Source organism: Ahaetulla prasina, chromosome 10 (genome assembly GCF_028640845.1).
Source record: "Ahaetulla prasina isolate Xishuangbanna chromosome 10, ASM2864084v1, whole genome shotgun sequence".
Taxonomy (NCBI): Eukaryota; Metazoa; Chordata; class Lepidosauria; order Squamata; family Colubridae; genus Ahaetulla; species Ahaetulla prasina.
In genome coordinates, this window is record NC_080548.1 from 19,970,004 (window position 1) to 20,114,182 (window position 144,179).

Genomic DNA, 144,179 nt, shown 5'->3' on the forward strand with positions numbered 1-144,179 from the left:
TTCTCCATTTCATTAAATTTTTGATCTATTTCTGAAAGATGAGCCTCCATAAGCTCCTGTAAAAAATTCCTTAGACTGTCTTTAATATCTTCTTTCAATTTCCGTATCTGAAGTGAAGAAATTTCCAATATTTTAGAAGTGGTTAAATCTCTTTGCTTAAAGGCCATTTTAAAACTAAGTAATACCAAGAAGAAGAAAAAAAGAGAAAAAAAGAAAAAAAAATCTTATACACTGTAAGAAAAAGATAATAAAAAAAAGAGATTTAAAAAAAATTCCATTTTTTTTAAAAAATATCTTGTTATATTCTTCTTAAAGGTTCCACGCCAGCATTTCCTTAGCTTTCGCTTAGCTTAGCTTTCACTTTCAATACACAAAACGCCATCTTTCATCATCTCCACTCTTGAATACGAATACCTTCTCTGTCAGGGAGTTAAAATCATCTTACAATCAAATGCCAGCACTCCTGTTTTCGGCTCTGTCCGTGTTAGCAATCCTTCAGTAATCCATCAGTCACGGAGATGGACGCTGCGTTTTGTTCTGCCATTTGCAGAAGCGTTCTGGATTCTGGAGCTTTTTTCGAGCTATAGAAGGAGCGTTCCCAACAAACCACCAGAAATCTTCCTGGGGCTTTCCTTGGGGGCTCTACTTCAGCCCGAATGCTCACCTCCCCTCTTTGCCCAAGGGTAGAGATTTACAAGCTGTTGACAGCAGATTAACGCTGTCTAAACAGCTCTACAGAATCACACAGAACTGACGGTCTAAAATAGACCGCCATTAACGAAGCGGAGCCACCGGAAGCCCTCCAACCTGTATTTTTCACATATGTGGACCACCAAAATTTTCTCACAGACCACCAGTGGTCTACGAACCACCAGTTGGTGACCACTGGATTAGATGACTTCCAAAATCCAAGTGCAGGATTCTATGATTTAAAAAAATCAGTTTTCTTCAGGAATGAAGGATGTAGATTGCATTGTAGTCCATGATAAATGAAAAAATCTTAAAAATATAAAAGGATAGGAAATCTGGATCATCGGTTGCTGTTTATCTATAATTCCTAGCAGCTTTCATCATAAGCCAAGTCGCCTAGAGTTTCTATAGGTACTCGGCCCTGATTCTCCTCTCCTAAAATAATGGGGGGGGGGAAAGTAGCAACACAATTGTAATAAACAGAGACAGATGCTTCAGAAAAGATAGTAAAGTTGCAGATGATGAAAAGGACAGATCTGCGAAAGGGCAGCAATTCACGCAGCTTTGTGGCTGTAGGAAGTTCACACCCACCGCTCTCCTAGAAAGATGAGATATTTTAGGAAATATTAAAAGGGCAGAATATTTCCCCTAAAAGGGAGGCAGAAACTCAGCACCCTCCCCACCCCACCGCACACACCTTTGTCAATGGGCCATTAAGGCCTGGGCCAGTCTATTCTACATAACAAGGATCTACCTCTTTCAGGCAGAGCCATAACAGGAATCCCAAAGCCTTTCATTTCATCATCACCCAGCAAGGCTCAACCAAGCCTGGGACACAGACAACCTACAAAGTTACCCCTGCATGGCCCCATGGGAGTCAGAATACCAGCTCAAATTCAAATCCCAATAGAGGGTATAAATCTCTCTCTCTCTCCACTCCATGTGCCTTTTTGCCCAGGATCTCAAAACCATGTGGTCCTATCCGCCATTAAACTATCTTTTCAAGCAGTCTCCATGTTTCCAGTGTCTTTCTCCCCACTTGGAACTGAACCCAGATGGACATTTCTTCCAACTGTGGGTAGCAGGGTTTTTTTTTATTTTTCAAACAACACCAGCTTGAAGAGACCTGCATTAGTCATTGATTCACTAACTAAAAGCTCCTCTCTTCTCACATAAATAAGCAATGAATCGGGTTCTGTGATTGGCACTTCCCGAGGATATCATGGTACCTCGGATCACAATGTCCCTGGGGCCTTAACCTTACCACTGGCAATCCCAGCCTATTGAAAAACAGAGGCATGGATTGTTCTTTTACGATAATTTATCACTTCTGGTTTGGATGCCTGCAGCTGAGACAAGGAGAACAAGGAGGTAGCTCATAAACAGATTTTTATCCATGTACAAATATTGGAAAGATCAGTCAGGCAATTATACATTATGTTCTGCCAAATGTTTTGGGGAAGGTGTCCGTATTTTTCTTTCTCTGTCTCTGTCTCTCTCTCTCCCTGTGTCTCTCTCTCTCTCCTTTTTCAGCATCTCCTAATAAATTTAGGAGAACGCTTAAGTACATCTGCTGCCAGATCTCCCTTACCCGCCCCCCCCTCAATCCCCTCTTTGTAGCTAAATAAAAATATTGCATGAAATAAACATCACAGCATATGGAAAGGTACAAGAGCATCCTGTGCCTTCCTTTTTAGAAGTTTGGCAGCAATGCAGCCCTGTGGAAAAGCCCACCTAACCTGCTCCTCCTTTGACAAAATAGTTTTTTCAGGAAGCAGATTTCCAAAACTTCTAGGAGGCCCTTCCAGAGCCTCTGCGCAGGCGCTGCACTTACCTGGCATCCAAAACAGGCCCCATGCGACTGCCGTCTGTCAAAAATGGTGTAGGTTCTGCTTGGGCAGGGCGGCGGGGGGGGGGGGGAGGGGGTTGGACTAGATGACCTACAAGATACCTTCCAACTTGGTTAATCTGTATCTGTAAAATCAGCAGAAGGTTACAGGGAGCAAATAATATCACAGCGACGTATACTATCTGGGGAAGCATTGCAACCTTTCATCTCATACTTCTAATATGGTGGTGGTTGTTTAAAACATACATTTCCATATGACTGATTGAATAATGGAGCAGGCAACTTACAAGGCAAAATCTAGCAGCCATTTCTGGTTTGTAATCAAAACATTTACAGCCGTTATGATCGACACGAACCGCTCTGTCTCCCTTTCTGGAGGATTTTGCAACGATTCTAAATGCGCTTGCTCGCACATATTTGAAGTGCCAATTATTTCTACCTAGATCGCCTGTCACTTCTCAGAGGACAAATTTCCACTTCGCCTTCAGGGATAGCACTCCGAGCATTTACATTTCAAAGAATCCACTGAATTAATTTCAGACAAAATGTAAATAAGGCACCTGGATTCTAATCAAGAGAATAAACAGCAATCTTTTTTTTTTTTTTTGCATGAATAAAAGAACATATAAAGTTGGGGAGATCATGGTGGCGCATCTCTGAACATGAGCTACCTTGCAAACTTCTTTTATTAAGTCCTTTGTGGCTTGGGACCAGGTTTTGTGAGGAACCAAGGAGCACAGTGGTTCGTATGGTTAAGGATGCTGGGCTGGAGTTTAGCAAGTCCACATTCGAGACCCAAGTGCTTCCTGGGGATGGGGTGAGCTCCCATCCTTCGCTCCAGCTCCTGCTGTGGACATGAAAGAAACCTCCAGTTAGATGTTCCCTGGACAATGGTGATTCACTGGCTAATCCTTTCAACCAGCGTGTGTGGGATTCAAATAATTTTATTTTTTTATTTATTTTATTTATTTGTCAAACACAACAGTATATATAATTATAAGCATGAAATAACCATACGAATTGGATACAATCAAAGGGAACATTAGGACAGGAACGGTAGGCACGCTGGTGCTCTTACGCACGCCCCTTACAGACCTCTTAGGAATGGGGTGAGGTCAATAGTAGATAGTCTTTGGTTAAACCTTTGGGGATTTTGGGAAGAAACCACAGAGTCAGGTAGTGCATTCCAGGCATTAACAACTCTGTTACAGAAGTCCTATTTTCTGCAATCAAGATTGGAGCGGTTAACATTAAGCTTAAATCTATTGTGTGCTCGTGTATTGTTGCAATTGAAGCTGAAGTAGTCTTCAACAGAAGGACATTGTAATAGATGATTCTATGAGTTAAACTCAGGTCATGTCAAAGGCAGCATAGTTCTAAATTTTCTAAACCCAGGATTTCAAGTCTGGTGGCATAAGGTATTTTGTTGTGATCAGAAGAGTGGAGAACTCTTGTGAAATATTTCTGGACATTTAACAACCAGTTTGTCCAGATTGGCTGTTGTGGGCGGCGTGGCCCATCCCCGTCCTCCAGCTCCGCCGCATATGTGTGATGAGCTTCCCGCATCAGTCAACCTGACCCTGGGTGAACTGATTGTTAAATTACACAAACACACACACACACACGCTATCAAAGTGGATCCTGGGTGCTGCGCTGCAATGGAGAAACAGATAACGGAGCAGCCGGCACGAGGGAAGGAGGAGAAGCAGAAAGAAGAAAGAGGGGAAACGGCCTTCTCCTTCCCTTGTGCCGGCTGCTCCATTACCCATTTCTCCATTGCAGCACAGTGCAGCGCCCAGGATCCACTTTGATAGCCGGTGTGTGTGTGTGTGTGTGTGTGTTAATTTAACAACCAGTTTGTCTGAACCAGTGCAAACGGCTGAATCTCACCACTGCTTTCAACCCGGAAGTGCCTCGGTGCTTCCAACATGAGTGCGAGGCGGTAACAGAGTTGGAAGGGACCTTAGAGGTCATCTAGTCCAGCCCCCTGCTCACACAGGAGACTAGGGATTTGAACCGCCGACCTTTCTGATCGACAAGCTCAGCGTCTCAGCCACTGCACTTTGAGGAACCATCTTGGCTCCTAGGGACCCCATTTATTCTAGCAGAAGCAGCATACTGCAGACCCCCACCGGTCAAAGAATTTTGGCTGATGGCGTCTAAGAGAACAGCCTTTTCTGCTATTCCCCCTCCCTTTGGAACAACTTGCCACCAGAAGTGAGATCCACCCCACCTTCTGGCCTTCCAGATGTGCCTTAAAACTTCGCTCTGCTGGTTGACTTGGGGCCCCTGTCAAAAATTGGTGGGGAAGGGGAATTTCTTGAGAGCGGCCATTCCAATGCTCAGTGCATTTGTCACTAAGGTTTGTCAGCCCTACTGAATGAAAAGGAAACAACTATTCCTTTTTCTCTGTAGGAAGTTAAAGCCCATCCCTCTCCTAGAAAAATGAAATCTTTTAGGAAATATTAAAAGGGCAGAATATTTCCCCTAAAAGGGAGGCAGAAACTCAGCCCCACCACCACCACCACCACCTTTGTTAATGGGCCATTAAGGCCTGAGTCAGTCCATTCTACATAACAAAGATCTACTTCAGGCAGAGCCATTTAATTGCCCTTCATTGCCTCACCCAACAAGATTCAACCAAACTTAGCACACAGACAACCTACAAAGCTAACCATGACCTTTGACAGTAACTAATCAGGATAGTCTTCCTGTACCCCAGGAAGTTCAAAGCCAGAGAGGGTATAAAACCCAGGGTCTCTCAGGATCTCTTTCCTTTTTTTGCCCAAGATCTCCAAGGCATGTGATCCTGTTCATCAATAAACCTTCTTTCCAAGCAACTTCCATAAATCCAGTCTCTTTTCCCCCCACTTGGAACTGAACCCAGAAGGATATTTCTTCCAACATCTCCTTATCCCCATAAGATGTAATGTAGACCTATGGTTTCAATGATAGAGAAGCTTCTCTAACTAAGCCAGAGTTCATACAATATGGCAACCGTAATCAATGCTTAAAACTACAGTGGCTAAAGCAAGCTAATCGCGACAGGACTTAAGTTCTATGAAGCGATGTTTGATTTTAAGAAGTGTAGACGAGGGGATTCGGGGAGTGGATATCCACACATCTTAAAGTTGTTGAAGTTGAGAAACCTTAGTATAAAGCAATCATCATATGTTTTGCTTGCTTTGAGGGGAATTATGGGAAGATGGCTGCTGCATGTCAGCCTTTTTAGTGAGCTTGCTTTGACTTAGGAGTGTCCAATATACACCCAGATTTGGTACTACGGCTAATATATTAATTGCAATTATTGTAAATGGCAAATCATTGATGGTCTGGAAATTGGAATATCCTACTTCTGTCCTCATAGTAATCTTTCGTGTTGGAAAGTCTAGCATTCCAGCCTGCGGGAGGATTTGGGGATTTGATAATCACAACCATGCTAAATTACTCCACTTAGTTATAATGCACTAGTATATGCCATCTAAAAATGAGCTAGGACATCCTAACGATTAAATCTAGAGTGCATAGCAAGAAATCAATAAACAGAATTAGCTTTCTGCAGGTGGTGGATCTCACTTCTAAGAACAATTCAGCCAGGACAAAAGCTATATTTGATTTAATGAATTTCAACAAAATTGAATGCAGCTAATAGGATCACACACAAGGATTGGTTGCATTTGCAAGAGGTAATTCATTGACTGTTATTGGAGAACTTCTGGGGATCCTACACAAAGATTTGGAAATGTGTCTCTGGGGTCTAAAATTATTATCAAGTATGCTAGAGCTAGTGAGCAATGGTCATTTCAAACTACTGAGGAATGTTTTTAAACTATTTAACTCCTAGAGTTCAGAAAGAAATCTAAATGTATAGTGGCCCTTTCTCCTTCTCCTTTTCCTTCTCTTCTTCTCTCATCATCTCTCTTAAGCCCCCTTTAGGAGTGTCAGTTGCTGTCCCTGGCTCAATTGCTCCCTCTACTGAGTGAAGCTAATACAAGAAATATTGAGGTTAATTTTGCAGACTCAAAAATAGGTTGTTTCATAAAAAGTCTGTCCCAGGAGTTCTTGCTCTTTCAGACCCGAATTGTAGAACCAAGGCAAGCTTTATGAATTAAACAAAAATAAATAAGTATATTATTCCATTTCCATTCTTGACAGAGGTGAAATGCTCCCGGTTCAGACCGGATCGCCTGATCCGGTAGCGATCTTGGCTGTTGGTTTCGGAGAACCGGCAGCAATCACGGTGTGAGGCTCCGCCCATCCTCCGGACTGTCGTTACTTCCTGGTTTTAACCAGGAAAACCTGGTTAAAACCAGGAAGTAATGTATTTTGTACCCTCTGAGCATGCACAGAAAAGTTTTGCGCATGTGCAGAGGGTGTGCGTGTGCATGCGGCGCACACACTTCTGAACCGGTAAGGAAGGTAAGTAGATTTCACCCCTGATTCTTGAATATCTGCAGATCTTTACTCCGGAATCAAGAGACAGATCATGTTTATCCTGTCCCGTTCGGAACACTGGAAAAGTTGGAAATAAATCCGTTTCTGATGTATTGCAGAATGGAGGCTACACGTAACTGATTCTTTCAATACTGTATTTTTCAGAGGACTTGGTTTTACATCAGGTCTCCAAACTTGGCAACTTTAAGACTTGTGGACTTCAACTCCCAGGATTCTCCAGCCAGCATGACTGGCTGAGGAATTCTGAAAGGTGAAGTCCACAAGTCTTAATGTTGCAAAGTCTGGAGACCCTGATGTTATATCCTGATTCACATTGTCCGGATATAATCCTGTTGCTAAAGTCTTAATTAAAATTTGACATTCGGATTTTGGCATAAGAGGCCACAATCTGAACATCACAGAGTGAAACCAAATCCTGTTATCTGGGGCCTTAGACTGCAACAGAATTAAAATCAAATATGAGTACTGTTCTGAGTTCAAATTCTCCCCCTCCTCAATTTACCCCCTTCGATATTTAATTTAACCCTCCAAGGTAAAAACCGAAACTCCCTTCTTTCTGCCCCTGACAGGATTAACACCTAGGATAGGAAAAACAAAAGTCCTGGGACCAAGATTAACCCAGGAAAACAGGAAAACAAAACCCAGGGCAATCAGAAACTCATCAAAACCCATCAAGCTACAGGAGCTTCGAAGGGGAATTAAGCATAAAAGACTCAGATTCACACTTCCAAGTTTGCTTGCAAGCCAGTAACCTTCGAGCTGTGTCACTTCTTTTCTTGCCTTCCTGGATTAAAGGATCCCATTTCTGGCAGCTGGCTTCACTGTCTATTTCTTCTCAGCATCAGAGACTGCTTCCCAGCTGGGAATGAACCAGGGAAATTTCTTCCAACACTACATGTTCATAATCCTTTCCTCTTAATAATCTGTTCTAGAATTTTTACCTGGTATATGGCAAGGGTGAAATCCAGCAGGTTCTGACAGGTTCTGGAGATCCTGTAACGGAAATTTTGAGTAGTTCGGAGAACCGGCAAATACCACCTCTGGCTGGCCCCAGAGTGGGGTGGGAATGGAGATTTTGCACTATCCTTCCCCTGGAGTGGGGTGGAAATGGAGATTTTGCAGTATCCTTCCCCTGCCATGCCCACCACACCACACCACACCACACCCACCAAGCCATGCCCACAGAACCGGTAGTAAAAAGAAACTGAATTTAACTACTGGTATATGGAAATGTTTGATTTGTAACTTGAGGGCTCCTTGGTGCTTGCTGAACTTGGTTGTTTTCTTGCAGACATTTCATTACCCAAACTAGGTAACACCGACGATGTTATCTAGTTTGGGTAGTGAAACTTCTGCAAGAAAACAATCGAGCTCAGAGAGCACCAAGGACCGCTTCATTTCAATCCCCAGCTACAAATATTCTCCTTCATTAATTTGCAGCTTGTTCCCCTTCATGAAGATGGCAATATTTATCTCTGCTCTCCTGGAGCTCATATGTTCTCCAAGAGTTTGCAAAGGCTCCAAGTCAGCTGCTCCAAGTCAGCTACTCAAGTCGTCAACACCCTGGAGTATAAATTATCTGCCCCTGGAGTCTTACAGTCTAAACAACCAGGACTTAAATTCTTAGCATCGGTTCCATTTGTCCCCAGCTGGAAACAATTGGCTCTTGTAAGAGAAGATGATGGCAAATTATATGTTGATTCCCTCCACGGCTGGTTAACGTATTGCATTTTCACATCCGAGTCTTTGAAACATTAATCTTCATGGCACAGTGGCTTTGTTAACCATGAAAATTCATCCTGGTAAATTAATTTGCAAGTTTATACATTTTTACCTGGAATCAAACCTCAAATCAGTCTTTTTTTTTCTTTCCTCCAAAGCCAATGACTTCTAACTGATTAGGCTTTGAAACCTAGAATTCTGAACCAGTCTTAGCGTTATTGCTGGAACAAATTCGTCTTAATACGAATGATTCTCCAATGGAGAGTTAAATCAAACCGCCTGCCTTGTTCCCAAAGCATTTTTTTAAAAAAAAGGACAAATCAAAGACTCCAAGTCAGCATTTGTGTTTATTTTGGCTCCTTTTTATAAATGGGCACAACACAGGAGTAATTAAAAAAAAAATAGACATTACCATTACAATGTTACATTGGCAAAAAAAAATATTTTTAATCATTTTTAAGTTTTGGCCATAGACTCTGGTCAAAAACAATTAAACGTGTGGTTCTTTTTAAAAGAAATTTGTCATCCGTCTTCCATTTTTTTAAAACAGACACTAAATAGCCATTTTGATACTAATCTCTAGAAGTTATATACATTCTTGTTTTATTTTAAGACATTTTACCCTTTAAAATATTTACACGCTTTGCTCCCCGGAATTAATAGCACAGAATATCATTTGAGCTATTTTATTGAGCTATTTTAACTAAATTCTGATGAAATTTTTCACTGCCATTTCAATTCTTCTTGAGAGTTAATTGGGGAGATAGAACGTCTGTCTCAATGCTTTCTTTCTGAAATTTTATACACGTTTTGTTTTCTATTTACAAAACTGGTAGATTGGATTTTTTTTTTTTTGTCTTGAGAGACACAAACAACGGTGAAGTCACTGCAGCAAGCAAGCTGTTTTACTGATAAAAGGAATTTTTTTTAGAAAAGTTGTATAAAACCGTGTATGAATATGATATTGTTTTTTGCTCTTATTCTGATTGTCAGTTTTAAAGAAGCTATTTCTGATTTCTCGCTCACACAAAACACACGTATAGATGAATCACAGAAAAAATTATCTGCATCTAAACACACTGTAGTGGAGTACAAGAATGCTGTTTCTAAAGCCATCTGTCTCAGACTTCTACTCTGATTAAGCAGCAACTGTCCATTTATATATATATATTTTTTCAGCCCTACCTTGGAGATACTAATGATTAAACTTGAAACTTTTTCTCTACAAGGCAGGGGTTCTGCAACTGAGCTATGGTTCTTCCAAAGCACAGTCCTCAAACCAGTCTAGAATGCTGAACATAATTAGAAAAGAAGTAAACTCACCACTATATCATTGAACTTGAAGACACTACTAAAGAGAAATGGCGATTTGTTCAAAGGTGAGACTTCGTAAGGCTTTCTCTTCAAAATAAATCTTTCACCAGAGCGATTGGCTGGGTCCCTTGTGCTGGTCCTGACATGAGTAAGATTTAAGGCAGTTCTTTCTGAAAGATTTCTCAGTGGCAAGGGGTGACGGCAAGAGAGCATCTTTTGAAGAGCTTTGGGAAGGCGGAAGGAACATTTTTGTTACTGCAGTAGTATTTCTGCAGAAGGATATCATTTCTTGCCTTGTTAGTCTTGCCTTCCAAAATAGCTTAGCCTCCAAGGCACAAATTAAGCCTCAACGCAGTTGAATGTTTGGTTGCTCAAGCCCAGAGGCAAAGAACTGGGGCTATCCAGATGTTGGTCCCAGCATCTCACATAATTTATTCCCCGTGCTAGATGAGGCTGGTGAGATGTAGCAACATCTGGAGGACCATAAGGTTTCCATCTCTTACCTGGTTCAACATCCCCTCTTAGAATTGCCAGCCATTGATTACCTTGTTTGAAAACTCTGGGAGTTGTATTCTGCTCCACATCTAGAAGGTATCAAACTAGAGAAAGTGTTCTAGAACTTAAGAGCCTCAATCCTAGATTTCTTTTACCTGGCCATACCACAGATCGGTGTCTCTCAATCTCAACCATTTTAAGATGTGTGGACTTCAAAAGCCATGCCTGACTCTGGAATTCTGGAAGGCAAAGTTCACGCATCTTATAATGGCTGAGATTGAGAAACACTGCCATTCCTACCACCCAGGAAAACACAGAAGCTTTTTTTGAGGTTGAGAAGCAAAGACAGCCAGAAATATTACAGAATGGGAAAACTTCCCACCGCCAACTCACCATGACCAACTTGCTGTGGGACAACACAACTTACCATGGCCAACTTACCGCTGGACAACTCGCAACAGGACAATTTAACAATTCAATTTAATTAAAAATAAACAAAAAGTTGTTTTCATTTTGTCATTCACATTTCATTCAGTCCCTCCTTTTGCAACTTTTGTTGAATTATTCCGATCCACCATTTCTTTGATATTCGTGTAACTCTTGTCCCACAGCGAATTAACCCGTGGAAAGTTGGTGATGGCAAGTTGTCCCGTGGTGAGTTGGCCACAGCAAGTGAGTCATGACAAGTTGGCTGTGGTGAGTTGGTGATGGCAAATTGTCATAGACCCGAAATATTACTGTTTGATAGGAAGTCTGGAATTGGAAATGTGTGGCTTAATTCCTGTATAAGTGGGAGGCTTCAGACAACTACTGTGTTTGTTCACTACGAAGCTTGAAATAAAGCACAGCTCCCCCCAACTTGGTGACTACAGATATATTGGAATGTGAACGCCATAATTTATAGTCATGTAGTGTCCCTACTTGGAAATGATGTATTATATCCAACACAACTATAAAGTGCTGATTGAAAAAGGCTTAAGCAGTATAGCGTAACACCAAAACTCAATAGCTCATAAGCAGTATATTCAAGTTGACAGGCAGAGAGATTAGCTCTCTTTCTATCATTAAAAGGAACTGAGTTAACTAGTTAACTGCAGTCAGAGTTAACTAGTTGACTGCAGTCAAAGTTAACTAGTTGACTAAGCTCTTCTAAGAAGAGATTGGACAAGCTTTTGTAGGGTTTCCTGCTTGAGCAAGAGATTGAACTAGAAGACTTCCAAGGTCCCTTTCCAACTTCGTTATTCTGTTAGAATTGAATTTCAGCATCTTAACAGCTCAGCATCTTTTCATGTTATTCTGTTATTCTCTTAAAGCAAACTATTCAACTTCTCAAGTTCAAACCTTTTGGTTACAATTACTTAAGAGGCACCACTAATTCCAGCTCCCACCACTGAGTCAGGCAATAACAAGACTCCAACAGATTTCTGTTTTCTTTAGAATAACCACATTTATCCTTTTATCTCCGGAGGGGAATATAAGCCTCACATTTTCTTCTGTTTTTCCTTCCCTTTCTCCCAGTTGGTTTACCTTCCTTCCTGGTGAGACTAAAGCCATTAAATCAAACCTGTCCGTTCTTCCTCTCAACTGTTATGACTAAAGAGTGGGGGGTTTTCTGTTCACCACTGTTAAAAAAAGGCTCATAAAATCTCCTTCAAAACCTCTAGAGGCAATTTTCCATGTCCAGACATCAAACAATTCTTAAAAACGAAGCCTATATCTTCTTGATATCTACAGCTGCAATTCTTTGCATATTTTCCCGTGGAATAAATCTCTCTCAACCCACTGGAACAGACTACCAAAAAAATATGTCTTGAATCGGCTGAAATCTTTATAGAGTGCCATAAATGGATTCAGACACATTGCCAAGTCATTTAAACCAGGGGTCTCCAACCTTGGCAACTTTAAGACTTGTGGACTTCAACTCCCAGAATTCCTCAGCGGCTGAGGAACTCTAGGAGTTGAAGTCCACAAGTCTCAAAGTTGCTAAGGTTGGAGACCCCTGATTTAAATCATTGTTTGCTGAACAATCCAAGTGACTGTAAGCTTAGCAACCTTTTCAGGGCTCAGGAGACCTCCCACTCTATACCTTGACACACGATCTGGTATAAAGAGATTTGGGGGGGGAGGGTTGAGAATGGGATGAGAGAGCAACAGCAAGCCAACCAGTATTGTGGCTAAAAAAGCTGGACTGGGAACAGAGAGAACCAGCTTCTAGTCCTGCCTTTAGCACCCAACCAGACGGAGCACCTGAGACCAGCAACTTTCTCTCACGTCCTAGAGAGGTCAAAAAAACATCTTTCTACCAACCTGCACTGCACCGATAGAAGATGGTCCATAATAACCTTCAATGGGGATTGTCCCTTAGTGGATTAACATGGGCTGAGAATAAAAATACGCACGTGCCCTCACAAACTTCAAGTTTGAATATATAACATCCATGGACACACACAAACACACATACACACACACGCACATGTGTAATTGCAACACTTTCCTTTTTACCTGTTTTGTTTTTTGTTAATTCAACAAATTTAAGTGTCTCTCAAGTCAGGCTCCCCTCCTGATGACTGTTCTGAATTTGACAATCATTCAGAAACCGGTCTTCTCATCTGTTGTTCTTCTCAGATGTTTTTTGACCAGATTCCCATCTAAATACTAAGCAGGCCTAATCCTTCTTAGCTTGTTAAAGTTCAAAGCTGGCAAACATTGAATTTATCAATATATATATATATATATGGTGAGAGAGTTCACTGGGTGCCACCTTGCACACAGTGCAAGATCATCAGATCAACATTTGCCCACTCAGACATGCCCAATAATAATTGCATGAAGGAGAGGTGGGGGATGACGGTATCGCTCCTATCCATCTGTTGGTTTTTGCCCTCTGTACATGAAAGGAAACCTCTGTAACAAATTCATTTTCACTTTACTCATTTGGCCTACTCCAGGGATGGCGAACCTTTTCGGCATTGAGTGACCAAACTGGAATGCACATGCACATGTGCCTGAGTGCTGAAAACCTGAAGATCAGCTGGCCACTGCGTGTGCTGGCCACCTGGTCTTCGGGTTTCCAGCACTCTGGCGTGCGCAAAGACCACCTGGCCAGCACTCATGCGCATGCTGGAAACCAGAAGAGCAGCTGGCGATGGCGCTTGTGCCCACAGAGAGGGCTCTGTATGCCACCTCTGGCACGCATGCCATAGGTTCGCCATCACGGGCCTACCGGATGAACTGAAAGCCTTGTTTTTTCAGATTCTTCTAACCCACATGTTAGAGAACTTGAGGGAAAATCAATATGGAGAGGCTGAATGTAGATGGAATGGGTTTTTATCTGTTTTTCCCGTCCAAATGATTATAATATTATGCGATAGATAGGATTTTTAACTAACCATTGGTGTTTTAATTTCTTTCGTTTTGTTTTGAATCGCTAATTCTTTTTTTCCCCTCAAGTTTAGGAATGTTAATAAAGTACAGGTCATCCTCCACTTACAACAGTTCGTTTAGTGACTTTTCAAAGTTACAACAGCACTGGAAAAAGTGACTTAGGATCGTTTTTCACACTAACAACCATGTCAGCATCCTCGGGGGGGTCACGTGATCAAAATTCAAGATGCTTGGCAACTGACATGTACTCATACCGGTTGCTGTGTCCCCTGGGTCACGTGATCCCCTTTTGCAACCGTCTGAAACTCCGTGGGGAAGCCTGATTCACTTAACAACCATGTTACTAACTTAATAACCGCAGCGATTCACTTCACAACGTTGGCAAGAAAAGCGGTAAAACGGGGCGAAACTACCTTAACAACTGTCGCTTGGCAACAGAAATCTGGGGCTCAACTGTGGTCATAAATCGAGGACTAACCTGTTGCTTTCCAAAAGTCTGAACATGCTGTAGCTATAAAAAGGTTTGGATACATAAAATCTGAATGGTTGTTTTTTTTTTCCTTTTGAAGTGATTCTGATATATTACTAGAAGGAGATATATTCTGATATATCAGATATATTCTGATATATTACTAGAAGGTTCCAAAGCATAACTTAATGAAATTTGTGAGCTTTCCAACTTTTGTAGCAATGAAGAGGCAATATTGGACAATATGACTCCAGATGCTCCATGTTTACCAGGAAGTTTAAAAAACGAACCTGTAACAATTTGAATAAACACCGTACAATACTATGACTTTGACATAATAGAAAAGTACTAATTTTCCACAATGTTTAGTGTTTTTTTAATATATTTTTTCATTCTTTTTTTTCTTTTGTGCTGTTTAATTTTTTTAAAGATATATATAATTTACTCAAAGAAGGTGAAAGGAAATGTATTAATTTGGTTCTTAACCGTTATTACTTCTATTATTACTAGTACTACTACCATAATTAACTGTATTGGTTTGAAAATTCAATAAAAATTGCTATCGTTCAAAAAACAACACTTTTTTTTTCTCTTCCGTGGTTTTGATAAACTTTTAGATGCCGGAATCTTCACCTTTGATTTTTTTTTTTTAACTTTCTCTCCTTTTTTTAAAAGTGAAACAGAATTCCCAGCTTTTCTCCATATGTATTTGTCAGGAGCGTGTTAATGTACAACTCTACATCCTTCCTACTTTCTTCTTACAACCATAAATAATATGATCACAGCTTCTGGTCATTGCATTCTACTCAAGGTGCATGTGTACAACATTCAGTTAACGCAACAGGAATTATCAATTACCAAGAGCAACAAGCATCTTGTAACAACATTCTATCACTGACATAATTACAGCACATTTATCATTCATATGTCTTTTTTTTTTTCTTTCCAAACAATTACTACCGATTTGTTATTCTGACTTCGCCTTCCAATAGGTTAAAACACTGGTTTTTCCATTGCTTGATTTTATTGCATGGTATCCAACATTCCAATTATCTGGTTCATTTACTGTTTTTATTCTCGTTCTTTGTTCAGACTGGGGGTTTACAACGTCCTTATAATTCTTTGGGGTCAGCACAGTCACCTCTCCTACATCGTTATGGAAAATGAACTTGCTTAACAAACTTGACCGAAATGTTTCTTTTGTATGCTTGCTGTTACTCTACAACTAACTGCTTCAGAAGAATCAGGATTCTCCCCCACTCAAGTTCTCTATATACTTATTTCATTTTTTTTTTAATCCATATATTTACAGAGTCCAATGGAATCAAAGAACTAGGCTCACGTCATTCTACTCTTCCCCAATAAACCTCCCACCAGTCCCCCATCAATGAAGAAATGACCACATCATTCATCAAGATGTGTGAAATATGATCTATTTCCTACATGATTTTAGAAGATAGCTTGACTTTCTTTTTTAAAAAAACAAAACCAATTGGGTATTGCCATCTCCTGCTCACGATCAAATATCTTAGGAAAAATGCTCTTCAGCCTCTTGCCTAGACTTGGAATACTGTGCTAATCAAAGGTTTAACCTCACAGTGAATCCCAATGAACCTGGGCACAAGCTTCAGTTGGAAACCAAGGCAAGCTTAGGCTGGGTTTGCCAACAGAAAGGTAGCATCTGAGGTCTTTTGGCTGTTGAACAAGGATGAGATGAAGGGAGAAAGGAAGCAAGACACGAGTGTTAAGGAGTTGCCCTCTGCAGACCGGGTGATATCTTCAAGGAAGCAATCCCAAGGGTCAACTCCAGCACAGTTGCTCAGTCGGAAGAGGTGATGGCTCGTGAGCAGCCCGGTCGATCAAATATTGCATCTTCTAGCACGTGAAGTTAAACCCTCGTCTTGAAGAGTATCAGAAAGTATCGACAACCAAAAGTGTCCACTTAATTTTTTTAAAAAAGATCAGTGCTCAAGTCCTGAGTTAGGTATGAGTCCAGGACTTCCTGTTAATTCCAGAAGATCTTCCAGGAGAAACAGCCGAAAAGGTCTACCTCTTGGGTCCCCCACATCGGCGCTCCTTTCAGGATCTCCTGTGCTACAATGAGAGTCAGCTCTGTTGCCTTGTAAAAATGTGCAACCCTTTTTAAAATGGTTGGTTTTCTTCAATCTTTCAGGTTAAACTTGGATAAGACTCGATTAGAAAGAGGCGGTTTGAATTAGAGATGTTTTTGTTGTTGTTGTTGTTGTTGTTTTTTAAAAAAAGGACAGCATTGAGACCGAAAGAGATGGCGAGGCACTCGAGGTTCCAGTCTATGCATAAAATTCCTCCTGCTTGTCAGGTTTTTGGTATGTGACACTTGCCTGCTTGGGCTCTTCCAGCGTGTAGCTTCCTTCGTCTTTCTTCTTCATCCGATAGATCAAGAGCATCACCAGGAAAGCTGCGAAGAGGGCCCCAACGACCCCTCCCACAATCACAGCTGCAAAGGGACGATAGAGGAAAGTTAGAGAGATTTGCATCTGCTTACCTTTTGTATAAAAACATTTTTTTAAAAAAATAATAATTTTAATAATAGTAAAAACCTGAGGAAGTAGGGAGGAATGGGCAGGTGGAGGCAGGGAGGGAGGGGAGGGAGGGATGGACAGGTGAATGGATGGACAGGTGGGTGGGTGGATGGATGGATGGATGGGTGGATGGACAGGTGGGAGGGAGGGATGGACGGGTGGATGGATGGATGGATGGACAGGTGGATGGACGGACGGACGGACGGATGGATGGATGGATGGACAGGTAGATTGAGGGATGCATGCATGGATGGATAAATGGATGGATGGATGGACAGGTGGGATGGAGGGATGGACGGGTGGATGGATGGATGGACGGACAGATGGATGGATGGATGGATAGATAGATGGATGGATGGACAGGTGGACAGATAGATGGACGGATGGATATCAGGAATGTCTACAGAGGAAGAAAAAAAATAATTGAATAGTAAAAGCCTGAGGAAGTAGAGAAGAATCAGCAGGTGGATGGATGGATGGATGGATGGATGGATGGATGGATGGATGGATGGACGAACAGGTGGCTGGATGGAGGGTCTACAAAGGAAGAATCGAAATAGTCAAGAGCGTGGCTGCAACTGCACTACTGAAGCCTCATCTCCTTTTTGACATGTCACATGCATAGAAATGGAGTGAATCTTTGATTGTACGGCTGTGGATACCATCTTGACTTTTTTTTTTTATCATCCTACCACCCACCACCCCCCGCAGCTACCTCTGACGTATTGTATATTTCTCTGGTTCTAAAGAAGGGCTTTCATGCTCCCGAAACTGTTAGCTTTATGTTTCAAAACATAAAGCTTTGAAAAACTGGTTTTCTCCCAAGGGACTGGATCAGAGCATTGGATAGCCAGTTCTGTAAGGATAGCCAGTTATGAGAATGATTGTGGTTGGCTTTGGATGTATATAAGAACATAAGCAGGGGGGCTCTGCTGCATTGGACCCCTGACGCATTCTAGTCTAGCAGCCTTTTGAAAGTTGAAATTTGGAATTTATTTCTATTTATTTATGGTCAATGACCAGAGAAGTCGCTGCAACAATAAAAACAGCACATAAAAGCAGGCTCAGATACAATAAGAGCAAGGTGCTGCACAATAAATCAAGCATAGCAGGGGGAGAGCTTTAAGGAAAATCTGTTTTAAAAACCAGCATGAGCAAAACAAAAGAGAAAAGGCCATAAAAAACAAGGACTGTGGAAAGTTTGGTTTAGAACGGCGTTTGGAGAGCAAGACTCTGAATCAAATCCAGCTTTTGAAATAAATCAGATAACATCAAATTGCTGAACTGAATGCCTCAAAACTGATCATGAATCAATTTGATGTGGGATATTTCTGCTAAATGTGATGCACACGTAGGGAAATTCCAAAGAAATGCTTTGAATTAGGAAAAGTTGAAAACGGAAAGTGAATGTGGATTTTTACAGTATTTTTTTTTTAAAAAAAACCACTAGAAAATTAGGCAATGATGGTTCACAAATAGAGCACGTTTAGGTATATGAACTTTTCTCTTTAACTGTATGTTTCTCTTTCTAGATTCTAAGTGTCTTCTTTAACATTTATTGAGATTAAATGGATGGGAAATGGTTATCAAAATTCTAGCCATGGAAGCTGGGGTTAAATTCAGCAGATTCTGACAGGTTCTGGAAAACCGGTAGTGGAAATTTTGAGTAGTTCGGAGAACCGGCAAATACCACCTCTGGCTGGCCCTAGAGTGGGGTGGGAATGGAGATTTTGCAGTATCCTTCCCCCAGGAGTAGGGAGGGAATGGAGATTTTGCAATATACTTCCCCTGAAGTGTGGTGGGAATGGAGATTTTGCAGTATCCTTCCCCTGCCACGCCCACCAAGCCACGCCCACAGAACCGGTAATAAAAAAAATTGAATTCACCACTTCATGAAACTATTTCCTCTTAAGAACTATTGTATCCCCACATGAGGCTAGAGACTTTCTCTCTCTTTGAGGGGCAGCCACAAATAAGAGGGGCTCAACCTTCCCCACCCCCATCCCCTTGAGGCCCTCCGGAGGCTGGAAACGGCCTGTTGCCTGACTTACTGTAGGATCGGAAGGCCCGTTTTTCGCCCTCCCCGAGCTCCTAGAAAGCCTCTGGAGCCTGGGGAGAGCAAAAAACAGGCCTTCCGGTCCCACCAGAAGTTGGGAAATGGGCAGTTTCTGGCCTCGGAGGCCTCCGGGAGAGGTTTTCTGTTTTTCACCCTCCACTTGGGGAGGGTGAAAAACAGGCCTACCGGGCCATCACGTGCCAAAAGTGGGGGGGTAGCGCATGCATGCGCGGGGGGGGGGGGCGCACTGAATTATGGGTGTGGGCATGTGTACATACGAACCCCCCCCCCATGCTCCCAATGCTTTTGTCACGTGACGGGAAAAAGGTTAGCCATCACTGGTATAGGGTCTTCTGCTTGAGAAGGGAGCTGGACTAGAAGACCTCAAAGGTCCCTTCCAACTCTGTTATTCTGTGTATTCTTTCTAACAGCCTTCAGTGATCCAGCAACCTGGTGAGTCTTTTCATGGATAATGGAGAAGCTTGTAGTTAGCTCTCTACACAATGTCTCTTGAATCTTGATCAGTCTGGCAACTAAGCAATGTGATACAGTAAATTCCTCTAGGCCAGGGGTCTCCAACCTTGGTCCCTTTAAGACTTGTGGACTTCAACTCCCAGAGTCCCTCAGCCAACAAAGCTGGCTGAGGGACTCTGGGAGTTGAAGTCCACAAGTCTTAAAGGGACCAAGGTTGAAGACCCCTGCTCTAGGCAACATTTTGCTTTTAGCACTCTGGGAAGCCACATCATGCGCTCTGAAGCAAGGAAACCAAAGACCTTCATTTCATTCCCTCCTTCACACATGGCTTTGGACTGGAGCCAGATTGGCAATCTGTAATACATCTTACCTATGAGCACTTCTTTCCTTTCCAATATGTTTTTCTGGGGGAGTTGTGCTGCTGAATTCCCAGACTCTATTGTATTGTCCAGGAGCCCTGGTTCCATTTTCTTTTTCAACCCTGGCCCAGCTGCAGGGGTGACCAGAGGCACCACTTCATTGCCAAGCTCGGTCGGAGCTACCTCTTCCTCCTCATGGATTTCAAAGTCCCCACTGATGGGAACTTCAAGTTCATTCATTGTAACTGTGGAAAGGGTCGTCTCCATAGGTTCCGCCTGGATGAGACAGAGAGAGAAAAAGAGAATACAGAAAGCAAGGAAAATGAAATAATGCATTTCTCTCCAGCACTCAGGTTGATGAGCAAGGGGTTACCTGTCCATAACCTGGATTGGCCTGAGATATAAGATGACAGACATAGATGACCCGCAGCTTAAAAGGTCCTGTCTAGAACAGGGGTCTCCAACCTTGGCAACTTTAAGAGTTCTGGACTTTAACTCCCAGAATTCCTCAGTCAGCAACGCTTTGCTGGCTGAGGAATTCTGGGAGTTGAATAGAATAAAATAGAATTTTTTATTGGCCAAGTGTGATTGGACACAAAAGGAATTTGTCTTGGTGCATATGCTCTCAGTGTACATAAAAGAAAAGATATGTTCATCAAGAATCATAAGGTACAACACTTAATGATTGTCATAGGGTACAAATAAGCAATCAGGAAACAATATCAATATAAATTGTAAAGTTACAAGCAGCAAAGTTACAATCATGCAGTCATAAGTGGGAGGAGATGGGTGATGGGAACGATGAGAAGATTAATAGTAGTACAGATTTAGTAAATAGTTTGACAGTGTTGAGGGAATTATTTGTTTAGCAGAGTGATGGCGTTTGGGAAAAAACTGTTCTTGTCTAGTTGTTCTGATGTGCAGTGCTCTATAGCGTCGATTTGAGGGTAGAAGTTGAAACAGTTTATGTCCACAACTCTTAAAGTTGCTCAGCCAGCTTTGCTCAACTCTGGGAGTTGAAGTCCACAAGTCTTAAAGGGACCAAGGCTGGAGACCCCTGCTCTAGAGCATCCAGGGGTAGGTGGAACAAATGTTTCAACCACCCCAGGCTGTTTCACCTCTTTCGGGGATGAAAGAGAAGCTTTGAAGGAGACCCATCGCCCCTTAAAATCTCAAAATGAGCATTGATTGTTAAGCATTCATCATTTTCATAGGAAACTATGGGAAGGGGGGGGGGGAAGAAACGAAATGAAAAAATGGTTGTATCCAAGAAAAAAGAACAAGATATTCCTCCTTCTGCCATGAGCCTAAATGATCTTTAATTTGGCTATTCTTCTCCTCTCCTTCGTCCATCCTCTCTCTCTCTCTCTCTCCCTCCCTCCCTCCCTCTCCCTCTTTCTCCCACTCTCTCTCTCCCTCCACCCCTCTCTCTCCTCAGCTCTGCTGCGTTTAGGGATGCTGGCCAGGAGGGGGAGTAAGAGATTCATTCCTTTTGAGCTAGCCCCCCCCTTCCCCCCCCCCCATATTTAGTCATGCCTGTCACAAATTGAGTCTTCAAGAAGCAAAAAAGAAAAAGAAAACCGAATAGCCTCCTGTGAGTTTGCTTGGGAAAACAGGAGGAGGGGGATGCCTAGATCAGCAGATTGAAATGTCCAGTGGATAAGAAGAAGGAATCTGCTTGGATGGCAGCTTCGGGGTAGAAGATATTATACACAAAAGAGCAAATGTGGGCAAACCAGGGGTGAAATCCAGCAGGTTCTGGAGAACCAGTAGTGGAAATTTTGAGCAGTTCGGAGAACCGGTAGCGGAAATTTTGAGTGGTTTGGAGAACCAGCAAATGCCACCTCTGGCTGGTCCCAGAGTGGGGTGAGAATGGAGATTTACATAAATTAATGTAGGGTCGGGTCTGCCCAGTTACTATTTTAGAACGGTGGGGAGGGAGAAAAGAGGAGAGAGTAGGAGGTAGGAAAGAGGAGAAGAGGAAGGAAGAGGGGTAGAAGAGGGAGAAGGAAGGTGGAGGGTGGAGGGAGGAGAGGATGTAGATAAGAGAAGGAGAGGAAGGTCTGGAAAGTAAAAGAAGGTAGAAGAGGGAAGAGTGTTAAAAAGGGGGGTGGTGAATGGGCAAGCCCGACTAATTGTATATAACTGTACATTGGATGAATTATTTGATATGATTGTAAAAATAAAACTTTTTTATGAAAAAAAAAAAAGAATCGAGATTTTGCAATATCCTTCCCCCAGGAGTGGGGAGGGAATGGGGATTTTGCAGTATCCTTCCCCTGGAGTGGGGTGGGAATGGAGATTTTGCGGTATCTTTCCCTTGCCACGCCCACCAAGCCACACCACACCCACCAAGCCACGCCCACAGAAACGGTAGTAAAAAAAAAATTGGATTTCACCACTGGAGCAAACCCCACCTTGAAACGCTCCAAGGGAGAGAGGCAGAGTTAGGACCTACTATTCCAAACTGAGTGTGGACCTCATGTTCCAAAATTCTCAGCAATGATAGCTACAGAATTTCGGGGAGTTCCAGTTTGCACATCTGGAATATGTTCAATTTGGAGGTGACTGATGTAAAGGAATGAGATAAATCGAAAAATGAATAGGTAATATGACAGTGTCTTTTCATAACGATGCAAAATGTCTAATTCTGTCTCTGTGTTTCTGGTACCAGCCCGGGCATGGTATGAATGAATGAATGAATGAATGAATGAATGAATGAATGAATGAAAGAGAGAGGAAGGAAGGAAGGAAGGAAGGAAGGAAGGAAGGAAGGAAGGAAGGAAGGAAGGAAGGAAGGAAGGAAAGAAAGAAAGAAAGAAAGAAAGAAAGAAAGAAAGAGAACGCTTTTATAAAGAGGGCTCTAAATGAATGTTTAAATGCACAAATTTCTCAGGTACATTGATGAAAAAGGAGGAAAACTCCTCTGGAATCACAGCCAGGCATATTTGAAAGCCAGGATGATAGAAATAATAATATGATAATAACAGGTCCTTAAAAGTAAAGGTAAAGGTAAAGGTTCCCCTCGCACATATGTGCTAGTCGTTCCTGAATCTCCGTTTCAAAGCCGAAGAGCGAGCGCTGTCCAAAGACGTCTCCGTGGTCATGTGGCCGGCATGGCTAAACGCCAAAGGCTCATGGAACGCTGTTACCTTCCCACCAAAGGTGGTCCCTATTTTTCTACTTGCATTTTTTAACTGCTTTCGAACTGCTAGGTTGGCAGAAGCTGGGACAAGTCACAGGAGCTCCCCCAATTACACAGCACTAGGGATTCGAACCGCTGAACTGCCAACCTTTCGATCAACAAGCTCAGCGTCTTATTTTATTTATTTTAGTTATTTTATTTATTCATATTTTTATACCGCCCTTCTCCGAAGACTCAGGTCTTAGCCACCACATCCCTTATAATAGGTCCTTAGGGAGGACAAAATAAGTGGACAACAATAGCATTTCCAATCTAAATATCTGGCTAAATTTGAAACTAACCAAAAACAGAAAAAAGGGGGCATTTTAAAGAATACCTGTAGGACATCAACAAAGAAGCACTGAAGCTAGTACACCATGAAAGTTTACCGAATACCAAGCTGATCTATAAGAAACAGCAGATGAAGAAAAGAAGAGGCGAAGCCAAGAGCAGGGAAGTTGCTGAAAGAGACGCAGGGACTAATTCTGGCTGCACGAGGCCAAGCCTTATGAACAAATCCATAGAAAGTCAGAATTGGGAAGACAGGAGCAGATAGCAAAATGCCATCTTTGCAAAGAAGTTGAAGAAACAGTGATCTGCTTAGTTAGCGGCTGCAAGAAGATCCCACAGACAGATTGAGAACAATGGCATAACAATCTGGTATTCTGGGGACTTGAGAATTCAAACAGGCAAGTATCTGCCCACACAACATTCCAGAAATGAGAGACAAGACTTAGAGAAAGGAACAAGTCAAGAGAGTCTCCCGAAGGTGCTTTATCAAAAGGCAACTGGGCCTTCTTGGGTTTTTTCCTCGCAAACGTTTCGCTTCTCATCCAAGAGGCTTCTTAAGTTCAGTCAGAACCGGAAGAGGTTTCTTGGAGAAAAAGTGAAACATTTTCAAAGAGAAAAAAAAATCCAAGAAAGTCCAGTTGCCTTTTGGATGGCCTGGATGATCAAGACTCTCCACAGATATTAAGCCAGAGGGAGTAAACCCAGCTCCGATTTATCCTTGGCTTGGCACATGGGTTTGGTTGGCACTTGCACTTGGTTCTTCTACTTCCTCCTCCACCTCAAAACTATTCCCACCTACACACAGCTGGTCCCTGCTTTTTAATATGTTAACAGTGGTGAAGAAATGCTACCATTCCCTTTCCTTCTTTTTCTATTCTCCAAAGAGACAATAGAGCAAGATCAAATTTCCCAGCAACACCTGTCATATTTGCAACCACCGACTGTTTAAAAAGGATGCCATATATGAGCTTCGATTGAAACAATTCATTCAGGGATATGCCACATCTATTGGCTGATGTGATTTGTTTTTCCCCTCCTCTTTTGTCTTCCTCTTAGAAAATGTCATTGCCACAATACGTAATTGATTCAGGAATTGATTCTCCTGTAAGGAAAGGCAATGATAGCCTCCTTTGGAGCTGACATCAGGGCTCCTTGAAGGGCCGCGAGATTGGATAACCAAAGTTTTGGGTAATAGGTGGCTATATCATCTGAAATAACAACCGAAGGGAACTCGAACCGGGGTCTTCACAGTTCTGGGCTAATGCCTTCAATCACTGCTTCACCAATATTCCCCATTGAATCACAATGACCTAATAGATCTTGATAAATATATTAACACACAGCATTTCATTTAGACACCTCTTGGTTTCCCAAACTTTAGCACTATGAAATCTAGATCTGTTCGCAGCTTAATTTTTTTTTTAATTTGTGTCATTCCTTTTTAAGCGATACAGTTCATTCAATTGTTTTATATTTAAATTCTTGTTCTAAGTTGCCATGGAGACCACACACAAAGGAATACGGCACTGAAGTATTATCTATTCAGGTAAATAGCTAAATTTTTAGTCAGGTTAATTACAGGTTTCACTGATGGGGCTCCCAATTGCTCAGCTTTGTGTGTGTATGTGTATGTGTGTGTGTGTGGTCGTAGACAATAGAAGAAGTGGGATTTCTACAATTAGTTTAACCAATTTTAAAAGTCTGTTTTCTAGTAGGAAGGTAACAGGTATCTTTAGATGCATAATTTAATTCTATATTATGTTTCCTCTCCATGCTAATGAGTGGTGTATTTTACAGGCTCACAAAGGAAACACAAGTGATTAAATACCAGGGATCTAATTCAAAGCGTGAGGATGAGCTAATTATCCTCACGCGGTGTTGGTTCCTCTGCTGAAGTGATTTTTATGATTTTCTTGACATCCAAATGGAATCTGCCTTCCTGTGAACGCGATAAGGTGATGACTCACAGCCTCTGCTTACTGTTTTCCAGGTGCGGCCCCGGTAGAGGGGAGCCGCCTGTCAAGCCGCAAGGCCCGGGGCTTGCCATATGGTGGCAGGAAGGAACACGGGTGAAGGGGAGTGTCGGGAACGCCATAGTGGCGACCGCAGAAAACCGATGATGGGGAGGTGCCGGGACAGCTGCAGCAGCAATGGAGGAGGCCTTACAATGATCGGATCGGCTTGGCAGCCGCAGCAGAGCTCAGCTGAGAGGCATGGAGGCATGGCCAAGTGAGGAATGCGCAGGTCAGACAATCAGCTGGGCTGGAGCTTCAGCACGTGATAACCACCAGGACAAGGCCAGCGCAGAGAAGAGGTGTGGCTCGCCTGTTTAAGGGTGCTGGGAGACCAACAGACTTGCTTCAAACAGACTTTACAAACTGCTGTTTTGCTGCTGTATGAACTCACTGCGTGTCAGAGTCCGGTTGAATAAACCCAGTTTGAATTCAAGTGTGTGTTGTTTTTCCTACTGGTGTCAGTCTGGAGCTTGGACCCTTGAGAGCTTATTTTGTTTCTGGCTGTCTGGCTCAGAAAAAACAACAACAACACAAGCCTTCTCCTTCTCCTTCATAACTTCTTTTGTAAATCCCAAAGGTGCTTTTCCAAAAGACAACTGGACTTTCTTGGTTTTTTGTTTTTGCTTGAAAACCTGTTGCTTCTCATCTTCAGTTCTCGTCTTTCTTGGATGAGGAGCAAAACATTTTCAAGGAAAAAACGAAGAAAGTCCAGATGCCTTTTGGAAAAGCACCTTTGGGACAACCATGTCCTGGATGATTGAGAATCTCCATAGATACTTTTTTTGTAAATCGTTCTCACAATCTTCCCACGGATACCATCTTCCTTTAAAACAAAATCATCAACCCCTGGGTTTCTCCATGCAAGGACTCTCCTCAAAGGTCCAGATCTTGGGCAGGCCTGAATTAGTAATAAATAAAAATTAATGATTAACGATGGATAATAGTTTGTACATAAATATGATGTTGGAAAATGGAAATAAAAATTATTTTTTTTAAAAAAAAAAGGTCCAGATCTCTGGGTATTCTTGCGGCCATTTCTTGGTATTCCTTCCACTTTTCCCTGAATGTTTCTTAACATGCGTTGCTTAGATCTAGACATAATGCTCAACGCACAACTTGTTCAATCAAGAACACTGACACACACTAACCTGATTTGGAAACTATCCCTCTGCATTTGACTGATTTAGCAAACGTGTCACACCATCGACTCACATTTCACTTGTGATTAGTTTCCAGTTCCTTTTCACAAACGCTATTACTAATCTGCAAAATCAACTGTAACCATTGCAACCAATTCTACATGAGACAAACATCATGTCAATGACACTGGATTTTGTTATAGATTTTAGTTGTCGTTATTTTATACTAGAATTCTTAATTAAAAACTAGGATCCACGAACACCGGCTGGCAGTCAAATGCCACGATCCCAAATCCTTCATCTCTACCCACACCAACATCAAACAGTACCACTTTGATTGGATCAACAGAAAAATGATTGGCCACACTACCACCCAATGCGCTCATCGAAGCCTGGCACTCCACAAGCAATTCCATCAACAACAGACACATTGACTTACAACCAGCCTACAAACCCTTCAGAGCAATGGTGGGATTCAAAAATTTTTACTACTGGTTCTGTGGGCATGGTATGGCTTGGTGGGCTTGGCTTGGTGGGCATGGCTAAGGAAGGATACTGTAAAATCTCCATTCCCTCCCGACTCCAGGGGAAGGTTACTGCAAAATCCCCATTTCCTCCCCATCAGCTGGAACTCGGGAGGCAGAGAATAGATGAGGGTGGGGCCAATCAGAGGTGGTATTTACCGGTTCTCCGAACTACTCAGAATTTCCGCTACCGGTTTTCCAGAATTGGTCAGAACCTGCTGAATATCACCTCCGTCTCAGAATCCAAATCAACTGTATAGCCAACTAGACACAGCACCAACCCTCAACCAACTCACACAATCCCCACGCACAAGCAGTTCGCTTCCCAATGACTTTGTCCTGATATAATCTTCTTATCAAAACACCCATCAGACGACTCACTGATGACTCACAGCTGACCCATCACAAGACAACCCCCTGCTTGACACACCCACACCTGAAGCCCTTACAAACAGAATACTGACATCCCTCAACTCTACTGAAGTTATTACCTGCTCTGGTAACAAAACATCTGGAAACCAAGCAACCTACAAGCTTGGAGAATGAACCTTTACCCTCACACTATTACTATACCCAGCCTGTACCTCTCATTCTGTACTATTGCAACTGATGTCTTTCTCCTAAGTGAAGAACTTTACATCCATCTCTGCTAACTTTCAAGCTGTTACTTTCAGCCCACGTCTCAAATCATCCATCTGAATTTTATTTCTCTCTTCTAGGATAGTGCCGGTAGTAGTACTCTAGTAGCAATCCCACCCGGTGGGATGTCATCTGGAAAATCTGATAATCATTCCCTCAACTTCTTCATTCAAGTCATCTGAGGAAATGCTGAAACTATTGGAAATTAGGAGCAAAGGCTGTAGCCCTTCCTTTCTGACTCTACTCTCACTACAGGTAGTCCTCGACTTATGACTATTTGTGTTGTTAAGTGAGTTTTGTTCCATTTTATGATCTTTCTAGGCACGGTTGTTAAGTGAATCATTGCAGTTGTTAAGTTAGTAACATCATTGTTAAGCGAATCTGGCTTCCCCATTGACTTTGCTTGTCAGAAGGTCACAAAAGTGACCCCGGGACACTGCAACCGTCATAAATATGAGCCAGCTGCCAAGCATCTGAATTTGGATCACATGACCACAAGGATGCTGCAAGGGTCTAAGTGTGAAAAATGGTCACAAGTCACTTTTTTTCAGTGCCGTCGTGACTTTGAACGGTCCCTAAATGAACTGTTGTTAAGTTGAGGACTACCTGTCATTATTTTCCCTTCTTCGCATATGTAGACTCCACCCCAAATAACTTTTTTTTCAAAGGAACAGCTAAACACTGAAGCAGAGTTTCTCAATTGTGACAACTTGAAGAGGTGTGGACTTCAACTCCCAGAATTCCCCAGCCAGCTGTGCTGGCTGGGGAATTCTGGGAATTGAAGTCCACACCTCTTCAAGTTGTCACAATTGAGAAACACTGCACTGAAGAAACAAAGAAGCAATGAATATTTGCGCTGAAATGGCACTGCCAGGGTTAACAGCTATTGCTTCAAAACCAATTGGGCCCAATAGTATTGAACTCTTTCTAAACAGAGGAAGACAGGAAGACAGGAAAATGGCAGAAAGGGAGGAAACTAATGATTGGGTGATGATTGATTGATTGATTGATTGATTGACTGACAAACAGGCAGAAAGACCAGAAGGACTGTTATCATGAGCTTATCACTAAGTACTGTATCTTATGTTTTATAATGAATGTATTTTTATGATGACTATGATCATGATTTATCATGTATCGCTTATATGTACCAGAGACAAATTCCTAGTGTGTCCAATCATACTTGGCCAATAAAGCTATTCTATTCTATTCTATTCTGTTCTGTTCTGTTCCGTTCCGTTCCGTTCCGTTCCGTTCCGTTCCGTTCCGTTCTGTTCTGTTCGATTCTCTTCTCTTCTCCCCATCCCCATCCCCATCCCCATTCCCATCCCCATCCTATTCTCTATTATTCTGTTATTTTTCCGTTCTATTCTATCCTATCCTATCCTATCCTATCCTATCCTATCCTATCCTATCCTATCCTATCCTATCCTATCCTATCCCATCCCATCCTATCTATCCTATCCTATTCTTCTATTCTATTCTCTGTTCTATTCTCTATTCTATTTTCTATTGTATTGTATAATTCTATTCTATACTATAATTCTATTCTATACTTCTATTCTCTATTCTAGCCTAGCCTAGCCTAGCCTAGCCTAGCCTAGCCTAGCCTAGCCTATCCAATCCAATCCAATCCGTTAAACCTGAAAGACTATAGCTTAGCAGGGATGGGGAACTATGGCCCTTTCATGATTGGGAGTTGAAGCGCACAAGTCTAAAGTCATTGTTCCCCACCTTTTGTTTAGTGCATGCAGGAGCCACCACACTGAAAGAAGAAACCACCTGTCTTTAAACTCTTCCCTAGCTTCAGGTCTACCTGAGCAGCATCCGTCGGTGTTGCCGTGGGAGGCTGGGGCACTGTGGTAAAATCTGGTTCCTGCGAAGTGCTGAGCTGGGCCGTATCTCCGGCCTTTGTCTCATCGGTCGTCCCCAGAGGAGAAGCTGGAATTTCCGTCCTGGCTACAGTCGCCGTCGTCGGGGTTTCGAGCATCATCGACTGTGTCACGGCAACAATTGTGATCACAGGCAGCAGGTCCCTCAGGGCAGTCGTTGGTCTCGAGGTAACCGTTGTGGTGGAGGCTGTGGTAGCCATGCTAGAAGCCGTCGTCGTCGTCGTAGCCACATCGCGGGCTGCCGGGGTTGTCGTAACACCTACCGCTTTCCAGATGGTGACCGCTGGTGTTTCTGAAATCCTGGGGATGTAAAGACCGTTGGTAGCTGAATCAGAAATCACCTCCTCGGTAGGGAGCGGTGCCAAAGGGGTGGCAACCGGTTGCACAGATGTGATAGGCAACACAGCGGAGGTGGTAGCGAGAAGGACGGGTGAATCCGTGGTGAGCCGCACGACCGTCTTGGATCCGGGGTCCTGCTTGAAATCTGCAAGAGAGTACAGGGACTTCATCAAGAAAATAACAACACGGGGAGTCCTCGACCTACACAACTCCGATGGAGCCCAACATTTCTGTTGTTAAGTGAGACACTTGTTAAGGGAGTGTTGCCCCGTTTTTCGCCACAATTGTTAAATGAATCACTGCAGTCGATAGGTTAGTAACCTGGTTGTTAAGTGAAAATGGTTTCCCCCGTTGGATTTGCTTTTCAGAAGGTCGTAAAATATGTTTAAGAGCCTCGGTGGTGCAGTGGTTAGAGTGCAGTACTGCGGGCTACTTCTGCTGACTATCGGCTGCCTGCAATTTGGCGGTTCAAATCTCACCAGGCTCAAGGTTGACTCAGCCTTCCATTCTTCTGAGATGGGTAAATTGAGGAGCCAGATTGTTGGGGGCAATAAGTTGGCTCTGTAAAACCTCTTACAGAGGGCTGTAAAGCACTATAAAGCGGCATATAGGTCTAAACGCTATTGCTATTGCTATTTACGTGACCTCAGCAGTGGACATAAAGATGAACCAGTTGCCAAGCACCTGAATTTTGAGTACAACAATCATGGGGACTGCTGGAAAGGTCGTAACTGTGAAAAAATGTTCGTAAGTCCCATTTTTCAGTGCCGTTGTAACTTTGAACGGTCACTAAACGAATTGTTGTAACTTATCCTAAGGCAGGAAATGACTAGGAATGCAGGGAGTCTTTGATTTACAACCGCAATTGAACCCAACATTTCTGTTCCTAAGCAAGACAGTTGTTAAATGAGTTTTGCTCTATTTTACAACCTTTCTTGCCACTGTTGTTAAGGGAATCATTGCAGTTGTTAAGCCAGTGATACAGTTGTAAAGTGAATCTGGCGTCCCCCATTGATTTTGCTCGTCAGAAGGTCACAAATGGTGATCACATCACCCCGGGATGGTGTAACCGTCATAAATGTGAACCATTAGAAATATGCAAAGCATCCAAATTTTGATCACATGATCATGGGAATACTGTAATGGGCCTAAGTGTGAAAAACGGTCATAAGTCATTTTCTTCCGTGCTGTCGTAACTTCGAACGGTCACTAAACGAATGGTTGTAAGCTGAGGACAACCTGCAGTAGATTATTCAAGTTGATTAATATTATTAGTTATAGCAGAGTGGTGAGGTGGGCTAGAAGTGGAGCTCTCGCCTCACAATCAGGAGGCTGTGAGTTCGATCCTAGGCAGAGGCAGATATTTCTCTCTCTCTGGGCACAATGAGAATATATCTGCTGAACAAAACTCCACACTGGTGGCAGGAAGGGCATCTGGCCATTAAATGCTCTGCTAGCTACATTCAGTTGCCCAGACTCTACCCCGCAAGGGATTATGGGCTCGTTAAATGATGATGATGATTAATATTATTAGCTATAACAACCGCAAGTGAAACAAAAAACAACAAAGAGTTATTTTATAATAAGAATTGGAAAACTGTAGCCCTCCAGATTTTATTAAGCCATAGTTTCCCCCATAGCCCACACAGAATGTCTAAGGGTGAGGGCAGTGGTGGGATTCAGCCGGTTCGGGTCGGTTCAGGTGAACCAGAAGTTAAACTGCTGGCTAGCCCCGCCCCTCCCCACTCTGCCCCTTCCAGGAGTCCCCACGTGCCCCATTTTGGCTCCCAGGTAAGTGCAAGGAGGCCTCTTAGACCCAAAATGGGGCGCAGGTGTGGCACGCACACACGTGGCCTGCTTTCACTCCCAGGAGACTTCAGGGAGGCCTACTAGGCCTAAAACAGGGCGCAGGGAGGCACATCGCCCCCCCCCGCGGCCCATTTTTGCTCCCAGGGGGGTGCAGGAGGCCGAGTGCTGCCTGTCACACACCCCTGGCCACACCCACCATGGCCACGCCCATCTAGCCGGTCATTAGGGCAGAGAACCGGTTGTTAAATTATTTGAATCCCATCACTGGGTGAGGGGTGCTGGCAGATGTAGTTTAGAAGTATGCCAGTTTTCTGTTAGATGTACAGGAAAGCACACTCCCAATCTGGAAGAGACCTCGCTCTCCATTCCTATCTGATGGCGCCCAGGTTGGCTATTCATTTTGCTTCCGCTGAAAAACTCCATCTCGTCGAAATAATTAATGTCAATGAGTGAATGAAAACAATGCACTGTGAACTGAATGAAAATTAAACTATGGATATTAGCTGGCAAATCAGAGCGTGGCAACTGCTCCAATTTGGTTTTTAATGGGCATCCCTGCTATTTTAGTCAGAATTAAATGCCTGCTTTGATTTTTTTTTTCTGTGTTTTTTTTTTTACAACCAGAGCTGAACAATAGCACTGCGATTATCTCCATGCTTCCTCAGAAGTCATTCATTTCGATTCCCGTGGAATTTATCACTTGTTAATCTTTAAGAGATTTATACTCTTGCAACATTCTTCCCCTCCTCCCCCTTTAAAAGATCTCTGTGAATCCTAAAGCATCATTCAACTTTCTTTTAATCGGTTGAATTCAGTCTGCGGTAATAGCATGGAGGGTGAGAATTTCAAAGGACTTTTGTGGGTGATAGGAACGCCACTCCACAATATTTGGACCCAAACAGTGGTGGAATTTAACCAGTGCCAGCCGGTTCAGGCGAACCGGTAGTTAAATTGCTAGCTGGCCCTGCCCCACCCCACCCTTTCCAGGACTCCCCACGAGCCCCATTTTGGCTCCCAAGGAAGTGCAGGGAGGCCTACTAGACCCAAACTGGGGCACGGGGGAATGGGGCATGCCCCCCTATGGCCCGTTTTTGCTCCCAGGAGGCCGCAGGGAGGCCTACTAAGCTCAAAACGAGGCATAAGGGGTGCGGCACAGGCCTCCCCCTTCCCGTGGCCTGTTTTTGCTCCCAGAGGGGTGCAGGAGGCTGAGTGTTGCCTATCACACCCCTTGGCCACATCCACCATGGCTACACCCACCTAGACGGACATTAGGGCACAGAACTATAGTGACCAGACATCCCGCTTTTGGCGGGACAGTCCCGCTTTTTAATAATTTGTCCCGTGTCCCGCGGCATTTCAAAAAAGTCCCGATTTTTTTCCCCACTCCCATTCTGAAAATGGGAGGCAGCAACGCAAGAGGAGGAGGCGGAGAAGGGGAAGTGGCGGAGAAGGGGACGCGAGATCGCCCGCTGCCTGGAAGAGCCGAGAGGAGAGCCGAGGAGAGCCGAGCCTGCCTGGAAGAGCCAAGAAGCAGCAGCCGCTCCTCCTCCTTCAGCCAGGTGGTGAGACTCAGTGCGCATGCGCAGCCCCCACCCCCCGGTCAATGGTGTCCTGCTTTGCCATCGCTGAAATCTGGTCACTTTACACAGAACCGATTAATAAATTATTTAAATGTAATAATCCAAATTTAAATTTAATTGAGCCCACCACTGGACTCAAAGAATGCACAGATGTATCAGATCCAGCATCGACATATTTCTCGGGGGGGGGGGGGGTCTTCAATGGTCACAGCCAGGATTTCAGCTCATCGTTGTGGAATTCAAACAGTAAAAGGGGCCAGTTAAGCTTCAAAGCTCTGCTCCTTCTCTTGTCAATAAAAGCAGGACCGTTGGCCCTATCTCAGTAGGTTTTGGGGTGACCGCAAAAATTTGGGAAGGGGCTTTCCACAGGTTGCCTCTTTACACATATTGTATCAAACTTCACTCAAATTTCTCAAAAACTAGCTTCCTCTGAAGTAGGTGTCTCCGTTTTAAAAACGCTTAGCATTTCTTGAGAACTTTTTCCAGTGAGGCAATGGGGGTGACCAGATTCTGTTGATTGCTGTGAGGGAACACATGGTGCTCTGGGATGTGTGTGTGAGAGAGCGGGGGAAGCGGAGCGAGGAAGGGAGGGCGAGAGAGAGAAAATGAGAGGGAAAAAGGGAGGGAGGGAGGGAGGAGGAGAGAGAGAAAGAAGAGGGGAAAAGGAGGGAGGGTGAGAGAGAAAATGAGGGGAAAAGGGAGCGAGGGAGGGAGAGGGAAAGAGATAAAAGGGAGCGAGGGAGCGAGGAGCGAGGAGGAGAGAGAGAAAGGAGATGGAAAAAGGAAGCAAGGGAGGGAGGGAGGGAGAGAAAGAAAGGAGAGGGAAAAGGAGCGAGGCAGGGGGAAGAGAGAAAATGAGAGGGAAAAAAGGAGCGAGGGAGGGTGAGAGAGAAAATGAGAGGGAAAAAGGGAGGGAGAGGGAGAGGGAAAACAGAAGCGAGGGAGGGATGGGGAGAGAGAAAAGGAGAGGGGAAAGGGGAACGAGGGAGGGGGAGACAGAAAAAAGGAGAGGGAGGGAGGGGAAGAGGGGGAAAATCTGTCCATACTGATCTCTGAAAGAATGAGTGTGAAAGATAAGGTACTGGTCAGCTTCGCAGACTGCATTAAACCATGGTATGAACTAGGTTTGCCCATTGCATGAACCATGAGCAGTTAGTTGCCTTCACATCGCATCCAAAAGAAAAATCACAGAAAGCCCATTGTTGGCTTAGCATAATATGCGAATCACATCTATTTCTCATCCACCTCATTTCCAAAGAAAGTGCCAGGAAATCCAACCCTCTTTAGAACTTTCCTGAAACTTTCTTCTCCTATTTAAAAAAAAAAAAAAAAAGCAATTGTTTTCTCCTCAAGTAGAAGCTGACTACCCAACTCTATACACACCCACACATATGGAGAATTTTAAAAAATTCAGTCCCAAGACGACTTCTGCCTTTCCATCTGTTCCATTAATCGGACAATCAAAGCCACAACTGGCATGACATAGTCCTTCCTGGCATGACGTATTCTTTCCATTTCGGTCCTATACTCACATCCAGAGCCAGATCCCGAATAGAAGTCCTCCATTTCTTCTAGTTCTTCATCTTCAAAGGAGTCATCGTCCCCCGAGCCCTCCATGTCAATCGGCCGCTCGAAATTTTCATTCCGCCACTGTTGAGCCTAGAGGAATGAAAAGGGCCGACAAATAAATGCAATTATTCACACGGGATCCGATAGCCGGAAACTTTCTATAGAGCAGCCTAAATCGTTTGAAGCCTACATGAAGAGCCACCATGGTCCCCATGGGCTACAGATCACTTGTCCAGGACTGTATTACTTTTTCTCCTGGGACCCAAAGATCCTTTCTCTTGCCTTCCTCTCTACTTACTAGACTGCAAAGCTCGTAAATCCCAGGCAGCACAATTTTCTTTGGCAATGAAGGATAATTACCTTCAGTGCGAATTTCATGAAATCAACGAATACCGTTCACCAAAGTCAAGCATCTTGTAAAAGACCACTCGTCCCGGTGTCATTCATTATATATTTTCCCCTGGAGAAAAAGGGATAAAAATAGATGGAAAACACACCGGGAACTCGTAGTTGTTCATCCAAGGTTCATTCACACCAGGGGTGAAATGCTCCCAGTTCGGACCGGATCGCATGATCCGGTAGCGATGGGGGCAGGTAGTTCGGAGAACCGGTAGCAAAAACCCCTGCCCCCCACCCCACTGCCCAGCCTCGCTGTTCCTCTTCTCTGTCCCTGAAGCTCTCGGTGGTGATATAGCTGCAAACGGCCTTAAATGACAGCCGCAGCGCTTCAAAGGGCCGCACTACAGCTGATCAGCGCTGTAGGCAGCTAGTAGACCAGTGCCTCTATTTTTAAAGAAGGTAGACCGGTGCCTGCCAAAAAAAAGCACTTAGTAGACTGGTGCCTCTCAGTAAAAGACAATTGGTAGACCGGGGCCTCTATTTTTAAAGAAGGTAGACCGGTGCCTCCCAAGTTTTGTATACTTTATTATTTTTATTATTTATTATTATTGACCATACCCATTCAGTCACCTGACCACCAAGCCACACCCACCAATTAAGCCACGCCCACAGAACCGGTAGGGAAAATTTTTAGATTTCACCCAATTCACACTTAGGCAAGAAAAACCAAAAGTACACATACAGACTGGGTGAAACCAAGCTTAATAGCAGGAACTGTGAGAGGGATCTTGGAGTCTTGGTGGACAATCAATTAAATATGAGCCAACAGTGTGCGGCGGTAGCCAAAGAAGCCAATGCAATCCTAAATTGTATTAACAGAGGGATACAATCAAGATCAAGTGAGGTATTAATACCACTCTATGAAGCCTTAGTAAGACCATACCTAGAATACTGCATCCAGTTTTGGTCACCACACTATAAAAAAGATGTTGAGATTCTAGAAAGAGTGCAGAGAAGAGCAACCAAGATGATTAGGGGACTGGAGGCTAAAACATATGAAGAACAGTTGCAGGAACTGGGCATGGTAGTCTAGTGAAGAGAAGGACCAGGAGAGACATAATTGCAGTGTTCCAATATTTGAGGGGCTGCCACAGAGCGGAGGGGGGGGGGGGTCAAGCTATTTTCCAAAACACCTTAAGGCCAGACAAGGAATAATGGATGGAAACTGAACGAGGAGAGATTCAACCTAGAAATAAGGAGAATTTTTTTCAGAACAATAAACCAATGGAACAGCTTTGCCTTCAGAAGTTGTGGGAGCTTCATCACTGGAAGCTTTCAAGAAGAGACTGGACGGCCATCTGTCAGAAATGGCATAAGGTCTGTTTGGGCAGGGGGTTGGACTAGATGACCTACAAGGTCCCTTCCAACTCTGTTAATCTGTATGTGTGTATCTGCTAAGCTGTGGTGGCTATTTTTCTGTTTTTAGAACTCTGCTAAAAACCTTTTTTTTAAAAAAAAAAGCTCATAAAAAAACTGGAAAGCATGTTATAATTAACTTAGGTAGTTTAATGGTGCAGAACTATTTATCAGAGTGTTTCTCAACTCTCTCAACTGACTTTAAAAATGTGTGGACTTGATTTCCCAGAATTTCCCAGCCACCAATTCTGGGAATTGCAGTTCACACACCTTAAAATGGAAAAAGTTGAGGAACATCAATTGATAAACCGCTTTGATGGAATTTCAAGCTCCTGCAGTTTTGCATTAGCAGAATGTACTTTTGCCCTTACAAAGCAACACATTTTTGTCAATCTCCCCCTCATCCAATGCCACATATTTTAGTATCAGTAAGGGGGGGGGTTCCCCTTGGAAGGCAATCCAAGGATCAAGGAAGAGAAACAGCAACTTATGTGCATTTAAAAATGAAGCTGTGCAGTTCTTTGTTGGAAAAGTTCAACAACAGCAGAAATGCTACAAGCAATTTTTGCAAGCTTAGCAGGAAAAAAAAACACACCTCTCTGGAATCTGCACTATGGAAGCCAGCCCTTAACAGAAATCAAATGAATTCTGCAAGCAACTCCAGCTGAATGTGGTTGCATCAACAACTGCCTCGCATAAACCCCTGAGCTGAAGTAGCTGTGCTACCAGGGCTTCTCTATTTTAAACTATATCCCATCAGTGTTGAATATTTGTGATGCTCACTGGGGCAGGCAGAAACCAAAGACACAAATATTTGGAGACCATTGCGCTGTTGAAGGTTAAAGGTAAAGTTTCTCCTCGCACAAATGTGTTAGTCGTTCCCGACTCTAGGGGGCAGTGCTCATCTCCGTTTTAAAGCCGAAGAGCCAGCACTGTCCAAAGACATCTCCGTGGTCATTTGGCCGGCATGACTAAACACCAAAGGCTTACAGAACACTGTTACCTTCCCACCAAAAGTGGTCCCTGTTTTTTTTTTTTTTTGAATTTATATCCCGCCCTTCTCCGAAGACTCAGGGCGACTTACATTGTGTTAAGCAATAGTCTCATCCATTTGCATATTATATACAAAGTCAACTTTTATTGCCCCCAACAATCTGGGTCCTCATTTTACCTACCTTATAAAAGATGGAAGGCTGAGTCAACCTTGGGCCTGGTGAGACTTGAACTTGCAGTAATTGCAAGCAGCTGTGTTAATAACAGACTGCATTAGTCTGTTGAGCCACCAGAGGCCCTTTCTACTCGCATTTTTTATGTGCTTTCGAACTGCTAGGTTGGCAGAAGCTGGGACAAGTAATGGGAGCTCACCCCGTTACACGGCACCAGGGATTCGAACCGCTGAACTGCCGACCTTTCGATCGACAAGCTCAGCATCTTAGCCACTGAGCCACCGCGTCCCATTGAACCATGTTGAAGGTTACTTGGGCCATATGGAAAAGTTAGGCATAAGTGATGAAAACTGCAAAAAAGGGTTGAAAACACACAAGCAGGAAATACATTCCTAAGCTGACAAAATTTAGGGGGTCACCCAGCACTGTTTAAGCACTGATGTATTGTATCGTTGGTATCTCGCATTTCAGAGCTGGGACTCATTTACCAGCAAACATTACCTGTAATTTTACTAAGCCACAACAGCCGACGAACCATGGAATTGGGTCTCTGACTTTATCCCTATTTGAACTTAATTGGCACTGGGATTTTGCCACTAAATGATTCAAAGGGAAAATGAAAAATCCACCAGTGCCAAGAAGTCGGTCCAATGTCCGGTCATCCTTCTAACAATCTCACCTTGGCCATCAACCAGGAAAACTGGTTAGGCTGGCAGACACTGTAGCCCCATCACACTGAAATATTTATGGTTTGCAGGCTTACGAACAGGAAGATGCCGAGATTGCACTGCTCAAAGCGAAGGAAAGTCAAGGAGCCAAGAGAAAGTTTGCTCTTGTAGATTCTCTAGGGCTACGTTTTTGAAGCTTGGCAACCTTAAGATGCATGAGCTTCAACTCAGCATGCTGGCTGGGGAATTCTGGGAATTGAAGGCCACACATCATAAAGTTGCCAAGTTTCAAAAAACACTGCTCTAGAGAGCCGTATGAGAAACCACTGCCTATTTCAAACAGGTCCTCTGGAATACCATGCAAAAGATTATAAATTCACCCAGGGTGTTCTTCCTGTTTACTCATTGGAGCAATACATGTTTTTTTAATGTATAAATTACACAGCTTCACCGTCAGGCATACTAAAAAGCCCTCCTTCCTATCAAATGATGTGTTTAGTCTTTAGATATTCAATAAATAATCACGCGGGTGAGACATTACACAAGTCTGTGTGTTTTCCCTTTCCTGCTGAATTCTGACATCACTTTGTATTTATAATGCAGGTTCCTGGCAAGAGTTTTCCAAGGTTTCAGGCTGAATTTTGGGGAGCTCTTGTTGGAGACCTCAAGCCCTGTATGCGTACACAAAACTCCACCCTCACTTCTCAGAGCAGAGATGGGCAAGTTTGTTTGTTTGTTTGTTTGTTTGTTTGTTTGTCAAACACGTACAAGGTAGCAGGTATAGGTATAAACATAAACATAAACAGAGGAAGTAAGTACAGATAAATGAGGACAGTAAGACAGAGACGGTAGGCAGGCTAGTGCGCTTATGCACGCCCCCTTTACGGACCTCTTAGGAATGGGGTGAGGTCCAGTTTGAGGTTGAAGCTGTGGGGGTTTGAGGCTGTAACAACGGAGTCGGGTAGAGCATTCCAGGCATTGACCACTCTGTTGCTGAAGTTGTATTTTCTTCAATCGAGTTTGGAGCGGTTTCCCTTGAGTTTGTATCGATTGTTTGCCTGTGTATTATTGAGGTTGAAGCTGAAGAAGTCATTGACAGGTAAAACGTTGTAGCAGATAATTTTGTGTACTATGCTTAGATAGGACCGCGGGCAGCACATTTCCAGATTGTCCAAGCCCAGAATTTCAAGCCTGGTGGCATAAGGGATTCTATTGTGAGTAGAGGAGTGGAGTACTCTTCTCGTGAAATATCTCTGGACCTGCTCAATCATGTTAATTTTCCAAAGGTCATTTCCCAAAACTATTGTGGACAATTTTCTGGTCCGTGCCTACAATTTTTATTCAGAGGATTTTCAGCAATAAGGCAGGAATGAGGAGCAAAACCTGGAATGAATTGGAGAGTTGGAGAAACTGATCTAACTCTCTATCAAAAACATCCACTAACTCTGTCATTGGTGGCAGAAGTTAGCGAAATTCAGGACATTTTTCCATTATTTCTCCTCTCACACCTTTTTGCTAGATGGCATGAGAAAAGCTAGAGATAACTAATCTATTGCTGGCGTGGATAAAAATAAGCCTAAGTCGAGATAATATGACAGAAGTAACATGAAATGATAGAGGTATATCTTGTTCACCTGTAGCCTTAACAAAATTATTGGTTTTCTTCTCAGAGAAGATCACACAAACCTGGTTATCATTTTACAGGGTTATAGTACCCCAAACTTTACAAGTTTCTGGTCTAAGAAGACATTGAGGTGTAGAGAGGACAATGAAATCACCAGCAAGGTGTTGAGCCAATATTTTCAACATTTTTTATTTTGGAAAACTCTGACTATATATTTAATTGATTTACATAGCTGCTCACCTCACAGTTGGGACCCTAGGTGATAAAATTGGATTAAAACCAACAAAAGCAACAAGTAATAACAATAATAATAATCTAATGGCACTCCATTAGGGAGTGGCTCAGGGGCTAGGACGTTGCACTCGTCGATCGAAAGGTCGGCAGCTCAGCGGTTCGAATCCCTAGTGCTGCCGTGTAATGGGGTGAGCTCCCGTTACTTGTCCCAGCTTCTGCCAACCTAGCAGTTTCAAAGCACGTAAAATTGCAAGTAGAAAAATAGGGACCACCTTTGGTGGGAACGTAACAGCGTTCCGTGCACCTTTGGCGTTGAGTCATGCCAGCCACATGACCACGGAGATGTCTTCGGACAGCACTGACTCTTCGGCTTTGAAACGGAGATGAGCACCGCCCTCTAGAGTCGGCAATGACTAGCACGTATCTGTGACGGGAACCTTTACCTTTACCTTTAATGGCACTCCAGAACAATCTAACCTAGTCCATGAAAGCACAAATCATATAAAAGATATCACATTGATCGGCTTCCTTAACCTCAAAACCCCAAGGATACATCCAGGTTTACAAATGGCCAGCAGAATTGGGGCCAAGTGAAACTTAGGAGGTGTGGTGTTCAATGAACAAGCACAACAACAGAGGTGTCTTTAATACCAAAGAAATGTATTTGGCTATCTAGAAAGTTATTGACATAATAAAATATCTACTCTATATGGCAGTGATGGCTAACCTTTTCCGGACCAAGTGCCCAATACGCACGTGCGTGCATTCAAATACGCACATGCGCCCAAACCCCCAAAATGCAATGTACACATGGTCCCCGTGCATGCACGCCTGGCAGAGGTGGGTTTCAGCAGGTTCTGACCAGTTCTGGAGAACCGGTAGTGGAAATTTTGAGTAGTTCGGAGAACCGGTAGTAAAAATTCTGACTGGCCCCGCCCCCATCTATTCTCTGCCTCCTGAGTCCCAGCTAATCGGGAGGAAATGGGGATTTTGCAGTATCCTTCCCCTAGAGTGGGGTGAGAATGGAGATTTTACAGTATCCTTCCCCTGACACACCCACCAAGCCACACCCACCAAGCCACAACCACAGAACTGGTAGTAAAAATTTTTGAAACCCACCACTGAGGCATGGCCCTCTGCATGTGCCCCACGCATGCGGCCCTCCGCACGCAAGCCGCACATGTGCGCACAGGCCCCCTGCACACACCCCGCCCTCCGTGCATGAGCGTCAGAGACCCAAAGACCAGCTGGCCAGCGGGAAGCGCATGCACATGCGCAGCGGAGCTGAATTGGGGTGACAGCTCGCGTGCCATTAGAGAGGGCACTGCATGCCACCTCTGGCATAGATTCACCATCACGGCTATATTGGGTAGGATAGGGTATTTTTTTTTCCCATTTCAGTATATTTCTGGATCAAAATGAGCAACTCCAAACATTTGTCCACTTCCAGGCTTTTAAGAATCACCAGCTCCCAGCCTTCCATAATCTGGTTCCCTAAAGCAGGGGTCTCCAATCTTGGTCACTTTAAGCATAGAGAACTTCAACACCCAGAATTCTGGGAGTTGAAGTCCTCCAGGCTTAAAGTAGCCAAGGTTGGAGACCCCTGCCCTAAAGGCAGTGGTGGGATTCAGCCAGTTCGTACCACTTCGGAAGAACCAGTGGTTAATTTTCCGAGCAGTTTGGCAAACTGGTTGTTGGAAGAAATCATTAGGCCTCTGTGGCTCAGACTGGTAAGACAGTCTGTTATTAACAGCAGCTGCCTGCAATTACTGCAGGTTCAAGCCCCACCAGGCCCAAGGTTGACTCAGCCTTCCATCCTTTATAAGGTAGGTAAAATGAGGACCCAGATTTTTGGGGGCAATAAGTTGACTTTGTATATAATATACAAATGGATGAAGACTATTGCTTGACATAGTGTAAGCCGCCCTGAGTCTTCGGAGAAGGGCGGGATATAAATGCAAATAAATAAAAAAAATTAGGGCAGAGAACTGGTTGTTAAATTACTTGAATCCCACCACTGCCTAAAGCAGGGGTCTCCAACCTTGGTCCCTTTAAGATTTGTGGACTTCAACTCCCAGAGTCCCTCAGCCAGCAATGCTGGGAGTTGAACTCCACAAGTCTTAAAGGGACCAAGGTTGGAGACCCCTGGCCTAAAGTATGTTGAATGACAGCATCCCATCACTCTTAATTGGCTGTGCTGACTGGGAATAAAAGGCTTATTTATAGGCAAACTCATTTGGAGTGAACCAATTTGAGAAAGGATGGGATAAGGATGGAATATGCTTTTCTAAGAACTGGTCCTGGATGGATCCATCTCGACCCAGGTTCACTGCAGGCCTGTGGAAATGAACAGTAAATTCCATAGGGATTTACTAAGCCTACCTCCAAACCCCCGGTGGGGTTTGCAAAGGAAAAAAAAAAGATGTCATTCTTATCATGCTTTATAAGAAACCAAACTAATCTTAGCATGGTTTTATTTTATATGCTAATGTAACAAAACACCGACAAGGTTGATCTGGATGTATTGATAAAAGTAGACTATACAACCCAGTTAAGAACTGAGGGATCCTGCTGGGATACTATCCTAATAGACACTGACATGACAACAGTAACCATAGTAACTGTTTCCTCCATCATAACGGCTGTGCTTTCGTCTCTCTTTCTGGGCTTCAGAAGAAGGTGAGGACATTGAGATGAAGGAACACCATTTGGAAGTCAAAGATACTCTCCAACTCTTTGATGTCAACTGTGTGACCCAAGCCATCCTACTTAAGTTCTTTCAAGTGTCAGCTCTGGCTGGTTTCACTTTGATGAAATAGAAATACCTCCAAGGGAGGGCAGAGTTAAAATAGCAACAGTGCAATCAAATGAATATTTGAAAAACGAAATGAAATGGTACCCCCCCCTGCCCCCATAGCTTAAAAACCTGACAGCAATTCAATCCAGATCCTTGTATATTTTGCCAGCACAGATTATATATTCTGGGCATCTCTCTTCCACTCCTTCCTAGCTTCTAACTATGTTAAGAAAATATGGTACCCCAACATCCTATGCATTAGAATGCTTCCCAGATCCCGAACATCCTATATAAGGACAAGTGTTCTGGTTTGTGAGCTCTGTCTCTATTAACTATCTAATTTGCTAGACATTTTTATGTTGTCTTCTGGATCATGGGTGGAATCTAATCAAGGAGAGAAGCATCTTTAGAATAGAATAGAATAGAATAGAATAGAATAGAATAGAATAGAATAGAATAGAATAGAATAGAATAGAATAGAATAGAATAGAATAGAACAGAACAGAACAGAATAGAATAGAATTTTTATTGGTCAAGTGTGATTGAACACACAAGGAATTTGTCTTGATGCATATGCTCCCAGTGTACATAAAAGAAAAGATATCAAGGTACATCAAGGTACAACACTTATAGCACTTAATGATAGTCATAGGGTACAAATTTAACACTTAATGAAACTTAGAACTAAGGAGAAATTTCCTGATAGTTAGAACAATTAATCAGTGGAATAACTTGCCTCCAGAAGTTGTGAATGCTCCAACACTGGAAATTTTGAAGAAGATGTTGGATAACCATTTGTCTGAAATGATGTAAGGTTTCCTGCCTAAGTAGGGGGTTGGACTAGAAGACCTCCAAGGTCCCTTCCAACTCTGTTATTCTATTCTATTCTGTTCTGTTCTGTTCTGTTCTGTTCTATCATTCAATCATTGTTTTCAATTATTAGATTTGTCTTCCAGTAAGACACACATGGTTTTGCACAACAAGAGGACAATTACTATTTTCAGAAGAAAATTCCGCCTGAAAAAATTACGCAATTCTCAATAGCAAAAAATAAATAAAATTCACCAGATTTAGACATTCAGAAAAAAACAGATCGTACTCCTTAGGATGCTCCTTTATTGGCATTACCTTTTTGTTAGTGTTGAAATTGAGAGACACACATTTGAAAGTAAAACAGACTAAGTGTGGGTATAAGGATATATGAAAGATTAATTGAAATCAAATTAATTTTCTTAATTCAGTTTGGCCAATAATTAAATATATAAAGATCAAACCAGTAAAAAAGTATTTGCTTTGTCTCTGTGTGCTGTGACTGCAAACCCAACTGTTTAAGCAAACAAGTTATGGTTTTGATATATTGTATGCACTCAAGGATAAAGACCTTTACCTTTGAGTGTTTACGGGACGCGGTGGCTCAGGGGCTAGGACGTTGCGCTTGTCGATCGAAAGGTCGGCAGCTCGGCGGTTCGAATCCCTAGCGCTGCTGTGCAACAGGGTGAGCTCCCGTTACTTGTCCCAGCTTCTGCCAACCTAGCAGTTTCGAAAGCACATAAAAATGCAAGTAGAAAAAATAGGGACCCCCTTTGGTGGGAAGGTAACAGCGTTCCGTACGCCTTTGGCATTGAGTCATGCTGGCCACATGACCACGGAGACGTCTTTGGACAGCGCTGGCTCTTCGGCTTTGAAACTGAGATGAGCACCGCCCCCTAGAGTCAGGAACGACTAGCAGGTATGTGCAAGGGGAACCTTTACCTTTATGCACTCAAAGACCACAGATATTAAGAACTTCACATAAGACAAAAATAATTTCCCCTTCCAAGGGCAACTATTGGAAGGAAGTTTTTTTTAAAAAAAAATGACAACATAATAGTCCTTGCCCCACAATCACAAACACACTCAATTTATATGTGTTACCAATTGGCAATCCTGGTGCGTTAATCCCAAACAAGCCAGGATTTGTAAACTAACATCAAATCCAAGTTTGCGTCTCTAAAATAAATGAGGCAAAAAGCTAAAGTCCCCACCTTCAGTTTGCATCCTAACCAAATCCATCTTGATTTGCTGAGCTCTGCTGTTACGGAAAGAAGGAAATTATTTTCTACCAGCAGAACCAAAGCAAAAATTCAACAGCAAAAAAAAAAAAAAAAGTTATATTCAGAATATGTGTGGGGCTTTTTTTTTTAATGAAATAGACTCAACCTGGTATGTTAAACTTCCGTTAAGCTTAACATCTCATTTCCCTCAATTCCCCAATGCTGCAAAATGCTTCTATGACATCATTGCTTTGGGGCAAAAAAACAACAACCCTAATTGACCCTGGACCACGAAAAAGTTATCAGCCCTCCTCATGTGATGAAAGCAACTGGTCTAAAAAGAGCGTCTTTTTTTAAAAAAAAGAGACAGAGAAAGAGAGAAGCTGGGAGCAAAAACAAGTTATTAGAAAAGCAGCTTTTAAACCGATATAAATAAAATGGATATAAATAGACAGAATGTATTCGTATGCTTGGGATTTATTCAGGCGGAATATAAAATGCTCATCACATGCCTCTTAGCCACACACTATTTCCAAACTGGCTCAGCTCTGTCTTCAGGGAAGAGATGTTTAAAAACACCCTTTCCTTCCCCTTCCCCTTCCCCTCCCCTCCTCACCCAGCTTTAAAGCTGGACGGGGCATTTGAAGGAAAGCTTCTCAGCTCTTGGCATAAATTGCATCAGTCTGATTTGAGATTTATTCCCAGCTCTGAGATTGGAATGCTGGATTACCAGGAGCAATTCATTTCCCTGAAGAACTCATTTTGTGTCTGCTGTTTCTTTTTTAAAAAAAAAACCCAAATAGTAATAATAAAATGCCCTTCACCCTGCTTATATTTACACTTAAGAATCCCACTTTCAAAAAAAAACCAAAAAACAACCCATCCTGCTAGTTGGCCGTAGATGTTTGAGCTATTTATTTTAACAAGGTATACCCCACCTTTTGAATGAAACCATCACCACAGCAAATTGCAATCAATTAAAAGAAAATGAGAATCAAAAAGGTTTTTCGTTTGACTAAGCAGCGGATCCTGGGCAGGTAAACGGATGAACTTTTCCCTTCTTTTCTCCATTTCCATTCGTTTTATTGTCTTTGACAATGCCTGCGTTCCGTTTCAGGGTTTCTGAAGCGAGGAAGAATCGAGCTCGGCCCGATCTCACGCTGGTGATTGCTCTTGAAAATTAGCCTGTGCCGTGACTGTTAACCAAATTGCAAGGGCAAGCACACAATTGTGAGAGCAATGATCCTAGAGATGGGGTGTTTGCTCATGGAGAGCAAAATGGGGACTCTTGGCAGAGAACGTTCGCACCAGACAATCAATGTCCTTGTCCAAGAAAAAGGGTGACTTCCGTCACCATACCCTCCTAGCAGGACAGACAAAGGCTTCCTTTGAACTGAGACAGAACATTGCCATGGATTTCATCACCACTTCAAGGAGATATATCAAAGCCATTAGACAAAGAAAATGCCCTCAGCCGGCTTCATTTAATGTACGTATCAGTAAGACTCAGTGTGTTAGAACAAAACTCAACTTCTTAGAAGCTGCAAAGAACTCGCTTTCCCATTATGATATTTTTACAAAGCGGGAATAACATGGCCTCATTATTTAGCGTTCGTGGCGTTGGCAGAGTTTCATTCGTCCGACAAAAGGACCTCCAAATATATGCACCCGCTTATCGCCAAAGAGCATCTTTTCATGGGCATGTACAGCTACAGGCAGACTTCTCGGCCTTAAGAAAGCTGGGGATTGTTCTCAACACCAGGGATGGGGGCGGGAAGGGTATGACTTGCAGACAAGTAGAAAGCCGCAAAAAAATTCCCACTGAATCCTGCATGTTTCTGAGGCTCAGTATCAAAAGCTTTATACGGATTCTTCTTGGTGGAAAGGATCATAGAATCGGAACAGACGGAAGGGTTTTGCGAGGACGGGATATAAAGGATGAGCACCAGGGAGTTCTTAAAAAGTCTCTTCTGAAGAAAAATCGGAAGCAGCATCTTCCACTGCTCAAAACGTCTGTCGTGTCCCACCCCCACCCCCACTCCGACGAACGAGTCAAGGAAGTCCGTGTCAAACTTGGCAACGAAGCCTCTGCAGCTTGCCAAGTCCCTTCGAGGTTTATCAGGGCAGGCAGGAGTCCAAGTTGTGACTTCAGCGATAGGGTCCGGTATCAGCAAACTCGATAAGACTTTGCTTGACTCAAGGTTGGAATGCCAAAAGCAGGTCCTTTATATAGGCTGTGGGGTGTGGCTCCATGACTCAGCATTTATCCAGGCCTGCCCCTCCCCTCCTTCTGCTAGCATCGCCTCTCAGATCTCCGGAAGCGAGGGTCCTCCCACCCTGAATTGTCTTCAGCTGGATCTGCTGGCAGCTTCTGGGAAAGGGAGGGGTCAGAGGGAGTAGGGCCGAGTAATTCCAATACCTGGCTGCCTTCCTGCTCTGACGGCTGAGCCAAAGGAACAAACGCTGTATGAGTGAGGTTTATCGGGCTTGTCCTCCCACTCCTGGAATCCTCTCCGGGCATAGGGCCAGGGCCGGGGGCTGGAGGCATGACAGGCCGTTCATCTTCATTATCAGATTCGGAGTCTGATAAAAGGCCCGGTTGGAGACGGGAGGGGCCCGGCTGAGGAGAGGAGGGAGGACAAGTCACAACAACTTATATTGTTAGTAAGGTGACCAATCGTCCTCCTTTAGGGAGGACAGTCCTTCTTCTGTAAGTTCTGTCCTCTCTCGAAAAGTGTCCTCCTACATGTCCTCCTTTTCGATATCTGAAGACTAATCTGTAAATCTCCGTATTCGATCGATGCCGATCCGATCCGTTGCATGTAATCTGATGTATTTGTATTTGACATGACGATTCATCAAGGCTTGGTACAGTGCAGTGAGATGCGATTATGAGACACATGCGCTCCACACAGGAGAATTGTTTTGAGAGAGTGCGCCGCGCGCAAGAGTGCGCCGCGCACATGTGGCTTTCTTTACTTCTTATCGAAACATGACACGGCACACACGCACGCATTAGACTCACTTCTTTCCCAGTGAATATTCAATCATACACAGGTGAGCACAATAATTCACGCTTTATTCATTCATTATCTATTTAATAATTTCCAAATATGTATAATTTTAGTTACCAGTTTATTTATTCAATGGAAAAGTACTCATTTAAATAATCATTAATAAGCAGGTAAGAATTATTACAATATAAAATATTATTACAAATGTGTTTTTTTATTATGCATTTATCATATTATATAGTGTATTCTGCATTATTGTTGCAATGAATATTTTTTTTTTATTTACGATATTTTTTTTCTTCAATTTATTTGTGCCCTCCTTCTCATTGTAAAAAAGTTGGTCACCTTATTGTTAAGGAGCCTTCTCCTCTTACTTTAAGCTGAAATCTCTCTCATTACTGATTCTCGATCTGTCTTCTAAACCAACAGAGAACAGCAGCACCCTTCCTCTGCAAGCATGGCAAGGATTCTGGCTAACCACCAAAGCCAAGCCAAATTTTGGGTTGTGGGTGCTTCATCTCCGGAGACTTTCAAGAAGAGACTGGCCAGTCATTTGACTGGGGTGGTATAAGGTCTCCTACCTTGAGCTGGAGGTTGGACTAGAAGACCGTGAAGTTCCAGTGGCGGGTTTCTCATTATGTGACTACCGGTTCGCCACGTGCACATATGCTCGCTTCATGCGCGCACAACTGCCTTCCACACATGCGCCCGGTCTTCCGCACATGTGCCCAGGCTCAAAAACATGCCTAAATAGCATAGCATAAAGCAGTGGCCGGGCCCACCTGCAATTTCCACTACCGGCTCCAGCGAACCGGTCCGAACCGGCTGAATATGATTGCTGCATTTGGCGCTCCATGGCATTGGGCCGGGCTATCTACGGGACCGCCTGCTGCTACCAAATACCTCTCACCGACCCGTGCGCTCTCACAGAGAGGGACTCCTCAGGGTGCCATCGGCTAGGCAGTGCCATCTGGCGACACCCAGGGGAAGGGCCTTCTCTGTGGGGGCTCCCACCCTCTGGAACGAACTCCCCCCAGGACTTCGTCAACTTCCAGACCTCCGAACCTTCCGCCACGAGCTTAAAACACATCTATTTGTCTGCGCAGGGCTGGACTAGGTTTTTTAAATTTAGATTTTAAATGGGTTTTATTATATATATTGTTTTAATTATCGGGCTATATTTAATAAGTTTTTTAACCGACATTTTATCTTGTATTTATATGTATTTTATTTGCCTGTGAACCGCCCTGAGTCCCTAGGGAGATAGGGCGGTATACAAATCTGAATAAACATAAACATAAACATAAACATATAGTTAAACTCTGCCTTCTTTGTACGATCAATCAAGGGAATCTATACAGAGTACTTCTCTCATCCGGGTACTGACCGGCTAAATATCTGATCAGCTTAAAGAAGTCACGTAGAACCATGCCTTCAAATCATACCTTATAAAGGCATATCTATTATTTAACAGTACAATTTATCAGTGCAGGAGAGAAATGCCTAGTCTGCCACCCTAGAGTCATTTATGATCTTTGCCTTGATTTTATGCAACCTTTCACCTAATGTTATGCAGACTTTGGCCTAATACATGCATCTTACCTAGACAAACAGCTCTAACATCTGATAAGAGCTTCTTGCCTAAAAGGGAAATCTTTGTTGTAAAAAATGGTGCGTCTACCACTGAATTAAGGTTATTTTATGAGGAATTAGCCATACTGGCTTACTGGCTGCATTCAGACAAGCTGCATCTTCTGATTCCTTACAGTTAGTCATTCCCTGGGATTGCACAGCACACAGATTCATAAATTAACCCAGCCCAGGTATGCTCTGCAAATATATCCATTAAGTTTCAAACCAAGAACTGACTTAATGAAACAAGGACTCCAAACAGAGGTGAAATGCTCCCGGTTTGGACTGGATCGCCCAATCCATTAGCGATGGTGATGAATGGTTCGGAGAACCGGTAGCAAAAATCCCTGCCCCACCCCCATTCCCAGCTGAGCCACGCGATCATCAGAGGCCCTTTTTTTTACTTTTAAAAGCATTTTTTTCTTCGGTCGAAAAAATGCTTTTAAAAGTTTTTAAAAAAGCCTCTGATGATCGTGTGGCTCAGCTGTGATTGCCAGAACCTTTTAAAAGCATTTTTTCTACAACTTCTTCAGCCAAAGAGGTTGTAGAAAAAAATGCTTTTAAAGGGCTCTTCTGACGATCCCAGCTGAGTTGCCTGATCGTCAGAGGCTTTTTTTTCTTTTAAAGGCATTTTGGTTTTTTGCCTTTAAAAGAAAAAAAAAAGCATTTGACAATCAGGCAACTCAGCTGGGATCATCAGAGGAGCCTTTTAAAAGCATTTTTTACAACCTCTTCGGCCGAAGAGGTTGTAGAAAAAATGTTTTTAAAAGTAAAAAAAAAGTTCGCCACGCCCACCCAATCACATTGCCCCTCCCCCAAGCCACACCCACAAAACCGGTAGTAACAAATTACACATTTCACCACTGACTCCACACTTCATTTATTACGGTGCATGTTAATTAAAGCAAGCTTCTTTCTTTAAGAGCCTTGGCCTACCTCGCACCATTCATCCTCTTCTTTAATTTAGTTGATCTCTATAAAAAGCCTCAGAGGTAGCTTCATCTCAGAAAGAATCACCCAGAATATCCATCATAAATAAATGACAATCGCATCGCATCCCAGAAAGGTTTATGTCGATACGCTCAACATTGCCCATCTCAACCTTATAAATGCAGAGAGCAGATTGATTTTCATCAGTGGCCACTATTAGAAATTGACATTCTGGTTTCAGTTGCTGGTTTCCGCTGTTGTTTTTTTAAAACTTTGCTGTTTGGTAATACCTGTACCTGCTTAAGTTCTTTTCCGAGAAGTTCCACAGAAAGCTAGAAGAAAGTACAGTATTTGCTATCCTGAGTGCTGTGAATGCATTTATTAGCATTGTGCTATTAGATTCAATGCGGTTGCAACTCACTGCAATAGATTTAATTTTACAGCGCTTTGACCAAAAGTGGCAATACTGCACCTGACATTATCTGCTTTTTTTTTGCTTTTAAAGCACTGCTGAGTGGGGGAGTGGAGATGATCAGGATCAAGCCCATGATATATGCCTAGAAAAATGGACAGTAACTGCTTCCCTGCACCCTACAATTCTACAGACAGTCAACTGGAACATAAGGAAAGACAATCCAGACACGACTAAAGACAAGATAGAGAAGGGATGTCAAACTCGGTTTCATTGAGGGCCGCATCAGGATTGTGTTTGACCTCGGAGGGCTGGAGCGGGCGTGACCGGGGTGGGCGTGGCCAGCTCGATGTCACTTGTGTCAGGGGGCCCAAGTGAGGGCCTGAGCACCCTGCCGGCAAAAATGGGCTCTGTTGTGCCTCGCCTGCCCTCCCCTCCTCAGCCGGGCCCCTCCCATCTTCTGCTATTTGAGCCAGAGACTGATAGTGAAGAAGAATGGCCTGGCATGCCTCCAGCCCCCACCCCTAGCACCATGCCCGGACACAATGAGCAAACAAACCTCCCTCCTACAGTGTGTGGGCACGAAGCCAACCACGTGCTAAAAGTGCCGGCAGCAGAGCAGGAGGACGAAAAGACACAGTGGACGGATCCCCGCTTCTGGAGAATGGAGAGGCGACGTCAGCAAAAGGAAGGGAGGGGCAGGCCTGGATAAGTGCTGAGTCATGGAGCAACACCCCATGGCCTATATAAAGGATCTGCTTTTTGGCATTCCTTGAGTCAGGCAAAGTCTCATCTGGTTGCTGAAGTCCTTGGATTCCTGCCTGCCCTGAGAACTCTGACAGGAATTTGGCAAAGCTGCAGAGGCTTCGTGGCCAAGCTTGATACAGACTTCCCAGACCCGGCCGTCAGAGGAGGAGTGGGACACGACAGGCTCTCTTAATCTTCTCATCATTCTTATCACCCATCTCCTCCCACTTAATAATAATAATAATAATAATAATAATAATAATAATAATAATAATAATAATAATAACAACAACAACAGAGTTGGAAGGGACCTTGGGGGCCTTCTAGTCAAACCCCCTGACCAGGCAGGAAACCCTACACCATCTCAGACAGATGGTTATCCAACATTTTCTTAAAAATTTCCAGTGTTGGAGCATTCACAATTTCTGCAGACAAGTCGTTCCACTTATTAATTGTTCTAACGGTCAGGAAATTTCTCCTTAGTTCTAAGTTGCTTCTTTCCTTGATCAGTTTCCACCCATTGCTTCTTGTTCTACCCTCAGGTGCTTTGGAGAACAGCCCGACTCCCTCTTCTTTGTGGCAACCCCTGAGATATTGGAACACTGCTATCATGTTTCCCCTAGTCCTTCTTTTTATTAAACTAGACATACCCAGTTCCTGCAACCGTTCTTCATATGTTCTAGCCTCCAGTCCCCTAATCATCTTTGTTGCTCTTCTCTGCACTCTTTCTAGAGTCTCGGCATCTTTTTTACATCGCAGCGACCAAAACTGAATGCAGTCTTTCAAGTGTGGCCTTACTTACAACTGTATGACTGTAACTTGTTGCTGTAACCTTACAATTTATATTGTTTCCTAGTTTGATTCGATTGCTTATTTGTACCCTATGACTATCATTAAGTGTTGTACCTTATGATTCTTTATGAATGTATCTTTTTTTCTTATGTACACTAACAGCGTATGCACCAAAGACAAATTCCTTGTGTGTCCAATCCCATTTGGCCAATAAAGAATTCTATCTATCTATCTATCTATCTATCCTGAAACCACGAGTACTCACAAACGACACTGGAAAAAAAAGTTTCCAGTTTCCAAAATTGCTGCTATGTAGGTGAAGCATCTCAGAAGTCCACCAGGCGAGGATATAACTTATTTCCCTCTCTGGCTCCCTAAGCCAGGTTGATTAGAGAGCCAAGGTGGGAATCCATCAGAGGTAGATTTCAGCAGGTTCTGACCAGTTCTGGAGAATCGGCAGTGGAAATTTTGAGTAGTTCGGAGAACCGGTAGTAAAAATTCTGACTGGCCCCGCCCCCATCTATTCTCTGCCTCCCAAGTTCCAGCTGATTGGGAGGAAATGGGGATTTTGCAGTATCCTTCCCCCAGGAGTGGGGTGGGAATGGAGATTTTACCTTCCCCTGCCACACCCACCAAGCCACACCTACCAACCCATGCCACGCCCACCAAGCTGTGCCCACAGAACCAGTAGTAAAAAAAAATTGAAACCCACCACTGGGATCCATGGATGTCTACGTTATTCCTGGCACAATATTGCCCACCACTAGATTAAATAGAGGAGGGGAAGCTTAAGACTAAACATGGTTTGTGGAAAAAACCTTGAAGTATGCGCATAGATTACAGCTGTATAAAAAGAATAGAATAGAATAGAATAGAATAGAATAGAATAGAATAGAATAGAATAGAATAGAATAGAATAGAATAGAATAGAATAGAATAGAATAGAATAGAATAGAATTTATTGGCCAAGTGTGATTGGACACACAAGGAATTTGTTTTGGTGCATATGCTCTCAGTGTACATAAAAGAGAAAGAAAAAAAAATACCTTCATCAAAGGTACAACATTTACAACACAAATGATGTTCATAGGTTGCAATTTAACCCTTAGTGATAGCAACAAAAAGTTACAGTCATACAGTCATAAGTGGAAAGAGATTGGTGATGAAAACGATGAGAAGATTAATAGTAGCATAGATTTAAAAGCTGTGTAAAATTACAGGAGAAACAGATTTGATACTTCTGGACCTCTTCAGCCATCTCTGGGCTGCATCTGCTCCAAAATCCTGCACATCAGACATCAACAGGAAAGTTGATTCCATGCCAAGGCTGCCAATTCTCAAGTTCCGAAACTATAATAAGCAAACTCTTTTAAGAAAAATATCCAGCACAGCTCTGGGAAATTATTCATAGAAGCCGGAAGCTGAGGGTAGATGTCTTGGGTGGCAAGCAGGCCTAAAGAGCATTCCAGTTTTGGCAGGTCAAGATATATAAGGACTTGGGGGAGGGGGGTGGAACTCAGCCTTAGATCCACCTCAAACCAGATCAGCATGCTTGCCAATAAATGCAGCAGGAGAAGAAGTCGGCTATTTAAACAAAATGCTCCAGCAAAAGTACATCTGCCTACCACCCTCCCAAGAAAACTGCCATCAAAGAAAGGTCTCTTAGCCAGGGAGAATGGCCTCTTGAAGAACAGGAGGTGGGTGGCGGGGTGGTGTTCGTGCACGCGCATTTTTCAGACAAGAACATTTTCCATTTGACGACAAAGTTGCCTTTCTTTTAAACATATGCTGTTCCCTTCCAAGTGCAGTCCATTAACATTCTCCCTAAGCAAACACAAACTTTTCCAGGGAGACAAAACATAGCCAAGAAGAAATCCAAAACTCTTCTCCTCCCCAAACTTTTTTTTTTAACTTTTCCATCCTTCTTTACTGCACAAAAAATGCATCCCCCCACCCATACTCCCCACACACACCCTCAAAAAACGTTCCTGGAACTGGAAAAAAGCATTTTCTGCTAATTTAATCTCTGGAACGAAGCCATTTCCATGCATAAAAGGAAATCTAGTCTCTGTGCAACCCGTCGGATTAGGGTGGCGCAGTGGTTTGAGTGCAGGCGATATGCTGGCTCTGTAAACCGCTTAGAGAGGGCTGTAAAGCACTGTGAAGCGGTATATAAGTCTAACAGCTATTGCTATGGTGGTGCAGTGGTTAGAGTGCAGTACTGCAGGCTACTTCTGCTGACTGCCAGCTGACTGCAATTTGGCAGTTCAAATCTCACCAGGCTCAAGGTTGACTCAGCCTTCCATCCTTCCGAGGTGGGTAAAATGAGGACCCAGATTGTTGGGGCAATAGGCTGACTCTGTAAGCTGCTTAGAGAGGGCTGGAAAGCATTGTGAAGCGGTATACAGTATAAGTCTAAGTGCTATTGCTATTGCCATATCTCTGTCGTCCATTATCCATCCCAGGGCTCCCCAACAAGGGTGAAATCCAGCAGATTCGGACAGGTTCTGGAGAACCGGTAGCAGAAATTTTGAGCAGTTCGGAGAACCAGCAAATACCACCTCTGGCTGGCCCCAGAGTGGGGTGGGAATGGAGATTTTGCAATATCTTTCCCCCAGGAGTGGGAAGGGAATGGAGATTTTGCAGTATCCTTCCCCTGCCACGCCCATCAAGCCATGCCATGCCCACCAAGCCATGCCATGCCCACCAAGCCCACAGAACCAGTAGTTAAAAATTTTGAATATCACCCCTGGTTCGTGGACTGGCACCGGTCTGTGGCATGCCAAAAATCGGGCCACGCAAACAAGTGAAGCACCATCCGTGGGATGCATGCAGCATACAAAACCACGCCCCCTCTGTCCACGGAAAAACCTTTCTCCTTGGAACCGGTCCCTGGTCCCCAAAAGGTTGGGGGCCACTGAACTAGCTGACTTGCATACATCTTCATGAGATGTGCCAACAGGTGGGTGTCTTTAAGGAATGGCCAATGGTTAGCTTGGAAGCAGTATATCATCATTTTAAGTCAAGGTTTACTGTTGGCAGCAACTGTGATTGATTTATTCTGCTGTGCAATTCGGAACTTCAGATTCATTTATTGGTTCTTGGTTTATTCCTGGTTTGTTTGAGTACCCCATCCAGGCCTCCCATTAATTCAGGAAAAGGTTGAGCACCAGTAGTTGTTTAAAAAACAGAACAAACACAACATGAATTGGCCATGTAAGCTATGGGGAGATTGATTAGCCATAAGATTGAGATTTGTAATATGTAACCCGTTTTCCAAGTAAACAATAGACGGTGGACCCTCACCCTATGTGAAGCTCAAATCCATGGTTTATAAGCCACAATGGTAACATCATCCACTTTCCCAAGACAAAGGCAATACTGGTGTCAGGGTTCCAAGGAATAGACCCATAGCAAACAAAACTCCGAGGCAAATACTTTCCTCAAAGAACAGGTTTATTGGATATATCATATTGGCACAGACTGGTGAAAACCGATTCTGAAGATTCCTATGGTTTCACCTAATTAAAAGTAATAGTCCCCCCCCCTTTCCCAAACAATCAATCACATGGTCCAATCAAGGTGCTGTCTGGTTGCTTGAAAACTTCACTCCTCCTCTCTTCAGCCACCTGTGGGAATGTCCTTGGTTCTCAGGGGAAGCTATTTTGTTTCGGCTATAAAACCCCCAGCTATTTTTATTCCCCCTTTCCTATCCCTCAGCATTATCGTGGCAACACTGAAGCCTCCAAGATGGCCTCAGTCAGGCCAGCTTCTGAGTTGACAGTTGGTTCTCATGAGATGTGAATCAGAATTACCCTATTCAAGAGTCATGGGGGGTTTTTTTGGTCAATGCTAATAATGTCATAAAAAGGGACGCGGTAGCTCAGTGGCTAAGATGCTGAGCTTGTCAATCAAAAGGTCGGCAGTTCAGCAGTTCAAATCCCTAGTGCCGCGTAACAGGGTGAGCTCCGGTTACTTGTCTCAGCTTCTGCCAATTTAGCAGTTCGAAAGCACGTAAAAAATGCAAGTAGAAAAATAGGGACCAACTTTGGTGGGAAGGGAACAGCGTTCCATGTGCCTCTGGAGTTTAGTCATGCCGGCCACATGAACATGGAGACGTCTTTGGACAGCACTGGCTCTTCGGCTTTGAAACGGAGATGAGCACCACCCCCTAGAGTCGGGAACGACTAGCACATATGTGCAAACGGAACCTTTACCTTTACCTTAATAATGTCATAGAAGCATTCTGTTTCAAGCATTCTGTCAGGAAGAAACTGGATAAAATCTGCAAGAGGAACAAGCAGATCCAAAGCCATAATCTAAAATTCTAAGGACTGAACCTGCAATTTATCCAGGAATGATTCACTGGCCTGCCAGCTCCATCCTCCACTCAAAAGTCTGAGGCCAAAATTACAAGACCTCGAATTACCGGTCTTCCCTTTAGTGTTCTCAACTGCCTTCAAACTCTACAATTCTGATACAGTCTTCTATTTCGGAGTATTGCAAACCCTTTCCTTCACCCTTCCTTCATGGCTATAAATAGAGAGGTAAACAAGAGTTTGCTATCCTGCCATGCAATTACGGGGAAAGGCGTAGCAACAGCCAAGAATATGCAGTTTAAGAACATAAGAGCACAGATCCTTGTAGTCCAACTTCTGTTCCTTACAGATGGTCAACCAGAATTGTTTTGAGGTGTATTTAAGCAAAGTAAGACACTTTTAGGGGGTCCAACTTGTTATTAAAGGGAAGGACAGAATGTAGAATTAGCACCTTGCCAAAGAGGAAAAAAAAAGGAAAAAAAAATCCCACCACCTTCCGGCATTTTGTCCTACTCAAAAAGAAGTTGCCATCTCACAGTTTTTGGAAAGGAAAAACAAACGTTTGGGGAAAAGCTCATCAAAACTATATACTATTCTTGCATCGAGCTGGTTACAAGTGAAGATGTTGTGTGTGAAGGCTCCTTCATGGGCAACCATCTCCTTCAGTAGTGGGTTTCAAATCCCGGCGCTACCGGTTCGCTATTGGGCATGCGCGAGTGCAATCATTTTTAATGATGTCTAGGTGGATGGGCGGAGTCTCCCGCTGCCGCCACTACCGGTTCTTCCAAACCCGGGTGAACCAGTAGCAACCCACCACTGATCTCCTTGCAATAGACAGGAGCCTCCCTGGCTTCCCACCCTGCCAAAACAGGATCTTGAGTATCCCCTGAGATTAGGTGTTTTGCTGAATGGCAAGAAAAATGTGCAACAGAAATACAGAATTAAAATACAAAACAAAAGAAGAAACAGAAGAAGAAACTTTCTGAGAAGGTTGAAGTCCAGAACATACAGAGCAAATGATCAGACTGTGCGCACCAAACACTTTGTTTCTAAAATAATCCTTTTTTTTTTAAAGTATGTGCAAGATATCAAACCATCTACTAACCCAGGGGTAGTCAACCTTTTTATACCTACTGCCCACTTTTGTATCTCTGTTAGTAGTAAAATTTTCTAACCACCCATCGGTTCCACAGTAATGGTGATTTTATAAAGTAGGGAAGTAACTTTACTTTATAAAAGTTATAATTAGACAATTGGAAAAAAAAACCTACCGCCCACCATGAAAGCTGGAACGCCCACTAGTGGGCGGTAGGGACCAGGTTGACTACCACTGTACTAACCATTTGGGTCTCACCACCCCACCATCACAAAGAAACGCGACAGATGTTTTTTAAAAGGGGGTTCAGCTCTGATCATCTTTTTGCGAACCCAGTTTGGAGCTTTTTACATAAACACACACACACACATAAACACACATCTAGAAGTCTACACATGGTGCGCAAACACAGTTATTACATTTAACTGACCTGGCGAAACTAGTTGTGTAAAAGCTGCCAATGAGGGAACAAAACACACCAAGTTTTGTTGGACAAAGGCTGAAATAAAGACAACACTAATGATTTATACAATTAATCAGTGGAACAACTTGCCTCCAGAAGTTGCGAGTGCTCCAACACTGGAATTTTTTTTAAAAATGTTGGATAACCATCTGTCTGAGATGATGTAGGGTTTCCTGCCTGGGCAGGGGGTTGGACTAGAAGGCCTCCAAGGTCCCTTCCAACTCTGTTATTATGAGATGATGAGATGATGAAATTTATTAAATGTATATGCTACTCAACTCTCTGTGACTGCCAGTTACCAAACATGGATAATCCATGTTATGATACCCCTGAGAATGGAAATTCAACTGAGGTAGGTTGCCTGTTATGATCTCCACTACGACACTGAAGTCAGTCAATGAAAGACATCCACACAAGCATGTCGATTTTCCCACCCTATTGCCCATCGCCCCAGAGAATTATTCGGCACAGATACTGCATTGATTTGGGGCACACCATGCATACCTTTTTATCCAAACTAAAAATATCCAAATTCTTTTAATCTATGCCAATCAGGTAGCTAACTCAAACTCTTTGCTTTTTGGGGAAAGAGGGAGGGAGGGAGAGGAAGGGGAAGGGGAAGGGGAGATCAGAACTGACTTGGGTCACTGTTTCTCTCCAGAGGGATGGAAGGAGGGGAAGGGGAAGGGGAAGGGAAGATTTAAACTGACTTGGGTCAGTTTTTCTCCAGAGGGAGGGGAAGAGGAAGGGGAAGGGGAAGGGGAGATCAAAACTGACTTGGGTCACTGTTTCTCTCCAGAGGATGGAAGGAGGGGAAAGGGAAGGGGAAGGGGAAGGGGAGATCAAAACTGACTTGGGTCACAGTTTCTCTCCAGAGAGAGGGAGAGAGGGAGGGGAAGGGGAGATCAAAACTGACTTGAGTCACAGTTTCCCTCCAGAAAATCTCTGAGCAATTCCATGCCAAGCAAACTCCCAATGGCCTCTTCACCTCCACTGCCTAACACCCTCAAACATTTCTCCCCAGTACATAATATTAAGATAAAGCCAAAAAAAGAAAGCCAAACCAGCCTGAGAAAGAGCCGCATCACACTTGAGACAAGACTGGAGCATCAATGAGGAAACTGTCCCCGTTGTGGGGCAAGAATCACAGGGCAGCAGTTACATGGGAAAGGGAAGGAACATTGGCAATGGTTCCCTGATTTATTTGCCCTGAAACATTGGCTGTATTGTAGGCAGTTGGGAAGTGATGCAAGCAAAGAACACTAAGCCATCTATTACTCCTTTTCTTCTCTCCCAGCATCCATCCATCCATCTTTCTTTCTTTCTTTCTTTCTTTCTTTCTTTCTTTCTTTCTTTCTTTCCTTTTCTTTTCTTTTCTGTTCTGTTCTTTCTTTCCCTTTCGTGTTAAGGCACCAGAAGAAACTTCTGGCAGTACTTCAGCTGTAACTTTTCAGACTATTTGCCTTAATGCGCACAAGCTCAGAAATATAAGCAACTCTTTAGCTGGATAAATTTTTCACATATATTGGAAAGTAGATGCATTTCAGAAATGAGAGCGCCCTATTCGCTTCGTAAACAAGTGTGAGAATAATGCCCTCCTTTTAAAACGCATCCATTGAGAGAAAACCACAACTCCTTCGGGGGTAATCAGCACAAAGAGGAAACACGGAGAGAAGAGAACTGCAAAGATATAACTTGGGACCCCCTCCCTGATAAACTATGGTTCTTCCTGCCTTGTGGCTCCTTAGCTCACAAGAGGGAGATATGAGTGAGCCAGAGAGAACCTCAATCTTTGTATCTGTAGAAAAGCCGAGAAACAAGCTCTAAATGAGGAAAACAGCTCCAAAATAGTTTAATGAGCTGAAATATTCTCTTACAGGAATGTGGCACATCTGGAAAGACAGAACAGTTGGCTGGTCATAAAACTAAACATCCCATCACAATACCAGCTTTTGACATAAGATGCCAATGAATCACAAACAAAAATATGAGAACTTTGGACATTTTCCAAAATAAAAGGGTCCTCTTAGACTTACTGGGAGCTCGGATACTCCATAATATTCTACTACAGATCACCATGAATTGTGGTTTACTTGTAATCAATATCTTCAGTAATCAGCAAGTATGTATTGATAACTATAGAACTACGACTGGCTGTTCTCCCAGACCACTTCGGTCAAAACCAAAAGTAATAGAAGAACTAGTGCAATTACACTGCTGCCTACTCACAGTTTTCATTATTGTGATTCATCTTCCAGTAAGCCAGATGTTTCGGCATTTTTATCCATTATCAAGTCCTTCCAAAGTACACGGGATAGGCAGGTGTAGCATTTGATGATGTTAAAAGTATTATCAAGGTTGGAAGCTATCCCAAGTAAAGCTGCCTTTTGCAATTGACCGGTAGGGATTTCGTCAATACCAATGAGGTGTTCCAGAAGTTTTGGGATTGCACCTACCTTTGCCACAGTCATTTTATTTCTATTTACAAGTCTTTGTTAACTTCTCCAGGTCTTTCTCTTCTATTCTGCTCTCTTGTTGTTGTTGTTGTTGTTGTTGTTATTCATTGCATAGTTAGCCAGGTATTCAGGATGGATTTGGCATTTTTGTCCACTATCAAGTCCTTCCCAAGATCCTGGGATTGGCAGATGCTGATCGTTTGATGGTTCTAGAGGTAACATTGCAGGATATAAGCTGTTCCAAGTAAAGCTACCTTTTGCAATTGACTGGTCATGAATCTGTCAATGGTGATCGTGCTTAAGTGATGCTCAATTGCTACTTCTACTATTATTACTACTACTACTGCTATCACTAGACATGTGGCAAAAATATCATACAGCTGTCTTATGTGAATGATCAATACAGTTGTTCATTTATCCTTTCTTTCCTGAATTTATTCATGAAGGATATTTTCGAAAGGATGAAAGGCTATAGATGGATTTATTGTTGCACAGGGGTATCCATTGGGCAGTCAATAAGGCAGCTGCACCCATTCCTTTCTTACATTTACATCAAGGTAATTGTTGTACCTCGATGAACGTATCTTTTCTTTTATGTACACATAGTGTAAGCCGCCTTGAGTCTTCGGAGAAGGGTGGGATATAAATGCAAATAAAAAAAAAAACACAAAACACTGAGACCATCTGCACCAAGACAAATTCCTTGTGTGTCCAATCACACTTGGCCAATAAAAAATTCTATTCTATTATTCTATTCTATGTGCCATGCCTGTGATTCATTTAAAAAAAAACATGCCCTCTTTTTTGCCTCCCTCCTGACAACCTTGTGGGGTACCAGTCCCATGTGTAAATCTGGGTGAAGCACAAAGTCCTTATGATTGTCAGATCATAAATAATACTTCCCTGCTTCGTAGCCCGTCAAGTTCAATTTTTCTGCATCAAAACTAATCAGCCCCTCCTCGTGATAATGCTGAAGCCATAGCTGCTGATGAGGAAGCCACAGGAAATTATGATGAGTGTTGATCTTCCTTATGGATTCTGGTCTACACGGCTGGGAGGAAGCATCCAGTGCTATGTTAAATGAAGCTGACAACAGCAATCCAATTAAGGCGGTGCCACAGCTTAATTATATTGTTGTAAATAAAGACTTTAGCATTACTGGCTCAGTAACAAACCACGTTGGTACAAAGCCCAGGATATAAAGAGCTTCCATAGCCAAGCCGAAGGGTTTGAATCAAAACAGGTTTTGTTTTGTTTTTAATTTGCATTTATATCCCGCCCTTCTCCGAAGACTCAGGGCGGCTTACACTATGTCAAGCAATAGTCTTTATCCATTTGTATATTATATACAAAGTCAACTTATTGCTCCCAACAATCTGGGTCCTCATTTTACCTACCTTATAAAGGATGGAAGGCTGAGTCAACCTTGGGCCTGGTGGGACTTGTACCTGCAGTAATTGCAAGCAGCTGCTGTTAATAACAGACTGTCTTAGCAGTCTGAGCCACTCAAGGACCCTAATGGGATCTTGGCATACTGATTCTTTGAACTGCGGATCTGTGCTTGATGGCACAACGGTTCTGAAACTCTTGGCTTTAGAAAAGCCATGACATTTGGCACCAGGGAGCAATCTGTCCATGGGTTCAAATCAGTGGTGGGTTGCTTCCGGTTCGCCCCAGATCGGGCGAACCGGTAGTGGCAGCGTTGGAAGGCTCCACCCAACTGCCCGGACATGTCTGCGCATGCGCAGAAGCATCACACATGCACGCAAGCGCACACACATCCACGTGCAAACCAGTAGCAACGGGATTTGAAGCCCACTACTAGTTCAAATCCACAGCTTCCTTCGGGGCCTGCTGCTTTGAACTGAATGATCATGTAACAGATCTCTTTGGGACTTCCATGCCTTGCCCAAGTTGGCCACAACAGTAAAATTCACAACGAAAAATTGTGTAACCGGCATTATGAACCCATCCTAAAATCAGAAGCCAATACATCTTAAAGTGGGCAGCCGACTTCTGTGGCCAGCAGTGTGCGTTGGCTTCACTTTGAACTAGTTTTAGCAGCTAGGATAACGGCAGAGTCTCTGGAGAATCAGTTGGTATACAAAGTCAATAACAAATAGCAATAGCACTTACTTATATACCGCTTCACAATGCTTTACAGCCCTCTCTAAGTGGTTTACAGAGTCAGCCTATTGCCCCCAACAATCTGGGTCCTCATTTTACCCACCTCGGAAGGATGGAAAGCTGAGTCAACCTGGAGCCTAGTGAGATTCAAACTGCCAAATTGTAGGCAGCCGGCAGGCAGCAGAATTAGCTGCAGTACTGTATTCTAACCACTGTACCAGGGGTGGGTTCTACTTACCTTTATTACCAGTTTGCAATGGGAGCACACATGCGCTACTGCACATGCGCAAAAGCCCCTTGATGACGTTGGGGTGGGTGGGCGGAGCCTCCCACCAGTTTTACTACCGGTTCTATGGAACCGGACAGAACCGGGAGCAACCCACCACTGCATTGTACCACCACGGCTCTCAATAAATGGATAAAATAAAATGCCAAATGTTATGGGAAACGTGCCAAGGTATCCCCTGGAGGTGGAAGAGGTCAAAAAAGTTAAGATGGTAACTGCAACTGTGCAACTGAAGCCCTGCCTGCTTTTTATGCAAGTCACAATGCATGAGAGTAGAGTAGAGTAGAATAGAGTAGATGAGTAGAGTAGAGTAGAGTAGAGTAGAGTAGAGTAGAATAGAATAGAATAGAATAGAATAGAATAGAATAGAATAGAATAGAATAGAATAGAATAGAATTCTTTATTGGCCAAGTGTGATTGGACACACAAGGAGTGTGTGTATATGCACTTTGGTGTACATGCTCTCAAGTGTACATAAGGAGAATAAAATACATTCATCAAGAATAAAAAGATACAACACTTAGCGATAGTCAGGGTTATTAATAAGCTATCAAATCGTCCTAGGAAACAAATAAAAACAGTATAAATTGAGGGATACAAGAAACATGGTTATAGTCATAAGTGGTAAGAGATTTCATATTGTGTGTAAAAAAGGAGCCTTTGATCATCCGATTGCAGCCAGTATTTTGACTTTTTTAATGAGATTCTTGAAAACATGTGAAGAATAAAATAACTACCCAAGAAGAAAGAAGAAAACGAGGAAAGGTGTAATGGCTGGATAACAAAATATCAGTAAATAACCAGGGAATTTACAAGTGTCATAAACACATAGAATTCACTACTTTATTATTCCATTGATCAAATAATCAACTGAATCTATAATATATATAAATCCCAAATCGTTACAGCTTCTTAAGAAAATAACTGTAAATCACTACAGAACTCTAAACTGTCATTTTATATTGAAGTCACCACAATTTATTGTTATGTTAAATAAATACACATGGATCTTATGAAAAGGGGAAAAAGGCTTTTTAACATATACCTCTCCAAGGATGTTCTGGGAGACCAATTGTTTTAGAAACTGGGAGGGGGTTTTGAGGGGGGAGGGTATTTTTCCAGTATTTTTAAGAGCTGGAAAGTACTATTGAATGTCAGCTATGTTTCCTCCTCATTCATTAGTTCATAAAGTTCTTCATTTAAAAAAAAAACCAACCCTTCCTGTCTTCCTATGTTTTATTTGTGTAAATCTATAAATATTTGTACGGCTCACCCTGAATGTAGTCTGGGGAAGAAACAGGAATAAACAAGGTTTCTCTTGCCCCTTCATGTTAGCCATCATCACTAAGAGAAGCTCCTCCAGAAAATACATAGATCAATGATGGTTAACCTTTTTGGTCCCGAGTGCCCAAAGCGTGTGCGAGCGAATGCACACGCATGTGGCCGAACCCCCAAAATCAGGGGTGGTGAGCAACCACCTCCGCGTCTGCCACCTCCGCACATTCGCAGGATCTTCTGCGCATGCGCAGAGCATGAAAAAATGGACGTGAAGACATCCGGGCGGGTGGGTGGAGCCTCCCACAGCCCCAGCTACCAGTTCCCCCGAACCGGGTAGAACCGGCAGAATCCCACCACGGCCCAAAATGCAATGCATCCCGTGCACCATTTTGCACCTGGAAAGCCTCCTGCACCAATCTGCACCCCCTGTGCATTCACCCCGCACCTGTGTGCATCTCCCACATGCGCCCCACCCACCACACATGTGCAGCAGAGAACGGAAAACCAACTGGCCAGCGGGAGGCACGTTTGCATGCGCAGTGGAGCTGGACTGGGGCGACGGCTGGAGTGCTCACAGACAGGGCTCTGTGTGCCACCTATGGCACGCATGCCATAGGTTCCCCATCACAGATATAGATAATACAGAAAAGAGTGACACCTGGCCAAAAGTATCACCCATGTTGTTTGCACAACAATCTTTACAGGCTAAGAACTGCCGACAGGATATTTTTGCTCTTTCTTGGTTTGGCACACTTTTTTCATAATTTTAGGAGACAGTGGGATTTGCTGAGGGACAGTTGTCCCCATACCATAGTCTCCACGGTTGAGTTATGGTTTTGAAATGGATGAGTCTCTCATCCCCGTCCCCTCCCCATTTTCTTTTCTCTTTTTTTGTTTGGCGGCTGAAAAGTGTTTCAGGGTCTGGGGATCTACAGAACACCCTATGAAAAATGCTGAATATTGAGGCGGTCAGAAGGATCCATGGGAGAAAGCCACCTCTCCTTTCTCATATATATGTTTTGAACTTATATTGGAGGGAGGGAGGGAGGGAGGGAGGGAGGGAGGAAGGAAGGAGAAGAGGGAAGGAGGGAGGAGGGAGGGAGAGAAGGAAGGAGAAGAGGGAGGGAAGGAGGGAGGAAAGAAGGAAGGGAGGAGAAGAGGAAGGAGGAAGGGAGGAGGAGGGAGGAAGAAGAAGGAGGGAGGGAGGAAAGAAGGAAGGAAGGAGAAGAGGAAGGGAGGAAGGAGGAAGGGAAGAGGGAGGAGGAAGGAAGGAAGGAAGGAAGGAGAAGAGGAGGAAGGAGGAGGAGAGGAGAGGAGAGGAGAGGAGAGGAGAGGAGAGGAGAGGAGAGGAGAGGAGGAAGAGAGGGAGGAAGGAAGGAGAATCAATGATCTGGCATAAACCATCTTTCTATATTTCTCTATTAGTTGGATTAAAACTGCATGCAGATTAAAGCCTGCAAAAAGAAGGGAGGTTGTTAAAATATCAGTTTAGTTGGTAGCTCAGGCAATGCGATGCTATGACATGTCTCGTTGCTGGTAAAAATCAAAGAACCCTAGATAGGACTGATCCCGTCACCTATCCTGCCTCCCCGAGCAGAAGTTCAGCCACGAGCTCTCCCAGAGGCATCATCGTCTGGTGAGGTTTCAGTTCAGCTGCCACCTTGGGCTGGTCGACCAGCAAACCAGAAGCAGCGGGCTCTTCCAAACAGCCAGCGTTCAAAGCCCACTTCAAGATACCCGGCTTCCTGCAGCTCGTGCATGAGCATCGATGGAGCACTGCCTGTTAACCAGGATACTGTTCCCATGGCAACCCATCTCTTGCATTTGGAGAAAGCAGGGATGAGAAAGGAAGGAGACAAGGGGGAGAAAAGAAGATGCCATTTCAATATGAAAATGGACACCAGGAACAAAAGCCTGAAGGGCGAGAAGAAGGTGTGAACCCATAGCCCTATTTTGCTCTTCCTCCTCTTCTTCTTCTTCCTCTTCTTCTTCTTTCTCCTCCTCCTCCTCCTCCTTCTTCCTACCAAAGGTCACAGGGGTGTGGCAGCAACGTGACAGCATTTCCAGGAGCCGTGGAGCTGAATGGTGTATTGATTTTTATTATTTATGATACGAATCTTTGGGTTTAATCTTTCTCCAGCACCGCCTTGGGTCACCAAAGGTCACCTATATATCTTGTTTGAGCGACCAAATAATTACAAAAAAAAAAAAAAAGCTGCCATTTATTTATGTGGTGGTTATATGGACAATTTATATAGATTATCTCACAAAAAGTGACCTTAGGCAGAGGAGAACGACTTTGGGAAGAGTGGAAATTTTGGCATACCGATTTCTCTTCTTAGCTTAAAAATAGAGAAGGGGACCTTAAAAAGATAACATCTCCCTCAAGTGCACTTCATCTGTCTGTCTGCCTGTCTATCACCTGTCTCTCTATTATCTATCTATCTAAATCTATCTATCTATCTATCTATCTATCTATCTATCTATCTATCTATCTATCTATCTAATTTATATGGCCACTCATCTTAACAGAGTTGAACGAAACAACAAAAATACAAGACAACATATATAAGGTAAAGGTAAACGTTCCCCTCGCACATATATGCTAGTGGTTCCCAACTCTAGGGGGCGAGAACACTTTCCCTTTCAAAGCCAAAGAGCCAGCACTGTCCGAAGATGTCTCCGTGGCCATGTGGCCAGCATGACTCAATGCCAAAGGCGCACGGAACGCTGTTACCTTCCCCCAAAGGTGGTCCCTATTTTTCTATTTGCTTTTTTTAGGTGCTTTTGAACTGCTGGGTTGGCAGAAGCTGGGACAAGTAACGGGAGCTCACCCTGTTACACGGCAGTAGGGATTCAAACAGCTGAACTGCCGACCTTTCAATCAACAAGCTCAGCATCTTAGCCACTGAGCCACCGCATCCCTGTAATCAGAGATCCCTGCAATATTTGGGATTTGATTCAGAAGACCTTCTTTGAAACATGCAATAATAATGTGACTTATTAAAGCAGTAGTATTTGTTTCCAGAGTTGTATGATTCTGATGGGTGGGATACAACTTACTCTACATTGAACAGGTAGGAAGATGTCCCCCTTTTAGCATTCATCAGGAATCTGCCTTCCTGTAACTTAAATCCATTATTTTATGTGCTCGCTTTCGAAGCGACATACTTCAGCTCTTGACCTTCAGTGTGACATCATTTCAGGTACTTGAGGAGACCTACATTCCTGCCCTCCCTCCTCTCTTCCAAGGTTGAGCTTCTTCAAGAGGCATCCTTGAAGATGTCAAGCTTGATTAATTTCACCACCATTCCATACCACTGAATGTTTTCCTTATGACGCAAGCAGCGGTTATTCTCCCTGGGTTCGGTAGCACAGTATGCGAATTCCCAGAGCAATTCCACATCTGTAAATGCCAGAAAACCCCTTACAATGGGAAAAAATGGAGGGGTTGGATGGAAAAGATGAAATAAGAAAGGGGAGGGAGGGAGGGAGGGAGGGAGGGAGGGAGGAAGAAAAGAAGGAAGGAAGGAAGGAAGGAAGGAAGGAAGGAAGGAAGGAAGGAAGGAAATCATTACAGGTAATCCTTGATTTATGACCATAATTGGGACCAGAATTTTTGTTTTGCTAAGCAAAGTAACTGTTCAGTGAGTCGTGCCCTATTTTACAACCTTTTTTTTACTAAGGTTGTTAAGTGAATCACCCGCCGTGAAGTAAATCAAGCAAATCCAGCTTCCCCCATTGATGTTTCTTATTGGGAGAGGGTTGGAAGGTTGCAGGAGACACTCAGCTGACCCTGGGATACTGTCACTCTTGTAAATACATGCCAATTGCTAATCACCTGAATTTTGATCACATGACCCTGGGGGATGCTGGGATGGTTGTTAAGTGGGAGTATCAGCTATAAATCCTTTTTTTTTGCCCAGTGTCCTTGTAACTTCAAGCAGTTGCTAAACGAGTGGCTATAAGTTGAGGGCTATCTGTATTTTTTGGATCCTGAATCCTGCTTCTATCCAGCGTTGGAAGAAATATCCATCTGGTTCAGTTCCAAGTGGGGGGAAAGTCACTGGAAACATGGAGGCCGATTGGAAAGATGGTTTAATGAAGTAGAACCATCAAGCACATGGTCCTGGTGCAGCTGACCACATGGAGTTGAGAGGGGAGTGTATTTATACTTTCTCTTGGGCTTTGCACTTGAACTTCCTGTTCCTGTGCAAGAAGATGTATTCTATTGGCTTTTCTAGGGGTCACAGCTAACTTTGTAGGCTGTCTGAGTCCCAGGCTTGGTTGAGGTTTGCCGGGTGATGCAATGTCCCCAGTGATTGTGCTATGTGGTGAGCTCTGCTGGGTCAATCCTAGTTATGTCTTTGGAGGGTCATGTCTTAATCCCATCACCCCAGAGCTTGAGGTCTTTTGTCTTGTAGAGAGGCTGGCCCAGTCTTTTTTAATGGGCACCAAGTATCTGCTGGGGGCATGGAGCTGCTCTCTGACTTTAAAACATGTTTCTACTTGTATCATCCAGGGAAATGTAATATTCTGCCTTTTTAATATTTCTCAAAATATTTCATTCTTCTGGCAGAGGGGTGGGTGCTAACTTTCTATACCAGGTTTCTTCCAGGGGCACGTGGTTCTTATCCGACTTCTTCCATCCAGATTTACTAGCCGGGCACTGCAACACTGCCGCCAACAAATGCTGGTAAATTTCCGCTGGCGGTGGAAGGGAGCATTGGCCTGTTGCCAGTCTAAGAGGAGATGCTATCCAGCCAGCAAGGCTGATAATAACTGCATCACCAGCCTCTGTGCAGCCTTCTCCCAGCCTCCTAATTGCTGCTTAGCGAACAACTGAATTACTACTCTGAACCCAAAACAATTATCTTTGGATAAATGGAAAGCAGGCTCTCTTTTCAGTTCTACACCAGCAACAAAAACAACCAATTAAAGAGGCAAGGGCAATAGCACAGCTTGATATCAAGAAGGCGATGAGAGTGGGAGTGTCAGTCGGTATAAGATCTGCTGGTGGCCGGGACAGGTAGATGGAAGTCAGGGAAGGGAGAAGAGTATTGCAACCCTCTATAGGTGGGGCTTCCCTTGAAGACCAACTGGAAAGTCCAAATTGGGTCAGCATCCAGCAGTCCAGGTAGTTATGGATACAGCAAGGTTTGTTCACGTGCTACCACTATTCCAGGAGATGTACTAGTTCTTGGTTATATTCCAGATACAATTCAAGGTGCTAGTTGTGTCACCTTTAAAACCTAAGGCAGGGGTCAGCAACCTGCGGCTCCGGAGCCGCATGTGGCTCTTTCATCCCTCTGCTGCGGCTCCCTGTCGCTCAAAATATGCATCGCAACTGCCAATATGTGATACCCGGCGGCATGAGATTATAATAATAATAACAACAACAGAGTTGGAAGGGACCTTGGAGGCCTTCTAGTCCAACCCCCTGCCCAGGCAGGAAACTCTACACCATCTCAGACAGATGGTTATCCAACATTTTCTTAAAAATTTCCAGTAGTGGAGCATTCACAATTTCTGCAGGCAAGTCATTCCACTTATTAATTGTTCTAACTGTCAGGAAATTTCTCCTTAGTTCTAAGTTGCTTCTTTCCTTGATCAGTTTCCACCCATTGCTTCTTGTTCTACCCTCAGATGCTTTGGAGAACAGCACGACTCCCTCTTCTTTGTGGCAGCCCCTGAGATATTGGAACACTGCTATCATATCTCCCCTAGTCCTTCTTTTCATTAAACTAGACACACCCAATTCCTGCAACCGTTCTTCATATGTTTTAGCCTTCGGTCCCCTAATCATCTTTGTTGCTCTTCTCTGCACTCTTTCTAGAGTCTCAGCATCTTTTTTACATCGTGGCGACCAAAACCTATTGAGCTTTTTGACCCCTGGTACACCAACCATGGATAAATCCAAGAAAATAAGAATTTCAGAAGAAAACAGAATGTTTAATTCAACTACATATACTAGTTCTGTGGCCTCTCAGGAAATAGTCAGGCAAGGGAAAGGTTTTGTGGCTCCCGGTGTTTTCTTTTCTGTGGGAAACGGGTCCAAATGGTTCTTTGAGTGTTTAAGATTGCCGACCCCTGATCTTGGGGCTGGATTACCTCCAAAACCACCTGGTCAGAGGCTGGATATCTCCAAAACCACCTGGAGATTTAATCTGCCACTATATAACATTTGGGAGAGAAGGTAAGCTGAAGGTCTACCACCACAGGAATGCCATTCTCAGGGACTTCATAGTAAGGATTTCTCAGCCATTTCCCCCTCCTTTGCAACAGTCTCTAAATCGTGTAACAACCGCCTTCTCTGTATATTTTAGAAAAGTTAAGAACTTGGCTTTTCAGAAAAGCACCAGAGGACAACTGGAGTTATGCCACACTGAATATTGCAAATTAGCTGATGATTTGTTACAGTTCTTTTGTTTGTTTTTTAAAATTCTATTCTATATAATGAGTAAGCAGCTCTGAATTTCTGGAAAAGGAGGGCGGGAGGGAGGGAGGGAGGGAGGGAGGGAGGGAGGGAGGAAGATATTTATTTTAAACTCTCTCTGTATAAAATGGGGAAGGAAGGAAGGAAGGAAGGAAGGAAGGAAGGAAGGAAGGAAGGAAGGAAGGAAGGAAGGAAGGAAGGAAGGAAGGAAGGAAGGAAGGAATCTACATATCTTTATCACATTCAAAGGCCAAATTGATCTTTCTTCATCCTCTTAGCCAACCACATCTAACAAGGGGCATCCAGTGATGAATGAAAGAATGAATTCAGAAGGTGAAATCTGAGCCCCTGGGAACACACAGCTCCTAACACCTTTGGTGCAGAAGTCATCACTGAATTCTAATTTTGAATGCAGCTGAAGGAAACAAATATTAAGACATATGACTAAAGAATCATTCTTTTAACTATATTTAGCCACTGAAGTGTAATGGTTAAGGTGCTGAATTAGGAGAAGGAAGGATCAGGTTCTGTTCCCCTGTCAGCCAAAGAAAATCAATGCAAAAATTTGGGATCATCCTGTTGTAGCTAACCTACCTCATATGTTTGATATTGTAAAAGGGGGGCGGGAACCAAAAAATAAAGTTTTTGGTATGCCACCTTGCATTCCTGAACAAAAGCAAAGGCATAGATCTAACAAACACATATAGCAGGGGTCTCCAACCTTGGTCCCTTTAAGACTTGTGGACTTCAACTCCTAGAGTTGAAGACTTGAAGTCCACAAGTCTTAAAGGGACCAAGGTTGGAGACCCCTGACATATAGAATAGAATAACAGAGTTGGAAGGGACCTTGGAGGTCTTCTAGTCCAGCCCCCTGCTTAGGCAGGAAATCCTACACCACTTCAGACAAATGGTTATCCAACCTCTTCTTAAAAACTTCCAGTGTTGGAGCATTTACAACTTCTGGAGGCAAGTTATTCCACTGATTAATTGTTCTCACTGTCAGGAAATTTCTCTTTAGTTCTAAATTGCTTGTCTCCTTGAGTTTCCACCCATTGGTTCTTGTTCTGCCCTCAGATGCTTTGGAGAAGGAGTCACCAACCTTTCGGATCTCACGGACCACTAAGTTCATAATTTTAAATCCTGTGGACCACTAATATGAATTTTTAAAAAAGATAAATAGTATTTAATGCAATATAAAAAAATGCAAATAATTTTTCTGCAGACCACCAAAATTTTCTCACGGACCACCAGTGGTCTGTGGACCACTGGTTGGTGACCACTGCTTTGGAGAATAGCTTGACTCCCTCTTCTTTGTGGCAGCCCCTGAGATATTGGAACACTGCTCTCATGTCTCCCCTGGTCCTTCTTTTCATTAAACTACTAGACATACCCAGTTCCTGCAACCGTTCTTCATATGTTTTAGACCCCAGTCCCCTAATCATCTTTGTTGCTCTTCTCTGCACTCTTTCTAGAGTCTTCACATCTTTTTTACATCGTGGCGACCAAAACTGAATGCAGTATTCCAAATGTGGCCTTACCAAGGGATTATAAAGTGATATTAACACTTCGTGTGATATGTTTAATTTTAGTTTAGCTAAACCTAAATCCAACTCTTGCGCTTCAAGGTTTTGGTAATGATCTTTAAAGCGCTCCATGGCATTGGGCCGGGTTACTTACGGGACCGTCTGCTGCCATCGAATGCCTCCCACCGACCCGTGCGCTCCCACAGGGAGGGACTCCTCAGGGTGCCGTCAGCTAGGCAGTGCCGACTGGTGACGCCCAGGGGAAGGGCCTTTTCTGTGGGGGCTCCCACCCTCTGGAACGAGCTTCCCCCAGGACTTCGTCAACTTCCTGACCTTCGGACCTTCCGCCGCGAGCTTAAGACACATCTATTTATTTGCGCAGGACTGGACTAGATTTTTAAATTTTAATTGTTTAAATTTTAGATTTGGTTTTAACTTGGGGTTTTATTATTTATGTCTATTTTAAATATTCGGCCTATTTAATAAGTTTTTTAGATTAATGTTTTACTGTGTATATTTATGTTGCTTTTAGATGGCTGTACACCGCCCTGAGTCCCTAGGGAGATAGGGTGGTATAAAAATATGAATAAATAATAAATAAAATAATAATAACTCAGTGTTTGACATGGACCCTACCTGTTTTTGTAGAGTACAAAAGCCAAAGTATACGCCTTCAACTCGAAGAGGATACGTACTCTGAATCTCTGCAATATAAACTCCAGCTTCAAAAATTAAAGCCACTGGCCACTAAGTCGCCCATTCTCACCTGCCACAAATGGCCATGTGCCAATTTGCATAGACTAGAGCTTGATTACAACAGGAGAAGCACATGAAAAGAGATAAGAAGAATCAGGAACAATCCAGGTCAGGGTTAATTCCCAAAGATCCGATCTATAATCTGGAGAACTGTCTCCTTTGCGGTCCACTGAGAGGTTGTGGCTTAGGAGAAATTGCTATATTCCGATTTGTAGCCGTAATTTAAAGCTTCTTTGCCACAGGATACTATGGGGAAATGATGATGTGCTACAGCTGTATCTGAACTGACAAACTAAGGCTTGAAAAGTGGCTTCATTCTTAGATAGCTTTCACTGAGGTGGCATCTACATATGTTTAGGAGCAGCAGGACTGATACTTCTACCCTAACGGACAGACTTTTCTCTCTTGTAAAAAGAATATATTCGGACTTCTATCTCTTTTGGCTGGTTCTCCTATTTCCTAACCTCTCCTCTTTCCACCTCACCTGGCTGCTTTGCAAAGTCAGCTGTGTCAACCTGTCGCCATTCTGTCTCTTTTGCTCCTCCTCTTTTCTTGATCTTCTCCCACATTCCTCTATTCACCTTATCTTGCCCTTGATGTTCTGCCTACAGTAGTAGCCAAAATTGTGGAAACCTTTTGGGGAAAGTGAATTTTTGAGGTTTGATCGCTAACAACATCACTTTTTTGGGGGGGGAGTTTCAAGATAATCCTATTCCAATGCTGGAATGGCCTGGGAATAGCCCAGACCTTCACCCAATGGAAAATCTATGGAGCTGACTAAAGAAACTTGTTAGTCAGAAGCGACCCAGCAATAAAACCCAGTTAATAGAAGCAATCATTCAATCTTGGTTTCACATTATCACAGCTGCAGAACTCAAAGACTTGGTTCACTCCATGGGAAGACGTTGTAAGGCCCTAATTCATGCTAAAGGTTACCCACTGAAGGATTAACTGACATGGTGATCATTTTTGTATATCTTGTTTTTTCTACGTGTTTGACTTTTCTTCTTTATACAGTAACTGCTATTCTAATAGCAAATCCTTCATAAAAGTTATTGCATTACATTCTTGATTAAATTATCTTTCCATTGATGTATAATGTAATGGCACTACTCCCCCAAAAAGTGGTGTTATTAGCTAGTTTTAGAAATTACACTTTTCCCAAAAGGTTTCCACAATTTTGGCCACTACTGTAGATGGGGAGTTCTACATGCTGGACACCTTTCTTGCTATCTGACTTCATCTTCTTGCTGGTTTCCAGACTGGTCCATTTTTTTTAACTTGCTGCTGATGTTAAAGGCAGGAGAAGGAACCCTTTCCATAATACACGTAGCCTTCAACTTACAACCCCATTTTAAGTGAGTTTCGCCCCTGTTACGACCTTCTTGCCACCGTTGTAAGGCGAATCATTGCATCAATTAATCACATCATCAATTAAATGAGTAGCATGGTTTTTAAGTGAATCTGGCTTCCCCATTGACTTTGCTGCTTGGAAGGTCACAAAAGGAAATCACATGACACACACACACGGGACACTAAAATTGTCGTAAATATGAGCGAGTTGTCAGAATTTTGATCACATGACCATGAGGATGCTGCAATGGTCATAAGTCCCTTCTTTCAGCTCCATTGTAACTTTGAAAAGTCGCTAAATTAAGTGAAGGACTACTTGTAGCTCCAGATTAATCTGGAGAGAATTGCCTCCTACTCTACCTGTTGCTAACTTGGTCAACCTCCAGATATACTTAAGTCCAATATTTCCCTATCCAGCCAGCCATTGTTGAATTCCGGGAATTGAAATCCATGTTTCTGGAAGATGTCCAGGTTCAAAAAGGCAGTCTTACAGCTGCTTACAGCTCCTCAATGCACAATTGTATTCTAATGGCCCTTCCTCACAAATATTGGCCAACTTCGAAGGGAGACAACCCGCCCACCCATTCCTCAGAAAAAAGATCAACATCTGCTCTTCCACATGTGATTCAGTATTGTAGTCCCTAAGGGGAAGACCTAGAGCAGGGATGTCAAACTCAAGGCCCGGAGGCCGGATCCAGCCCATGGGGTGCTTAGATCTGGCTCACAGAGCCGCCCTGGAAACAGTGAAGGACCGGCCCATGGTGCCTCTACCAGCGAAAACAGAGCTCAGGAGGGCCACACGCAGCCTTCCTGAGCTCTGTTTTCATTGGTAGAGGGATGCAGGAGGCCGTCGCTATCAAAAACGGAGATCGGGAGCCCGTTTTCGCTGGCAGAGCTCTCGGGCCCCCACAGGCACCCCCGACACAAGTGATGTCAAATGGGCCACGCCCCCCTGGCCATGCCCACCCCGAAGGTCAAACACAACCCTTATGCGTCCCTGAATGAAATCGACTTTGACACCCCTGATCTAAAGCTAAGCTTCTCAATCTTAGCAACTTTGGATATGTGCACTTCAACTCCCATAATTCTCCAGCCAGAATTTTGGGAGTCGGAAGTCCACACAACATCTCCAAAATTAAGAAACGCTGGCCTAGAGAATCAGCTACATGCTAGAGCCATCTATGCCAAATGTCCAAGAAATAAGCAGGTACTGAACAAGGGCATAACTCACTTAAATAATCAAAATTGGCACCAGCTAGCCAGGAACTCGCTCTACCAACTAGGTATGATGGTTTTAGCCAGTGGTGGGATTCAAATAATTTAACAACCAGTTTTCTGCCCTAATGACCAGTTGTGTGGCCATGGTGGGGGTGTGACAGACAGCCCTTGGCCTTCCTGAAGCCTCCTGGGAGCAAAAATAGGCTGTGGGGGGGGTGCTTTGCCACCCCCATACCCCATTTTGGGCCTAGCAGGCCTCCCTGCACTTTACCTGGGAGTCAAAATGGGGCGCATGGGGACTTCTGGAAGGACAGGGCAGGGAGGGGCATGGTCAGGAAGCAATTTAACTACCGGTTCGAACGAACCGACCTAAACCGGCTGAATCCCACCACTGGTTTTAGCTCTGTAGCAGAGAATGGTAACTTTTATGCAGTTGGGAAGGAGGCGAAATAAATATTTTTACAGCAGCCAAGAGCCACAGAAGAGTAGCACAGTGATAATATAGTAACATCTTCCCAGGGAGCAGATCCAGAATTTTCAACACCATTTTCTCCCAGAGGGAGGGCTTGCTTTTAAAAAAAAGAAGAACACAATTGGTCTCTTGAGCATATGGGAGGCTTTATACACCTAGATTATGTCTTGTTTTGAAAAAAGGGAAGAAAAATTGCAAAAATAGCCCTGCCAAATGCTAGCAGAACAATAGAAGGAGGTCCTGGAAATAAAGGAAAACAGGCTGGGGAGCTGCAGACATTCACTGAATTGCCCACGCAATCCATAGGAAAGAAATGAATTTCATTCCAATGGCCTTATTCCCATTCCCCCCCCCCCCACAACTGGTCTGAATTCAGCAATGCACAAGATCAGTTGCAATAAATTATGGACCTTCTCGTTTTGTTTATGCAAATCAGCACGCTCATTATCATCGTGGCAGCTTTGGAAGAGAAAGCAAGAAATATGTTTAGTATTTAAAAGGAATAAACATGAATGAAAACCTCCACGCCGTGGCAGGAATTCATTCGTACGCCGGGTTCTGAGTGCGGTCGGAAGCTTTTAAAAGAAAATGAATTCAGAGATAATGCACGTAAAGAACGCCTGCATTTTAAGTACCTGGCAGCCGATGATGAGAGATGATAAGCTCTGCTAATTTTAATTTTAAAAAACAAAAAAGCTATCCATTTGCAAATGCAAAGGAGTAGCCAAGGCATTCTCCCCCGACTTCCCTTTCCTCTCCCTTATTCCATCGCTATCACATGCTATAAGTGACCGCATGATATTCATTATGCTTAATTGTTTCTTCTTTGGTTATGGACAGGGTTCTTAAAGCCTGAGCCAAATCAAGTTATTTCTATGCTGCCAAACCAATAGCAATAGCCCTTAGACTTACATACCACTTCACAGTGCTTAACAGCCCTCTCTAAGCGGTTTACAGAGTCAGCCTATTGCCCCCAACAATCTGGGTCCTCATTTTACCCACCTCAGAAGGATGGAAGGATAAATCAACCTTGAGTTGGACAGGATCGAACTGCTGGCAATCAGCAGTTAGCCTGCAATACTGCATTCTAACCTCTGGGAGGGAGGGAGGGAGGGAGGGGGAGAGAGAATGAAGGAAAGAAGGAAGGAAGGAAGGAAGGGAGGGAGGGAGGGAGGGAGGGAGGGAGGGAAGGCAATAGCAATAGCAATAGCACTTACTTACATACCACTTCACAGTGCTTTACAGCCCTCTCTAAGTGGTTTACCGAGTCAACCTATTGCCCCCAACAATTTGGGTCCTCATTTAACCCACCTCGGAAGGATGGAAGGCTGAGTCAACCTTGAGCCTGGTGAGATTTGAACTGCCAAATTGCAGTCAGCTATCAGTCAGTAGAGGCAGCCTGCAGTACTGCACTCTAACCACTGCGCCACCATAGCAATAGCTCTTAGACTTATATACCACTTCACAGTGCTTTACAGCCCTAAGCGGTTTACAAAGCCAGCATATCGCCCCCAGCAATCTGGGTCCTCAATTTAGAGACCTCAGAAGGATGGAAGGATGAGTCAACCTTAAGCCAGTCAGGATCGAACTCCTGGCAGTGGGTAGTGAGTTAGCCTACAATGCTGCATTTTAACCACTGCACCAACAACAACAATCACCACCACCACATTCTCCCCATTCAGGTTTGTTTGATTTTATCTTCAATGCAGCGCTTCTCAACCTAGGCATCTTGAAGACATGCGGACATCAACTTCCAGAATTCCCCAGCTAGCATGTTGGCTGGGGAATCCTGAGAGTTCAGACCCACGTGTCTTCAAGTTAATGAATGTGGAACTGGAGCTAGGTTACTGTTGTGAACTCATAATAGTCAACCTTGGATCGGATGGAAGACTACCCTGTTGCACCCAGTTGGAAAGGCGGCCACATATTCCTTCAATTACCTGCACCCTGTTAAATACTTACTGATACCATCATATTGATAAACTGATCACCTCCAAGTGCCAAACTGATTCTCTATGAAGTGTGTCTTGATAGGAAAGTAAGAGATGCGGTGGCCCAGTGGCTAAGATGCTGAGCATGTCAATCAAAAGGTCGGCAGTTCAGCTGTTCGAATCCCTAGTGCCACCTAATGGGGTGAGCTCCCATTACTTGGCCCAGCTTCTGCCAACCTAGCAGTTCAAAAGCACGTTAAAAATGCAAGTAGAAAAATAGGGACCATTTTTGGTGGGAAGGGAACAGCGTTCCTTGCGCCTTTGCCGTTGAGTTATGCCAGCCACATGACCATGGAGACATCTTCGGATAACGCTGGCTCTTCGGCTTTGAAAGAGAGATGAGCACTGCCCCCTAGAGTCAGGAACGGCTAGCACATATGTGCAAGGGAAACCTTTACCTTTACCTTTGTTGGAAGAAATATCCATCTGGGTTCAGTTCCAAGTGGGGACAAAGACACTGGAAACATGGAGGCTGCTTGGAAAGATGGTTTAATGGTGGTCAGGATCACATGGCTCGAGTTCCTGAACAGAAAAAAGCTGAGATCCTGTGTGCTCCCTGGCTTTATGCTTTTTCTGAGCTTTGAACTTTCTGGGGCACAAGAAGAGTACCCTGATTGGCTGTCAGACTCCCAGGGGGTGGGGGTCTTAGCTAGCCTTGTAGGTTGTCCCTCAAGCTTGCCTGAGCCTTGCCATGTGGTGAGTTTCAGTTGCTAGATGGGTTCTATTATGATGCAGATGATGGTTGACAAAGGTGGGGGGTGGCAGGAAGTTGCAGGGAGCTGCTTTGTCTTTAAAACATGTTTCTCCATTTCTCATCCAGGGAAATATATTCTGCCTTTTTAAATATTTTCTAAAATATTTCATTCTTCTAGGAGGGGGGTGGGTGCTAAATTCCTACACCTTTAAGAGAAGCAAAATGTAACTTAGTTAACTGCTAACGTTGATGGCAAATGGTAGCTTGGCACACAGAAGCATTCAGCCGAGGTCACCAAGTACACCTTTTTCCTTCCAAAGGCAGCATAAGTGTCTATCCATCATTTTTACTCCCCCAAAACCCATATCCCGAATCTCTATGGAGGAACAATAGACCTGCAAACAATACCGCTTCTATTTATACTCCTTTGATTCTTCTTAGCTGCTTCCCGACTCCAAATGTCTCTCAGAAATGTTTACCTTGGAAGGAAGAGAACTCAGACAAAGTGAGGGCAGGAAACCAGACTAGTCCCTTGCAGAGAAAATTGACCAGGGGAGGGCGGTCTTGAAAATGCTTGCGGATTCAATAGGGATTGGAGAGAAAGATGCAAAGAGAGAGAGCCAGGATTAAGGGAGTGGGGGAAAAAAGGAGAATTAACCTAAACAACTCAGTAAACAGTTGTGTCTAGAATAGTGGTGGAATTCAAAAAAATTTACTACTGGTTCTGTGGGCGTGGCTTGATGGGCGTGGTGTGGCTTGGTGGACGTGGCTTGTGGGCATGGCAGGGGAAGGATACTGCAAAATCTCCATTCCCACCCCATTCTGGGGCCAGCCAGAAATGGTATTTCCTGGTTCCCCGAACTACTCAAAATTTCCGCTAACTGGTTCTCCAGAACTTGTCAGAACCTGCTGAATTTCACCCCTGGTCTAGAATGAGAGTGGGAAGGTGTCCAGAGTTGTCTTACTAGACAACTGCATCTTGGCTGAAGAAGCAATTAAGGGGTGGCTCGGAAGAAGATGCTCACAAGCTTGATATAGCTGGCCTCTTTGATCCCTCTTTCAAACCAGAGGTCCTTTCTATCCAAAATGTGGACTTTGCTATCTTCAAAAGATTGGCCTTTGTCTTTTAAATGCAGATGGACTACTGCTGAATCCAGTACCTTTGGGACAACCATGACCTGGATGACTTAGAACAGACTCCATAGACATCACTGAGAATGCATTTGGCCATCGATCTCTAGTTCAGAAGAACCCCCGGTTCTAAAAACCAGAAATTATTTGCAGTTCACATTGCAAGCAGACACTAACAGATAACGATATTAATGCAAAAGTCTTGTCTTGAAAATGGTGCTCCCAACCGGCTTCACCCAACTCTGGCTAATTCTGCTGCTAAGGTCACCGGTTCTTTCAATTATTGCTGTCATCGGAGCATTAGGGCAGACAACCAGGGATTGGAAGTTGATCCTCTCGTACAGCTGAGCTCACCCATTGCTCCAAGCTGTAATGTAGCTTGTTTGCCTTTGCTTACAATGTTGAACAACCCCTAGTCATGAAGTTTTTGTAAGCTGTTATGTCGCCGCAATATCCGTGCCTAACCAACTGTAGCTTAGTCCGTACACCAGGATTTTGAAAAATATGGATTCGTAAGGAGCCTAAATCGAGGCAAAGGCCATGCCACTTAAACAATTTGGCTCAACTGGCCCTGGAATAAGAAAGCTCCAAGGAAATGTACCTTTCCAGACCTACAACACTGAGTTACACATTCCAGGATCTAATATTTTCCTCTTGAAAGTGGAAACCTAACAAAGAATGCAGCTGTACATAATCCCAAATTGCGAGCAACAGGTCTGAGCTACAAACGTTGCAATCTATTCCTAACCATAATGATGCCAACGGGATGAGAGTTAAGTTGTGATATCACATGCTCTGGCAGGCATCCACAGGGGGATCAAACAAAACAAAAAACAAAAAAAACCACAAGAGGCCAGATGCGGCACATATGCAAAAGGAGGCAGGCCTTGCATCACAATACAACACAACACCACAATCACAATTTGCCTTTTTTTTTTTTTAACCCTTCCTTTTGAGATGTTATTCCATGCAGGATCAAGGGCATTTAACCCAGAGTAGTTCTATCTGGCCAGATCTTGGCACAATCTCTTTCCATATTCTTCTTTTTACGGTCCAGTTGACGTCCATGTGCTAGGCTAGAGCATACACCACCCTTACTGCCATCCTTTGGTGGTTGTTTCTTCTACAATTAAAACAAAACTGTAGAAATTCTGACCAACCCAGTGAGGGTCCTGTGTGACTGTTGCTCGGAGATACTGTGCTTCTAGAGTTTAATTAAGAATAAAGTATTTTGACATGTATAAGTTATCTGTTCTTGTATCTGGGGACCCTTCTTATGGATGTGAAGAACAAGGGTACCCTCCAACATACAGCCGCCGTAGAAGACAATCCCAAGCCTTTATTTAATGTTGTAAGCTGCCCAGAGTCACTGTGTGTGAGCTGGATGGCTGTATGAATTTGCAAATAAAATAAATAAATAATTAGCCTACAGCGGTATTTCTCAACCTTGAGAACTTTAAGATGTGTGAACTTCAGCTCCTAGAACTCTATAGCCCAGTGATGGCTAACCACGGGCTTGCGCCCCACCCATGCATGCCCCGCATGCCCCCATGCATGAGTGCCCCGTGCATGCGTGCACACCCTCCCCACACGCATGCGCCCCCATGCATGTGTGCCCAGGCCCCCGCACACACACCATCCCCACACATGCATGGCAGAGACCTGAAGATCAGCTAGTCGGTGGGAGACGCATGCATATGTGTGGCGGAGGTGAACTGGAACAAGGGCTCGTGTGCCCACAGAGAGGGCGCCGCATGCCACTTCCGGCACCCGTGCTATAGATTCGCCATCACAGGTATAGCCAGTAAAATGCTGGGTGGGGAATTCCGGGAGTTGAAGTCCACACATCTTAAAAGTTGTCACGGCTGAGAAACATTGACCTACAGGATGTGATTAGGATCCCAAGGTCTTCCACAAATCTTAACATTACTAATGGGAGAAAACCACCCAGAGAACAAATACTCTCTGCATTAAGCTCAGCATTTTTGAGATCTTTAAATGAATATGAAGATGTTCTGTCTCCTTCCCCAGTTCAGACCCATGAGCTGGCCTTCAGCCAGCAGATTCACGGCTCTTATCAGTCCTGGCAGAGAAATTGCAGCTGCCTGCCAAAGTTCAAACAAATGACTCACGTAGCAAGACTTTCAGCTCTTTTTGAAACGGTTCAGCTAAACTTTTGCTTCCCGTGGAGTGAGAGCAATCCCAAAGCTCCTTATATATCCTGTGGGGTGGGGCATAGGATATATAAGGAGTTTCGATGACGCCGCATCTCTAATCTTCTGAAGTGCGGGTCAAGCCAAGCTTGATTATTATTATTATCAGCTGGGTCTGAAGGCGTAGCCTGGGGAAGGGAGGAATCAGGGGATGACGGCCTCATTACATCCTCCGACTGGTCTGGTTCTGGCTCCTGGAGCCGAGCCAAAGGAATCGGTGCTCCCGAGGTAAGCCTTACCAGCCCTTCCCCCTCACTTTCAGAGTCACTTTCGGGCATGGGGCCAGGTTCGGGGGCTGGAGTCACAACAGAAGATCTGTCTGATGTCTTCTCTTTGTTTTCCATAAGGGATAACACCCCTGCCTGTAATTCTTCAGAAACAGTGGATCTCAGATTCATCACACGCTGGTCTATGAAGGCGCACATGCACATAGACCCTTCCAGGCCTGCTGAACCACATGTGGCAACACTTCAAGCTGTTCTCCGGAGCGACCCCTCCTCCAAGCATCTGGATTATGTCCAAGATGAACTGTAATGAATGTAATAGAGAAGTGACTGGAAAACTCGTCTGCTTCCTTTCTCCCCTAAATGACATGGCACCAGTCCAAGGAATCTGTCTCTTGGCTCTTAGCAAGCTCATCTTTCACCACATCCTTTCACCTGTGTTTTTACAAGCTTGCATCTCTATAGCTAAAATAAAGGGTTTGACATTCTCTTTCTTCTTGGGATGGCAAGAGGAAATTAACCGCCCGTTGGTATCTGAGTCCAACATTCTCATATGAGAACGTGTGATGAGAGTTGAATAAGGTGCTTCTTTGGTGCTTCCAACTCTCAGAATCACATCTTCTGAGGAAGTCTTCATGAGGAAATTCTGTGGAAGCAAAACTGGGCATCTACCACTGTCGTTACTGTATTGTGTTTCAACTACAAGGGGTAAGGAATGGTATTGGGGTATTCCTATCTCCCTTGTCCAACTAACATGGCCAACTTTAGAAGTTACTGAATGGGAGAATATGGTTTCTTAGCTGCTCCACCTCACATCCTGGACATAAACTGTTTCAACTCCTACCCTCAAAATGACACTATAGAGCACTGCACACCAGAACAACTAGACACAAGAACAGTTTCTTACCGAACGCCATCACTCTACTAAACAAATAATTCCCTCAACACTGTTGAACTATTTACTAAGTCTGCACTACTATTAATCTTCTCATCATTCCTATCACCCATCTCCTTCCACTTATGACTGTAGGACTGTAACTTTGTTGCTTGTATCCTTATGATTTATATTGACTGTTTCCTAATATGATTTGATTGCTTATTTGTACCCTATGACTATCATTAAGTGTTGTACCTTATGATTCTGGACGAATGTATCTTGTTTCTTTTATGTACACTGAGAGCCTATGCACCAAAGACAAATACCTTGTGTGTCCAATCACACTTGGCCAATAAAGAATTCTATTCTGTTCTGTTCTGTTCTGTTCTATTCTAGTCCTAGTTCTGTTCTGTTCTATTCCTAATTCTTGTTCTGTTCTGTTCTGTTCTGTTCTATTCTATTCCTAGTTCTAGTACTATTCCTAGTTTTAGTACTATTCCTAGTTCTAGTACTATTCCTAGGTCTAGGTCTAGGTCTAGGTCTAGGTCTAGGTCTAGGTCTATTCTATTCTATTCTATTCTATTCTATTCTATTCTATTCTATTCTATTCTTGGACCAGGTTTGGGACAAAGTCATCAGAAGGAAAGCTCAAATCATTTTGTGAAGCCAAGTATTCATGGCAGCCAGATTCAACACGTAGAGAGAGGCTGGCTTAAATAGAGACCAGTATTCATTGCAAGAATCCTCTGTCTCCCTCTTTTACTTGCTAAAATGAGCTGGTTAACAGTGTCCTTTCAGGAATCGGTGCTTCAAGAAGCCCCATCCATCAACCCTGGACTGGAGACAGATTGAGTAAGACTATGAAGAAGGAAATCAATCACAATGGTGATTGTGGAAACTCACTGCACACACACACACACACACACATACAATCCTTCATTTTTGCTCCTGATCCAACAGTAACGGCATCTCTAAGCCAAGGGCGTAATGTACTTGAACGTCCTCGGCAGAACAGTCAAAAGGGCAGATGTAAGCAAATTTCAGAGCTCTGCAGAAAGTAACAGCCAATCAGTCTCAATAGTCCCAGTGACAAAGGTGATCCTTAAGCTCCTAAATGAATCAGTCTTGGAGCAAGAAGTAAGATGGGAAGAATCGCAAGAAGTGATTTTTGTGCCTCTTCAAGCCATGTCCACAGAGGAGTGAATCCCCAAAGTCCCAAACAGAGGGGACAAAAAAAAAAAATTCCCAGGCCAGGGATCAACTTGTGTATATCATACAATTGTGTATATCATATATCCAGGAGTGGTATTCACTTACTTTCCCTACCGATTCGCAAATGTGAGCGCGCCCATCCATGCATGCACCCAGCCTTCCGCGCACGTGCTTTTCTGGCACGAGCGCCTTCCGCCCGTGCACCCGGCCTCAAAAACATGCCTAAATAGGATGGCATAGAGCCGGGAGGGGCTGCCTGCGATTTATGCTACCAGTTCGGGCGAACCGGTCTGAACCGGCTGAATATTACTTCTGCATATATCAGTGCTTGTCAACGTCAGCAATTTTAAGATGCGTGGGCTTCAACTCCCAGAATTCTCCAGGCAGCATGCTGGCTGGGGAATTCTGGGAGTTGAAGTCCATACATCTTAAAGGTGCTGAAGTTGAGAAACAAGGTTGTAGATAGTCAATTACCCATTGGTTGCCCAATCTTCATGTCTCAGAAATGCACTGTGTTAGATCTTTGGCATCACCCATCAACTATAGTTCTATCCTTCTACTAGTCCTCAAGTAGCCAAAACAGCTTTTATTATTATTGGTTTTTTTTATTTTATTTTATTCAAAAAGTTTTACAGAAAATTTTTTCCCCCTTTCCCCCCACCTCCCCTCCCCCCTCCCTTCACAACCCCTCCCCGACTTCCGGAACGAGCACAAGGTATAGTTAAAAATAAAACAAACATATGCTAAAAAAATTTCGACCCAACTTAATTATACCCTACAATCATCAATTCCTAACTTCCCCCGAAAACAATCAGAAATAATACATCATAATCATTCAAAAACAGTCTGATAACTCTTAGTCTGATATCTACTTTGAATATAGTCAATCCATTTTTTCCATTCCTTTAAGTATCTTTCTTGCGTATTGTCTTTCAAAAAGGCTGATATCTTCGCCATCTCAGCCAAATTGGCAACTTTCAATATCCATTCTTCTATTGTAGATACTTCTTTTTTCTTCCAGTATTGTCCTATTAGTAATCTTGCTGCTGTTATTAGATTTAAAATCAATTTAGTCTCAATTACTGTACAGTCCGTAATAATTCCCAACAGAAAAAAATTGCGGCAGGAACTTTATCTTCTTTTTCAAAACATTTTGTAAAATCCACCAAATTTTTATCCAAAAGGCCTTTATATCCTTCCAAGTCCACCAAATGTGAAAATATGTAGCGTCATCACAATTACATCTCCAACATTTTGCTTGCATATCTGGATACATACACGATAATTTCATAGATGGATGAAATCTAAATGCCATCTATAAAACATTTTATAAAAGTTTTCCCTCAGATTCTGTGCCTGCGTGAATTTAACATTTCTAACCCAAATTTTTTCCCAAGTTTCCAATAATATTGGCTCCTAGCTTTTATTATTATTGTTATCATTATTGGTCACAGGCAGTGAAATGGAAACCTCTATGATGATGTCACTGCTGTTCTTAAGGTTGGCTGGGATTTTTTAAATTGCTAGGAAATTTCCCTCTTGAGGTCCCGTCCTTCTTTGGCCCGCATTTAACAACTAAGGGCCCATAATTCTATTCCAGGAAAGTATATGAGATGGGCAATCATTTTTTATGGGGTTGGACCATATTAAGAAAATGTTGCTTCACAAAATGTCTGCCAAGGGACCAGGAGTGTCTGCCACAAGTAGGACGAGGTATGAGAAGCCACACCCTGCAATAATATCACTGCTCAAGCCCTTCGTTTCCATACTGTACCAGGTACCTGCATCATGATGTCACTGCAGGGAGGGGTTTGCATAACGCCATCACTGGGCCTGCTCACATGCTGCAAAAGGATTCTTTCTTCGCTTGGGGGCGAAAAGCAGGTCAGCATCCCATCCAGCTTGTTTTCTGCTGATAATTGCCAATTACTGACAGAGAGCAGGCACGCTATCGCCTGAAACCGCTAGCCTGTTTTTTTTTTGCTCGCAAGGAATAATTAAACGGCTTTTTAAAAAAAAATTATTTGCGCCTTAAGTTTGGATTTTTTAAAGAACAAAAACAAAAGTAGGGACCAAGTTATTTCAATTAACTTCGCTGGCAATAGAGGAGGCATCCCCCTGTGAGGCAGGCTTGAGAATATTCACAAAACAGCTGCCATTGTGAGTTTGGCCAGTTGCTAAAGACCCATTTGCCAGTTGTTCCCTGCTTAAATCCCACATTCTGAAATGATGCTGCAGACTAACCCACCTTACTTTGGGTTTTTGAGGCATGAAGAATGCCCTGGGCTTCTATCTTCCACCCTCCATTTTTTCCAATTAAAGTACTTGTAGAGACTTTATGGGGCCAGAAAACATCTCTCAAAATGCCAGCAGCCTGTGTTTTGCACACCAGAATGCTACTTTGCCTCTTTTTTCTTTCTTTCTTTCTCTTTCTTTCTTTCTTTCCTTTCTTTCTTCCTTCCTTCCTTCCTCCCTTATTTCTTTCTTCTTCCTTCCATACTTCCTTTCTTCTTCCTTCCTCCTTTCTTCCTTTTCTTTCTCTCCTTCCTTCCTACCCTCTTTCTTTTTCTTCTTTATTTCTTTCTCACTTTCCTTTTTCTTTCTTTCTTCCTTCCTTCTTTCCTTCTTTTTCCTTCCTTTTTCCTTCCTCCCTTATTTCTTTCTTCTTCCTTCCCTCCTTCCTTCCTTCTTCTTTCTTCCTCCCTTCTTCCTTTTTTCTTTCTTTTTCTTCCTTTCTTCTTTCCTCCTTTTTCTTTCTTTCTTCTTCTTCTTCTTCCTTCCTCCTTTCTTCCTTCCTTCTTCCTTCGTCCTTCCTTCCTTTTTCTTTCTTTCTTCCTTCCTCCTTTCTTCCTTCCTTCTTCCTCCTTTCTTCCTTTTTTCTTTCTTTTTCTTCCTTTCTTCTTTCCTCCCTTATTTCTTTCTTCTTCTTCTTCTTTCCTTCCATCCTTCCTTCCTTCTTCTTCCTTCGTCCTTCCTTCCTTTTTTCTTTCTTTCTTTCCTTCTTCCTTCCTTCCTTCTTTTTCTTCTTTATTTCTTTCTTTCTCTCTCTCTCACTTTCTCTTCCTTCCTTCCTTCCTTCCTTCCTTCTGTCTTTCCAGCAAAAGATATTTTTAAAAATTTACACCTAGGCAGGACAAGGAGTTTGGTAGCACTGCGGAACAGTTTGAATTACTGTTCACACTGCCCACCCGCGTAATATTACCGCCATCTGGCATTTACGTCTCCGCTGAGCAAGAGATTATTTATCCCCTCCCCCAGGAACAAACAAATCTTTGATGAAAACCAAACTTGACACCCTCCCACTTGATTAACAGATACAATGAGCTGTTTGAGAAGCTCGGAAAAACCCTTGGAGGATCACGGTCGCAGATTCACTCATATTCTTATTCCTTTCACTGGAAGACGACCAAGACGGAGAAGAAGAGTCCACAGAGAGCAAAGGCTGGAAGTTCAGCAGGAAACAACAAGTGGCCCCCATTGCTGCCATTGCCATCGGCTGTGCAAAAGACCCTGATCTTTCCAATCATTAACTCAAAACAATTTCTGATCATATGCTTTTCAAGAACATACTGACAAAAAGGATTCAGGGAGAAACGGCTTTTTTGCGGTGCAAAATTTGGGCAGACAAGGAAGGGAGGGAGGGAGGGAGGGAGGAAGGAAGGAATTTATTTTAAACCCTCTCTGTATAAAATAGAGAAGGAAGGAAGGAAGGAAGGAAGAGAGGAAGGAAGGAAGGAAGGAAGGAAGGAAGGAAGGAAGGAAGGAAGGAAGGAAGGAAGGAAGGAAGGAAGGAAGTAGGTATTTTAAACCCTCTCTGTATAAAATGGGGAAGAAAGGAAGGAAGGACAAGAGGAAGGAAGGAAGGAAGGAAGGAAGGAATTTATTTTAAACCCTCTCTGTATAAATGGCGAAGGAAGAAAGGAAGGAAGGAAGGAAGGAAGGAAGGAAGGAAGGAAGGAAGGAAGGAAGGGAGAAAGGAAGGTATTTTAAACCCTCTTTGTATAAAATGGGGAAGGAAAGAAGGAAGGAAGAGAGGAAGGAAGGAAGGAAGGAAGGTATTTTAAACCCTCTCTGTATAAATGGCGAAGGAAGGAAGGAAGGAAGGAAGGAAGGAAGGAAGGAAGGAAGGAAGGAAGGAAGGAAGGAAGGAAGGAAGGGAGAAAGGAAGGTATTTTAAACCCTCTTTGTATAAAATGGGGAAGGAAAGAAGGAAGGAAGAGAGGAAGGAAGGAAGGAAGGTATTTTAAACCCTCTCTGTATAAATGGGGAAGGAAGGAAGGAAGGAAGGAAGGAAGGAAGGAAGGAAGGAAGGAAGGAAGGAAGGAAGGAAGGAAGGAAGGAAGGTATTTTAAACCCTCTCTATATAAAATGGGGAAGGAAGGAAGGAAGGAAGAGAGGAAGGAAGGAAGGAAGGAATTTATTTTAAACCCTCTCTGTATAAATGGGGAAGAAAAGAAGGAAGGAAGGAAGGAAGGAAGGAAGGAAGGAAGGAAGGAAGGAAGGAAGGAAGGAAGGAAGGAAGGAAGGTATTTTAAACCCTCTCTGTATAAAATGAGGAAGGAAGGAAGGAAGGAAGGAAGGAAGGAAGGAAGGAAGGAAGGAAGGAAGGAAGGAAGGAAGGAAGGAAAGTCGGGTGGTGGGTTTTTCCCAAATAAGATATTCCTTTTAGCTTCTTGACTCAGAGGCATATAATCAATGACTCCATTAACCAAATTGTACTGAGATGGAAAAAAGAAACGTCAGAACTGGCAGACAAACTGGTAACGTTATTCCCTGCCATTTCCTCTGTGTCAACTCAGAATGTTTAACTGTAATCGTACATAGAGGGGGGGGGGGAGGAGCCGTGAGAATAATGATATCTACATGCATCATATTATCACTTAAAAGGATCCAAATGGCATCAAAGGCACAATTATGTCATGACGCCCATGAGGTTATCCTCACTTGTCCCAAATGAGGACATGATGAGTCTGAGTTCTCTTTTCAGATGAACCCATCTTGAAACCGTTCGAATTCATGCTTCCTCACCTTTACTTTTCAGTCTTATCAAACAATGCTATATGCAAGTGGGTGGCAACCCTTAAAATGTGATACTCAGTGGTGGGATTCAAATAATTTAACAACCGGTTCTCTGCCCTAATGACTGGGTGGGTGGGCGTGGCCATGGTGGGCGTGGCAAGGGGGTGTGACAGGCAGCACTCAGCCTCCTGCACCCCCCTGGGAGCAAAAATGGGCCATGGGGGGGGCCGTGCCGCACCCCCACACACACCCCATTTGGGGCCTAGGAGTCCTCCCTGCAGCCTCCTGGGAGTGAAAACTGGGTAGGGGGGTGCCCCGTTTTGGGCCTCGTTGGCCTCCCTGCACTTACCTGGGAGCCAAAATGGGGCACGTGGGAATTCCTGGAAGGGGAGGGGAGGGGTCAGCCAGCAATTTAATTACTGGTTGTCCCGAACCGGCCCGAGCCAGCTGAATCACACCACTGGCGTTATTGTAGTTTGCAATTCAGTGAACTGCTTTGCGCTCCTCCCCAGCATAGATTGTAAGTGAGATCTGAGAGGCGACGCCAGCAGAAGGAAGGGAGGGGCAGGCCTGGATAAATGCTGAATCATGGAGCCACACCCCACAACCTATATAAAGGACCTGCTTTTGGCATTCCAACCTTGAGTCAAGCAAAGTCTTATCAAGTTTGCTGATACTGGACCCTATCGCTGAAGTCACAACTTGGACTCCTGCCTGCCCTGATAAACCTCGAAGGAACTTGGCAAGCTGCAGAGGCTTCGTTGCCAACTTTGTTACGGACTTTCTTGACTCGTTCGTCGGAGTGGGGGGTGGGACACGACAACAAGTCTAAAAGGGACCAAGGTTGGAGACCCCTGCTCTAAAGATTTCTTTAGAGTTCACAGGCTCACAGGTATCCTGGTGAATCTCCTGAATCAAGGGATTGATTGAGAACGAAGCAACTTCTGCTCTCAATTCCTTGTCAGCCCAGTAACTGAATCATCTAAGACCCAAGATCAATCAACGGTTTGATTGGACAAGCTGATTTGAATGAATTCAAATTATCAGCTCGAGAGCTGAATGAGATGGATTTGGTAAGAACCGTATACACGTAGAACTTCGCTGAATTGCTAAATCAGTTCAAATATTTCAAGTCCGTTCAATGCATTGAGCTGATTTAACCCTTCAGCTTGAGGATTTGGTTATTGAAGGGGTTATTCCACTGACTCATGATTGCATCCAATCTCCAAATCAAACCTTCACAACGAATCTTCAAATGAAAACCCTAATACTTAAGGAACCAGAAATTATCAAATCAACGATTAGGATGTGCAAAGTGAGATTAGCCTGACCGTTCTCTTTGTTTTGGTACAAGATGGATGGACCGAAGGCCTAAAATGTCTACTGAAAACTTTGGATCGAATTCAAGCTTCCCCACCTGTGTTTTTTTATTCTTTTTGAACAATGCTATATGCAAGTGGGTCACAACCCTTAAAATATGTGACGGGTAGTTTGCAATTCAATGAACAGCTTTAAAGCTCTTCCCCGGCATAGATTGTAAGCCTAATGTGGATTCGTTTGGAATGTGTGCGTGCAGATCCATCTGTTCAAACAAGCCAGGTCACGAGACTTGATTGGAGAAATTGCCGAGGATCTGAGCATCATAAATGTGAATTTCAGCGATAAGCACAGAGTGTTGCATTAATACAGAGAAGGTGGGTTCTTCGCCAGCAACTTTGGGACCCTCCACGTTAATAAGGAATTGAGCTAGGCCGACTTGGTCAGCAACAGTTCTCTTTGATAAGTTTAATTAAATGTTATCCTACAGAATAAACAAGCTAGGAAACCAAAAGCTATTATGGAGATAAGCATTTCCGGGGATTATGCCCCGAGGGACCAGTAGAACTGGTGGCTGACCTAGCCATGAGCAGGAAGGTTTCAAAGCAGTGACCTTTCCAGTTCAATTTACTAAAGGCTCATCTGACAGGAACCATTACTGTTCATAATGGGCAATCTGTGAATTTAAATGGCCGCATAAATGATGCCTCCTGGGCATAGATCTGAGAAACAACCCTCCTCACTGCAGCTGACTGAATGGAGCTCCCTCCAGTCCAGGGTTATGTAAATAAAGAGGCAGAACGCATGAGGGCTGGAGGTGTGTGTGTGTTGTGTATGTGTGGCTGGGGGGGAGGAGGTAGCTATGTTTCAGTGTCACAGTATTACAGACATATGCCGTATTTTTCGGAATATAAGACGCACTTCCCCACCCAAAAAAAGAGTGCAAAAATTTGGGTGCATCTTATACACCAAATGTAGCCCCGCCCACCCGCCAGCTCCCACCCTTTGGCTGTTGCCTCCCAGCAAGTTGCCTCCTTGCAGCAAACAGCCCATTTCCGTTTCAGCACAGCCTTGATTAGCACAAGCAGCTCATGTTCTAAGTCAAAATCAAACAAACCCACATCTGGGCTTGGTACTACGAATGAATGCAGGAAGCACATGAGGACTAAGTGCAGGAAAGATATCAGCCAACGGCTCTTGTAAAATGTGATTTTTTTTTCCAAAGCCAGAATTTGTCATCCTTTGTAATCCATTTGCCATGCCTCTTACAAGTATTATATTCTAACTCCCTGTTAGAGCCAGTCTGGAAAAGTGCTGTTTTGTCTTGAAGGAGAATGTATAAATATCTTCTAGACTGATTAAAAATATAGACTTCGAACTCAACCTAGAAGCCAAGCAAGGACCAAGGAGCTGTCCTCAAATTGAAAATTACGAGCTCCGAGAACCCAGCCAAATATCAGATAGGAATGCAGTGTGCCATACATTCACAGCTGGGAAAAGATTGTCATGTTTACCAAATGCAATCATTTGTCTGCCATTATTGCACTTGGCCCACATAGATGACTGAAGATATAATGTGGCGTCCCGTGATACCATCGCTGCTCTTAACTGAAGCTTCCAACCTGTGGGATGTTCATTTCTAATTTTTCTCTCTCATTTATTCATTGTCTCTCCCAGCCGGATTCCCACATTTAGTGAAGCCTTCGTGTCAGTCTTTAATTCTGTCTTGACATGTTGTTTCAACCTAGCCACCCAAATTTGCAAACCATTATTTATGTCTTGGCATGTTGTGTGGATTCGGCTAATTGCTGTTTATTCAACAACCATAGCGCAGGGTGATATGTAGATCCAGCCTCTTCTTTTCTTTTTCTCTCTCTCATTCAGGTAGGGAGGGAGGGAGGGAAGGAAGGAAGGAAAGAAGGAAGGAGGGAAAGAGGGAGGGAGAGAGAGAGGGAGAGAGAGAGAAAGAGGGAGAGATGGGGGAGGGGGAGAGAGGAGAGAGAGGGAGAGAGAAAGAGAGAGAGAGAGAAAGAGAGGGGAGGGGAGGGGGGGGGGAGAGAGAGGGAGAGAGGGAGAGAGAAAGAGAGAGAGATGGAGAGAGAGAGAAAGAGAGAGAGAGCGATGGAGAGAGAGCAAAGTTATGAGTTGTGCAGATTTTCTTCTATAATGAGATTTAGCAACTGCCTAAGAGAAAACATCATTATTTGCAGCAGGGAAGGGTTACGAGAAGCACTTTTGATCAATATGTTCCATTTAAGTTTCCGGGTTGGTGGGGGGGGGGCAGAAGGCTGGAGAGAGTGGAGTGGCCGAGAGTTCAGCATCTCTGTTTATTTAAGAATTGTGATTTAATTGCTAGCCTTGGAAAGCAGCCCCTGTGCTCCCCAACGTTTTCACAGGAGGGAAACACATAAGACACTCTCACCTTTCTCTTGGTTTAAAAAGGAACAGTTTAATGGAATGGCATGTGCGCTCAGTATTATGCTTTCAGATCCAACCAAGAAAAAAAATAAACCTTGTTCATTTAGCTCCTGTCTGGAGATAGAGGGTGGCAGACTACGACTCTGTGGTCCAATTGCATTTTCAAATTACAGTAGATCAACTGTCTCCAATTCCGTGAGCATTCAAGATGACGGTCAATGTGATGTAGTGGTGAAGGAGCTGGACTAGCAAGGGGGAGACCCTGGTTTTAATCCATTTTCAGACACAGAAGTTCCCTGATGACTTTGAGCCAGGGACTCTCTCAGTCCACAGTTAGATTATGCTAGGTAACCCAAACTTCAGATGCAGCACAAGCCCATATGTAGATCTATCTATCTATCTGTCTATCTATCTATCTATCATCTATCTATCTATCTCCTACAGTATCTATCATCTATCTATGATGTATCTATTGTCTATCTATTTATCTATCAATCATCTATTTATCTATTATCTTTCTATCATCTATCTTTTATCTTCTTATCTATCAACTATCTACTGTATCTTCTATCATCACTATTTATTTATCTATCAATCATCTATTTATCTATTATCTATCTACTATCTATCATCTATCTATCTTCTATCATCTATCTATCTACCATTTATCTACTGTCTATCTTCTATCTATCATCTATCTACTATCTATCATCTATCTATCTAACTCTTCTATCTTCTATCATCTATCTATCATCTATCTACTATCTTCTATATTCTATCTATATCTATCTATCATCTATCATCTATCTATCATCTGTCTATCTATCTATTTTCCATCTTTATTATTACAAATAACTCAGATTAGTGAACATATTCAACATATCTTCCTCCTCCTATTTCCCCCACAACAACAACCCTGGAAGATGAATTGGGCTGACAGAGAGCAAGCCACTGGCCAAAGATCACCCAGCTGGCTTTCATGACTAAGGCAGGACTAGAACTCACAGTCTCCCACATTCTAACCTGGTACCTTAATCACTAGTCCAAAGTGGCTCTTCTAAAGAATTCTCTAAAGAATTATCATCTACAAATTGCTTTCCAAATTAAGCGGAATGCTATATCAGATTTGTTTTTCAAAGTTGGGAAGTCATGTCTGACCCATCACGACCCCATGAACAATGTTCCTCCAGGCTTTCCTGTCCTCTACCATCCTCTGGAGTCCATTTAAGCTCACACCTACTTCTTCAGTGCTTCCAGCCAGCCACCTCGTTCTCTATCATCCCCTTCTTCTTTTGCCCTCAATCTTTCCCAGTCGTTCCTTCTCATTAGGTGGCCAAAGTATTTGAGTTTCATGTTCAGGATCTGGCCTTCTAAAGAGTAGTCAGGGTTGATGTCCTCTAGGACTGACCGGTTGGATTGCCTTGCAGTCCAAGGGACTTGCAGGAGTCTTCTCCAGCACCAGAGTTCAAAGGCCTCAATTCTTTGGCGCTCAGCCTTTCTTATGGTCAAACTTTCACAGCCATACATTTCTTTTGGTCCAACATACACAGCCATACATCAATACATACTCCCACAAATTAATTCACCATGCTTCTAGAAAAATGGTGATACATTATTTCCAATTTCCGATGCAGCCATGAATTTGATAGTGGTTATACCCAACATGGTATTCAACAAAAGTGTTAATTTACAATTCCTACCAATCTCACTTCCACAACTGCTGCTTTCTTAACAGTTCCATTCATTAGTTTTTATCCTGCTGTTTGCACAGAACTCTTATCTTCTCTGGATAATCCTGCAGGTATCTGAAGTCTACAATTTTCACTTCTCCAATCTGAACATCTGAGGGTTTTTTTCCTCCATTCTTCTGTCATAGGTCCTGACTTTTCATTTTTTTACTGATTTCTATTGTTTGAATATCTATGATAGGAAACCTGTCTCCAGAGAAACTCAGCTGGCCCTAAATTGAATTCTCTGTGGGATCAGTTAGATATTTTTTTTTTCAAACGTTGGTGAACATGACCATGTCCTTTGATGCTTTTACTGTGATTTCTATAACTACTTGGTTTGAATCACAAGTCACGCTGAATTGAACATTTACAAAACTGAAAAGCAGCGGACCAGGTGAGGAAAACAAGAATGAGGTTTCAAATATGACAACTGTTAAACCACAAAAGAAAAAAATCCAAGCTCTGGTGAGGACATCGAGTGCTGAATTTCACAACTGAAAGAAGGTCTTACGCTCACCTTAAACAAAGCTCAAAGAGATGCATTCATTCAAGAACATGAGTTCTGGGTTGGCCAAGGTTAAGCATGTTGCCTCAACGTGTTTGAAGCAATCTGGAGAGTTAATGGTCCAACGGTGCAATCCAATGAATGGATTCACTTGGATTTATGCTCGGGAAAGCAAATACAGAAGTATAGCCAATGTGTGCAATCATATAGAAACCAAAATGGATAAACTCTATTGAATTTGTTATTATATCTCCAAACTGCATTAACCAAAGAATAGTTTGCATATCCATAGTTTATTGAATAAACTACATGGCTATGCTCAATTGATGTTTTCAGCAAAAAACAACCAAAAAACCCTACATGATGGCTTTAGATCAGGGGTCACCAACCTTTCGGACCTCAGGGACCACTAAATTCATAATTTTAAATCTCGAGGACCATTAATATGAATTTTTTAAAAGATAAATAGTATTTAGTGCAATATAAAAAATGCAAAAAAAATTTCTGCGGACCACCAAAATTTTCTCACAGACCACTGATTGGTGACCACTGCTTTAGATGATATGTGAACTCAGACCGTGAAACAGACTTTGGAGGGGTGGGGGGAGAGGCCATTACAAATGGAAGAATCAGAATGTCAAAGATGGGATCCTGATTGATTCTGTGGCAGATTTTAATATATGATCAACCTCTCATGGAAGGTAGGTACATGGCACTTGGTTCTTGGGAAAAGACACAACTGCTGCAACCTCGGAGCTTGAAAACTACTGTTGGGTCTAGATAGCTCCTAAGTAAGAAATAGGGGGACGCGATGGCTCGGTGGCTAAGATGCTGAGCTTGTGGCTCAGAAAGGTTGGCAGTTCAGCGGTTCGAATCCCTAGTGCCACTTAACAGAGTGAGCTCCCATTACTTGTTCCAGCTTCTGCCAACCTAGCAGTTCGAAAGCATGTAAAAAAAAATGCAAGTAGGAAAATAGGGACCACCTTTGGTGGGAAGGTAACAGCGTTCCGTGCGCCTTTGGCATTGTGTCATGCCAGCCACATGACCGCAGAGACAGCGCTGGCTCTTCGGCTTAGAAACGGAGATGAGCACCACCCCCTAGAGTCAGGAACGACTAGCAGGTATGTGTGAGGGGAACCTTTACCTTTAAGTAAGAAATTGTTTTGTGAATACTAGAGCTATGCGGGAAATCAAAAATATATTTTAGGACAAGGCCATGACAAACCGCTTCCTGCTATTGCCAAGAAAGCTACTTGGACACATCTATGCAATGTAAATCAACTCTTTGATTAGAGAAAAAACAATATTTGTATTTATGGCTGACTGGAAATCCCTTGCAGACTTTTTGCTTGAAGCAGGGGGAAAAAGGCACTTAGGATTTGTGGTTTTGACGATTACGGGAGAAAAAACTGGATGACAAAAAAGAGTGAGCTTGCGTTTGTAATCGTAGGAGTAAGGGATAATTTTGCAAATGTGTGTATAATTGATGCAAGGGAAATCAAAAGGTGGTTTTAGATATATTTTTTTTATTCTTTCTGCATTTTTGCAATTTTGAAGAATTTCCTTCTTTTTGAGGCTTTCAAGAAGAGATTGGACTGCCATTTGTCAGAAACGGTGTAGGGTCTCCTGCTTGGGCAGAGGGTTGGACTAGATGACCTACAAGGTCCCTTCCAACTCTGTTAATCTATAAAATCTACTCTGTGTTTTTATTTATAACTGTTGGGACGAAGCCAGGAAGTCTTCAAACCTTTATGTTTTTCTTTATTGCTTTCTCTTTTTTCCCCCCAAGTATCTTCTCTTTTCTTTTATTGCACTTTTAGCTTTTTCAGCTCTTTCTCTTTCTTTTTCGTTTCCTCTGTTCTAGTTTAGTTTATATGCATTTCTTATAATTGCTCTTAAAATTTTAATAAACATACACATTGTACAGTATATCCCATTTGACTGCAGCCCTCAGTTTTAAAGCAACGTATCCATCCATGGAGTACCCTGCAACCCCACTCCAAGCACAGTTACGTACACAAATTAAAACATTTGTGCTAATGAACACATTAGGATTTCTCTTGCTTCTGTAAGCCATTAACCTAAGTAGAGAAAGTCGGCATAGTTGTAAACAAAAAACAACTATTGGCAAAGCTTGACTAAAATATGGAGAAAGTGAAAACGTTCATCTCACCCTTCGACATGTTTATTGCTCATTTACCAATGCCCCACCCCCGAAACCGTAATATTCAGTGTGGACATCCAAATGTGCTACACTCAGCAATTAAATTACGGAAACTCCTTTTACCAGTTCCAGATAGAGGCTAATATCACAGTTCACAGACAAAAAAAACCAAAGGAGAATAATGTTTGCTAACTCTATTGTATTTTCTTTTTTCTTAACTTGAATGCTTAAAGAAAGCTTTAGGTTATAAGATGTGCAAAGGTCTTGCTGAGACATTCAGAGCTCATGCAAAGCTTCATGTCTGCATTTAAATGCCGAGAGCTTCCAGCAAACAAACCGTTTTTTTTCTAAGTTTAAGTCCCGCAGTCAAGCAGAGTTTCAGCTTTCCGTAGCCGAGACCAGACAACTTCTTAACAGGACCGAGTGCGCAAGGAATCCGTTAACTCGGGAGCGTCCAACCCTGGGAACCTATGGACTTCAACTGCCCATAGCGGGCTGAGGAATTCTGGGAGTTGAAGTCCACAAGTCTTAAAGATCCCAAGGTTGGAGACGCCCCTGAGTTAAGAGATTTGATGGTAATGGGATCAAACCAGCAAATCAAACGACCAGAGCCAAATGAACAGATTGGGAGGAAACTTTGAGATCTTATAGTAGTCTAACCCTTTGCCCAGTGTAGGTATTCTCTAGTACAGCATCTCAATCAATTGTGGGATTTAGCCGGTTCGGGCCAATTTGGGCGAACCGGCAGTTAAATCGCTGGGTGACCCCTTCCTGCCCCAACCCTTCCAGGAGTCCTCATATGCTCCATTTTGACTCCCAGGTAAGTGCAGGGAGGTCTACTAAGCCCAAAATGGAGCACGGGGGGTGCACCCCCCCCCCCGTGGCCCGTTTTCACTCCTAGGGGGCTTCAGGGAGGCCTACTAGGCCCAAAACAGGGTGTGGGAGGGGATGCGGTGTATCCCCACACACACAGCCCATTTTTGTTCCCTGAGGGTGCAGGAGGCTGAGTGCTACCTGTCACAACCCCTGGCCACGCCTACCAGGGCCACACCCATCCAGCCGATCATTAGGGCGGAGAACCTGTTGTTAAATTATTTGAATCCCACCACTGATCCGGATAAATGGCTCTACCGCCTCTGTTTAAACAGCTCCTTGTTGTTTTACGGCTCAAATGCTTCCAGTTCGAAAAATGATTCTGATGTTCAAGGTAAATCCACTTCCTTGTTTAAAGTACTGAATTAAATAATTGGAACACTTCCAATCATGTGATAACGTTATCGCTTTCGCACGAAGAGGCAAGAGCATCGCTTTTTTTCCATACTCAGCTGAGAATTGCAATCCACATTCCAGATGGAATTGTTTTGATGTTTCAAACTAGACCACCATTTGGAATTGGAAGAATTTGACATTTTGAATAGAACTGAACGTTTCAGTGGGGTCAGGACTGTCGTAAAGTCCACCATTAACATTTTTATTAAGTTATAAAGTAACGTAAAATACAAAATAAATTGGAAAGCAATGGGGTAGGAAAAATGAGGAAAGGTAAAAGAAAAGAAAAAGAAGCATTGATTTCCAACTCTCTCTGTTGCAGTAAAATAATGCATTAACATCAACTCACAAGTTTTTGCTTTTTCATAATAATATGAACAAGCCATTTCTAGAAAGATCTATCAGTCTAATCAGTAAAACCCAAAATCAAAATTTCATTCTTCTCCACATCAAGCATGAAGTTCAGAAGTGGTTTCCACGTGAAAATAAAAGTACTTATGTTCTTTTCTTTAATCAAAGTGGACAATTTTGCCATTTCAGCCAATTTCATCAACTTCTGCAACCATTCCTCCCTAGTAGGAATTGAAGTGTCCTTCCATTTTTGTGCATACAATAGTTTTGCTGCTGTCAACATATATAATAACAAAATTCCAATTTTTTTTCTCTAGTTCTTTTTCCATTAAACCCAAAAGAAAAAGTTCTGATTTCATTTTTAGGCGTTTCATACACTCAATTGTCCAAGACCTAAAGTTGAGCAGGATATTAAAACTAATAATACTAGTTGCTAAGTAGAGGTTAACAAATCATAATGAAATTCATTCATCTCTGACAATCAAAGCAGAAAATGTAGCCTTAAGGGAATGGTGAAGGATCTAGGACAGGGGTGTCAAATTCGATTTCATTGAGGACCGCATCAGGGTTGTGTTTGACCTTGGGGGACTCGGGTGGGCATGGCCAGGGTGGATGTGGCCAGCTTGACATCACTCGTGTCGGGGGTGCCTGTGATGGTCCAAGCGCTCTGGCAGAGAAAACAGGCTCCGGAGCTCCATTTTCGGCTGCGACAGCCTCCTGCAACCCTCTGCCAATGAAAGTGGAGCTCGTGAGGACCATCCGCGGCCTTCCGGAGCTCCATTTTCGGCTGCGACAGCCTCCTGCAATGTTCTGCCAGAGAAAATGGAGCTCGCAAGGAATGCCCACAGCCCTCCTGAGGTCCGTTTTCATTGGCAGAAGCACCGTGGGCCGGTCCTTCGCTGTTTCCAAGGCAGCCCCATGGGCCCAATCTAAGCACCCCACGGGCCAAATCCGGCCCACAGGCCTTGAGTCTGACACCCCTGATCTAGAAAATGAAAAGCCTTTCTTCCTGAATGCTGACTTTAAAAAAAAAAAAAGATTGCTCTGGCTGGCTGGGAACTATGGACGTTGTAATCCCATGCACCTAGAAGTCACCATCTAAGGTTGTGTGCCACCTTAAATCTCATCCAGAACAAGCCAGGATTCATAAGGATTCCCTAAAAATCTGGTTTTCTATTCGGTCTGAATAGCTAGCATCTCTCTTTCTCTCCCTTTTATTTCCTTAAAAACTTGAACCATTTATAACCATCCCAGTTTAAATCTTTTCCAAAGAAAGCTTGTTTGAAAATTTCTCTTCCGTTAACGAAAATACACTGAACTTTGTTGTTCAATCATCTGATCTCTACGAAGAAAACTCTATACGGATACAAATCATATATGTTACATTTTAGTTTTTATTATCATGAATTCTAAATACACACCAAAAGAAATACGAAACATCACAAGGCAATCAGTTATGGACTTGAGTCAGGGATAGTGTTCACTTACCTCCGCTACCGGTTCACAAATGTGAGTGTGCTTCTGCGCATGCGCAGAGCGTCAAAAATGGGACGTGATGACATCTGGGTGGGTGGGCGGAGCCTCCCACAGCCGCTGCTACGGATTTGCCCGAACCAGATATATCCAGCTAAATACCACCACTGACCTGAGTGAACTTTACTAGAAAATTTAAATTGGTACCAAAAATAGGGGATATATCTTAGGATCAGATAGAAGGAAAGAGGACAAAAAGAAAAAGAAAAACCTGGATTTGTAAGACAGAAGCTAGTTAGAGAAACAAGATGCTTCGTATCCTTGAAACTGAATTTAAAATTATTCCTTCTTCTAAAGATTTCACTAGGGACTTTATACTGGAGGAACAGATGCCTTCAAAATCCTGAAGAAATGAACTTTCCGAAGAGCACTGGGTTTTAATTTTAAAAAGCTAAGATTTGAAGAATGCTTTCTCTGTCCCTTATTTCTGGAAAGCATTCAGCTGAGTACCTATTTTCTTTTTCATGGTCAAATATGGTTAAATAATCCATGAAGCCAATGAGGCTTGAAAAACCGGCTTGATGTTGCACTGAGGCTGAGATGTTTTCAAAAACTGTCTTTTGTTGCTTCTCTCTCTAGTTCTTTTCTCTCTCTCTTTTTTTTTTTTTCCCTTTCATTGTGCAACTGTAAGCTGAGCCTGGTCTCCTAGGATAAATGCCAAAAGTAATTGAAATGGAGATTCTCATTTATGGGAACGCATCATTCATATTTATAAAGCCATCCCTGGAATTGTTCAATTGTCATTCATTTCTATCTAGCAACCCCTCAGGGCTGAAACAGGTACCAAATGGAGGAGGAGAAGGAGGCTTAGAAGGAGAGAGATCATTAGAGGGGAAATAAATGTTTTAAATACCGTGGACTCTTTTTGTTATATATCTTTTATCCTCGATGAGCGTAGGATTCTTAGTGATGGTAAGATATCATTAGGTGGAAGGGATGGGGTCATATAAAGGACAGAGATTAAATCCCAGCCTAAATTATGGATTAAGTCCTCAGCTTAAATCATCCTTGCAAATAACAAAGCTATTCAGAGCTCTGGAAGGCAGGTTTTGCTTTGTTATCCCTGCAGGAATGATCCTCTTTCGAAAGCACCCTGCAAAGCAATGCCTCTCCCATTTCAAAAGCAAACTTGCATATCCTTCCATCAACCTGCTCCAGCACACATTCAATAGCCAGAAGAGGCATCGGGCATGACTTTTATGGGGTTTCCAGCAGTGGTGAGTTGCTACCAGTTCGAGCAAACCGGTAGCAGCGGCGGCAGCGGGAGCAGAAGTGGCGAAGCAAGCGAGCGAAGCAAGTGCGCGCAAGCAAAGCAGTAGCAAAGGTAAGTGAAACCCATTCCTGGTTCCGGCAAATTAGCAAACATGCCAAAGGATGATCAGGGCATCACAGAATGTGTAAAGCAGAGGTCCCCCAACTCCTGGGCTGTGGACTGGCACTGGGCCATGGCCTACCAGGAACTGGGCCGCACAAGCAACAGAAACCCCATCCGCCTACGTGCGGGATGCAGGCAGCATGCGACACCACACACAGCCCGCCCAGGGGTGAACTTCAAAAATTTTAGCAAGGGGTTCTCAGCCCAGTTGCTGGGTGGGCATGGCCATGGTGGGCGTGGTCTGCACCGTGGGGGGGGGGGATTTTTGTCCTCCCCGGGCTCTGGAGGCTTTTCTTGAGCTTCCAGGAGGGTGAAAATAGCCTCTCCAGGCTCCAGAGGCCGGAAACAGGCCCATTTCCCAAACTTCTGGTAGGCCCATTTTTCACCCTCCCCGAGCCTCTGCGCACGCCCTGCACTTACCTGCATCCAAAACAGGCCGTGTGGGGATTCTTGGGAGGGGTGGGGTGGGCGTGGGTCAGCCAGAAATGGGATTTGGGGATTCTCTGAACTGCACAGAATCTTAGCTGGACTTGATTTCCTAGTTTGGTTTCACCTAGTGAGACTGAAGGACCAAACGGTCCCTAAATATTACAGCTTAATCTGATTTATACATTCCTTCAGATGATCTATAAAACCTCAGTTCTCCATTACCAGCCCACTGGCTAGAAGAGACAGAGTTTCTCTCCTATAAAAGCATTTTGTCTCCCAATACAATCCGCTGCCTCCATCACCATGGAGTTTCTTCTAGCTGCTACAACTAAGCAAACACTTCAGCTAATGTTGACACTTCTGTTAAAATGCCTGTCTACTTTTGAAAGAAATGAACCTTCAATGGAGTCGTAAGTGTTCTTTACTCCAAACCAAATTATTAAAACATGCAGTGCAGTCTGTATGTGCTCCAGTCCCCTTGTTTGATGAATAATCAATGACTGGTTCACTTGATGATATTAAAGCCTTAATTCCTGGTAAAAGAACACCACAATTTGGTCCTTCCAAACATTCGGCGTCATTAAGTTAAACCAAATGTTTTGCACTCCAACTAATATCACTTAACCTGAATAGTGTTGTCCTCTTTGCATTTGTAGACAATGACCAAGTTTGTACAAATCTGTAACCAACACAACAAACGCCCCCACTCCCCTCTAGCCTTGATTAGGATGCTAGGTAGACTCAGTTGCTTTTAAACCCCAATTTTTAAGCCCAATTTACATGAGAAGCCATTCGATCTTGATTTGAACATGATGCCAACTAGAAGAGCTGAATTTGTACATCATGCTCAGCTCAAAACAAGCAAATCAATTTTTGGCTTATTGCAATATGTCCATGGTCAATGTCATTCTACCCTATTGCTTATTAACTCATCTGCCAAAAAGTGCATGGAAAGATCATATGGAGGTCATCTAGCAAGGAGTCCAGAAATAATGGGACCCCATCTTGCTGTTTCTATCATCTATTTCTGACCCACAGCCGCTTCAGAAGATAGTTCCAATCAATCAAAATTATATACACTCAACTCCCATGAAATGAAATAGGCTCTCAATTGGTCCCCAGAATCTGAGATCAGAACCACAAAGCGAGTTAAAGCAGTATGCTTTTTGCATTTTTTTTCTTTCTCTTTCAAACATCTTGGGTTTCTTTTTTTCTTTTCTTTTCTTTTCTTTAAAATTGGTAAATATCCCAGGCGCCTTCAATAGCCCATTTCTGAACTCCTTTGTTATACAATATATTCCTTGGCATCACTGCCTGCTTTGTAGTGTATCACCATACATAAGGTAGTTAAAATCAGCACAAAGTACAGAAGGCTCTCTAAGTCTCTTAGTTTTGGGAATTTCATGGGAATCCCCAAATCAAGAAGGAATACCATATTTTTCGGACTATAAGACACACCTTAGTTTTTGGGGAGGAAAATAAGAAAAAAGCGGATTGGCAGGTGGCTTGGCCTCCCAGAATACCCCCAATCAGCTGTTCCCAGAGGTGAACTTTAGCAACAGGTTCGTTGGTTGTGAGCTCTGCGTCTTGCTTTTTCAGCAAACTTGAAACCTCCGTTTCAGAAGTTTTCTGAAACCTCCGTTTGAGAGGCTAGGCGGGGCTACATTCAGTGTATAAGACACACCCAAATTTTCACTCTCTTTTTTTGTGGGGGGGGAAGGTGCGTCTTATAGTCTGAAAAATATGGTACATCCCCTGTATTGGGAATACAGGGAAGGGGTTTCAACATTTCTCACTGGATTGTACCAATTCAGACAGGAAATAGGAGGAATCACCCAATCGCCCACTATAATGGTCTTCCTCCAGCATTAAAATGCCCCCCACAAAATTAAAATTTTTCTGTTTACAATATACAGTACTAACTAGCATCCTTAAGAAGCAGCACCAAGAACTCCACAAACACTTCTATCTAGATCATGGATCAGCAACCTGCAGCTCTGGAGCTGCATGTGGCTCTTTCATCCCTCTGCTGTGGCTCCCTGTCGCCAGTCAGCTCCACAATTGATAGGGCTCTCAGTTAGGATAGGTAGAGGAAAAAGAATGCCACGCTAGGAGGAGACTCTTATGGTGGGGAAACCGGAATTTCGGTTGGCTCCAGAATTGAACAGGGGGCTTCCGGTTAGGGTCTGTTCTGCCCCACCCCCCAGAAGACACACAAGCCGACTGTATTTGCCAGCAATTTATTCTTGCTACAGATAACAGCTCTGGCAACGAACCTGCGATGGCCTGCCAAGTCCTCCTTATCTCTTCAATGTTACTGTGGTCTGTTGCTGCAGCAACCCAGAGCTCAGAAGTAAACAGAAGTCCAAAAAGCCAATTCCTGAGTCTCACAATAAAGCAGCCGAAGTTTCCAAAAGTCAGTTTTTGTCCGTCACGGAGCCCAAAGGCAGCTCCACCCACTTTTATACCCTGTGGGGTGTGGCTGCGTGACTCAGCACTCCCTGGGCCGGCCCCTTTCTTTCTTTTGCTCCGCACGCTTCACTCGGCATCGCTGCCTTGCATCTAGCCATGATTGGTCCTCCTCAGCTGGCTCTTGGGGCGTTGCCAGGGGGAAGGAGGGGGAAGGGGAAATAGGCCGTGTCAGCTCCTCCTCCTCCACCTGGCCTGCTTCTGGAATCTGGAGAGGAGCCAGACAGGAAGCCCTGTCGGCTCTTCCCCCTCACTCTCCGAATCACTTTCTGCCAGGAAGCCCGGCTCGGGCCCGTGGACACAACAGGGTCTTTGTGGCTCTTTGAGTGTTTAAGGTTGCCGATCCCTGATCTAAATAAATGAATGATAAATTGAACTGGCAGAGTATAAGTCATAGAGAACCTCTGGGTCCATCTAAAGCAGGTGGACAGGCCAGAATCTTGCAGGTTCAAAACATTATAGCTGAGAGTGAATGTCTTACACGCAGCTTAACAGAAAGGACAGCAGAGGCTGAGGTTCAAATAAACCAATTCCAAGGAATTTAAAATACGGGATACTGATTAGCAATCACCTTCAACATTTAGGCAGCTAGAAATTTGTGTTTTTCTCTGGACAAAATATTCCACTTCTGCTCTTCATCTAAACCAGGGGTGTCAAACTCGATTTCATTGAGGGCCACATCAGGGTTGTCTTTGACTGGGGGTGGGGGGCGCAAGTGTATGTGGCCAGGGTGGGCATGACCAGATCAATGTTATTCGTGTTGGGGGTGCCTTTGGTGGCTGGAGCCCTCTGCCAGCGAAAACAGGCTCCTGAGCTCCGTTTCCAGCTGCAACAGCCTCCTGCAACCCTCTGCCAGCGAAAACAGAGGTACCGCAGGCCGGTCCTTTGCTGTTTCCAGGGCAGCCCCGCAGGCCAGATCTAAGCACCCCATGGGCCAGATCCAGCCCCCAGTCCTTCAGTTTGAACACCCGTGATCCAGGGGTGAAATCCAGCAAGTTCTGACAGGTTCTGGAGAACTGGTAGTGGAAATTTGGAGTAATTTCAGCAAATGGAGAGCAGACTTTGGGTGGTGAGAAATGAGCATTTATCCCCTTGAAATAACTTCTAAGGCATTATCAGTGTATGTATCCCTAATTCAAAATAACGGGGTGTTACAAAATAATAGTGAAATTGGCTTTGTCTTTTGTAAACCTAGTAATGTCCTTAGGATGGGTTTTATCCTCATGTCAGTTCAGACCAGAGGTGAAATCCAGCAGGTTCTGACAGGTTCTGGAGAACCGGTAGCAGAAACTTTGAGCCGTTCAGAGAACCGGCAAATACCACCTCTGGCTGGCCCCAGAGTGGGGTGGGAATGGAGATTTTGCAGTAGCCTTCCTCTGCCACGCCCACCAAGCCACACCCACAGAACCAGCAGTAAAAAAAAATTGGATTTCACCACTGCCCTGATCTAAACATACATCTTATAAAATAATGAAAAAGAGAGCATTTGATGCCATGTACAGTATGTGAGAAGCTATTTCAAGGATCCGTTACAAATATCACCCAGGTTTATTCCATGATATTCAACCTTCTTAGCAATTGTGGACTGAAGCAGTACTCACACACTTCCACAAGACAACCCCTAAAAACATCTAAGTCATTGCACTTCCAGCACAACAGTTGTGGTCAGAACACAATGCCAGACTTCTATGTGATTGTTTGGTTTAACATATTAGATGAACTCAAGTTTTTGTGGTTCATTTGTTTAAATGTCATTTAAAGGAGCCATGGGTTAGCATGAAGTATGAACCCAGGCAATTGCTTTTGAAGGAATTAGTTCAGCCCAGAAACAGTGAATCATGGGACCTGTGTCCCTCAAAATACAGTGGTTCTTTGTTACTCAACTGCTTTGAAGCTCATCAAATTTAGTGCTCAACACATTTTGATGTGAAAATTTTGTCCCAGTACTCCTTGTTTGTTTGGTACTCAACGCACAAGCTACAACCTGTCAGTATCGGCTGCCTTGTGACTCACTACATTATTCCTTATGGGAAAAAATTTGTTTGGTACTCATCATTTTTTGTACTTCCCAGAATCAATTAACAATGAGGTACCACTGAACAGTGGATTGGCTTTTATGCTGAAGCAGTCTTTTTGGAAGACATTCCAGGAGAGATGCTTGGACTTTGAAAAGGATTCTTATAGATAACGAGAGCAATTTCTGTCACAGCAGGAAAAAATTAAGAGGGAAAATCTATAGCCTAGACTGTATATGTGCTGGGAAGTATCCCTGGAGAATTTTAATACAGTAGACATGAGGATGGACTCAGGCATAACTATGACTACAGGGGACAACATCTATGAGAGGAGTCAATTCTTTTCTTATTTAGTCCTACAGATTTTAGTAATGATGTTGACAAGTACTATGCCTTAATGTGGATTTCTTATTTGTGGCTTAGTCTAAGGTTGTGTTATAAATGGGATTCATAACATGCATTAACCATGGTCTACTGAATAAACCATAGTCGTTGGTTTCAGATATAGCACTAAGTCATAAAGCAAGTTCATTTATTTCCCATGTTTTTAAATCACACTCCATTAATTTAAAAGCAATGTCACAGAGAAATACATAAGAGAGCAAAGGAACCTCAAGCCAATAAAATCATACAAAACTCCTAAACCAAAATTAACATCATAACAAGGTGCAAACATTAAACGATATGAAATACCTAAAGCTATAAATCTTACAACTCAACCATGGCAATGACTAAACTCAAGAGATTATGCTAAGACAGAAAATAAATCCAGGAGGAGGAGGAGGAGGAAGAGGAGGGGGGAGGGGGAGGGAGAGGGAGGAGGAGGAGGAGGAGAAGAAGAGGAGGAGGAGGAGGAGGAGGAAGAAGAAGAAGAGGAAGTGGAAGAGGAAGAGGAAGGAGAAGGAGGAGGAGGAGGAGGAGGAGGAGGAGGAGAAGGAGAAGGAGAAGGAGAAGGAGAAGGAGAAGAAGAAGAAGAAGAAGAAGAAGAAGAAGAAGAAGAAGAAGAAGAAGAAGAAGAAGAAGAAGAAGAAGAAGAAGAAGCAGCAGCAGCAGCTTCTTGGATGAGAAATGAAATGTTTTCAAGTAAAAACAAAGGAAGTTCAGTTGCCTTTTGAAAAAGCACCTATGGGACAACCATGACCTGGATGACTGTGAATCCCGAGAGACACTAAACCAACAAGCTTAACACCTACCTTGTAAAGGTGCTGAGGAGGGACAAGTAGAAATTTGACCTAACTCAACCACAGCCATTTTCTGCAGCTGCTGATGGAATAATTTCCTTTACCCATTCATTCAACCAGGAATTTCACAGTGAATGAATCCTTCCGGGATGCCTTTGCAAACTTGACATGGTCTCCCTAGTCACTGGCTTCCAGTTGCTTAACATTTGTCTTCCGTACCCCATCACAATGACAAGGTTTTTGTTGGTGGTGTTCTTAGTATTTTCTGGTAGAGTTGAGACATTCGTTAGCAACTCTGAGAAGTCACAGCAAGAGATGGTGGGGGGCGTTTTAAGGGGGGGGAAAACCTTAAAATTTATACTAAGGTCAATGTTTGTGTTTCTTTCCTGATAAACTTTCAGGGGAAAAAATACTCAGGAAATGGATGGTCTGCTAATTAAGTAAGCCAGTTCCTATAAATATTTGTCCTTGTGCATGCTTAAAATCAAGCTCAAAGAATTAAATAGATGAAGTTGTTTATACAAAGAACAGACTGTTTAGGAAATAAGAGCATCATTTGGATAAACAGGTTGTTTTTAGCTATTAAAATAGATTTTAAAAAATCTTTTGCAGCCTGTATGCTGGATGTTTTTTCAGCAAGTGTCTTCCTATTATACAGACACAGAATGTTGCAACCAACATTTATCTAATCACACACCCATTCAAAGATTCTCCTTTTCTTGCTGAAGTTATAAAATTCTAAAATTGCAGAATTATTTTTTTCGGAGGTTTTGGGGGGGGGGGGGGTTTGGACTGGTGAGGTATATTTTCTTAACCTGGCTCACATGAGTCCAGAGCGATGTTTTTCAAACTTGGCCACTTTAAGATCTGTGGATTTCAGCTCCCAGAATTTTCCAGCCAACAATGGCTGGGGAATTCTGGGAGATGAAGTCCACACCACTTAAAATTGCCAAATTTGAAAAAACACTGCTCTAGAACAGGGGTCTCCAACCTTAGCAACTTTAAGCCTGGAGTTCTTCAACTCCCAGAATCCCCCAGCTTCTGGGAGTTGAAATCCTCCAGGCTTAAAGTTGCCAAGGTTGGAGACCTCTGTTCTACAGCACCGAAAAGGATTTAAAGTAGTGGCCAAACCGGCAGTTCAAAAGATTGTCATTAATAAGGCTGAGACCCAATTCTGAAAAATCTCTAGAGAAGAGCCAAATTTACATGTTGTACTAAGCCAAAACCAACAAACCACATGTTAATTCAGCAGCAGTTCTAGGCTGCATAACTCTGGAAGACCTCAGAATGGTAATAAAGAATAAGAATATTAAATAGGCAAAGTATTGGACAACAAAGGAAAAAGAAAAGAGAGAGTAGAGGGTAAGATAGGAGAGGAAAGGGGGAGAGAGGAATGGAAGAAAGGATGGGGAAAAGAGTAGGAGAGAAGCTTAGAAGGGGGAAAAGAAGGGAGGAGTGGGAAAAAGGAAGGGGAAGTAGGGAAGAGGAAGGAGAGGAGGAAAGAAGAAAGTAGAAGAGGAGAGAAGAAGGTAGGGAAGGGAAAGAAAGAAGAAAAAAGAAGGAGAAGAAGGCTTGTTGCAAAATGAGGGAAAAGAAAGAGTAGAAAAGCAACCCCGAATGTAATAAAAAAAAAATTTTTTTTATGTTTTCTTTAGAAAATATAGGTATATGTGTGATCAGTTATGAATAAGAGAATGTACATTTACAATATGTGTATAAGAAATAAAATTCCCTTAACCTACAGAAATTCAGTTAAAGGTTCTCTTATCCAATATCTGGTTGACAAAACTCTCCTTGCTAACTCATAAATACCAAGAGGTCATTTACAAATCAGGGCTTGTTTTTCTGCATTTCAATTCCATCTCACAATTTTCGGCAATGAAGAGGAATGGGAAACCACGTGATTTATAGAGCTCCCAAGCTCTATAAGCGAGAGCACCAGCAACAAAAGGCCATTAAAAAAAAAATTCAAACTCTGTTTGAATAAATAAAGCCAGACATGCATAGTTCTCACAACACCCTAGAGGGTACCCCAGACTAGGCTAAAACAGGATTGTTAGTTTGTGCTTCTGTAGGCTATGAAAACCCAGCCATGGTCTCAGGACATGATATAAAGCATGGCCCTCCGACCTTTTGGTTCGCCTGGGCTGCATTGAGTGAATAGGAATTGTATTGTCCACATATAAAATATATAACATAGTTAATGTATATAAATTACAAACTTCCTTTACTTTTTATGTTTTTATTACAACATTGTGGGGCTACAATACTAGCAGCCTGTGGGGCTGCAGGCTGTGGACTGAACACACCTGGTATAAAGTATAAAGTATACTAGCATTAGATAGATGATAGATGATAGACAGACAGACAGACAGATAGACAGATAGACAGACAGACAGACAGATAGACGGTAGATAGAATAGAATAGAATAGAATTTTATTGGCCAAGTGTGATTGGACACACAAGGAATTTGTCTTGGTGCATATGCTCTCAGTGTACATAAAAGAAAAGATACGTTCATCAAGGTACAACATTTACAACACAATTGATGATCAATATATCAATATAAATCATAAGGATTGCCAGCAACAAGTTATAGTCATACAGTCATAAGTGGAAAGAGATTGGTGATGGGAACTATGAAACGATTAATAGTAGTGCAGATTCAGTAAATAGTCTGACAGTGTTGAGGGAATTATTTGTTTAGCAGAGTGATGGCCTTCGGGAAAAAACTGTTCTTGTGTCTAGTTGTTCTGGTGTGCAGTGATAGGTAGGTAGGTAGGTAGGTAGGTAGGTAGGTAGGTAGGTAGATAGATAGATAGATAGATAGATAGATAGATAGATAGATAGATAGATAGATGATGGATGGGTGGATGGGTGGATGGATGATTGTTTTATATGAACCCAGATGGAGAAGAAAGTGTGTTATGTGAATCCAACCAGTGGGAGTCACAGGAAAAAAGCCAATGTATGCCAATGAGTTTCACAGACAATTATTTAATATAAAATGACCAATTCAAGCCAACCACAACCCTGAGTCTAATTTCAAAAACTTGGACAAGATCCCTTGAGGTTGCTAGTGAAAGCTTTCTGTTCTTCTGCCACAAGCTACTCTTGTGAAAGAAGAATGGCCAAAAAGAAAAAAAGAAAAAGAAGAAAGAAGAGGAAAGAAGAATATGAAAAGTGGAGAAGAGGTTATCAAAAAAAAAAAGGAGGAAGCCATTCACTTCTGATCTGATCCCCCCTACCCTTTATTTCTTTATTTCTTTTTATCCCCAGCTCTTAATACCATGCAGACAGCCAGTTTGATGTAGTGGTTAAGGCAGGACGCTAGAGTACCAGGAGATTTTGAGTTCTAGTCCTGCCTTAAGCATGAAGCTAGACAGAGTGTCCTTGGACCAGTCACTCTCTCTTTCAACTCTAGCAAGAAGACGGCAAAAGTCACTTTCTATTGAAAAACCTTGCCAAAAAGACCCGCAAATTGACTCGAAGTTACCCCACAAAAACCCACTCAAAAAACCAAGTAAACTCTGCAATTATTTGCCATGGGTTGCAGGAAGAGTTTGCCCATCACTCTCTGTTTAAGAATAATCATAACTTTTTACTAGGAATTCTTACAAGAGCATACACTACAGAAATAAAATATCTGATTTTACACAATATAACAGCTGCATGAATAACATACGCACAAAATTGGAAACAGGAAAAGACACCAACAGATGAAGAAGTGATAGGGAAAGTTTTAAAATGTGCCAAAATGGACAAGTTAACAAAAGAAATTAAAGAGAAAGAAGAGACAGATTATTATATAATCTGGAACAAATGGTATGAATGGCTTGAGACTAGAAAAAATAAAGGGGAGAAATTAGAAATATACAATATGTAAATAATAAATATATAAGAATGTAGAAAAGTAAAGCTATTAGTATTAGATAATTTAATGTAAATAAAGAAAATGGGATAAGAAAGAAAATAAAATAATAAACGTGATATGGGGGGAAAGGTATAAAAGTGAAAGTAGACCACTAAGAAACGTTGTTTAAAAATAGGAGATATTTATATGTTGTCTGTTGTCTCGTTTGTCAGATTGTGTATCACAGTAAAGCAATAAAAAGAAAAAAAAGAATAATCATAACTTTTGAAACTTTGCAAGCAAGGCTGAACATCCATTTAATAATGGAAGTATGCACAGTTCTGGAGCCCTCAAACCCATTCCTTTGCCCATTCTTCCCATCCTGCCTCTAACGGCTCCATTAATGGCTTCTAATGGAGCTTTTACTCCAAGACATAGGCATTAGGAAATTTCAGGGACAACAGCAGCCAAACACAGCAATAAAATAGCTACAAGGAGTTTAGAAGATTTTCCCTGCTAAATTTTCCATCAGCATCCTGCAGGCATCTGAGAATGAGCTCATAGGCTGGGAATAAGGCACATGAATCAGGCTCACAGCAAACTGAATTTGTATTAGGGGAGACAGATTCTGCCACAGGATGATCCTTCCTAATATTTAGGTAAGCTGAATGTAGAACATGAAGTCATCTTGGCAACAGACTGGCCCATCAATCTGAACCGCAGCCAACATCATGAAATCGGGGCAGAAGGATGCAGGATACGCAGTACATCCAGTGGTGGGATTCAAATAATTTAACAACCAGTTCTCTGCCTTAATGATTTCTTCCAACAACCAGTTCACCAAACTGCTCAGAAAGTTAACAACCGGTTCTCCTGAAGTGGTGCGAACTGGTTGAATCCCACCACTGAGTACATCCCTGTAGCCAGGTTTTTTCCACTTTACAGGGCTAATCCTGTAAGGAAGGCAGGAAGGAAACATTCTGGTGTTGTTTCTAGCCTAATCTTTATTGCCCTGCTTACAGAAACCACCTCTCTGGTTAATTGTACATTGTAACAATACATTGTAACAGCTAAGGCGAAGCGCCCATCGACGTGAGTGATGTTGAGTTGGCCACACCCACACGGTCACATGACCACCGAGCCATGCCTACCCAAATGGTCATTAGAGCAGAGAACCGGTTGTTAAACCGGTTGTTCTACAGAGGAATTATTGAGTCTGTCATTTGCACCTCTACAACTGTCTGGTTCGGTTCTGCAACCCAACAAGAAAAACACAGACTTCAGAGGATAATTAGAATTGCAGAAAAAATAATTGCTATCAACCTGCCTTCCATTGAGGACCTGTATACTGCACGAATCAAGAAGAGGGCCGTGAAAATATTTGCAGATCCCTCGCATCCTGGACATAAACTGTTTCAACTCCTACCCTCAAAACGACGCTATAGAGCGCTGCACACCAGAACAACTAGACACAAGAACAGTTTTTTCCCAAAGGCCATCACTCTGCTAAACAAATAATTCCCTCAACACTGTCAGACTATTTACTGAATCTGCACTACTATTAATCGTTTCATAGTTCCCATCACCAATCTCTTTCCACTTATGACTGTATGACTATAACTTGTTGCTGGCAATCCTTATGATTTATATTGATATATTGACCATCAATTGTGTTGTAAATGTTGTACCTTGATGAACGTATCTTTTCTTTTATGTACACTGAGAGCATATGCACCAAGACAAATTCCTTGTGTGTCCAATCACACTTGGCCAATAAAATTCTATTCTATTCTATTCTAAATTATTTGAATCCCACCACTGCCTGTAGCCCCGATCAGTTTTAATCAGGAGTCTCTAGACTCAGGATTTGTCCATTGTATGTTACCAGAGGAAGATCTTGAGATCTTCTTCACGGGTGTACAGGTCCTCTTCGACTTACAAACACTCGTTCAGCGACGGTTTGCAGTTACAACAGCACTGAAAAAAGGCAATGTATGACTCACACTTACAACAGTTGCAGCGTCCCCACGGTCACATGACCCAAATTCAGGTGCTTGGCAACCAGCACAGTATAGGTAGTCCTCAACTTACCACCTCAATTGCGCCCGGAGTTTATGTTGCTAAGTGAGTAAATCTGTTAAGCAAGGTTTGTCCCATTTTCCTTAGCATTTGAGGTTAAGCGATTCGCTGCAGTCCTTAAATTAGTAACACCGTTGTTAAGTGAATCTGGCTTCCTCATGGACTTTGCTTGTCAGAAGGTTGCAAAAGGGGATCACACGACTTCGCGACCCCGAAACCTTCTAAATGTGAGTCGGTTGTCCACGAATCCGAATGTAAACCACGTGACCCCATGGGGGATGCTGCAACGGTTCTAAGTGTGAAAAAATGGTCCTAAGTCACTTTTTTTCAGTACCGTTGTAATTTCAGTCACTAAGCGAACTGTTGTAAGTCGAGAACTATTTGTATTTATGGTGGTTGCAACGTCACCGTTTGCGACCTTTCCAGCCAGAGAACAATCAACCCATGGAACAGAAGTTGCCTTCAGAAGTTGTGGGAGCTTCATCACTGGAACCTTTCAAGAAGAGACTGGACGGCCATCTGTCAGAAATGGTGTAGGGTCTCCTGCTTGGGCGGGGTGGGGGTTGGACTAGATGACCTACAAGGTCCCTTCCAACTCAATTAATCTGTATCTTTTATCAGTTTCCGACAAATAAAGTCAAGGGGGGCAACCACTGGACTGATCCCTTAACAACCATGGCAAAAAGATCATAAAATCAAGCACAGCTCACTTAATAATCCTCTGGTTGATGCCAATAGTGGCCGTAAGTTGGGGACCATACCTGTAGTATGGACTCAATCACTGAGCCCGGGGTCTCTTCCCTAGGCATTCACAGCCACACTGATGTCATACTGCATCTGTCTAGGCCAGGGGTCTCCAACCTTGGCAACTTTAAGCCTGGCGGACTTCAACTCCCAGAATCCCCCAGCCAGAATTTTGGGAGTTGAAGTCCTCCAGGTTTAAAGTTGCCAAGGTTGGAGACCCCTGGTCTAAGCCAGCCTGGTTCAAGATGCCATCCTGCGAGGCGGGCGGCTGCTTCTCTCCCTCTTAACCAGCAACAGTGCCACACACACTCCCCCTTGTTAAAAAGTACCTCTTCCATAATGTCACAGCTTCAGAATTCGTGATCTCCTCCGAATCCCACCTACCCAGATCATGTGCCACAGGTGGACACCCTCCACACCCCAAGAAGTGTGGTTTTATTTTATTTTATTTTATTTGGACCACTCTTTACTAGGGCCGGTGAAAACAATAGGCTTAATACACCCTTCCCTACCTCTCCCCGCTCCCCACTCCCAAAGTGTAAAAGGATGGATGCTCTGAGCCACGCCCCATTGCGATGATGTCATCCCCGACACCAGCCACACCCCCTGCCTGCAGGCTTCAAGGAGGCCTAAAACCACGGAGGGAGGTAGAGCATAACATGGGCTCTCCTGACCATGGGAAGATCCACTGCCATGGAAAAAGATAAGCCAAGCAAGCAACCCTCTAGTACAGAAATGAACAGTCCCTATTTCCATTTTTCACACACCCCCTCCCCATCAAGACCGCTCCTTCCCAGGTTTTGCCCACGAGGGAGCCATGGGTCTCTCTGGATAGGGGAGTGAGCTGTTCTCGAACCACTCTGGAAGATTAAATTCTGTACGGGATGCTCCTTCTCTTTTATCACTTTTACTCTATTTCTGCTGGACCAGAGGGAGTGCTGAGCCCAGAAAGTCTGAACAGCAAAGCAGGGAGGATTACTGGCGCACTCCCACCCAACTCAACCCTCTCTCTATATTTCCCTGCAGACCTTGACCCACTGAGAGCAAATATCGCTCTATGTATAATCCTATGCATAATCCTTTCCTCTGTTCTCTCTCCCTGCCCCACTCCCACAAGACACAGCAAGGGAAGGGAAGGTGGGGGAGGGAAACGCCCCCCTCCTGTGCAAACCCAGCGACCTTCAAATGATGTCACAGCTCACCTTTCCCGCCCCCCCCTCCCCACCTTCTCCCATCACCCTTTCCCTCCCAAAAGGAGAGTTTGTAGCAGGTCAAAGGAAAAACAGCTGAGAGCTAAAGGTTTGCAGGTGACCTTTGGTGTGGCTGGACCACTCGCCTCCTCCCCCACTTCAAATGACTCAAGCCCTGAGATCGAATTGGGGTGTGGGGGAGATCATACCTTCTCCTGGCCTTTCTATAAAGACTTTTTGTTTTGTTTTTTTGCAACTAGAGCTTATAAACTAGGACATCTGCCCCAGTGAAGAAAAGAGGGGGGGGAGGGAGGGGCTGTCTTTAATTCTCCCAACAAAAGCTGCAATCTTTAGCATTGCTGACCCGGGAATGTTAACAACGAATCGGGACCCTTCCCCACTCTCGCTTTCTTTCTGGCCCCAGCCATCTATTACTAACTAGACCCATTCACTCCCGCGGGGGGGGGGAGATGGGCACTCCCTTTGACTTGCTTCGGAGCGGTTCGATATACCACTCCAGCAAAGCCGACCCCATCCTCTTCTCGGGTGCAAGAGAGTGATGGAACACACACACACACACACACACACACACCCCAAAAAATGGGGGCGTGTGAGACACTGGCTAATCCATCCAAATCACGCGCGCCCACTGGTCTCCCGACCCACCCACCCACCTACCCCAGCCACTGCAAACGGCGGCAGCTGCCGCTCATTCAGATCTCCCCTCTTTCTCCCCATCTGCCCCCCCACCACCACCACCACAATCCCCGCAAGCCACACACGCCCTCCGCCCCAAAGGAGAGAGGGATGCTCCTGAAGCAGAGGAGCCGTTAAAGAGACCCGACTCCGGGGTAGCCGTCTCCAGATCCACCCAGCCAGCCCTCCGTCCCTCCCTCCCTCCCTCTCGGCAGCCAAATGCCTAGAGGGGTCCTGGCCCCCCGCCCCCCCAATTCAGCAGGACTGCTTTACCGCCTTGGGAAACCCCTGGCGAGCCCTGCATTGGCTTCTTTAGGAAAGCGCCCAGCCACCCAACCCACCTCCTCGTTCGCTCAGGGAAGCCGGGAGTCTCGCGTATCCGAGCGAGCCCCCTCCCGCCTCCCCGCTTCAGCATCCCCCTCCCCTCTTTTCTTTTCTTTTTAAAAAAAAGGCCTGAAGGCAAGAGAGGAAAAAAAGCACCCCCTCCTCTCCTTTTTGCCCGACCACCCAGGGAAGACGCGATCCAGGCGAGGGAGCCCGGCACAAAAAAAAAAAAAAAGACGGGTTTAATTAAGACAGCCCTCCCCCCCAAAAAAAAAATGCAAAAAAAGGATGCCCGGCCGAGCAGAGGTGTCACTTACCCGGGCGAGGTGGCCGGCCAGGAGCAGGAGCAGCAGGAGCGGCGGCGGCGGCAGCCCTGCCTGGCTGCGGGGCCTCGACGGCTGCAGCCGAGGCATTTTGGGATTCCCGGCTGGGCGAGGAAGGCACGGCCGATCCGGCTGCCCCCGAGACGCCTTCGGGGGGGTCCAGAGGGGACGGAAGGGAGGGAGGGGAGGGACGGGGAGGAGCGGGAGGGGGAGAGGCAAAGTGCCTTTTCCTTTGTTTCCGATGCAACCAGAAAGCCGGAGCAACGCAGCGGCTGGAAGGAGGAGGAAGAGGAGGAGGAAGAAGAAGAAGAAGAAGAAGAGAGCCGGAGGCTGCAAGAGGCACCCGCCAAGAGGCAAAGGGAGAGATGCAACCCCAATTCGGAAGGGCGGAGGCCGGCCCGAGCTGTGCAAGGATGGCGGCTTGGGGACGCCTCCTCCTCCTCCTCCCTCCGGCTCCAGCCCAGAGTCGCCCGCGGCTCGCCGGGACCGTAACAATCAGAGCGCGCCCCGCTCCTTCCCCCGCTCAGGAAACGTGCGCTCCTGATCCGTTTCCATTCGCTCAGTGGCTGGGAGGAGGCGGCGGGGAGGGGGGAGGAGGGGGGGGGAGAGACGGAGGGGCTGCGGCGCCCTCTAGCGCCGGTTCGGGGTCCCCCCACCCAGCACCGAGCGTGACGGCCGGGCCCCGCAAAACTCGGCCTCTGCCGTTTGCGGTGGGGAGTTGCAATGCCCGCCTCCCCCCCAAAAAAAGACAAAATAAATAAAATATACTAGGGATTCGAACCGCCGAACTGCTGCCCGTTCTGATCAGTAACAGTAATAGTGTTGGAAGGGACCTTGGAGGTCATCTAGTCCAACCCCCCTGCTCACGCAGGAGACCTACTATATATGTTTACACTCTTTTATACTCTTTTATACATGTTCATACTTTTATCTGTTACCTTATATATGCTTGACCAAATAAACACGATAAAATAAATAAAATATACTAGGGATTCGAACCGCCAAACTGCTCACCTTTCTGATCAGTAACAGCAACAGAGTTGAAGGGACCTTGGAGGTCATCCAGTCCAACCCCCTGCTCACACAGGAGACCTACTATATACGGTTATACTCTTTTGTACATTTTATACTTTTATACATGTTCATACTTTTATCTGTTATCTTATATATGCTTGACAAAATAAAAAAATAAAATAAAATATACTAGGGATTCGAACCGCCAAACTGCTGACTTTTCTGATCAGTAACAGTAACAGAGTTGGAAGCGACTTTGGAGGTCATTTAGTGCTCACGCAGGAGACCTATACTCGGGATTCGAACAGCCGACCTTTCTGATTGACAAGCTCAGCGTCTTAGCCGCTGAGCCACCTAGCCAAAAAAACACCACCCAGTTTTGTGTGATTTAGGAGGAGTCCTTGACTTACGACCGCAATCGAGCCCAGCGTTTCTGTTGCTAAGCGAGACGTTTGTTCGGTGGGGGATTTTTTGCTCCGTTTGGGTAAAAGTTGCCCAGTGAATCCCTGCGTGCAGGTTGTCAGGTTAGTTACAGCCTCCTTAATTGGGCTTTCCCCGCTGACTTGGCTTGTCAGGAAATCGGGACACTGCAAGCGTCATAAATATCAATCCGTTGCATGATCAAAATTCAGACCCTTGGCAACTGATTCATATTTATGACAATTACTGCAGTGTCCTGACCTTCTGACTGATGCTGCAGTGTTTTATAAGTGTGAAAAAAGGTCATAAGACTTTTTTTTTTCCCCGTGCCGTGATAACTTTCAACGGTTACTAAATGAAGGGTTGTAAGTCGAGGACTACCTATATTGGAATAGATTGGAAAAATGCCAAGGGGTTAAAGAGAAGACTTCCACCCCCAAGTGCCAAGTATTCCTTTGGGGGAGACTCTGATTGCCGCTGGGGAATTTAGCACTATAATTGGAACTGTGTTCAACTTCCGGGATTGATATTGGATAGGAAGGTAGGGTTTTTCCAACACTATGAGTACTTTGAAGCAGGTGTGTCAAACTCAAGGGCCAGGGGCCAGATCTGGCCTGTGGGGTGCTTAGATCTGGCCCATGGGGCCGCCAGCAAAGGACCAGTTTTCGTCGGCAGAGGGTTGCAGGATGCCGTCACAGCCGAAAATGGAACTCGGGAGCCCGTTTTCATTGGCAGAGTGCTTGGGTCACCACAGGCATCCCCAACACGAGTGATGTTGAACTGGCCACACCCACCCTGGCCACACCCACCCTGGCCCCTCAAGGTCAAACACAACCTTGATGTGGCCTTCAATGAAATAAGAGTTTTGACACCCCTGCTGTTAAAGGAATATCTGCTTCTAATTCACAGAAGGCCTTTTTGCCATCGTGTAACTACGTAACTATGGAATGCGGTGGCTAAGATGCTGAGCTTGTCGATCGAAAGGTCGGCAGTGCAGCGGTTCGAATCCCTAGCACCGTGTAATGGGGTGAGCTCCCGTTACTTGTCCCAGCTTCTGCCAACCTAGCAGTTCGAAAGCAGGTAAAAAATGCAAGTAGAAAAAATAGGGACCACCTTTGGTACGAAGGTAACAGCATTCCGTGCGCCTTTGGCATTTAGTCATGCCGGCCATATGACCATGGAGATGTCTTCGGACAGCGCTGGCTCTTTGGCTTGAAATGAGCACCACCCCCTAGAGTATGGAACGAATAGCACATATGTGCGAGGGGAACCTTTATTTTTACCTTTAACTATGTCCCAAGAATTGGGGATGGTGGAGGAACGAAGGAAACCGGCCATTTTCACTGTTTTTAATGCCAGAATGATGGAACGATGACTGGAGTGGGTTGACTATTGATGGAGCTCATCCTTGGAAGAAAAAGCTCCGTGGGTCTTTATTCCCAAGCAGGTTGATGGAGAGGGACTGGAGGTCGGTTCAACCTGTACCAGACTGGGGCTTGAAGAGGTCCTAGCTGCTTCTCCTTCTCTTTGGAAGAACTAACAGGCTTAACGGCTATTGGTAGACTCTGTTTTTTGGGGAAGGAACCTGATGCATTGGGATGGGTCTCCTGTCTGCCTGTCTTGGTCTGGCAACTGCCAGGTGGAATGGACGCTAACGGGGTCTTTAAGAGCGGGGTAGAAGTGACTGGGAGTTCCTCCCAGTTAGTCTTATGAAGTGGACCTAAGTATCTCCCTCCGTACACTTGACTGTTGCTGGTTTCCTCGGGTAGTACTGGAATCTGCTTTGACTGGGAGGGATGTGACGACTGCTCAGGATGAGAGTCTGTCTCATTCATCTTTTCTTCCCTGGAAGTTGGAATGGCAACAGATGGAAACTGTATTAGGAAGGAAGAACCCAATGATGGTGCCAGGACAGGCTGCTCCCAAGTGGCCTCGTGAAGAGGGCCTGGGTACCTCCCCTTCCCCTTCTTAGAACTTCCAGATTGATTGATATTGGGCGAGCTTTGTCCTGGAGGGACAGATCCAGAGGTCTTTGGGTACGTGTCATACAACGATTTGGGCGCTTTCTGATAGCCAGAGGTTGATGTAAGCACTGGGGGGAAAGCACCTGGAAGGGAGGTGTTCAAGAGTGGTTGCTCCCAGGTTTGTTCGTGAAGAGGACCTGGATAATTTCCATTCTTCTTCTTTGAGTTTTCTTCTTTTCCTGAGGAATCTGGTGGCTTTTGTCCCAAGCTAGAAATGACTGACTTTTGACAAATGCAAGGAGGAATAAGGATCGGTGACACCAGTTCTGGAGAGAAAGCATCTGATGGTTGGTTCCAGACAGGTTCGTGAAGAGGGCTTATCTGTTTGTTCATCCAGTCCTGACATCTCTGCTGTGCCATGACTCCTGGAGTCCGTTCTGGACTGGGAAAGTCCAAAGGGACTTCAGAAAGTTGCTGTTCCCAAACCGCTTCATGGAGCGGGCCTGGCTCTTTAGCAATCCGTGTTGGATTCCCACGGGGTGGAACAATTACTGAAGGAACATATTCTAAGAAGTTAGACTCCAACGATGGTTGCTCCCGGACAGGTTCATGAAGAGCTCCCAGATTTCTCTTCATCCCCTGCCGACAGCTTCCAAAAAGAATGACTGCAGGTGGTACCAAACGAAGATGGATGAATCCTCCTAATAACGGATAGCCAGGTCTTCAGCAGCCTTCTTCTCTCTTTTTTTTCTCCATTCTGGCAACTCAGCTATGGAATTATTATTATTATTATTATTATTATTATTATTATTATTATTATTATTATTATTATTATTATTATTATTATTATTATTATTATTATTATTAATTTGATTTTTATACTGCCCTTCTCCCGAAGGACTCAGGGACAGATAAAGGCAAGATAAAACATACAATATACAAATTAAAATACAATTTAAAAAACTTATTTTAAAATTAGCCTGAAAAAATTAAAATATGCCATGAACTAAAAACCCCATTTAAAATTAATAAAATTTATAAAATTTAAAAATTAAAATTCAATTCAAGCCAGCCCCGCGCGAATAAAAAGGTGTGTCTTCAGTTCGCGACGGAATGTCCGAAGGTCAGGTATTTGGCGTAAGCTCGGGGGAAGCTCGTTCCAGAGTGTGGAATCATCTCAGCTGTGGAATAATCTTCTAACAATCGTTGTGTGAGTGTATATCTTACCTTCAAATGGTTACATCATGTGAGCAGTATGATTAGGGCAGTTTGGACATCTCTAGATGGTTTTTTGTTGTTGTTGTTGTTGTTGGTATTGGTTTTATTGTTGCATGGGAAGGTGTGTCATCCTTGGGATGAAAGCCTTTGTTATGGTGCAAGATGACCAATGAGCAGAAATTACAGCACATCTAGTGTTGAAACTAAGAAGCTAATAGATTCTGGGTGATCATCATTTTCCTTGACTATCTTCCTTTGGGAGCTATGATAACTATATCTGATGTGGTATTTCATATAGTTGACATTTGTTTCTGATCCATTGTAAGACACACTGTTTCTTGTAGAACTGGTAGCATATTGACCCCTTCCGGTACCTCAGAAGAAGGGAAGAAGTACGTAGGTACTTTGGTGATAGGGCTCATAGGTGCACATTAAACATGTGAAGCACACAAATGCATTTAGCCAGAAGCAATGTTGCACCATTGCACTTTGTATCCTTTCGATTAATTTTACCTTTGAAGCACCTACATCAGGGGTGTTAAACTCAATTTCATTGAGGGCTGCATCAGGGCTGTGGTTGACCACGGGGGGTCAGGTAGATGTGGCTGACTGGGTGGGGTGTGGCCAACTGGGTGGGTATGGTTAGTTTGATGTCACTCACTGGGCATGGCTGACTGGGTGGGCGTGGCCAGCTTGACACCACTCCCCAACCTGGTCGCATGTTTCCTCTTTGCATTGGGTAGACCTGGCCAAAGCAATGCGGGTAGACCAGGCTGAGGCAATGTGGGCCAGCCCACATTGGCTGGATCTGACCACATCATGGGCCAGATCCAGCCTGTGGGCCTTGTGTTTGACCGCCCCCCCCCGACTTACATAGTTAATGCAATGACTTCTATCAGAATGGTTTGCAAGCCAATGTGCTTTGTGTTTCCCCGAAAATAAGACTGGGTCTTATATTAATTTTTGCTCCAATAATTAATATAGATGCATAAAAAATGCATTAGGGTTTATTTTCTGGTTAGATCTTATTCTGGGGGAAATACAGGACTAAATGCACCAATCTGGCTGAAAACTGGGGCTTATTTTGGGGGTAGGTCTTATATTACAAGCGTTCGGAAGAATCATGCTAGGACTTATTTTCCAGTTGGGTCTTATTTTCGAGGGTATTAAAAGGAACAGAACCAAGCATTTGAAGAAACGGGACGATTCGGGACTTGGGAATGCTGATTTTTTTAATGAGACCTGGTGGAACTGATAGAACTTGTTCTAGGAGGGAAGAGACCCAATCACACATTCTTCTAGCCAGCTAATAGGACATACCTGTTTCTCCCACTTCAGAGTCTCAGAGGAGTTCGTTCTAGAAAAAGAAGGACCTAATTATTTTAATCCCAGGTGGGCTCATGGAGAGCTCCTGGATGCCTGTTCAGTCTGTACCAGACTGGTGCCTGAAGAGGGCCCGTCTTCATTTCTTTCTGAGAGCTGTCCTCTTTAATAGGTATAGAGGAATTTTGCTTAGGAAAGGAGGAGCCCGGCCCAGTGAGAGAGTTTTCCTGCCTCTGAAACTTCTTCTGACCACGGACAGGTGGAATAGATGCTAAAGGGGTTGCAAGGAAGACGGGAGAACCCATGGTTATTTTCCTTAAGGGAGTCTCAGGAAGAGGAGATACGGGTCGCTCCTTCCCATTGGGAAAGCTGCTTGATTCAACAGCCCCTGGAGAAGTCTGTTTTGATTGGGAGGAATCCAATGGCTGCCCACAGAAAAAATCTTTTTCCCCTTCCTTCTGACAGGTAACGGTCAAAGCTGTCGTAGGTGGGATCTGTGCTTGAGAGGAATCTAGTGGTTGTTGCTTCCAAACAGTCTCTTGGAGAAGGATTGGATGACTCTCCTTTTCTTTGATGGATTTTACCGGTGCAAATGACGTTTGTCCTGACAAGACAGGGCCCAAAGGTGATTGGCCCCCCAAGCCCCGGACAGCATCAGACCCTCTCTCTCTCGCCTTCTGAGGGCTACCTGGTGATAAATTCCCTGATGGCTTCAATTCTGCAGGTCCGGAATCCAGTGTTGGTGGCCTCCAAACAGGTTCAAGGACAGGGCTCGAAGGCTTCTCTTTATAACTTTCAAGTGTGGCGGCTCTTGAGAACGATTGTCCTGATGAAACATGGCCCAACGGCTGGTACAAAGTTTCTCTTGGCTTCTCCGTCTCCTTCTGACAGCTACATGACGGCACAGATACTTGTTGCTCATTGACAGGCTCGTGTAATGGACTTATCTGTTTGTCCATCCACTTTTGACATCTGTGCTGTGCTATGGCCAGTGATGGAGTACTCTCTTCTGGCTTGGAAGATTCCAAGGGGATTCCATGAAGCTTTTTCTCCCTGCCATCCTCACGAAGAGGGTCTGGTTCTTTGTCAAATTCCAGATGGCCATGAGTAGGAATCAAAGTCAATGATGGGATGTCCCAGTCAGCTTCATGAAGTGGACCTGATTTTTTGCTCATCCCCTTCCCACCTACCAGGGAGAGCAACAACCGAGTGAACTTCTTTTAACTGATGTGGCCCTTCCAGGACTTAGGTAGTAAATTAGCCCACTTGAAGAGAGCCGTCTTTGGAGTTATGGCGACTTCTTAAATGACATTTTCATCAATTGCCAACATAGTGATGTTATATGATTGAAGATGATGTGGGTTGGATTTGGACACCCCAGTTTTTGTTCACCTTGGTCATTATTGCATGATAGATGTGTCATCATGGGAGAAGGAGGGCTACTTGGCAGTCTTTTGTTATGATGTAGCATGTCCATCTAGCTTGCAATGGGAAGGCTTGAGTACCATACCATTTAGGAGACTCCGGAACTATTTGTACTGGGAATTCTGGTAACAGCATCTGAAACTATGGGTGATGTCATATGGGTGAAAGCCAACCATGTCCAAAGATTGCCAACATCATTCTTCATAGCACTGAGAGACTATTGACCAACTCTGCAATGCAATGGACAAAACACACATGTACACACATGTACACACAGAGAGGAAAGCCGTATTTTCTGTCACTTCACTGATGCCTACAACTCCTGTTTACTGTAGGATATTCATAGGGGGAAAAGCACCACTGTATTGCTTGCCTCATTTGAAAAAAAAATATCTTTGGGTTAGTTCCACCCTTGATATCTGTTCTTTGAGTATGGAAATTACTTTATTCATAGGCAAATTATACATAAAAGGGAAAGGTTCCCCTCACACATATGTGCTAGTCGTTCCCAACTCTAGGAGGCGGTGCTGATCTCCGTTTCAAAGCCGAAGAGCCAGCGCTGTCCGAAGATGTCTCTGTGGTCATGTGGCCAGCATGACTCAATGCCAAAGGCACACGGAACACTGTTACCTTCCCACCAAAGCTGGTCCCTATTTTTCTACTTGCATTTTTTGCATGCTTACGAACTGCTAGGTTGGCAGAAGCTGGGACAAGTAACGGGAGCTCACCCAGTTATGCAGTGCTAGAGATTCAAACCGCTGCACTGCCGACCTTTCAATCAACAAGCTCAGCATCTTAGCCACTGAGCTACCATGCCCCTTAACCAGGGGTGAAATGCTCCTGGTTTGGACCGGATTGCGCGATCCGGTAGCGATGGGGGCAGGTAGTTCGGAGAACCAGTAGCAAAAATCCCTGCCCCCACCCCACTGCCCAGGCCTCGCTGTTCCTCTTCTCTGTCCCTAAAGCACTCGGTGGTGATATAGCTGCAAATGGCCTTAAATGACTGCCGCGGCACTTCAAAGGACCACACTACAGCTGATCAGCGCTGTAGGCAGCTAGTAGACCGGTGCCTCTATTTTTAAAGAAGATAGACTGGGGCCTGTCAGTAAAAGGCAATTGGTAGACCGGGATCTGTTTTTAAAGAAGGTAGACCAGGTCTTCTCAGTAAAAGGCAATTGGCCTCCCAAGTTTTGTATCCTTTATTTTTATTATTTATTACTATTGACCATGCCCATTCAGTCACCTGACCACCAAGCCACACCCACCAATTAAGCCACGCCCACAGAACCGGTAGGGAAAATTCTTAGATTTCACCCCTGCCCTTAACTTATACATAGGTGTCCCATTTAAAGAAATACACAGGCAGCTTTGGATGCCTAGGATGATCCATGAACTTGAACCAATTTCACCATGAGTACCTAATATTTGTCTATGAACGGTTGAGTTGCACTGGGTTAGGATTCAAATTTTGAAGAAGCTGACTCTGATTCTGAAGAAGAGGCTACAGTAGAACCCATGGAATGTCAGCCTCAGGAGACACAAAGCTAAGAATCACATGGGCTGATCAAAACTGTCGTGTCCCACTCCTCCGCTGACGGCCGGGTCAGGGAAATCCGAATCAGGCTTGCCTCTGCAGCTCTGCCCAAAGTCCTAGCAAAGTCCTCAGAGCAGGCAGGAGACCAGAAAGTGACTTCAGCAAGATAAGTTCGACTTTGCCTGACTCAGAGACTGCCAGAAAGCAGATCCTTTATATAGGCCATGGGGTGTGGCTCCATGACTCAGCACTCATTAAGGCCTGCCCCTCCCTTCCTTCTGTTGCCTCTGCCTATCCAGTCTTCTGATGCGAGGGTCACTCCAATCAGCAGCTGTTGGAAATAAACTTTCCTCAGGCTCACAGGGCATGGAGCCAGGGCTGGGGCCGGGGGGTGCTCCCTCCTCTGCAGCCTGCTTGGGCATGGAGCCAGGGCTGGGACCAGGAGGTGCCCCCTCCTCTTCAGCTTGTCTGGGCATGGAGCCAGAACTGGGGCCGGGAGGCATACATTCCTCCGTGTTCGGGAGCAGATAAGAAGGCCCCGGCTGCTGTGAGAGCGGGCAAGACACAACAAAAACCAGGTACTACCTGGACAGTTGGAGCCATCAGATGAGGATGACTAAAACCACCCAGCCTTCTCACCTGGTGAACAGAGCACAGATGTTCCATGAGACTCCTTGCCAAGCAAAGGAGTACGTCAACAGCATGCCCTGCCCACCAACATCAGCTATTAAGAGTAAATCCCTTGATTAAAGAAATCAAAACTAGCTGCACTTTGATTTAAGAGGCAGCCCTGGTCCATGTTCCTCTGTTGGAAACAGCCAACTGATCTCCAGTGCTTGCATCATGTTCTTGTGGATTCTACTGATGAAACTCTGACCACCCCCTGACCCGGCTCTCGGTACCTTGAACTGATTTTGCAGCATTCTTCTGCGTCTTCCTGTTTAAAAGCTAACCATTCAGGCCAGCATCTGTCAGAGGACTCTGTTTTGGTTTGCATACTTAAACTGTTATCTCTTTGACCTTGAGTAAACTGTGAACTACCATAGCAACTGTGTGTGAGTTTGTATCTGAAATCAGAAGCAGGACATGGGCAACTTGAGAAAGGATCGGTACCAGGGATGCAATCCAAATTTTTTCCCTACCGGTTCTGTGGGCATGGCTTGGTGGGAGTGGCAAGGGAAGGATATTGCAAAATCTTTATTCCCACCCCACTCCAGAGGAAGGATACTGCAAAATCTCCATTCCCACCCCACTCCTGCACAATCTCCATTGCCATCCCACTCTGAGGCCAGCCAGAGGTGGTATTTACCGGTTCTCCAAACTACTCAAAATTTCCACTACCGGTTCTCCAGAACCTGTTAGAACCTGCTGGATTTCACCTCTGATCAGTACCCTTTTTCCATCTGGGGAAGAAACATCAATTGCCTCTTTGTGAGTGAGTTATAGTGACTTTATGATGTCATGGGTGGGTGGAGCCAAATTCTTCAAATCTCTTCTGATTTTTAGTTGCCATGGGCACCTTTGTTCTTTGTAAAGCTTATTGGCCATTTTGGCCAAAAGACAACTGCAATTTTCTATAGGCATGACTACTACATTACATTTTAAAGATATTTTGGGTTTTCTGTTTCATTTGTTTTTGCCACTGGTCCTTGAAATCCCAGAGGTGACATCAAACTGTCTGGAACTAAAGGAAGCATTCAGATGAAGTACAGGGTCACTAATCCTTCCGTTGGCTTGGCTTGAAAGGAGCTCCTAGTTGGATTGTTTCTGAAGGAACCTAGAAGCCCATTCCATCTTATTCCTCCTCTGGATTGGTTGTCCTTTGTATCAGTCCTGGAACACTTAGGTTTATCCAGAAGAAATAATGACAGATAATTGATAAAATCAGATTAGTCATTGGAGAACATACCGAGGCATCTAATTATCTAAATTAATAGTTCATCCATTTCAAACACAATTTCCACACTATCTTTTTTATATAAAGCATTTGCTTTGTTGCTGTGTTTTTATCTAGTTAGAACCGATGAAGCTGTACTTCTTCTCTTGAAGTGGACAATTGGTCCATTTTCAGCTCAGTGTTGTTCATATGATTGGAAGAACAGTCATATGAACTGTTCTGGATTCAGTTCAACCCAGAGACAACATTCAAAGGCGATTTAATCAAATCTCCACTTTTGAACCAAATTGTCAGATGGAATTGGATTTGCATTAATTTGGCTTGCCTAGCAAAATCAAGCATCTCTGAATTGATTGGAGGATTCACCAGGCACTGGCCGAGGCTGAGTTCACCGAGGTGTTTTTTTTCCTCCCAATTCCAATGGCTGATTTGAACACAATTAATTCCATTGGGTGATTCAAATTAATTTGAGTCAATTAACTTGACTCCGCGAATAAAATTGTCTCCTTGACTTGACTCATTGAATCGACAGGACAAATGGAATCTTAAGGGAATGGCACATTTGCTACCCTCCACATGGATTTTCCAGGATTTCAAAGGGACATATTTTTCAGCTCTCTCTGGATGTGCTAGGCTTGAACCTGGAGCCTTCGAAAAACTTTTCGATCCACCCTGAGTTATAGAAATAATTTTATGGGAGGCACTGGGCATCAAAATTTCTACAGGTAACCTCTGGTGAGATTTGCCAGGAAGAAGATAATGCCTGACATTACAGTTTGCCTTAAGGGATATATATATATATATGATAATACTTAATATTCAATAGTCTGGTTATATTCTTAACACACTGAGGTTTTTTTTTTAATCTTTAAAATTAGGTTACCTTTTGTGAAACACTACTTCTCTTCCCATCTATTGAGATCAGCTTTTATAGCATAGAATCACGGGGTTGGAAAAGACCTTTTAGTAATAATTTGTTTCTGGAACTCTGCACTTTGATATGGCCCAAGGGCTATCGTCAATAAAAAAAAATAATTTAAAAAAATTAATCAAAGACCTTGGAGGTAATATAATATAATATAACAACAGAGTTGGAAGGGACCTTGGAGGCCTTCTAGTCCAACTCCCTGCCGAGGCAGGAAACCCTACACCATCTCAGACAGATGTTATCCAACATTTTCTTAAAAATTTCCAGTGGTGGAGCATTCACAACTTCTGCAGGCAAGTCTTCTAGTCCAACTCCCATCTATTGATTAATGGTTCTCACTGTCAGAAAATTTCTCCTTAGTTCCAGAGATCTCCTTGGATCTCTCTTTGACAAGCATCCATCCGTTTACTTCTTGACCTACCCTCAGGTGCTTTGGAGAATAAGCTGACTCCAGCTTCTAACTGTGAGAGCCCTTCAAGTATCGGAAGACAACTCTCGTGTCACCCCTAAACCTTCTCTTCATTAGGCTAGACATACCTAATTCCCTTAACTGTTCATTGTATGATTTAGCTTCCAGACCCCTATCATTTTGGTTACTCTTCTCTGCCCTCTTTCTGGGGCAGCATGACAGGCAGTGTAGATGTTTTTAAAAGAAATGTGGGCTTACATTGTCAAGTTTGTTCTGCACAGATTGCTTGTAATCTAATAAACATACCTTGTTTTCCCCCAAAAATAAGACCCAACTGGAAAATAAGGCCTAGCATGATTTTTCAGGATGCTCGTAATATAAGCCCTACCCCAAAAATAAGCCCCAGTTAAGATCATCAGCAGACGGAGGCATACTATATTTTCCCCCAAAATAAGACCTAATCATAAAATAAGCCATAATGCATCTTTTAGAGCAAAAATTAATATAAGACCCAGTTTTTGGGAAAACATGGTAGCATAGCAAGCAAGGATAACGAACATGAGAGGAGAACCAAAAAAGTCAAGGCTTAGTTATGTTCCCTTTTTTCTTTTAATTGAAGCCAATTAAAACAACAATTGATGGAATTCTCTGAAGGAGACGTATCTCTTGGGAAAAATCTGACTTTTCTCCCCAAAATTTCCAGCAGTTCCCCAATGGCATAGTCATTGATGGTATTCCTTTAAACAGGTAAACAAACATTCAATGACCATGATTCCCTAGAAGATTCATAGAGAGGGATTCGGCCACTCTGAGACCATTAGCCAGAAGACGGAGTTGATGTTTCTCCACTTTTCCTAGCTTGACCAGGAGAAACTTGGCAGATTGACCTGTCGGTCTATTGTGCTCCAGCATTTGGCAGAATCGTCACTACTGGAGTTTACAGAAGGTGAATGGAGACCAAGGATGATTCCTCAGTCTTCTCCCTTTTTGAGAGTTGCTGGCTGTGACCGGCTGAGTAGAAGGCAATTGCTCCTCGTCGTGAGAGTCTTTCTCCCACTCCCTTTGAAAGTTGACAGCTGGAACAGCCACCACTGGATTTTGCACTAGTAAGGAAGAGTCTAAAGGTGGCTGCTCCCAAATGGGCTCATGAAGAGGGCCTAGATGATGTCTCTTCTTATGGCTTTCAGGTGCAGTGACTTTTGGTGACGGCTGATCCAGGAGAACAAGGCCAAAGGGCTTTTGGTTCAAATTATTAATAGATGCTGCTTCTTTCTTCTGTCCTTTCTGACAATTTGGTAGCGACATAACTACAGGTAGAAATGGTTTCGAAGATGAAGATTCTAATGGTATATTCCAGATAGGTTCATGGAGAGGGCCTTGATAATCCCGTTTCCTGTTTTTTGAGCTTGAAGTAACCCCCAACAAAGTTTGTCCTGAGACCACTGGTGGTGGAGGGGGCGGAGGGGGCGGAGGGGGTGGAGGCAGTGGCAGTGCCAAGCCAACCTTGCAGAACGCACCTGGTTGTTTCTTCTTCTCCAGATGACCGCTGCGCAATGGGATAAATAGTTCCGGAGAAGAAGGATGCGCTCTTGGCTGATCCCAGCCGCTCTCGGGCCTAAGATTTTTCATGTTGTCCATCCACCTCTGACATTTGCATTGTGCCTCGATCCCTGGGGGAACCCAATCCCGTTTGGAAGGGTTCAAAGGGAGCCCAGGAGGCTGCTGCTCCAAAACAGCCTCGTGAAGAGCACCCGGCTCCTTGTCGCTTTGGGTTGGGTTGCCATGAGTTGAAAGAACCTCTGGCGAATCACATTCCAGGGACGAAGAGCTGAGTGACGCTTGTTCCCAGGCCGGCACAGGAAAAAAAACGGTTTTTCTGCTCATTTCCTGCTGCTAGTTTCCAGAGAGAGAGTGACAGTTGGTAGTATCTCGTGTGGGTAGGTAATACTCACTGACAATCTCCATCAAGCTTATGAGCTGACCTGATCTGCCTCTTAATTCTTTCAAGAGTGGGTTTTAGAATAGAACACCTGCTGGAGAATCTGCTGAGATTTAGTGTGCCTTCCTATCCAGGATTTGTATCACTCGCTACCATGTTGATGTTGTATGGGTGTGGCTGATAATGAGATAGAGTTGGACATCTCAATTTTTTTTTTTTTGCTGACTCTGGTCATTGTTGCATGGATATATGGGTTGTCATGGGGGCAGGAAGAGTCATCATCCTCATCCTCCTCCATCACTGATGACCAGGAACTATAGCAATGACAGTGATAATAATTGGTTACTGATGGGGGATGGTCCCTGTTTGCCCTTGATTTTCTTGTGCGGGGAGCCCGTGGTAATTAGTACTAGAAAAAGGATCCCGGGGTAGGTTTACTAAGAGTTACAGGAGGCGGTTCATCCAAGAAACAATATTACTCGTGAAATGGCGTTTTTGATTGGTCTCACTGAAGAGTGCATTTGACCGAAATAGTATATGCGTAGTATGTTCTTCATGCTCTTATGAAATCATGGAGTTGGAAAAGGCCTTACAATTCAAATTTTCTCCCAAGCAAGAATTTCAGTTTAAAGCAGGGCTCTCCAACTTTGGTCCCTTTAAGACTCGTGGACTTCAACTCCCAGGGTCCCTCAGCCAGCAAAGCTGGCTGAAGAACTCTGGGAGTTAAAGTCCACGAGTCTTAAAGGGACCAAAGTTGGAGAGCCCTGCTTTAAAGCATATCCAGCCAGATAAAATTCCAACACCTGCTTTGAACACATAGAGGGAAACTTTAATAAATATGAGAAGTTCATCCCCTGTATTCATTGTCCTATAGTTCTTTTTTTCTGCAGGTAGATTTCTTTTCCCCCTTAATATTCAATCAGACTCTACCTTCCTGTGGCTTGAAATAATAATCCTGTGTCCCGCATTCTGCATTCTTGAGGTTCTCCTGTGTGACTTCTATTTAGCTACAATATTTGGAGAGCGTTATTTTATCCCTCTCACGCCAGTGGTGGGATTAAATTTTTTTTACTACTGGTTCTGTGGCTGTGTCTTAGAATAGAATAGAATAGAATTTTTATTGGCCAAGTGTGATTGGACACACAAGGAATTTGTCTTGGTGCATATGCTCTCAGTGTACATAAAAGAAAAGATACGTTCATCAAGGTACAACATTTACAACACAATTGATGGTCAATATATCAATATCAATCAATATAAATCATAAGGATTGCCAGCAACAAAGTTACAGTCATACAATCATAAGTGGAAAGAGATTGGTGATGGGAACTATGAGAAGATTAATAGTAGTGCAGATTTAGTAAATAGTTTGACAGTGTTGAGGGAATTATTTGTTTAGCAGAGTGATGGCCTTCGGCAAAAAACTGTTCTTGTGTCTAATTGTTCTGTTGTGCAGTGCTCTATAGCATCGTTTTGAGGGTAGGAGTTGAAACAGTTTATGTCCTGAATGTGAGGGATCTGTAAATATTTTCACGGCCCTCTTCTTGATTCGTGCAGTATACAATGGAAGGCAGGTTGGTAGCAATTATTTTTTCTGCAGTTCTAATTATCCTCTGAAGTCTGTGGGTGTGGTGTGGCTTGGTGGGGTGGCAGGGGACGGATACTGTAAAATCTCCATTCCCACCTCACTCCAGGGGAAGGTTACTGCAAAATCCCCATTTCCTCCCGATCAGCTGGGACTTGGGAGGCAGAGAATAGATGGGGGGCAGGGCCAGTCAGAGGTGGTATTTGCTGGTTATCCAAACTACTCAAAATTTCTGCTACCGGTTCTCCAGAACTGGTCAGAACCTGCTGAATGCCATCTCTGTCTCACACCCCACCTCCAGTCATCTTCTCTTAAGACTAAAAGACCTTGGTTTCTTCAGCTTTTCCTTGTTAAATTTATTTTCCATCTCCCTTATTACTGTGTATCTTCATTACTCTTCTTTGGACCTTCTCCAGTTTCTCCCCAAATCTCTCTCAAAATGAGTGTCTGGTAATAGAGACAATATTTAAGCTAGAGTCTGACCAAAGCAAAATACAGGGAAACTATTAATTCCCACAACTGTGAAAATATACTTTTATTGAAACCATCCAAAATTGCATTACTTTTTTGCAGCTATGCCTCACAACTCACACGTATTCAGCTAGTAAGCAAATACAACTATGAGGTTGTATTTGCATAAGTTCTTTTCATGTATAAAAGTAAAGGTAAAAGTTCCCCTTGCACATATGTGCTAGTCGTTCCTGACTCTAGGAGGCGGTGCTCATCTCTGTTTCATAGCCGAAGAGCCAGCGCTGTCCGAAGACTTCTCCGTGGTCATGTGGTCGGCATGACTAAACACCAAAGGTGCATGGAACACTGTTTCCTTCCCACCAAAGGTGGTCCCTATTTTTCTACTTGCATTATTTTTTACGTGCTTTCGAACTGCTAGGTTGGCAGAAGCTGGGACAAGTAACGGGAGCTCACCCCATTACGCGGCACTAAGGATTCAAACCGCTGAACTGCCGAACTTTCGATCGACAAGCTCAGCGTCTTAGCCACTGAGCCACCGCTTAAATGGAAGGTGGAAGAAAGTTCATGCATAGGTCTTATTCGAAGGAATTCTGCTCAACACTTGGATGTTGGAGGCCATCTGAAACATATCTGATATAGAACACTGGTCCATTTAGTCACTATTGCATGTATTTCAGGTAAGAATACCACTGAACCTTTGTGGAATTGCTGAATATTCAAGAATAGAATAGAATAGAATAGAATAGAATAGAATAGAATAGAATAGAATAGAATAGAATAGAATAGAATAGAATAGAATTTTTTATTGGCCAAGTGTGTTTGGACACACAAGGAATTTGTCTTGGTGCATATGCTCTCAGTGTACATAAAAGAAAAGATACATTCACCAAGGTACAACATTTACAACACAAATGATGGTCAATATATCAATATAAATCATAAGGATTGCCAGCAACAAAGTTACAGTCATAAGTGGAAAGAGATTGGTGATGGGAACTATGAGAAGATTAACAGTAGTACAGATTTAGTAAATAGTTTGACAGTGTTGAGGGAATTATTTGTTTAGCAGAGTGATGGCCTTCGGGAAAAAACTGTTCTTGTAGCTAGTTGTTATGGTGTGCAGTGCTCTATAGCATCATCTGAATCATCTACAAATGAGCTGCCACCCAGCACATAGGAAGCTGTACTCTAACGAGGCAAACCCTTATGAGAGTTCTACATTGAATGGTAAGCCCTTTCCAACAAAGGTGGTCTTCAGCTGGTTCAGACCAGTTAGCTCAAACCAGTAGCGGAAATCGCAGGTGGGCCTGACCCTCCTCTGTGCCATCCTATTGAGACACATTTTGAAGCCGTGCGCGTGAGCAAAGCACATGCGTGGAACACCGTGAGCATGCGCACACACTCACATTTGCGAACCGGTAGGAAAAGTAACTAAATACCACCTCTGCTCTCCATGTTTTCAGAAATGTGTTCTCCTGCTAAAGCTGGTGTCTTCTGCTACTAAGAATACATTTCACCACTAAGCTACAGAGATTGCTTTGGGGAGAATTTTTAACAGCCGGTGGGTATTTGACTTCCCCCAAAAAGACCCAATTTACTATGTTGTGGTTGGAGATTAGCAAGCCCACACTGGAGATCCAAGTGCTGCCATGGAGCAGGGTCTCTCATCCGTCACTCCAGCTCCTACCCGGGGACATGAAAGGAGCCCCCAAATTGGCATCTCCCAGGCAACAGTGATGTCACCAGCTAATCCTTTCAACCCAGAAGTGCCTTGATAATTTCTGACATGAGTGCAATTTACTGTGTTTCTTAAACTTGCAAGCTATCTAATGGGAGAGCGAGAATCCTTAATACTTTTCAAGGCTGTATGTGTTATGTTCGGGAAGTAACGAGGCTGGAGACCAGGGTAGTGACAACAGCTCTTTAATATAGGGTGAACCCAGCAACAGGCTGGGGGAAAAACCTCTCCTTTTATACAGTTCTGCTGGAGGCTTCGTCCAATCAGCAACGTGCTGATTTCCCGCTCAAATATTTAAAGGCACAACTGTTAATACATAACACTCCTCCCCTCCCAGAAAACACTTGGTCTTATTTACATATTTATTTACATGTTATTTTTCGACGTAGTCACGCAAATAACCTGGGCGTCTCCTAGTTCTTTCTGACCTGCGCGGTTCAGTTCTGGTGGTGTTTTGAGCTGGTCGGAGGGCTGTTTTCCTCCCAGCTCTTTCTCTGGGCCATCGGGCTCTGGATTATTGGCCGACTTTTTTCTTGGCCATCCGGCCTTGGATTAATTTTGGAATTTTCCCTGCTGCTTCCCTCGGGGACCTGATGGCGTCGCTGGAACTCTGGGACCTCAGCTAAGTCTTGCGCCTCCCCCGGGTCATTGTCAGCTGTGGATTCAAAGTGGTATTGGTCATTACCTGTCTCTGTTGGTTTGGTTTGGTCAGTTATTCGTTTCCTTAACTGATCTATGTGGCGCCGCCACACTCGGTTGTCTGGTAGCTCTACCACGTACGATTTTGGCCCTGTTACTTTTGTTACTTGTCCGGCGACCCAACTCGGGCCGTCCCCATAGTTTCGGGCCCACACCCGGTCGCCTATGCTCATTTCCCTTGTTTTTTCTAGCTCCCCCTTGTAACCCTCGGGTGTGTAATGGGGGTTCAAACGGTCAAGTGGGCACCGGAGTTTCCGTCCCATTAGCAATTCGGCTGGGCTTTTTCCAGTGGCTGTGCTTGGGGTTCTGTGCTGGACGGCTAGGAAAGTCTATTTTGTTTGCCAGTCACCTGGCTTGAGCCTGGACACGCCTCCTTAGCGCCCGGACGGAACGCCTGCAAGGCCATTCGACGCAGGGTGGAAAGGTGCAGAGAGGGCATGTCGGATGCCTTCCTCTGCCAGGTACTCTTCAAACTGGGCTGCCGTGAATTGGGGCCCATTGTCGGACACCAGAGTGTCCGGCAACCCGTGAGTTGCGAATAGGTGGCGCAGGGTTGCGATTACTGCTTCGGCTGTGGTGGACTTCATAAGTATGATCTCTAACCATTTGGAAAATGCGTCCACCACCACTAGGAACGTTTGGCCGTGAAAGGGGCCAGCAAAGTCAATGTGGATTCTTGACCAAGGCCCTTGGGGCTTTTCCCATTCTCTGACTGGGGCTGTTGGGGGTAGCGGTCTGGACTCTTGGCAAGCTTGGCATTTCCTACCCTCTCAGCAATCTCTGCGCCCATGAGTGGCCACCATACATAGCTTCTAGCTAACCCTTCATCCTTACGATGCCTGGGTGACCTCGTGGAGGAGGTCCAATACCTTGCCCTTAACTTAACAGGAATTATTACACGATCACCCCATAACAGGCACCCCCCTTGAGCCGAGAGCTCATCACGTTTCTTAACAAATTCTTTGAACCGTTCGCCCGGCGCAGCGGGCCACCCTCTCTGTACCCAACCGAGTACAGTCCTTAACACAATGTCCCGGTATGATGCCCGAGCCACTTCCTTTGATGTGACTGGGCCAGAGTCCAACGAGTCAATAAGGAGGATGGGTGTCCCCGGAGTGGGGTCTTCGGTCGCCCCTGGCAGTGGGCATCGGCTCAATGCGTCTGCATGCCCCACTTCTTTCCCCGGTCGATGCTGCAGCTTGTATGAGTAAGCGGCTAAAAATATAGTCCATCGAGTCAACCGTGGCGAAAGTGCCACAGGCGTTGGCCGGTCGCCAGCCAGTAATCCCAGTAACGGTCTGTGGTCAGTCACGATTTCAAAATTCCGCCCAAAGACATACTCATGGAATTTTTTGACCCCTGATACAATGGCTAATGCTTCTTTGTCTAATTGGCTGTAGTTCCTCTCTGGGGAGGACATCGTTCTAGAGTAGAACGCTATAGGGGCTTCTGTGCCGTTTGGAAGTCTATGGCTGAGTACAGCCCCCACCCCATAAGGGGACGCATCGCAAACCAGCACTAGGGGTAGTGAGTCGTGATATTGGATGAGCAGGCTATCACTTGAGAGCAGGTTCTTTACTGCTTCAAAAGCCCTATTTTCTGACTTTCCCCAAGACCAAACAGTATTTTTCCCTAAGAGCCTATGCAGCGGTTCCGCAACGGTTGCTTTGTTCTTCAAAAGACCGCGTAAAATTAACCAATCCAGGAATGCCTGCAGCTCTGCTTTGTTTTTGGGCGCTGGAGCCTTCCTAATTGCCTTAACTTTGCTCTCAGTAGGGTGAATTCCTTTCTTGTCTATCCGGTAGCCCAAGAAATCGACCGATTCGACCCCTATCTGACATTTATTTGTCTTGACTTTTAATCCGGCTGTCCGGAAAATGCTCAAGACCTTTCTTAACCGCTCCCCCAATTCCTCCATGTTTTCCCTGAAATTAGGACATCATCAGTAGGAACTACCCTGGGAGCCCTTGCAGTAGTCGTTCCATCAGGTTTTGGAACAGCCCTGGTGCCACACTAACCCCAAATTGCAATCGGTGCACTTGAATGCCCCCCTGTGCGTCACAATCGTTTGGGCTTCGGCTGTGCGGGCGTCTACTGGCAGTTGTTGGTAGGCTTGGGCCAAGTCTAACTTTGCAAAGACTTGCCCTTGCCCCAAGGAGTGCAATAAATGTTGCACTACGGAACCGGCACGCGCTTTTCTGTAAGGCTTTGTTAAGCGTCGCCTTGTAGTCAGCGCAAATTCTAATTGACCCGTCCGATTTGATGGGGGTGACGATTGGCGTCTCCCACTTTGCGTGATCGACTGGCACCAAAACCCCCTGATTTATGAGCTTGTCCAGCTCCTTATCAATTTTGGTTTTAGGGCAAAGGACTCTCCTCGCCTTAAGCCTAATGGGAGCTACCTGGGGGTCTAAGTTGAAGGAAATAGGGGTCCCCTTGTACTTGCCCAGGCAGTCCTTGAAGACATCTTCGAACTCGTTAAAGAGAATGTCTTTCAAATTGCAGTCACTTCTGTAGATGCCAGTCACTCCCATGCCCAGGGCACGAAACCAGTCTAGTCCCAACAGACTGGGCAGAGTTCCTTCGACGATCGTGATGGGCAGGGTCTTCTTGTGAGGGCCGTACTCGACTCGGACGGAGGTGGTCCCTCGAACAGGGATGCGATTCCCCTGGTAGTCGTGCACTCGTAACCGCTGTGCTTGCAGATGGCGCTTCGCGACGGACGGCAGCGACTTCGCCAGGGTGTCCCAGGACATGATGGTGATCGCTGATCCCGTGTCCACTTCAAGCCTGCACCGTACTCCCTCGATCTTGGGCTTTGTGAAAATCTTCTTTTCCACGTTGGTTGAGGCGCGGCCTATAATGACAGTCGTTTGGTTAGACTTCGCGCCTTTCTTGTTTGAACCAATCGCGGGCCGCCTTTCCGGTTCCGCGTTTTGATTGGCCGATTTGAATTTTCGGCGGAAGGTTGGGCCGCTCTGCAAACCTGAGCTAAGTGTCCTTTCTTCCCACACGCCGGCATGTTGCGTCTTTAAACCTGCAGCGTTGGCGCTGATGCTGCCCTCCGCAGCTTCCGCACTCGTCACGGTCCTCAGTGTCGCGTTTCTCGGTCCGCAGACCCTTCCTCATCCTCGCCTCACCTTCGGATTCGGACTGAACCTCCTCCTGGTGTACTGGCGTTGGCTTTGCGCTCGCCTTGGATTGAAGAGGCTTTTGCAGAGTCTCTGCTGCTTTAGTAGACATTTCGTGTGCTCTGGCCTCGTCCAGAGCGGTGGCTAGTGTCAGGTTGCTCTTGGCTAGCAGTCGCCGCCGAGGCGGATGTCCTTGACCCCTCGGATGAGTTGCTCGAGTAGCACCGCCTAAGTCTCGGTATCCGCAGTCCTTGGGCGCTCTTCTTAAAGCGGCCATGTAGTCACCGATGGACTCGCCTCCATCTGTCTCGTTCTCAATTCAAACCGCTGCACGTATTTGGACGGCGTCGGTGCGAAATGGTTCTTCAGCAAGGTCTGCAGAGTCGGCCACGATACCGATTGTATCGGCGTTGGCTCTGCCAGGGCCTTCCCAATCTTGTTTTCCTCCCGCCCGCAATGGGTTAGGAAGTAAGCCCGCTTCGGTTATCAGGGATCCCTGTAATTCGTTGGCTTCTAGAAAGCTTTCAAACGGGTCATATGTTCCCATTTCTCCTTGCCGGGTTATGCGGTGCGGGTGGCGTGTTTGCCATTTCCGCGTTTCTGCCCTGAGTTTGCTGGGTTCGGGACTAGCGTGCTTCAGCTCGGTTCTGGTTCTCCTTAGCCTCGAGATCCCACCTTCGTCGCCAATGTTATGTTCGGGAAGTAACGAGGCTGGAGACCAGGGTAGTGACAACAGCTCTTTAATATAGGGTGAACCCAGCAACAGGCTGGGGGAAAAACCTCTCCTTTTATACAGTTCTGCTGGAGGCTTCGTCCAATCAGCAACGTGCTGATTTCCCGCTCAAATATTTAAAGGCACAACTGTTAATACATAACAGTATGATCTTGGAAAAGTAGTGGCAACGTTACACGTTCATCGTTGTGATCACGCTAGTTTCTGTGACAGTCTTCTTATTACACAGAAGAAATCTGCTTCCTGCGCTACACAGTTGAGTTGTGATGGTGGTTTCAACTGTTAAAATTATAGAAACCTTGCAGCTGAAATGAGTTACAATCTCATAAAAGTAGAATGAAAAATACCGTATTTTTCGGAGTATAAGACGCACCTTAGTTTTTGGGGAGGAAAATAAGAAAAAAGCTGATTGGCAGGTAGATTGGCCTCCCGGAATACCCCCAATCAGCTATTGAGGTGATTTTTTTTTTTTGCATTTATATCCCGCCCTTCTCCGAAGACTCAGGGTGGCTTACACTATGTTAACCAATAGTCTTCATCCTATTTGTATATTTATATACAAAGTCAACTTATTGCCCCCAACAATCTGGGTCCTCATTTTACCTACCTTATAAAGGATGGAAGGCTGAGTCAACCTTGGGCCTGGTGGGGCTTGAACCTGCAGTAATTGCAAGCAGCTGTGTTAATAACAGACTGCATTAGTCTGTTGAGCCACACCAATTTTAGCAACAAATTCCTTGGTTGTGAATTATGTGCCTTGCTTTTTTTTTGCTTTTTTTTTTCTGTCTCTGAAACTCCATTTCAGGAAAAAAAAAATTCTGCCTCTGAAAGCCTCCAAAACAGAACTTCAGAAAAAAAGCCTCTGAAGCTCTGTTCGGAGGCTTTTTTTCTGAAGCTCTGTTTGGGGGCTTCTTTTCTGAAGCTTCTTTCAAACCTCCGTTTGAGAAGCTGGGTGGGGCTACATTCAGAGTATAAGATGCACCCAGATTTTCACCCTCTTTTTTTGGGGGGGAAAGGTGCGTCTTATACTCCAAAAAATATGGGTACCATGTTTCCCCAGGGGAAGAAGTCGTCCACTGACTTGCCTCACTTGCGCGCATCACCTCCGGCCTCTTTTTCACTATCAGAGGCCTTCAGGAACTACTTCGTCTGGCAAGGCCAGCAAACCTTTTCTGAAGGCCTCTGCAGCCGATAACGGAGCTCCGGATCGATGCTGAGCTGTGTTATTGGCTACAGAGGCCTTCAGGAAAGCCTTGCCGGCTGCAGAGGAAATGGGCCGAGGTGTGCGAGGCCTGGCTGCAACTACCCAAAGATAAGTAGTAGGGCAGCTCCACCACCCAGTGGTGAAATCTAAAATTTCTTTCCTACCGGTTCTGTGGGCGTGGCTTGGTGGGTGTGGCTTAGTGGGGGTGTCATGTGACTGGGTGGCCGTGGCTATGTGACTGGAGGATCAAAAGACAGAAACTCACTAACAATGTCCTGCTGGAGCAGGGTTGGACTAGATGACCTCCAGGTCCCTTCCAGCCCTGGATTATCCTCTGAAGCTGCGTCTAGTGCCAGGTTTGTAGCCCTTCCTTCCTCTCCTTTTTCCTCCCTCCCTTCCTCCATCTCTCTCTCTCTCTCTCTCAAATGAACCCCCCACCCCCATTTTTCGCCTACACCCCCCATTTTTTGCCTAGCAAGCTTCAGCTTTTTTAACTTTTAAAAAATGCTTTTAAAAGTAAAAAAAAAAGCCTCTGACAATCAGGCACCTCAGCTGGGATCATCAGAACCTTTTTTTTTTTACTTTTAAAAGCATTTTTTTACAACCTCTTCAGCCAAAGAGGTTGTTTAAAAATGCTTTTAAAAGTAAAAAAAAAAAAAAAGGCTCTGACGATCACATGGCTCATCTGGGCGGGGGGCAGGCAGGGATTTTTGCTAGCAGTTCTCCAAACCACCCGCTGCAGCCATTGCAGCCGATCTGGTCCTAACCGGGAGCATTTCACCCCTGCCACCACCCTATCCCCACCCGGGCTTAATTTTTACCCATGCACCCTGGAGTGGGTGGGGTCTTCATCGGGGCTTATTTTGGGGGGAGGGCTTATATTGGGCGCATGTGTAAAAAGCAAGCTAGGACTTACTTTCTGAGTAGGTCGTATTTTCAGGAAACCACAGTATGAGCGGTGGAGGAGAAATAAGAAAACAAGCCAAGTCATTGCTTGGGTACCTTCATTTTTTTTTTTCCAAAACAGACCCAGATGTAATGGCTGTTGATGGTATTGGAAGGAGAAAGAGAACTCATGGCAAGCGATTACAATCAGGCTTTTGAGAAAGGCCTTATTGTATCCCGATTCTCTTTTTGACAGAGATGGCTACCGATAGACACCATTTGAAGGAAAGAAGATCCCAATCATTCCCAGAGAGTCTCATGGAGGGGACCTAAGGGTCTTCCCCCTACTTCTTGACCTTTACCAGGTACGATGCCTACAGACGATGCCCGTTGTAGGCAGGGGGAGCCTATTGGCAGTCGGCACCATGTAGGCTCATGGAGATTGCCAAGGTGACTGCTACAACGTGGAATGGTCACCGAAGTAGTGTGCTGAGGTTGGGAGGTATCTGGCACAGGGTGGCCCTGCCCCTTCATGCGACCATTATCTAGTTGAATTGGCTCAGGTGGAGTCTGCAGTAGGAGAGAAGAGCCCAATGGTGGCTGATCCCAGAGAGGTTCATGCAGAGGTCCTAAATGTCTCTTCATCCCTTTCTGGCAGCTGTGAGGTGCAACGGTCAATGATGGTGGCTCTTCACGTTGAGAGGAACTTGATGCATCAATAGGATCTGGTTGCCTTTCTGCCTTCTTCTGATAGAGGGGATTTGGGATGTTGAGTGGTGATGGAATTCGTTGCAGGAGATAGGAAACAAATGGCATTCGGCACCATACAGGCTCGTGTAGAGGGGTAAGATGCCGCCTCTTCCCTTTCTCATGATTGCCAGATGCAACAGCCACCGGTGGAGCTTGATCTGGGAAGGGGGAGGAGCCCAATGACTGTTGGGTCAAAGCAGGCCCGTAAAAATGACTCAGGTGACTTGGCCTTATCTTCTGATAGTTGCCAGATTCAATGGGTTCCGGTGGCGTCTGGAAGAGAAAGGTCTCCAACGGTGGCTGGTTCCAAACAGGTTCATGAAGTGGGCCTAACGATCTCGTGACACTCTTTGTGGAGGTCCTCGGATCAGCAGCTTCCGTGGGGGTTTTCCCTGGAAAGGAGGTCGCCGATGGCTGTTGCTTCACGCTAGGATCGTGAAGGTACAACGGTCCATCATTCTCTTTATGAGAACGGCCAAATTCAATAGGTACCGCAGGGGTCTGCAAGAAGAGAGAGGTGCCCAAAGGTGGTTGTTCCCAGACGGGCTCATGGAGGGGACCTAGACATCTATTCATCCATTTCCTACACTTGCGTGGAGGAATGACCACAGGTGGAATCGGTTCTGTTTCAATGGTATTCACTGGCGATTGGTCCAAGATGGGCTCATGGAGAAGACCTGGCTCTTTGTCAATCCCCAGATCATAGCCATGAGGAGGAACAATTACTGATGGACTCTTCTCTACAGAGGGAGAGTCCAATGAGGGCTGTTTCCAGACAGGTTCATGGAGAGGGCTTGCTTCATTGGTTATTCCATTCTGATATTTGTCATAGGGATTTGCCATGGATGTTGTCTCTTCTGGGTGGGAAGAGCCCAGCAACCATTACCCCCCAGCTAGGCTCATGAAGAAAGCCCATCTAGCTTTCTCTCCATGGTGCTGGATGTGTGGTGGAATGGCACTGGTGGAGAGGTTTGCTGAGATTTATTTATTGCAGTTTCCTGTTAAAACTTCGCAGCCTGGGCCTGCATGGTGATGTTGCATGAATGGGGTTGATGAGTTGATAGATTGGACATCCCAGACTTTGTTGCCATTAATCATTATTGCATGGCTAGATGTGTCATCATGGGGGATGGAGAGTAGCCCTTTCCTATGATGCAACAGTCCCAGTTGCAATGTATGGCTGTGAAAG

General features: G+C 44.1%; 1 protein-coding gene across 3 annotated transcripts; it reads right to left on the bottom strand.

Annotated features, from left to right (window-relative positions):
• Window positions 1-9,055: 9,055 nt before the first annotated feature.
• On the bottom strand, window positions 9,056-118,186 carry SDC3 (syndecan 3). Of its 3 annotated transcripts, none has more exons than XM_058195809.1 (5): window positions 117,718-118,185; window positions 34,773-34,899; window positions 29,437-29,996; window positions 19,840-20,104; window positions 9,056-16,854 (listed from the first exon to the last, which is right to left on the bottom strand). In XM_058195809.1, exons 1-5 carry the CDS (start codon window positions 117,811-117,813, stop codon window positions 16,688-16,690), a joined length of 1,215 nt encoding a protein of 404 aa, XP_058051792.1. In that variant the 5' UTR covers window positions 117,814-118,185; the 3' UTR covers window positions 9,056-16,687. The 3 variants fall into 3 exon arrangements, with proteins under 3 accessions (XP_058051792.1, XP_058051793.1, XP_058051794.1); XM_058195810.1 differs by lacking the exon at window positions 117,718-118,185 and adding an exon at window positions 35,170-35,202; XM_058195811.1 differs by lacking the exon at window positions 9,056-16,854 and adding an exon at window positions 17,336-17,476 and having other exon boundaries at window positions 117,718-118,186.
• Between the last annotated feature and the right edge of the window lie 25,993 nt (window positions 118,187-144,179).

What these genes read in the sequence shown, in the direction of transcription:
- SDC3 (XM_058195809.1), bottom strand. Translation starts at nt 117,813, where the DNA reads ATGCCTCGGCTGCAGCCGTCGAGGCCCCGCAGCCAGGCAGGGCTGCCG. An exon ending in CACCGACGGATGCTGCTCAG is followed by an intron (nt 20,105 to 29,436) that starts GTAGACCTGAAG and finishes TGTCTCATCCAG; the next exon opens with GCGGAACCTATGGAGACGAC. An exon ending in AAGGAAAGAAGTGCTCATAG is followed by an intron (nt 16,855 to 19,839) that starts GTAAGATGTATT and finishes GTCCCTTTGCAG; the next exon opens with CTGTGATTGTGGGAGGGGTC.